Source organism: Delphinus delphis, chromosome 5 (assembly GCF_949987515.2).
Source record: "Delphinus delphis chromosome 5, mDelDel1.2, whole genome shotgun sequence".
In the NCBI taxonomy this organism is placed as follows: Eukaryota; Metazoa; Chordata; class Mammalia; order Artiodactyla; family Delphinidae; genus Delphinus; species Delphinus delphis.
The window spans coordinates 119019486-119159790 of record NC_082687.1 but is presented as its reverse complement, the minus strand read 5'-3'; the positions used below and the strand labels follow the sequence as shown (position 1 = coordinate 119159790).

The 140305-nt window shown below is 38.4% G+C and overlaps 1 protein-coding gene and 1 pseudogene across 1 annotated transcript; both read left to right on the top strand.

Annotated features, from left to right (window-relative positions):
- Positions 1–26881: 26881 nt before the first annotated feature.
- Positions 26882–125959, top strand: TNIP3 (TNFAIP3 interacting protein 3). Its single transcript, XM_060013197.1, has 14 exons — positions 26882–26911; positions 36285–36370; positions 68817–68937; positions 91212–91298; positions 94727–94807; positions 96751–96816; positions 98234–98341; positions 100386–100514; positions 105050–105169; positions 108058–108183; positions 112247–112297; positions 113432–113530; positions 116424–116484; positions 125590–125959. Exons 1-14 carry the CDS (start codon positions 26882–26884, stop codon positions 125619–125621), a joined length of 1197 nt encoding a protein of 398 aa, XP_059869180.1. The 3' UTR covers positions 125622–125959.
- An 11756-nt stretch (positions 125960–137715) lies between these two features.
- On the top strand, positions 137716–137833 carry LOC132426366 (small nucleolar RNA SNORA11; annotated as a pseudogene).
- Positions 137834–140305: the final 2472 nt, after the last annotated feature.

Sequence of the window (140305 nt, the reverse complement as noted above, 5' to 3'; positions counted from 1 at the left end):
CCAACTGGATGCATAAGTCCATCAGGAAGCAAACCACGAAGAACCTCAAATAATGCCACTCTGCATTTTAATCTTGACTTTTTAAAAACCCCACCTATCTAGTTAAAGCAAGACTTTATTATATAACTAAAAGACGTCTCTTAACAGCCCAGATGATCTCTTAATAATAGTCACTTTTGTGACAACCAGATAAAGAATTTATATTAATTTATTGAAGAATTCAAACAGTCTACTTCATTTGACTACAGATGTAAGGAATGGAGGAGACAGACCAAAAAGCCCACAACACCCAAAATCTCTTTTCTTCAAAGGAAGAAAAAAGCTAATTTTAGAAAATCAACATGTTTCCTGATTACAGGAACATTTATCAGGAAGCAAGTTAATTTCCTAAAATTTAATTGCAAATCCAAGCATCCTTGCCAAGTTTTCCATGTAGTCAGTAAGGAACAGGGACATCTGTGGCTCAGGCATCATGTCTTCTGGGTGCTCTGAGCCACGACCACAGTGCTATTTCCCCTCTGACACATATGGACACTAGCAAGCCTCCTTATCCTAGTCAGTATTGGAGCCTGCTAATATCTGGAGTGCTAACTTCGGTCAGTAGATTGGTCGATACCTATTATATGGCATCACCTTCTACTCCTTCAATGTCAATCTCATTAAAGTGATAAAGTTCAACATATGATGTAAATACAGACAAAAAATGTTGAAAGTTTTTTTCACACACTACCTAACTTCCCCTACAAGTTCTTTCCCCTAAAAAATTATGGGTTTCGGGGGGTGGGGGGTAGGAAAATTGGATGAAGATGGTCAAAGGTATAAGATAAGTAAGTTTTGGGATGTAACGTACAGTGGGGTGACTATAGTTAACAATACTGTATTGTGTATTTGAAAGTTGCTAAGAGAGCTGATCTTAAAGTTCTCATCACAAGAAAAAAGTTTGTAACTATATGAAGTGACAGATGTTAACTAACCTTATGGTGGTAATCATTTCACAGTATGCACATATATCAAATCATATGTTGTATATCATAGACTTATACAATGTTATATGTCAATTATATCTCAATAAAATTGAAAAAAATCAAGAGCCCACCATATTCCACTGAATGGCCCTCTGAGTGAAGCTATGTATTCTCAGGCTGTTGTATATTGCTTGGATTTTCATTTTTTCCTTCTTATGGCAATTCTGAACATATAGTGGATTTAAGAAAGCATAGAATGCAGTGGATAGGCATGAATAAGGCTAAGTAAGTGTCACTAAAAATAGCATTGCCAGCAACCAGTAACTATAAATTTAAATTCTATGCAAATCCAGTTCCTTTTGCTCATTTCCCCTTAACTCCTGTTAATCAGATTGGACTGAGGTAAATATTGATATTAAAAATATATGTAAATTTATATAAAAAATTTTCTCAGTTTTGTCTTTTGCAGTAAAAAGTCTCGAATTACAGAGAAAGCGATTCTTCCTCTTTTCAATCACTCTTCTGGCTGGGAGAGACATTACATTTTTCATGCCAAACCACGTATATTCCACTCTTGACTCAATTAATTATTTTCATAATCATCATAAAATATAACCATGAAACCCCTGTCCACCACTTCAAGTTTTTTTGTTCTGGAAATAAAAGTAGAAAGAGATTGTTTATGTGAGTTCCCTGTTTGCTCATGATTTAGATTTGCTCTTTGGAAAACCTTCCCAAAGATTCTGTGGTAGCCCAATAAACTGCAGATACCAGCCTCTTAACTGCAAGTTCTTTTAGACATGGAGAGTAATTAAAATATTTATATGAAAGTTTTATCTAAAGAAATAAAAAAAATACTATCTGGAGACTGATTTGAGGACATCAATATAAATATAACTAACAGAAAAAAATAGTTTTTTAGCCACATTCCAAAAGTTTCCCCTTGGGGGAGAATCGGTTTTGGAGTTAATGCTCTGACAGCCTCTTTGGAGTTTCCAAGGCAGTAAGAAGGAGGGCACAGGAGAGGCATTGAGAGGGATGACAGAGAGCTCTAGAATCTGAAAAAAAAAGATACAAATGAACTTGTTTACAAAATAGAAATAGACCCACAGACATAGAAGACAAACTTGTGCTTACTAAAGGGGAAGGAGGGAGAGGGGTAAATTAGGAGGATGGGCTTAACAGAGACACACTACTATATATAAAATAGATAACCAACAAGGACCTACTGTATAGCACAGGGAACTCTACTCAGTATTTTGTAATAACCTATAAGGGAAAAGAGTATGAAAAAGAATATATAAATATTATGTATACGTATAATATATACACATACATATATAACTGAATCACTGTGCTGTACACCTGAAACTAAGATATTGTAAATCAGCTATACTTCACTATAAATAAATAAAAATAAAATTCTACAAACAATAAAAAATTAATCCGATATAATCGCCCCCAAAATAAAAAGTTTGAAAAAAATAGGAAAGACTTTCGGGAGATATTATTTGAGACTTCACGGGGGAAAGATGGCCAGAGGGAGACCCAAAGGCTGATAATCAAGACAGATGGAGAAAAATTCAATGTGATCTGTAGTGAAATATGATACTTTACCTGATGCAAGTTCTCCTGTCTTCTCCTCTACAAAATCATTAGTAAATTTACACTGCTCACTCACGCTTTCTAGAGAATTCCTGTAGCAGGAAACTAGACAGTTACTGAATTCAAGGCTGGTGTGAGATGAAAGCAGCTGTCCACAGAAGAGATCACATATGAGGTGAGAAAAGATTTCAATGTTACGATTTTCAAGTTGGAGAATCATTTCCTTATCTAAGACCCTGCAACTCTCATAGTTTGTATGGATAGAGCAGAATCTTGGATTTTCTAAAAACATAAATCTTTATAGTATTTGAAAAAGAATGTTTAGTATGTGCCGTCCTGGGTTTGTCAGGGATCAAGGACTTGAAGACAGGAATATATAAGCGTGGTGCCTGAAGTGTCTTAAACCCACAGTATTGTAATATACGTAAACCAGTAGATTTAAGTGGGTCCGGTTTGGATTTCTGTCCCTTGCAATGAAAAGTCTCCTGTTTTTGATGCAAAGGGCAACTGTGGTTATCATCAGAAGGACAGTCAGGACAAATAGGGCCATAGGGACGAGAGGGAGAACGGATATATTTAAAAGGAAAAAATTTGGTAACTGAGGCAACTTGCCGTCCTATCTACTTGGGTCTGATCAGCACCTGAGCTCTAGTTTCAGCACTAGAGAATGGGAGAAACATTCTATCAAATTTCACTCGTGCCTTGGGTATCGAGGAGCTAGCCAGCTGCCAACTTGCAGCTGGAGGATTAGCTGGGGAGAAATTTCTTTATGGCTGGGCTTAAGCTGGATGAGGAGGAAAGAAGTGAGTATTCCACATAAAGGTGCACAATGAATTGTTACTGTCACTCGTGGTTTAAACATCTGGGCCTTACTTCTGAGCTAACATTGGCCTTTCTCCCTTGGCCGTGCTTCAGCCCGTTTTTCCCACTTAACTGTACATACGTCCTATTCACGACGCTGGCTGAAACCACCACTTCATCCTTGACCCTGCTGGCCCAATTATTCCTCCCCCGTACCTCCCTGGTGATGGCCCGAAACTGTCGTCTACCAGGCTGACCATGCCTCCCTCTTTAGCTGTGTTTGTGATTGAAGGTGTAGACTCCTGCCATCTGCTTTCTTCTCCCGCAGGCCAACACAAAGAAGTTTAATCACGGCGCTAACTATGGGTTTTCGGAGATTTGTATCCAATTTACTGCTGTGAAAGTCATCAGTGGAGGCTTGTGCGTGGCAATAACAAATGCTTCAGATCAGGGGAAAGTATAAGGACAGAGAGAAGACACAGCTTGGCTGAGAATGGGAAAGCAGAATTACAGATGATTAATAATATTTATTTTCACACTCTCTCCATGAAAAAAAAATCTCTGTTGTCCTTTATTCTATCTCCTCAAATTAGTGGAAGAGTGCTACTCATGATTCATCAGTGATTCAGGATGAGCTGCCCTGCTGATTTCTACTCTTTATCCTCTGGCCCATCAGGGCCCAAGTCAGAGGAGTTTGTTGACCTTAAAAATAAAACAGCCAGTTATTTTACCAGCAAAATGCATTTATTCAGGAAGAGTAGAGGAATTGCAAGTTGGAATATGCAGGCTATGGCAAAACCATAGGCAAATAAAGGAGAGGAACATTACTTAATATAGAAAAAGGAGGAAGCTGGGAGGAGCTGCTTCCAACAAAAATCCATTGGAGGAAAGTGAGAGTTCGGGGTGACCGTTTCTCATTGGCTGGGCCTGTTGCTGATCTAGGAGACAATCTTCCTTCCTCCTGTTGGAGATGTAGGGTAGGTCTCTTCCTGTTTGCCCTCTTCCTATGGCAACGAGGGGTAGTGCCTGAGAGCTCCCTCTTCGGGACTCCACCTTCAACGAGGTTTCCTTTTATGAATTTTCACAGGGTCAGTTAAATAGCAGAATGCTGTTAGTTATTAAAACTTGTTTTGACCCGCAAACTCTTCTCTTTTTTTTTTCTATAACTCCTTCCAATCTGGCCTTCACCTCAACCCTCCAACAAAACAGCTCTTGTCAAGGTCACCAAATGAACTCCACTTTTGAAAATCCAGTGGGAAGTTTTCAGGCAGCTAACTTGACTTGTCAGATCCTTTTTCGTCCTGGATATGTTTTCTTCACTTGCCTTCCAGGACACCACACACTCTAAGCCCCAGACACCTCCCCCCTCCCCCCACTAAGTAGATGCTTCCTTCCAGCCTTTTTTCCCTGATTCCTCCTCTTTCCCATTCTTTCAACGCTGGTGTACCCTGGGGCTCAGTCTCTGGACCTTTTCTCTTCTATACTCACTGTGTTGGTGATATTTCATCTAGTCTCAGAGCTTTCAGTTCTTTCTGTATACAAATGCTTCTTTAATTAATATGTCTGACCTGGACTTCCCTCCTTAACCCTCAGCTAATATATACAATCATTTACTTTTACTGGCTCTACTTGGATGTATATTAACTGTAACATATCACTATTCAACCTCCTCCTCACATAGACCTCCTCATCTCAGCAAGTAACACAGTCTATCCAGTTGCACACACCAAAAACCTTGAGATCATCCTTGAATCCTCTTTGTCTAATACCTCATATCCAGTTTACCGGCAAATCCTACTGGGTTGACTTCAGATTATTCTCTGCCAATACTACCCTGGTCTCAGACATCAGAATCTTTTGTCCTAAACAGCCTCCTACCTGGTTCCTTGTTTGTACCTTTGCTCTTCTAGAGTTTATTCCAAACACAGCAACTAGAAATATTCTATTGAACACAAAATCAGATTATGTTATGTCCTTCCTCAAAACTCTCCAATATTGGGCTTCCCTGGTGGCGCAGTGGTTGAGAGTCCGCCTGCCGATGCAGGGGACACGGGTTCGTGCCCCGGTCCGGGAGGATCCCACATGTAGAGACTGGCTGAGTGAATGAATCACTGACAAAAATAAATTGCTATTTCTATTACATAACCTTACCGCTTCCTCCAAAGAGAAAAATTTAGTTAATAATGTTACCCTCTGTAGGCAGTTTTGAATTTAGACACATTTTTCCCCCACTCATTTGTATGCGTCATGGTTTTATCGTATATGTTTCAAGACATTTAAGTATTTAAAATAAGCAAAGTTGATGAGGACAAAAAGCTGATGAGAGCTAAGGTCTCCAGGATACTAAATGTAAACAAAAATTTAAATATATAATGATTATAAAAGATTTAGGGGGAAAATCACATTGGGGGGATATAAAATCAAAGCAAACATTTAAAAAATTAAACAGGTAGATATAGATATATTTTTTAAAATCAAAGCCAGATGACAAATTTTCATTCTTGTTATTGATTTGCTATGAAATCTTTAGATTATAGATAATATAGTAACTTGGAGCCAAAAAAGGTTTTGTTTAAGTCAAGAAATGCTTTACCTCATCCACATAATGCCAATTGGGAGAGTTCTGAGACTATTACATTCAACAGCCTCTGAACAACTTTAACAAAGTGTGATGATATGTCTGAGACATCATTTTTCTGCTAAAACATTAATGACATCTAAGCCAAGGCACTGAGCAAAGGAAAAGTTCAGTGTTAAATGGGGAAATTCCACTTAAGTGTCACTTTAATCAATGGAGACAAGAAACTTTCTTGGTTATATTAAAATCAGTTTAGGGAATGTATTTTATCAATAATTTACCTGTAAGCAAATTAAATCAATTGGAGATTTTCAAACAGAATTTTGTAAAATATATCCTAGGGATTTTTTTCTTTCATAAAAGGAGTATTTAAGATTATCCTCAAAGGACAAGCTTTCAATAATTTGAGCTTCATCCTGGGAATCCCAGAGGCTGAGATGGTGGAATGTAGGTTTATGCTTGCTAATAATGAGGAGGAACACTGAGAAGATACCAGATAAACCCGAGGGTAAACCTGCAAATGTCTGGCTTCTTATTTACTGCCAAATCCATCGCTTGCTATTTGTGTCTGCCAACCCCGGAGACTTCCAAGAACTAAAAGTATCCTGGGAACATGTGAGGCAGTACCCTTCTTCCCCCTATTTACTTCCTTTCTCTCAACCTTGGTCTACCCTCCTGTTAGCTTCTCCTATCTAGCTGGACTCAATCCTTCCAGAAGTACTCTTAGTTAAACAGACACAAGCATTTTATGCAGACACAGCACTTCCCCCACACTCACGTGCATACACGCACACACACACACACCTTATCCTATGCTTATAGTAATACATTTCGTACTACAATATATGGTGCTTCTATAGACAAGAGTACCAATAAACTAGTTTATAGACCCTAAGACCAACATTGGCGGAAGCTGAAAAATGAAATATTACATCCACATCTATTACAATCTTTTTAAATAAATGTATTTATTTTATTTATTTATTTTTGGCTGTGTTGGGTCTTCATTGCTGCACGTGGGCTTTCTCCAGTTGCGACAAGCAGGGGCTACTCTTCGCTGTGGTGCGCGGGCTTCTCATTGTGGTGGCTTCTCTTGTTGTGGAGCATGGGATCTAGGCGCGTGGGCTTCAGTAGTTGTGGCATGTGGTCTCAGTAGTTGTGGCTCACGGGTTCTAGAGCACAGGCTCAGTAGTTGTGGCGCACGGGCTTAGTTGCTCCGCGGCATGTGGGATCTTCCCGGACCAGGGCTCGAACCCGTGTCCCCTGCATTGGCAGGTGGATTCTTAACCGCTGCACCACCAGGGAAGCCCCAATTACAATTTTATTTGTCAATTATACCTCAAAAAAGCTAGGAAAAATAAAATAAAATACATAATTTTCAGATTGAGAAATAAATAAGTTAACAGGATTTATTTTATTTTATTTTTAATTGGTGTACAGTTTCTTTACAATATTGTGTTAATTTCTACTGTACAGCAAAGTGAATCAGCTGTACGTATACATATAACCCCTCTTTTTTGGATTTCCTCCTCATTTAGGTCACCACAGGGCACTGAGTAGAGTTCCCTGTGCTATACAGTAGGTTCTCATTAGTTATCTATTTTATACATAGTATCAGTAGTGTATATATGTCAATCCCAATCTCCCAATTCATCCCATCTCCCCCTTCCTCCTTGGTATCCGTATGTTTATTCTCTACATCTGTGTCTCTATTTCTGCTTTGTAAATAAGAACAGGATTTTTAATTATATGTAATTCACTGATGTTAAATATTGAAGAAATGTTATTATATGTTAGGCTATAAAGATAAGTGTTAGGCTATAATTTGCTTGAGAATATTATTTGTTGAAATTATTTTTTTCTGCAGGGCTTAAATTTCCTTTATCTTATTATCTTGGTTAACAGGATTTTTTTTCCTGCTTTCTCCTTTCCTTCTACAGTCTCCTGGAGACTGTAGAAATGGATGTTTTATTCAATCTATTTATACGTATATTAGGAGCTTTTTAGCAAATAGTTTGTGAAAGAAAGGAGAGAATCACAGAGGGGAAGTTTACATGAGAGTTTTTGTTTCTCTAAGGCAAAGGGTAGGTTCTAAGCTCAGCACAGGTTGAGGTTCCCCAGGTCACAGGCGTTGCTGGGCTATGAGAACTGTACCCCAAATGAACAACGTCACCCTTCAAAGGAAGTGTAGACAGATATTTTCACATCTAACCACCAGGCTCATTTCTCATCTCAGGTGTCTGTAAAATTCCCTGCATTTTAATTGCCCAAATTAAAGGGTTAGAAAATCAGTCATAATAATAATTTTTAAAACGTTTCCCACAAAATCATCATCGATTCCTAATTTTTCATTCATCAGTATGTCTTGTCCAAGTCTCCTAAATTCTAGCACTGTCCTTGATACATGAATTAGTTAATGTACAGCCAAAGTGGATTGTGTATGTCAATTTCTGTCATCTAAATGGCTCCTGTTCCTTTGAAACTCTTTACAAAAACTCTTTGGAGTGTTTTGCACACAGTGGCCAGTTTTGAAAGACCTTTTCTAAAAAAGAAAACTACTCTTTAGAGGAAGCATAAATGAAATAGCCATCAAAATTCGCTATGCCCCTGCGAAAGGTTGAATTCAGAGAGTTAAGTGAAGTACTTCATCCAGAGCGCCGCTATGATGTGGATGAAATGAAATGAAAGCAATCTTTATGCGAGAAAAAAATCTAGCCCCCAAGAAATCTTATAAATGCTTACTAGTTCAGTCTTTAAACTATGAGTCATGAGCCACGATTAGTGAAGTATTCCTCTTCAGCTTTCAGTAACCATGAAGGTAGTTTTTATAAAAGTAGTTTTTACCCTGCCCATAGTGATAACTAGAAAAGATAAACTCCTACACAAGGTAATGGCGAGGGCAGCGTGAGAGGAGGTTCCGATCTGTGTGGGAAGCTGTAGGTGGTCAGGGACGACTCAAGAGTCCAAGATCAGCCTCCTAGTCATCTAGCTTTAGCAGTTCCCAGCTACTTTTTAGTTGCCTGGTTGGTCTGTTTTCTCTCTCTCTCTCTCTCTCTCTCTCCCTCACATTCAACACATATGTTCGAAAAACAGCTTAGAGTTCTCATTAAAACACTTGAGTTTGCATGAACTTGCATCAGCGAATGGAATAAATTATTAAGAGCTTATTCACACACACTTTATCATTCAAGCCATGTGTTCCTGTAAATATCTTATTGAGTTGTTCCATTTAAAAATAAAGATGCTGTGTCATTCAATGTATTAAATTCAGCTTTTCATCTGAAATTCTCCAAGGCCTTGAGTTATAGTGTCATAGTTTTTTGCCAAGGAAATAATTTCTATCTTTGCATCATTCAATTTAAGATATTGTGGCTCAAAATTACCTTAGCAGAGAATGCACTCTCCCACAGAAACACTTACTGGACAGGAACTGATATTCTGAACGTTTTTTTTTTCTTCTTCTTCTTAAAAGAATTAGCACATAGCACAGGGAGATCAGCTCGGTGCTTTGTGACCAGATAGAAGGGTGGGATAGGGAGGGTGGGAGGGAGGGAGACGCAAGAGGGAAGAGATATGGCGATATATGTATATGTATAGCTGATTCACTTTGTGATAAAGCAGAAACTAACACACTATTGTAAAGCAATTATACTCCAATAAAAACGTTAAAAAAAAGAATTAGCTTTGAAATCTTTATTTAAAATGTTAATTAACTTTTATTCTATCAAAAACCGAACAATCTCAAACTTGCATATTTTGTGTGTTTTGTGTAAATGTATTATATGTGTAAGTATCTATGGCTTTATATATATTTTGTGTATGTGTACACACACATAGAAAGGTAAATGAAATAAAAAATAAAACAGAAGTCATAGTAGAACATTACATTTTCACAACTCTTCTGTTATTTTTACAATCCTACCACCACCAGAAAAGGTCTCTGGTGGGCACTGAAAATCTAGCAGATGGAGATGACTACATGCACCCGTAGAGCTTTGAAATGATCGTGAGGCCAGGCCTGTCTGTCATTCAAGGAGCCCTTCTGCTCTGCATTAATACGGGGCAGTTAAACTGAGTGCAACGCTTACTTCCCGGGTCTCAACGCCTATCACCACAACCTGAGGAGGTAAGAAGGTACTTCCTCTTTATCCACAATTTTGGCACAAGTTTCTTTGACCAAATTTCCAGAAATTTGCTCAAATCATCCACCCAGTTATATCTGAGAGCCCAAGGGAACCATATCACATACCCTCCAGGATAAAGATCTGAGGCTTTCAGATTCCGGAAGACTTGACCTACAGTCACTCAGCTGCCATGGCTGAGAGACCCTCACAGGCTTACGGTCCTTTGAGACAGCCCTCCAGCATGACTCTGCTGGTGTTCCCTAGGTGGCCTCGGAAGGGTGCTGCCGTCCCTAATTATCATCGCGCAACTAAGACCAGGATGTGATTTTTACCAGAATTTCCTGAAGAGTTAAAGGTAACAGACACAAACTCCAAAAGCAGTTTACAACTGTCACTAGAGACTCAAACATGACCCTTTATAACACTGGGTAGCCTGCGGTTGAGGATAGCATAACCCCGGACTGATAGGAAGCTTCGGACAGCCACACTTCAGGATCCAGGCTCTGTTGAAGGGAAATGTTCTCTTCTGCCCAAGCTGATTGACAGAGTGCTTGCTATGTTCTCGTTACTTTATAGGCACCACCTTCAATCCTCACAACACCACGGTGATGTAACCGCCACCATAACAATCCTCTTCACGGCCGCCGAAAATAAGGCCCAAAGAGGTTAAAAGTCGTGTTGCTGAAGATCACAAAGCCACGATTTGAAAAACCAGAAGTGTCTGACTCCCTCACTTCAGAGATCAAGAGGCAACTAAAACTCGGGTAGTGTTCAGACAGCTGGCCTCAAATATGATTTAGTAAAATTCTGACAGGTTACCGGGTGAAGGGGATGGCGGGCACTTGGCTATGAGGAGGGATCCAGGAGAGGGAGAGAAACACCCCATACTCTGCATGGGCTTGGAGGAAGCACTGACTCTGAAAGAGAACCTACTACTTCGGCCCTCCGATCTTTGCAGGGTTAAGGTTTATGACTCTGAATCCAGAGAAAAAGGCCTTCCTTCAAACAGCTGAGTCGCACCTGCCTCGCCTTGTGGCAGGACTCCCAACACATCCTAACACTGCACCCGCAATGTCGTGAGCAGCAGTAGGGAGCAAAGAGAGAGAGAGAGAATATTATTTCTATTGTCCTTAAGAACACTTCCTATTCTAAAGAATAGGAATATGCTTACGGGTAAGCATCAGGTAAGCCATAGTCCATCTGCTGGCTTGGACTATAAAGGTGAATATGTCAGAAGTTAGAAGTTACACTGCTATCTTGCAGAGACGTAGAAAGTGATGTGTACGCTGTAGAGCCTAAAGCTAGACCCTGGGGACCCAAAGACCAAGTCTGAGGATATGGTGCGTGAACTCCACGAGAGGATGGTCACCACTGGAGAGAACAGAGGCCAGAGGTGAACGAGAAATAGTGGGTCTCCACCAGGTGGGCCTTCAGGAGTCAAGCAGTAAGACCCAGGCAAGTTACTCATCAGTGAGACAGGCGAGAATGCACGTTCTCACCTCCTCAAAAATATGAGTGACAATTTGTAGTTATGCTCATTTGATATAATTAAACTCACTGCAGATGGAATAATTCTCTGCATTGTCATGTGGATTATATGACTACTCTGAATATACAGCCATCTTAGTGGCCCATTACTTCATTTCCTCTGCTCTCTCAAATTTTTCATGCAACAGTTTCATCTTCAAGTCATAGCACTGTTACCTTCAAGATTCTGCAAGCACTAAGCAGCAATTATAGTGACAACAGTTCCTGTAGAATTTATGAAGTGTGTGCTCAACTTAAAGCCTGAGCTGAGAAAATGGAATGCCTTTATGAGATTTTATTGCAGAAATCTCTATCCTAACAACATGATACTATCTTCAAGGTGGTTAATGTAGGGCCAAGATAGCACACTTCTTCCCCAGTCAGGGTATAAAGATGATTACTGACGATGTCCAAATATTCCTAAACAACATATTTTGGCTCTACTCTCTAAGTATAACTGAACTTGACTTCATAATCCCAAACTCTCAGACTAACAGTAGAAGAGCATCTTTCAAACAGAGCTTCCAGAGTTGTACAGGCATCACCAGCCAGCCAGCAATCCTGTCTAAAGAACAGTGTCCATACGCTAACACTATAATCTGCCTTACTTAAAATGACCTTCCCCTGGAAGTTATGTTTTACTAAACTTTCCAGACTCTGACCCAATACAATTTAGTGCTTTTGTTCAACCACACACATGCATGATCTCAAGTCATCGTTTCATTTGTCAAGATTACTAACAAATGGCAAAGGGATGAAATCATACTGAGAGAATTTCTCCAGGTCAGAGACAGACTGTGATTCTCGTTTCATTCACATATAATTTCTTATAAGTAAACAGTTATGTCATTGATCCCTTCCAAATATTTTCAACTCTATTGTAACTGCTACATCCATGTTTACCTTGATTCCTCTTCTTTTTGGCCAGCTTAATTTTGCTGTCTAGCTGTAACCATCAAAGTGAAGAGTCAAAAAGAATTTTCAGTCCAGGATAAAACCTTTAATCTCCAACACGTCTATTCCATGACTGTGATGACGTGGACCCAGAGAAAAGCACTGGGAATTGGATGATTTCAGTTGGGGCCTTTGACCTGTTCCACCTTCTACTGCTCATACCAAGCAAGCTTAAAGCCTCACCTTACTCTCCCCCTGGGGTTTTCCTAACAGTGGGCAGTAGCATACTGTTTAGCTCTGTACAACTTTCCACTCATAGATACAGACCCTTTTTAGGAAGCAAAGAACCAAGTACGAAATTTTAGTATCTCATCTCAAGGGGTTCTGGGTACAATCATTTTGCTTACTCCTGACCCTCATGGCTGATTCCAAGATGCGACAACTGACTCTGACCCAGCTCCTTATCTGAATGCTTTGGCTTGTTTATTTCTTGGTTCTCATTCCTGAATTTCTCCAGTAACTTAATATCCTGATTCATTGGTTTGACTGAGTTTTTGTACTAATTGGCAAGTCAGGCCTCCCAGCCTCCCACAGGAAGCCCCTGAGGCCCACAACTTACCCATACAGCACTCCAGCAGTACCAGTGCTGCCTGGTAGTACTAATACTGTCTAGCAGTGCTGTCAGCTGACACTGAATCTATGCTGAGGCATTTCCATTAAAGTTCTAGCAACTACTAAAACAGTTGCTTTCTGATTGCCACTTGTTTCGGAGCTACTTGCCCATTTGAGGACATTATGTACATTTATTTTTTTTAAAAAAAGTTGTCTTCTACTTGTAAATTTGCTCAAGCTTCACCTCACTTTTTTTTTTTTTTTTTGCCCCGTTCAAGCTCTTAGCCTGGGTACATTCTTGAGGGCTGACTTTGGCAATACGTCCAGTAGAGAGTAGAGACAGCCCCCATCTGAAGGTGTGAACGAGTCTCACACTCCCAGGCTACTTCTACCGTATCACGCCCAGTAGAATTTGCTTAGGCAACAAGTGGAGACGTGGGTTTTTTGTTTTTTGTTTTTTTTGGAAGATTTTTAGGAGGTTCTTTGTAAGAAAAGCCATCAGGGTGAGAAAAGAGCCCAGCTTTTCCAAGAAGCACGGCCACAGATGTCTCTGTGAGCGAGCAAGGACAATACGGCAGGCAGCTGCTGGATCCTTCGGCTGCCTCTGAGCAGGCAGGGGCAGGTCCCCGGAATCACCCCTCACAGGGGCAGCCAAGCGTGCGTTTTCGAGAGGCAGGAAGTGAGAAGCGTGGGTGGGCAGGGCGTTCGACAGAATTTTGAGGAGTGGTTTCAGAATGAGGCAAGAAGGGCTCCAGATCTGCTCGATGGATTATAGAGCGAAGGACAGGAGATTGTGCCGTTTTGTTTATTTTTCTCACAAGTGGTGCTGTGGGCTGTGAGATACCCTTTAATGTTTTTCAAAAGACAAAAATAGGGCTTCCCTGGTGGCCCAGTGGTTGGGAGTCCGCCTGCTGATGCACGCGAGCTCGTGCCTCGGTCCGGGAGGATCCCACATGGCGGGAAGCGGCTGGGCCCGTGAGCCATGGCCGCTGAGCCTGCGTGTCCGGATCCTGTGCTCCGCAGCCGGAGAGGTCACAACAGTGAGAGGCCCGCGTGAAAAAAAAAGAAGACAGAAATAAAACCAGAATTAAATTTTAATGTTTGATGGTTATTGTACATTTTTTAGTGTCTCACAGGGCAGTCTATCACTTAGTATTTGCTGTGTAGCAAATCACTCTAAAACTGAGTGATGTAATAAAACAACTAATTATTTAGCTCGCAATTCTGTGGACTGCCAGTTTGGCCTGGGCTCAGACAGGCAGTTCTTGTCTCAATGGGACTCATATGTTTGCAGGCAGCAGCTGGTCAAGAAAGGCAATTACGCTTTGGGGGGTTGCTGGCAATTAACTAGGCAGGAGGTGGGGGGCATCTGGGATACATGTCTCTCCTCTTGTTGGGAGAAACTGAAAAGTCGCATTGCTTCTACCAGCACTAGGGTAGAGTCTCTTTCTCTGCTGCCTGAATCTGGGCTGGCCTTGTAGCTTGCTTTGCTGATTTAATGTGTAGGAAGCCAAGTTGTATCATTTCTGAGCGTGTTTGCTTCTGCTCTCTTTTTTTAGAACCCTACCAGGTTACCAGTGAAACAATGATGAAATGTCATTCAACTCTGAATTGCAATATGGGGGTGAACACACGGTTCGAACCTGGCTACTTCAGGTAGAGAATCAAACTTACATGATATTGTGTTGCTTCAATAACTTAAGGAAAACTCAATATCTCTCACATGAAGTTGTGAAGCTGTCATCAGTTTTCACCCAACATCCACGAAGCACTAAGTTTCCTGAGAAATGACAAATAGCTAAGCGGGTAACCTTCTTGCTTGGATTATTGCAGATGTAATTGCTCTGCTTCACTAATTGATCCCAGATTCTTTATGGAGGTGCCTACTACTGTGTGACTTGTAATCAAGCAAGCTTTGAATTATGAGCATAAGGTCTTTCACCATAAACTGGACAAATTCACAGAAAGCGTGCATCTCTGAGACCCTAAGGAGAAGACGGAGTCTTGTAAACTATACCAGTGACACAAGACAGGATGGAAGTCTCAGAGGCTGAAAAAAACCAGCAGGCAGAACAGAGGTTTCTGGAGGTGGTTCATGATCTCAGAGACACACAGTCCACGTAGAATGACCTCACTTCCCAAGAACTAGTGATTCAGAGTACAGTGAAAGGATTCTCATGGCTCCGGCTTCCCATTCCAATTGGAAGGCAACCTGTGGTCAAAGAATGTCGCCTGCCATGTCAGTAAACAAAGGATGTTGGGGCCGTCTAGCCCTCAGCCACTGCAGCTGCCCTGACTGTGCACCCTGAGGGGATTCAGGATGGAAAAAACCAGGACGCTGGCCCTGGACAGCTAAGGTGCATATCAAAGGAATGATCTCAATGAGCCCAGACTCGTGCATCTTCCTGTACATAGAAAGTGCTAAATTCATTAACTTGAGATAGCCGGATTTTTTTTCAATTAACAGTAATCTTTTGATATTCTGCCTGGTTTTTGTTGTAAAAACTCCTGTATACCCTGGCTTCTCCCTCACCTCTTTGGAGCAGTCCCTCAGAGGTCTGTGAGAGGCTATCTCCCGCGCCTTGAAAGGCTATCTCCCGGGCCTATGTCCCCAGTAAGTTTGCCAAATAAAACATGATTCTCAACTTTTAGGCTGTGCATTTTTTTTTTTCAGTCGGCAAACCATAACAGATCAACTGGGAGAAGTGAGAGGAAGATGTTTGACAAAGGAGAAGAAAGGTCCAAGTGGAATATACTTATGGCTAACGATGGCTGAAGAATCTTGATATTCCCACACTAAGATGAAGTATAAAGAGATGAGTCTTCTGTGGCTCTCCAGGAGCAACGTAGAGGATGGAGAGTCAATCCCAGAAAATGCAGTGGACTTTGAGAGCTGCAAATAATGCCACAGCTTCTAAAGTCAGGCCCAACAAACAAGAACCTGGTGGTGGAAATAATCAGGTTCCCCTATACTAATCAGCAAACATCCCAACCGCAACTTACTGTCCAAGTCCACACCTTCCTGTCAGCCTGGACCTCAGACTGTGGCTACATTTACAAAGTTGACTTCATCAGCCTGAGATGGGTCACAAACAGGAGGGCTGCTTATCCCCGGCAATTCACAAACCCTGCCATGAATGGGCAGCTAAAAGGCTGCCTCCTTGGTAATGTTCTGTTTCTTGAACTGGGTGTTGGTTACACAGGTATATTCAGGTTTTAAAAATTCATCAAGCTGTATACTCATGATACATGCACCATTTCTATATATTAATACATCAATAAAAAATTTAAAAGAAAAAATGACTACTCCCTAGATGCTTCCAACACTGGGGTTTGGACATATCTCTGGCTTTGCTTGTAACTGTGAGATGATATTTTCCAGAGAAACAAATATTCCTTTTTCCCATTATCTGTGGTCACAACCCTAGGAATAAAAAAAGAAATCATGCAGACACTTCCCCAGCAAAGCCTGGCGAAGGCAGGGGAAGTGCAGTGACACTGACCAGGGAAGAAGGAGATAAGGTTTCCTGCTGGACTGTGAATAGAAGCCCTGCGAGGAACAAAAGGAGTCTGGACTTCCTTGAAACAGAGGGTGACATAGATTTCATTTGGGTGTCACCAGGAAAACTCCATGATCACTTATTGAGAGAAGAGCAGTCACAGAGACAAAACTTTTACATTTTGGAGGATGGGTTATAAAACACCCCAGTTCTCCACCTGTGAGTCTTTCAGCTGTTGTGTCTCTTTTTGCTTTTAAACTATTACCACACTCACATAGGACACTTCACACTTGACCCTGTGCTCACAGTACATGTGGAAGGTTTCCCCCGCAGCAAGTAATTCTCTGCCACATCAGCTGGGTGTCCACGAATTCAGCTCAATTCTGGTAGGGCGGAGGGATTGAAATGGAGAAGTAAACGGGTAGAGAAAAACCAGAAATAGCGAAGGCTTTTAAGTTTAGCTTTGAATCTACTTCTCACCCCAACTGACCTCAGAAATTCTTGATTTATTTGTGTAACAGTCATAAAATCGCTCTGTGGGATAGTGTGAAAAATATGTTTCTGCCACTCATTAACCAGGGTCTGAATCTTAGCTGTGCTAATTACCGGCTGAGAGAAGGTGGCTCAGATGGGTCCTTCAGTTCTCGGCAGGGTTGAATTGGACACCTGCACCTACTCTTGTTCCGTTCTCCTCTCTTGTTGGCTGACGCCTGTGTTGAATCAGGTGTCAAATATTTTGAATATTACCTCTGCCTCTCTGAGCTTCCTTTTCCTCATAGGGGGCGAGTGACACCTTATGTGCTAGTTACTGAAAAGAAAAAATGAGACAATGCAGTGCTTCTCAGACTTTAGTGTTCATTGATGAGATCCCCTCTTATAGCTACCTGGAGATCTTGTTAAAATGCAGAATTTGATTCAGTAAGTTTGGGTTGGGGCCTGAGATTCTGCCTTTATTACACCTTCTTACAAGTTTTTTGCTGGTCCAAAGACCTCACTTTAAGTAGCAAGGAGATAATGTTTGTAAAGCAACTGGTACATAATAGACGATCAGAAATTATTGCTAGTCATTATTTTCAATTATTATCATCAAACTCATAAATGTAAATTGCTTCCATTTATATTTAATTACCATGCAACAAAATAATCATAAGTTATTAAGTTATGCGCTAACTTTTCTTATAAACTTGGCTTAATTTCAGCAATGGTCTCTGTCCATATGTGTTTATTCTTTATATTACATGGCTCATTTATACACAATTTTAAAAACCACAGAGAGAATGACACGAAAATCACTTCAACTTATAATGTTTCTCTCTCTCTCCATTTTAGTATATGAAGAAGAAACTATAATTTATTAAACTGCAAGAGATATTCCTAGTTTCACCCAATCAAAAAATATTATTGTCACTAGTAATACTTGTGAGCTTCATCCAGTAACAAAATATTATGCTCAATAATGATACCAATTATTATGTGTATGGAGAAGAAGTAAACCAAATAATAATAATAATTTGGTGCACCAAATTATCTGAAAATGGTGTTGTCTTTTGAAATCACAGCCTTATATCAGAAGTTCTTTCTCCATTTTTTCTCTTTCCTTAATATAGTTGTATACTCTTAAACTTTGCCTAAGTCCTATGTTTGACTTTTGTAATTAAAAAATTAAAGGAAAAGTATTTATTATTTTGGGTCCTTGTTTACTCTTGACTTTCCAAAACACTAACATCTTTGTAAAATAGAGAGAATTTCCTTCAGAGTGAAGTACTTTCCCTTACTGTCAAACATTTTTACAGAACAATGAAGGACATGATGAGAACAGTTTTTCCTAAGGCCTAGTTACTCCTTGGCGGTAAATTCGGTATTCAAGTGTACAACTATTAATTGTGCCGGGAGTCCAACTCTTCTAAGTCTTTAATACTTTGGTTTAAGAGCTGAACGAGTTAATATAATTCCATGAGTAGTATCCACTCAGAGTAGACACGTGGTGGAACAATGTGAGCGTTAAATTTTTGTGAATTTTGTGAATTTTTTTTTCTCAACTGTACAAGGGAACTTAAGAAGCATAAAGCCAGTCAAACTGGAAATGTGTTGTTTGCTATTTAGGGTGTTACCAAATTATAGAATCTTTGACCTGGATGGGATTTTCAGGCATCATCTGTCCCAGTCTCATCTTTAGGAAAAGGAACTGAAATCTCTGAGGGTTAAATGAGTCTGATTTGTAGTGAGGTTGTTAGAATGAATGCCATGGGAGAATAATGCATTGGTTTAAATTAAACTTCTATAAACAGATCTCAGCATTTTGCTCCTTGGTGTACAAAATTATTTCCAATACAAGCTTCAAAATTATCTTGTGAGTTTCAAAGTGCTGGAGGGAAAGTTTTACCTTTGTTATGTAACCTTCTGAGTCCTTTGCGATAAAACACTGAGGGCCCCTCCCAAACTTTAGCACAGTAAATGGCTTTTCCTTAAAATATCCATAAAGCTAATCATTTTAGTAACTGTTGCTACAGTTTTAAAGTTCCTGTCTATTCCCAAGTGTGCAGACCCCGCAATGCTGAAGATTTGGAGTTAAGATCTGAAGATCACATGAAGACCATTGGCTGTAAATGAGGGTCATAGAAGGTAGAAATCACAGCTTAAGATCAGAAGTTATTTTTCTGTTTTAGATTTTCAAATGAAAACAAGAAAATGCTGTAAGAAATATGTCTCTTCAAGTAGAATGTGTAGGCCTTCTAATATCCAAATTCAGTTTTGGCACAGATGGAGAAAGTATAAATGATTCAGTGTTGGTCTTATAATATTTGGTCCAAAATGCCTGACTTCTAAGTTAATGCTCTTTGGGTGGTAATTCCTGTAAAGATAGGAATGATCAAAAGCAAATTTAATGTTGAAAACAGGTATGGTTCCTGAATTTGGATGAGAAAGTATATTCATGCATATTGAAAACAGGAAGGAATACAGTTGTGGTGAGGGTAAAAGTCTAAGAGGTTGAGTGTCAAAGAGTTCTCCTGGGATGTCTCTACACTGTCAACACCTGGGGTTGCCTTTTAAAGATCACCATGTCTCTGGGCGTGGCATATAGTGATAACTAGACTTTGGTCCCAAACAGCTGCATTTCTGATTTATCTACAGCCATGATTCATATCCATTCTCTCATTTTCTTTAGAAATAATATTTTTGCCCCTTCTCCCTCCCTACTGTTTGCCTGATATATCCCTTTTTTTTTTTTTTTTTTTTTTGCCGTATGCGGGCCTCTCACCGCTGTGGCCTCTCCCGCTCCGGACGCGCAGGCCCAGCAGCCATGGCCCACGGGCCCAGCCGCTCCGCGGCATGCGGAATCCTCCCGGACCGGGGCGCAAACCCGCGTCCCCTGCATCGGCAGGCAGACTCCCCACCACTGTGCCACCAGGGAAGCCCTGATATATCCTCTTTTATGGTAGAATTTTTCAGAAAAAAAAAAAATCATATCTAGTCAGGAAAAAATGATATTTCAATGGTTTACATTATATGCTATTTAGCCCTTTGTTATATACACTGGAGTTTTTTTTTAAAAAAAGCACGCACGCGTGCGCGCGCGCACACACACACACACACACACACACACATACAGTAACGAGGAAGAACTCAGTGAAAATGTGTAGAACTACTCAATTCCTTAAAATTTTTTTCCATCGGGAAAAAAAAGAATGGACAAAAAAATCAAATTTAACCATTATAACTTGAGTACAACTGTTCCCAGATTCTTATGAAGGGGTATTCAGTTTTGCAAAATGATGACAAAAATGATCTGTTCTCTATGTCAATTTTCATCCAGGTGAAATTTTATCACATAGTGAAATCAGTTCTACTCCTGGTTGTTATGGGAGTTTGAGAGAAAAAAAATGCCATTTTTTTAATGACGTAGAAAGCCCAAATTAATACTAAGGTTTATTCTTCATAAACTAGGCTAGGAGACAGTAGAGCAGAAGTCACAATATTACTCTTCTGGTTGGACAGCCATCCAGCTGAGGCTCCTGGCACAACTATCTCCGTCCTTTAAGTAATACGACAGGTGATGTCCTGAAGTTTTAATGGAAATACACTCTCTAGTTTGAATCTCTCATGGAAACAATGAGGACCAAAGTTTGGCGAGAGGTCATGGCTTCCCTCTTGAAGGACCCTGGAGGATTATCAAACGTGTCTTATCTGCAGGAAGCTGTCACCCAACACATGGAATCTAGTTTGAACAACTCCTGAGGACCCTGTATTTTAATGGAACAAACATTGCTACGTTCGTTTTACCACATTTCTTTTAAAACCTTATGATGATGAAGACTTTGAAAGTGAATTTCTCAACTGTAGTACCTACATGATTGTCTCCATTCAACCTCCACTCTTACTCATGATTCGGAATCTGGGATGTTGAGAGGCTGGGAGGAAAAGGAGCCTGAGTTAGGGGTAGAGAGGGAGAGGAGAGGGCCTGGAATCATGCCAGAAAGGAAGCATGTGGAAGCACTTTGCCTGTCTTCCTCGGGATGCCTGCGGACTGCCCGCTCACGAGGCACAGCTGAGGCCCATGGGAGCCTGATTACCGAGCGACACATTCAGCTCATCTTTAGAGACAGGTTGGATTTGCCCTTTCCCAAGCCTAAAGCTGGGAAACTTCCTTACCTTAGCCTCTTTAATACTCTTAATATTACTTCCAGGCAAAGGAAGAAATACTGAATATGACTCTCTTTTTCCCAAACTCAACTCTCAGTGGACTTGTCTTACACTTTACCAGTCTCGGTTTCTCCGTTTTCCCCCTTTTCCCTCAGACACTTGCACCCTCAAGCCCTGTGAAATTAGTTTTGGATCAGTCACTTTAGGTACTAGTCTTCACGTTTCATTAAATTTTTTTCAACTCATTTCCTTATTTTTCCCTGAAGGTAAATCACTAAACAAAATGCTCTTTTGTGAACAGTAAAAATCACCTGGTCGGCAGATAGCCAGCTTTTGCTTGCCATTGATGTCACGTGGCTTAGATGTGTACTAGAAGCAATGCAGTGCTTTACGGACCAGTAATGCCTTTATTTCATGACGGTGTTCTAGAGAGAGTCCAGCTTCCCTTTTACAGTCAGAATGATGGGCAGTAGAGATAAGGAGATCTGTCCTTGAGTTTTAGAGACTCTCCCTTCTCCAATATGTCATGAGGTAAATGAAAATGATGTCTTATTCCATTTTCCACTGACCATCCCCCCGTCCTTCCCATAGTTTTTAATGGAAATAATCTTCTTGCTTAATTGTCAATAAACTCTGAAAGAGATGTCTATGCTCTGTCCAACACTTTTATCTGTGGGATCATTACTAGATTGGTCCTGAGACACTCTGGGAACACTTCAAAGGTTTAATGGCAGCAATTACTTGGTGCATTTGTATAGCACTCTGTAATTTTTATAGAAATTTCAGAAAAGGAAAATATCAGTTAGATCTAAAGCTTCCAATCTATAAGAATGACTTGACTTTCCACCTTATTGCTGTTGGGTGATAAATGTCTCCTTGCTCTTTTGACATCACACTAAAATGGCATATCCGTGTGAAACATTAAGTAATTATTCTTCTCACATGGAAAGAAACAGACATGGTAAATGTCATTTTGTGTTAACTCAAAAGACCTTTTAGAAGACATGTTCAAAAGATTTTAGGACACCTTAAAGCAACAGTATTGGTATTTCCAGGTCAAATATGTTTACTTTAATAACTCAGATTAAAGACATTGTTTACTTCTAAGTTTCTGTTGAGATTTTTTTTAGGTTGATTGTATGTGCAGACTACATTGCATTATAGGCTTTTCTTCTTGTGGAAAATTTTTGAAAACACAGAAATAAAGTGAAAAAATATAACAGTCATGATTTCACCACTCAGTATTGATATTTATAACATTTTTGTCATAAAAAGATAATGTTGAAGTTCTCTTTGGAATCCACTGACTTTCCAAAATGTGTTTGTGGAAGTGGAATTGTAGAAGTGGGATCTTCTCATGGTGTCAGTCTATTTTTCTGAAGTACAATGCCTGTTGTGATAAGAGCTGAAATGTACCAAACAGTCAAACTCCAGTACAGTCTGTCTTCTCCAGCATATTGCCCACATGCTGTTGGCAGTTTACTCTCACCATGTCTACCAGAAAAATTAATACTCCAATATAATCAAATGGTGTAAATAACCCCTAATGATTACTACTGGGTTCTTCATCCACAAGGATTTCATTTCTGAACTTGTAAAAAAAATTTTTCTTACTTTGGAGAGGTTTGCCACTGCTAAAAATTCTATGGACTATGTTCTCGTATAATGAGAAAAACATACATGATTCCTATCCTATAATGCCAGTGAAGCAATCTAGAGGCCATAAATACAATTTCCCCGCTAAGAAAACACTCAGCAACTCCTTTTTAAAAAGGGAGTGGGCTTATTTCTAAATTACTTTAAAGAATGAGTGTTTAAATGTTAATCTGGCTGCTAGCTCTCTCAGGGAAAGAAATAGGAAGATGAAACAGAGGAACATTCCTAGAAATGAGTGTGTGACCTGTGTGGTCTTTACAGTAAATTATACTAATTCTACATTTATGTTTATGTGTTGTGGCCCTATTGAGCTGATATAACTTTTCCATTAAGTGGGCAGGTGGTTTTCCTGTAGTACCCCCAAGTGCCTGAAGAGGTATATTGTTTTCTTGTTTCCATTACAGCATAGAGACTAAGAGGGAATCCTCTGTGGTACTTTCACATAGGTTGTGAATCTTTCATCTGTAGGTTGTATTTGTATCCAAGAGGTGAATATTAGTAGCCTCTTGGTGGCAGAGTGACTTTCTTAAAAAAAAAGGGGTTTCCCTGTGCATGGGGGGATTAACCTTTCAAAATATATGTTTCTACTTCAACCACTTACTTACTGTTTGATTCAAAGGCTGTCATAAAGACAACCTCTCCACGTCTTTATTAGACCTCGTAGTACACTTACCTAGATCTGAGAGGAACTTTCAGTATAGAGCATGGTGAGTAACGTATTCTCCTGCCTTTACTTTCATTTCGCTTACTTACCAGTTTGCCGTAACTTAATTTCTTTTTAAAATGCCTAGAGTTTTCATATTAAAATGGCATGTGTGATTGGTTTTTGGATTTGGTAATATTAGCAATTAAGATCTGGTTTTTTGTATTCCAGGCGGGAAATGAGATAGAATGTATAAAATGTAATAATGTGTGATGTTCTCCTTTAAAATCTTCATAGCTTTCACCAGTTAGCCCCTTTGTCCATGTCAGGTAAGAGATTTTGAAATGACACAGTTAACTATGTGATGTTATCCTATTTACTGTTTCTAACAATTCTGTAAATAATAACCAAATCGAAGCACTCATATGAATAATTTTACTATGATTGTCCTCTTAGGCAATATTGCAGGGTTCAACAATCTTGATAAAGCAATGAGCGTGCAAGGATCCAGGCAATGTGTGTCGCTGTAGTGGATAGCTTTCATTGTATTCTTCATGGTATTATAGAATCATGTTGATGGGAAGCATAAAAAGTTCTAAAAGAATGTATTTCTAAATATAAAGTCACTGGGTTGATTTATTTAAATTGTCAAATCTTCCAAAGGAGATTGGAAAATAAACTTCCCTAGGTGCAATTTAACTATAAGCAATCAGATTGACATCCAAGGAAGGTTCATTTTAAAAGCCAGCAGTGGACAAAGGGAGACGAGATGGCTGTGAACACAGTGATGATTTTTTTCATTAATCTAGCAACATTAAGTTTCTGGCTTAGCCACAAAATTTTCTGTTGTGAAATACTACGGGGCTTCGTTATTCTTGGGAATCTCAGGCAATGCCCTGTTGCAGAAACTCTGAAAGCCCTTTTTTAAATGGCAAAGCATCCAAGGACCTGTTCCCACAGCACAAGGCCTTACCATGATGGGTGACAAGCAAATATCTGTAGAATGGGTCGATGTTAACATAGACAACTTTCAGAAATGCTCTCCTCAAATTTTTGAGGCTAATTTTTTTTAAATCGGAATTGTAACATATTTTTAAAATCCAGAAAATAACGGGAAACAAATCCTCTCATTTTCTCCTTTCCTTTTCACTCTGTATCTTTGTCTCTCTCTGTCTCTTTCCTGTCTTTCTGTCTCTCTCTCCCTCTCTCTGTCTCCCTCTCCGCTGGCTTCCCTCGCTCTCCACTAAGTCTACATTTTAATTAGTACATCATTGGCTTCCAGTATAATTATTCCATTGAAATTTGCAGTCACTGTACAATTTCCCAGTTTTAATGAGATAAATGAGGCATGAATGAGGAAGAAATAATCATTCTTAAACATGGGAAATGTAATATTAAACTCAATTCCTCCAGTTAAAGGAACCTGAAACACAGGTGTGAGAGGGGCCTGTGGAACAACAGAAGAGACAGACACCATCCTGTATGCTTCATCAATCAAGGTCCTTTACTCCTTGACCATCTTCTTCCACTGAGGTTAAGCATCTTTACCTAGATAGTGAGGGGGGAGGGGGAGGAGGGAATGAAGATGCTTACTAAGTTCTTTGTCAACCGAATACTTCCTGCAGAGAATAAAACCTTAGGCTTTGTTTTAACTGTTAACTTTAAAAAATTGCTCTCTAATGTTTTATGCTTAAGTGCTTTACCTATCAATTTGTAAACTGTGTTTCCTCATTAATATTAGATAATGAAGAGGTCTCAGAGGAAAACCTGTTAGTCACGGTTGTTCTCCCATCTGTTTGGAGCTGTGACAGTTTAGATATTTCAAACATTGTTTTCATGAAGGAAGAAGGATTTAAAATAAAAGAAACATTTTACACACATATGTCCTCAAGTCTTTAAGAAAGATGAGAGAATTTAAAAAATGTCTTTCTACTGAAATTGCACAGAGCATGAGTCAACAATCAATTTTATTTGAAAACACTGCCAAGATGAAATATCCCCAAGGTTTTAAAATAAAAACAACATATGGGTGAAAATTATTCTAGTGGCTGCAAAGCACAGTCCCAACAAATGGATCCCTTGATTGATCTAAGAATGTAAAAAACTGTGGATGACAGAGAAAGAGTCGCAGTGGGGCAGTTAGTACACAGTTAATAGATTATTATGGTAAGTAATCAAAGTTAATTATTCTATACTTCTGCTAATCTGACACACAAATTCTGAGAGAAGAAATATATTAAGTGGTGTAATTCATAAAATACATTCAAAAGTAAATTACTCCTTTCACAGTTTTAAAATACATCTTAAATTACAAAGATGGTGAAATATTTCCTTTTGATGTGAATAAATATTGATAGGTTATGTCCAGATGACAGATTGCATGCTTACGAGGTATATCAGTACATTCTTCAGTAGGTTGCCATATTCACCTTTTTTCCTTCAGTTTTGAAGAATATGTTATCACTTTTCACAAACTCTTTACTAGGAGAAGCTGTTCAAAAGTGTTCTGGGAAGAAAGCTTACATTTTTTTCAACTACAAAAGGCAAAACAACTGTAGATATTAAAATAAGCAAAAAACTGTTCAGCCTGAACAATAGGAAAATGTGCTTCCTCTTTGAATTTTTCTTGTAGAGAGGAACATAAAACATTGGAACAGTATCAAAACAATCAAATTTGATTTATAGTTGAAAAAAGTGAGTAGGAAGATTCTCAACCTTGAAGTGTTTCATGTAGACAAATTTAATCCTCCCTAAATGTGTGTCAAAAAATAAGATAAATTTCTAATTAGAGATTATTCTGTTGCTTTTTTAAAAATAAGAAAAAATATCAAAAAATAAAACCATTAACATTAGATAAGACTAAAGCAGAGACTATGTAATTAGTCTGAAAGGATCTTGAATTTCACATGTAGAAACAAAAGGATGGATTCTGTATCTGAAATCCAGTGTCCAGAGGTCAGGTCTTATCTCAACTTTTCCTTACCAACAGAAAGCATTTATTAAAATCTCAGGACTGAGCTCATTAACTATTCATTTTTATTATACTAAAACAGTCATTTATTTTCATTTGAGTTGTATTGAGATAGCATAGTTCTTTATATATATATATATATATATATATATATATATATATTTGTTTGTTAATCTGGTGATAATCACCTGGACGTTAAAATTCCAAGGTAATTTCTATGTAGTCACAGATATTTAGATTTATCACAATTCCTTGATGTTAATAATAATCTTATATTATTATAATAATAACATGGTAATTAATGTTAAGTACTTATAATAGTAATAACATATTATTATCATTTTGAAAGTACACAGACTCGGACATGGCTTCTATTGCTAAAAATTTGGTGCAGGTCAGAATACACTCATCTGAAGTATATTCCCATAAAACAACACCTCCTTAATCTCCCAGTTTCATGACTATCAACAAAACAATCAATACCCATAAATAATAACATACATAAAATACTCATGTCCCATAAAAATCATTTTCTCTACAGGTTTTCCAATGAGTTTTGAATGTTAAACAGTATTTAAATTCGACAATATTTATTTAGAACTTACTATTCACCAGACAACTCCGGGCAAATCTCCTTGTAGTGGAGGCAAACTGGCAGTGCTTTCAAATGCAATCTCTCGTTTAATCTTTATGTTTTTCCCTTTGAAGATAGGAAGTATTATTGTTACTTCACAGATGAGGATATTGGGGCTCTGAGAGTTTAACTAATTTGCCAAAAGTCACAAAGCTTGTTGAGTATAAGAGATAGATTGGGACTCACATCTTTTGACACTTACTTAATCCAATCATTCTTTGTAATATGCATGTTAAAAAAGGTGAATTTCTAAATTGGGGTACCTCAGGGGAGTCCTTCAATAGAACTCCACAGAAAGAGATTAATTCCCCAGATAGAGCTGGATGAAGGCCCAGAGCAAGCACATGCTTGTCTTGCTGCAGAATGAAAGGCCATGCTATGGACAACAGGACCCTCTCTATGAGGTAAGAACTGGCCATTGGTCATATTTCAGTAAGCCTCTAAGACGTTGTGTCACAAGAGATAGTGCAATATATATAACACTAGGATGACCAATTTCACAGCACCTAAGTGTTGGAAAAGTTCTTAGCCATTATAATGTCCAATCTCTTCAAATCTGTGAGATGATGATAAACAACTTATCCAGGGATGAGCAAGTTTAGTGACAGCCCTGGTAACAGAATCTTGGTCTCTTGACTCCTGATTCAGGAACTTTTCCAATTTCAGTCCCCAAATGTTAGTTTTTCATAAAGTAGTGCAGGTGCCCTGAAGTGCTTGAACAATAGAGTACCTGTGGTGGTAAAGAATTTTACTCTATTGCTATAAAACAAAAAGACTTCTTAGAAGGAAACAGATGATGAAAGTCCCCTGATTGGGCAACTTTCTCAGAAATATGAAATGGAAAAAAAAAAAAACACAGCTCTTCTTTTAGGTATCTCTTTCTTTTGGTTTAGCCAAACAATGTGTAGCCAAAAGTCTCTTTCCTATTCTCGATCTCCCTTGAGCCATTACTGTAAATGAGGGTGATGTGTAATTTTCCTCTCTTCCAATTTCTTCCACAACTGTAATCAAAGGGCCTTAAGTACCTGTTTAGATATAGGGATCTTTTTTTTGCCAGAGAAAATAAATGAATGAAAACCTAGAACAAATGCTTATTTTTTTTGAATGGCATTATCGTATTCTTAAAAAACCCTGTGCATTTGCCTTATTTATCATAGAAATTATCTGAAATATTCCAGTGGAATTTAACCCTGTTTCTAGGCTAAGTGAATTCCCTTTTCTTTTTTAATTTTTTTGACTATAAAATTATTTTGATAGGGAGCTCTGGGGATAAAACTTCTTGAACATACAAACAGGTTTAAAGAGTGATTTAGGGCTTCCCTGGTGGCGCGGTGGTTGAGAGTCCGCCTGCCGATGCAGGGGACGCGGGTTCGTGTCCCGGTCCAGGAGGATCCCACGTGCGGCGGAGCGGCTGGGCCCGTGAGCCATGGCCGCTGAGCCTGCGCGTCCGGAGCCTGTGCTCCGCAAAGGGAGAGGCCACAGCAGTGAGAGGCCCGCATACCGCAAAAAAAAAAAAAAAAAAAAAAAAAAAAGAGTGATTTAGACTAAACTAAGGTATTATTAGGAAAGCTTATTCAAGATTTTGTATTAAAAATGTTAAAATTCCATGTACAACTTACTGCTGGCATAATTAATATCCTTCAATTCATTCATTCAACATGTGTGGCGCATTTAGCATATTACAGACACTGCACCAGGTACCGGGGATTCAGTTGCGAGCAAAAAAGATGTAAAAATCACAGGATTTACAGTCTGGTGGAGAAGAATGGCCTTAAGCAAATACTCACACACCAAAATAGAAATTACAATTATGATAAATGCTACAAAGGGGAGATGCATACAGTTGTAAGAATGGATATTAAAAGAATTTGTACAAGATAAGTCAGGAAAGATTTTACTTTGAGGGGAAGAGCAATCTAAGGGAGAGCAGCTTCAAAGGTTACAGCAGAAGGGAGCGTGGTACCTTCAGGGAACTGACAAAAAGGCAAATGGGTGATAAGAAAAGTGGTTGGAAGGTGCTTGTGGGTCAATGGCAGAGAGAGGGGAGCATTTTCAGTTATCGTAATGACTGGAGGCCGGTGATGTCAATACCAGAAGAGTTGCCACACGTCAAAGAACCATCACTTCCTTACGTGACTTCCTTAACCATCACTTCCAATAGTGACTGGTTTGAGACAAGCAGAGCCCTTTAGTTACGATAAGGACTTTGGTCACTGTAATGGAAAACCATGATGGTGGTTTCTTTGGGGGGTGGAGAGAGGGGAGATGACAAGATCAAATATGTGTTTTGAAAAGAACACTATGTCTACCATGTGAAGAGCCAACCGAAGGGAGCCAATACCAGGAAGAGGCAGGCCAGTTAGGATGCTACTTTAGTGGTCCAGGTAAAAAGCAATGGTATTGTCAGTGGTTTGCAAGCATTGCAAAGAAGCTATACAATACTTGAAGTTATTTCTTACCAGCCAATGTAATAGAACATTAAGCATAAAGAAAAGTTTGTCTGGCCCTTTATCTCCCCAATTCGTTCTTGAGTTTTATACAAGTCATTTAATTCTACTTTAAGGAGAACCAAACACAGAGAACAATAGCACCTGTGTCTCCTTCCCACCATAAGGGTTAACCCAGTAGTGATCCTGGTCATCATTCCCAGTGCTGACAGTAAATATCTGGCAATAATCATCATGGAATTTTAGAATTCAAGGGACATTAGAGATAATGCAATCAGGCCTTGATTCTGCCAAAGAGGGCTGAAATCTAGAGAAAATAATTAAAATGCTTAAAATTTTACATCTAGTTAATTTAGGAATTGGGACCAGAAAAAAACTAATAAAAACGAAAGACCTTCTAGTTTCTAATCTAGTGCTTTTTTTCATATTTCTTTCTTACTAATAATCGCAAGGATCTCAAAACTTATGCATGAGTATCTACATATTGGCAACAAATAAGCTCACGCTTTGGAAGTTACAAACGGCTATGAAAAATAGACTTGATAGTTGCTGAAAGTCAACAGAAATATATTTTAAGAGCATTGTTTTTTGTTTGTTCACTTTGCTTTTTTAAAAAAAAAATTGAATTTGAAAGCCTTGAGGCAGGACATTCATTTACTTGTTCTCCACAGGCCCTCCCACCACCTAATGTGGCCAATTTATCTTAGCTTCCTGATACGCTGCAGGCACTTTCCCACTCCTGACTGAAAGCTCTGCTCTTTTTCCAAACTCCACTTAACCAACTCAGCATGCATTAACCATTCTGTCTATTGTCTCTGTAAACTGGCACTCAAGGCACGCCTAATACTCGCAGCTAAGGACATTCTCTTATTTCTGCCTCCAAAAGTTAAGTGGTACGTTTACCAAAGGTCAGTCTTCTTTTTTCCCCCAAGCTATATGTGACAATTTTAATTTTTTTGCAATTACATAATTTAAATAAAATTTGTATAAGCTGATGTTTCATGAGTACAAAAAATGTAAGAGAATTGTTCTGTACAAGCTAATGGGAGTACCTTGGAAACATCCAACACAGGTGAGTTGCCCAATTTAAATTGGATGTGGGTGAGGCAAATTTAAAAGACTGGAAAAATATAAGCATCGAAAAGCATTCTATTTTCAGACAGCTTTGTAAATGTCTTACAAGTCTAATTCCCTTGTAAACAAAATGAAAACTAGAATTCATGGAGGATTTGCTGTGGGCCAGAAAGGCTCTCTGGAACAAAATCAGTTGATCCCTGCTGGGAAGAGAGGGCTTGGTGACTGAGGTGCACTTGTGTATCTTAAGTTATAATAACTTATTATGATAGTAGTGTGTTATTCTTCATGAGTCCCAGTTTTAACCAATTTTTTGATCAACTGACTACTTGTAGGTCTCTTATGTGATGATAAGAAAACATTTGTGTATTAGACACTAATAGATCATTCCTTTAAAAATCAATATAAGTGATTTCATATATGTAAGTTTGAGGGTATAAGTATGTATGTTTTCAGCATATGATAAAATCTTTATTATTTATCATATATATTTAGATATAAGGATAATAATTTTCATAATGGTTTAGTACTTACCTAGGACATTTCATCCTAAATGCATTGGACCTGGTTAACGTTTGATTTTGAATTTAGTTAAGGTAGACTCTGGAATGAAATAGATTTTCCGGGTAAATATTATGAGTTCTAAATCATATGCCCCAGAGGGCAGAGCATTCTATATAGATAAAAATCACTTGTCAGCCTCAGCGGACAGCCTTCTTTATGTTTTAAGTAAAACTTTCATGCCTTTGATTGCTCATTTATTTTGACACATTCCAACGCTATAGCATAGACTTGACCAACATAACAATGTTATACAATTGTAGAAGAATTCTTTGGCCATTTTTAATGTGATATTTTCAAGGTCTGTAAAAACCATTTCTGCACAGTTGACCATGACTGGTAATGCTCACACCCTAGTCCTTGAACCTGACTTTAAAAGTCCAACTGTATTAAAAACTTGTCGCCACAAATGGCAAATAGCTCATAAAACTTGGTTTACTTCCAAAAGTAAGTTTATCCTCTAAAGTTGGGTTATTTTGGAACTGTGGATTGTGTAAACTTCTGCTTAAACAATCAAAGAGTTTATGATCTTCACTGATGTACTGAAATCCATCCAAGAATCCAGGATATCTTTTGGTTAAGTTAAACAGAAAGCAACAGCTGCTTCTTGAGCAGTAAGAAACTCCTTAAAAAGAGGAGGAACTGGTGGGGGAGAAGAAGAGGAAGAAGAAATTAACCAAACAGTGGAAACAAAAAATGTGTTTGCTTTTAGCTGAGAGGATGCTGTCAGCCAGTTAGGTACTCTAACTTCCATGGTCTTTAATTGGAAATCTTTTGGTTCCCAGAAATTGTATGTGGTTTATACTAGTCTTCCCCCAGGAAAACAAAAGTATAAAACAACTTAAGTAAACTTTTAAGCCCTCCTGTTGTCAAATTTCCTTGATATAAAAGGTAAAAATAAAACAATGTAAATGATCCATTAAAAACATCAGAGCAACTGATGCTGGCCATAGTTAGGTCCTATAATCCTCAAACTCTTAATGTCAGTATCAGTTATTTTTCATTTTCACATCTATCCTTTTATTCAGTTAGGTATCCTTCTTAATTCTACTGTGAAAATATTTGGTCCTCACTGTGAGATAAGTACCAGGTAGGATCCTGGAGATATGAAAATAAGAAACACCTGGATTTGAGCCTCTAAGGCTTAGCATCCTACTTTCTCAATAGGATGTGAATTCTTTGAAAGCAAGCACCTCTTTCTTTCCTCGGAATCTTAGAAGCAGAGAATTTTAGAGTCAAAAGGAACCTTAAAAGATGTCATCGGGCTTCCCTGGTGGCGCAGTGGTTGAGAGTCCGCCTGCCGATGAAGGGGACACGGGTTTGTGCCCCAGTCCGGGAAGATCCCACATGCCGCGGAGCGGCTGGGCCCGTGGGCCATGGCCGCTGAGCCTGTGCGTCCGGAGCCTGTGCTCCGCAACGGGAGAGGCCACAACAGTGAGAGGCCCGCGTACCACAAAAATAGATATCATCTACACCAACCCCCATACACCAAGCTCTCCCGGTACGAGCCCCTCCTACCCACCATGAGTCAAGGTGATGAAACGATCAGTTATTTACCTCCTTCCTCCTCAGACTCTGTCAAAATGACACCCATAAACAAGTATAGCACACTAACTACAGGCCAAACACTACTGTATATATTTTACATATATCAACATATTTAAGCCTCATTACGGCCCTAATGAGGCAGGTACTATTATTATTCCCATCTTACCAGAGAGGAAACAGAGACACAGGAAGACTGTAATCTCTCAGTGGGTCACTAGAGGAGCCGGGACTGCACTTGGGCAGTCTTGCTTCCCAGCCTGTTCTTAATCACTATGCTACTCTGCTTCTATCCATACAAAGAAAACATATTTTAAAAGTTTACAAACGAGGGAAGGAAGACAGCTCTATTTTTCACCCTATATTTTAAACCACTGTTATTACTTAGCCTTACTGTCTTCACCTTATTTCCTGAACTTTAACCTGACAACTTAGGCCTTTTCCAAAAAGTTTGAAAAGAACATATGTCATATTACGGTCACACTTCTTATCAAGGATGATAGGGTACAAAGGTTCAGTGGCTCGTGGACCACATAGTGAACATATCTGGGAGAAATAATGGCTTCTCGGATGACCCTGCAGGGTAGAGACCAATATCACAGATATGAGAGAAAGATCTGTTGACTTCTACCTAGAAGTTAATAGAAATAAGAGTAGAGCAGGCAGACACCATGATCAGCAGTACAAACTAGACTAGTTTATATTGCAAGTACTTCGGGATAAACTGAGAAATTCACCTTGAATGGGCAAAGGCTAAGAGGCGTCAGGTACCCTATCTTTCCTTTATCTTTCTACTATTTGATATTCAGATACTATTCATTTTAATGAAAGTTCACCCTGTTCTATGTCTGACTTGGTTTTCCCATTTGGGATCTGCCTCAAACATTTTAAATGTTTAGCAAAGCAAAAATACTTGAATTACACATTTTGCAAGAAATGAATGAACCTCAATCAAGCTGCAGTAGGCTGTGATGTGCTGCTATAGATGTGGGGGTTCTGACCACAGTGTCTCCTGGTTTGGTGTAGCAGGTGCTTTGCTCCTGCCTGTTTCACGTCTCCACACTAGCCAATTAAATTTCAGGAAGTCCATTACCTCCCTTCTAGGCTGATTCTGTGAAAAATTAAAGGAGCAAGAACTTCAGTAGAATTCTTTATCTTATGGTTTAACATCACCCTGACTTACAGTTTGTAGAGATAAAGTGCAGAGAGGCACACACATGTTTACTAAGTCTTATGAGACTCCTAAAGTGGTTCATTTTCTCTACGACTAAAAAAAAAAAGTGAGGCACCGACATTGAGAAAGGCCCTATGTCTTCAATGTTGGCTGGATTTATTTGCTTCTACTTGAAAGAGAAGCTCTTTAATTGCTCAGTGTCTTTTTCTGATTGTCTTCTTTGTTTCTCTTCTCATGGAAAAACACCCCCCATCAGGGGAAATGTATAAACTATTGGAAATTATGATTATTCCTGTGATATTGACTTTTCTGATTATCATTAGTTGATATTTCGACTTCCTGGGTAGAAGAATAACAAGTGTAAAATTCCAGCCTATGAAAAGGCTATTTAGAAGGAAATACAATGTTCAGTAAAGTACACTTTTGAGACAGTACCTAGTCCATCTGTTTCTAGTGCCTCGGAGGTATTACCTGTGAATTTTAAACTATAACATTTGGTTTGTTGGTTTGTTTGTTGTTTTTATTTTTTCATTGTGGTATAAACTATAACATTTTAAGTTTGGAAATTTCCCTCTCCATATGCTGTTTTCGGGGATTTTTTACCACCAGAGTTCAAATAATACAATGTCCTTGCCTAAGAAATATGTTTTTATGAGGTTTCATTTATAATGTAAACATTTCCTATATAACTTTTTAAATATTTTAACATTAGATCTCATCTTATTTCAAACTTGAAATTTCACCTGTATAACGTTCAATTGTGGAACAACAATAGAAAGTCATGGACTAGGGGTCAAATGGCTTGACATCTAATCCTAGATGAGGCATTAGTTAGTCAAATCATTTGTCCTCTATGGGCTTCTGTTTCCTCTCTTGTAAAATGATGATGTCATAATTCTCAGTATTCTCCGAGGTCTCAAATTCTATGATTCTGTAATACTCCAGGACTCCATGTGTCATTTCAGCTCTGCTAGGAAATTGACATTTTTTAAAAAGTAATTTTAGGAATAATGAAACCATTGAAGATATTTTTTAAAACTTACTGCAATTTTATTTTATAAATGAAATGTTTTAAAAACCTCATCTTCCAGAAATTATAGAGTGCACACTTAACTGCAAGTCATGCTTTGTCAGGTAGCACCTCACTTGCATGCCTTTTCAAAGCATCTGCAGAATTGTATGGTATTTCCAGAGCGCCCCATGAAGAAACTGGGCAATTTTGCAATTTTATATAGCTAAAAGATAGTTGTACTAGTTGGTGGTCTAATTCCTACAACAGTCCTGAAAGGCATTTGCTTTCATCTAGCAACTGGCTACCATGGTGGTAATGGATGACTTTTAAACAGCTGTCACAAGCTGAAAAAAAACAAAATAAAAAAGCCACCCTCCTACACTATGTAAAGACAGCCTGCCAATAGCTAAAACAAATCCTTCTTGGAGCAATTTAACAAACAAACTTTTTTTTGTTGTTGTTACTATTAAACAGAAACTCATAAAACTCAAACAAACTGGCTTCATGTTTCCCACACACTTGAACAGCCTAACTTTTCTTATGGGATCACAGCAATTAGTGGTTTCCAGATGCATTTCAAATGTGTTAAGTGCCTGCAGGAATTGGCTTTTAAAACATACCCATGTCTTCAAATGCTTCAATCTCAAGAATCTACTATAATCCCCATGAGGGCCTATGATGTCTGTGTAATGTTTGACCATAGTTTGGTGCTTAAGTTGCAATTAATATTAAACAGGAAAAAAAATTGGGAAATGAAAAAAATTCTGTCTTACACGCCTTTTAAAATTTCCTCCTTTTTTAATGATCACATTACCAGTTCCCTTGTTATCCTGAAAATCATGGAAATAATCATTAACTTCTATTGGAGAAAAAGCTGGAATAAATGAGATTCTGAGAAGAAAGCTCTTGGTGTCACTGCGTTGTTAGGCACTCCTGGAAAACTCATTCCTGGACTGTGGCTAATTGAACTACAAACATGTCAGTCTGACAGCATTAACAGTTTATGACTCGTGCGTTGGAATCTCCAGCTTTCTTCACTTGCTCCTGGACAATTTCTCCCTGTCATGAGACTCTTCCTTAACTGGAAGACTGGGTCCTTATGTTTACACCCAGTATTTTACCTTTGATTGAAACTAGACAGAAGGCAAGTTCACGGTCTGTCTTCTCGTAACTGTCAGTGCTGAAAACAAGACATGAGAATAAAAACATGGCTTTTGGGAAAAATGCATTTAACAAGTGGTTTCTCCTCCATTGACTGACGTAGTTATCTTCCCTTGAGATACGGCCAAGTCTCATGTTCTTTATATTTTTTCCTTTTAGTTTCCACGTGGACAACTCTTAAATAAAAATGAGAAACACGAAGAGAAATTAGTCATGCTCACCAATCAGTCAGAAGATTCTGAAAGGTAATTACAGACACATCATTTAGAGGATACATGCCTCTAATAGTAATATTCTAGTAGGAGCACTTCAGTTTCCAGACAAAGGTTTTCAGTCTATTAAGAGTAGACGAGAACTTATCTGGATACAACCATAAAGAGTTGATAAGAAATATATGGTGGATAACAGTGTGGACTATTTGAACACATTTTTTTTCGCTGCTCTTCAAGGGGCAAGAATCATAGCAAGTTACGGAAGTTATTTTATTTGTTTTTTAAGTATTTGATAAATTCCCCTTGACAAGTTTGGATCTTCAGATGATTTCTCCTCAATAGCACACATTTTCACCTAGGAAACAACTCTATATCTTTTTTTTTTATTTTTTTTTAATTTATTTTTTAATTTAACTTATTTAATTTATTTTTTTAATTTATTTTCGTTGCTGTGCGTGGACTTTCTCTAGTTGTGGTGAGAAGGGTCTACTCTTCTTTGCGGTGCACAGGTTTCTCATTGCGGTGACTTCTCTTGTTGTGGAGCATGGGCTCTAGGTGTGCAGTCTCAGTAGTTGTGGCACACTGGCTTAGTTGCTCCGCGGCATGTGGTATCTTCCCAGACCAGGGCTTGAACCCGTGTCCCCTACATTGGCAGGCGGATTCTTAACCACTGTGCCACCAGGGAAGTCCCAACTCTATTTCATTAATAGGGTGAAGAGTAGCTATATCTTCTCTCCTGTGTTCTTAAATCCTCAGCTCAGGTATAGGATGAGAAATTTACTAAGTCCCTTAACAAAAAAATCCCTTCTTCAGTCACTTTCTACATTCTATCGACCATTTATGGCTTTTCTCAAGCTTCACTCTAGTCATTGACCCATGTAGTTACTTCTTTGACTTCTTATTTGGCACCTTTTTTGTGTGCAAGATATTGGGCCAGCTGCTTCTAGACAATGAATCAGATCCTGTCCTTTTCCTCTAGCTGCTTGCAGTTTAGAAGTGAAAAGCCACACACACACCTAAGTATAATAAATGTTGAATGTTTCGTGTCATAAAAGAGGCACAGATAATCTGCCCTGAGACATCAGAGGAAGGTGAGAATCCTAGTTGTGAGCATAAAGAGATGCGTGAAGAAGGATTTGTTTGACCTAGTTTCTGGCAAAAAGAAAATAGGGGGACAGATGGAAAAAAAGAAAAAGGAAAGCGTATTCCAGGCTGAAGGCAGAATGTATACAAAAAAGTTGTGTAGGTAAGTTGAGGACTTGTGTTGGTTCCAGTGAGCTTTTTGGTTTGACTTCCACATCTGGCATGTAATACAAAACTCATCTTGAGTGAGATACTAAATAGTTGAGGACTTATTGTACACGCCAATGATTCTCTGTGTATAAAGACAAAATTTCTTTCAAGTGAAAGATAATTTAAAGAAATAATTACCCTCAGGTTCTCAAGTCGGTGTTGCTCAAACATGGGTTCTCATAACCTGTGGATCTGGAGACATATTCTCAGGGTTCTTGGTCTGTGAAAAACTTTTCATTAAAAGAAGCCTATAGGTACTTCCACTGTGAGAATCACAACTGTGCACAAGGGAAGCCAATAAGAATTGAACAAGGATTGACAATAGGCTAACCTGGCCACAGTGTCTGAAATTGGCAAAGGTGGGGAAGTGACTAGAAGCTTGAATGAATATAGAATTGCTGATTTATCCCATTCCTCTCAACTGGTTACATTCAGTATCAATAACAAGCATTTTAGCCTTTAATTGTATAAATTTAGCCTTTAATTGTATAAATTTATACAATTTATAAATTGTATAAATTTAGCATTTTATTATGCATCACAGTTTATTATTCTATAATTGTGCTGTATGTATAAGTCTTGTCTCGTTGATGAGATTTTCTCTACCTCAAGGGAAAGAACTCAGCATACAACGGTATAACCCACTTTAGCAGCAGGCCTATAATAAGCATTGATCAATTTCATATAAATTATTATAAAATGTGTAAGCAAAATAGAAATTCAGTTCACAGGAGTAGTTTGAGGATTAACCAATTATACTGACAACCTCTAAGATACTATAGATATTATAGAAGCGTAGAAGACAACATATGATGTTGAACGATTTCTAGGAAAGATGATACCCCACATTTGCCAAATATGGACCTTTGGTAGCAAAGGTCCATATTTGGCAAATTTTACCAGTTTAAAAAAAAAAAAGAATGAAAGAGAGGAAAGGAAAGAGAAGAAGGGAGGAAAGAAGGAAGGAAGAAAAGCAGGCAAACAAACTATTGTTTCTGTGTTTTGAAGTTATGTATAGTCTAGCTTTTCCTTCAGTAGAACCACAATGCAAAGAAGTAGGGATTACCTCCCCATCCCATCCCACCCCACACACCATTTTCTTCCAGGTGGAGAATTACAAGGACTCTGTAAGCTCCTGAGTCCCATTCTATTGCCCCCTCTCCTCAGCAACCCAAATTAATGTTTAGAGTCTCTCCATTTACCCATGATGAAAATTACTCAGAAGTTAGTAGTTAACATATTTTTTTCTACAGTAGTAAAACTTTTGTATTTCTAAGAGAATGAGACAGGTAGGTCCTTTGACAGTAATTTAAACTGCTCAGGAGATGGTTTTCAGGTTAACCTCTTTGGTGTATATGACTTGGAGTCCAGAAGAAGGATGGTGGATGAGGCAGATGCTGCAGTCCATACCCCCCTCTCAAGGGAGGTGAGAAAGAGAGAAGAAAGCAGGGAGATGAGAGGCCACAGAGTAGGAACTGAATAGTGAGTGCTGGTCATCTTTCCCTCTTCCTCTCCTGAACTGACCCCTTCCTACTTGAACCGTTTTAGGTTCTGCAGGGTAAAATCTGCCACTTCTTGAAGGTGATACACTGATATCACGGTTGTCATACCAAACTTCTTTCTAAAGTAAAGGGGCAGAGGAAACAACTTTGATCCCAGTGAGAAACTATCAAAGTAAAAACAGTATTTTATGGTTTTTATATTTCCTGTTAACAAAATCTCGAAGCATATTGTTTAAAAAGCAGCCCCACTCAATATATCATGATCCTGGGGTCATCCTTGCTTTGATGTACTCTTATAAGACCAGCTCCTCATTTAAATTTTCCTAAAGCAGAATTTTTTCCCTGTCCTAACATCTATTTTAAGAAATTTATTTTTAATAAATTATGTGTTCAGAAAATTATAATTATTACCTAGCAAGGAAAACTATTATGATTCATTATAGCCTCAAGTAGAGGTAATCACAGTAGAATAAAATGAATGTTAAATTCCCATGACGTGCCTCCTTTACCTGGCATTAAACTCACTCACATTAGCACTTGTTCAACCTACGTATTGAATGTGGTCAAATACAATCTCTGTTATTCATTGCTTTCTGGGAACAATACACTGGTTTCAGATGCCCTTAAGGAGCTCCTGTGTCTTTCCCCACATTCAAAGCGTTTAAATATCTTGATGCAAAACACTGGTGGACTTTAAGAAAATTAAACAACAGGTTTTTGTTTTTTGGTTTTTCTTCCCATACATGAAGAGTACACTACCCTCCAGATGCAGTATTTGGCAGCCAAAAAGCTGCTGGCTATTAAACATCCCTTAAAGCTTCATTTTTTGCTCATAAAGGGAGGAACAGTGTAGGGACATTTATAGGGTGATAGGCAAATATTTTGGTTGAAGCAAGACTGTGTGGTAAGCGAAAGCTAAAATGATCATTTTTATGATATCATAAGCATTTTTACAATTCTTTTGGCCTCTTCATTTTTAACCTACTTCTTACCTGACCCTAAATTAAACTATTCTGGGAGGGCCATTTATACAGTTGCTGTCCACATGGTGAAGAGAGAAGTGAATGGTGTCATCTACTTTCTCAGACTGGCATACGTATTTTCTATCCATTCACATTGTTTTGTCAGATAAAAGAGAAATTAATTTTGAAGTGCTAAGTGTTTTTAATTACTCACAGAACATCACAGATCCTCACCTATATTTTCTCATAAATTTTGTTAATTCTTAGTCATGCTTTAAACAGTTTCAATATTTAAACTTATGAGACAAATTTGTCAGTTTTTCAGAAATTATAGTTCTTCAAACTAATACACATCAAAGTTACATTGGGTTTCTGGACAACAGTCTAATTAAGTCTCTTCTCTTTCCAAAATAAGAAAGTAGCATCTCAAGCATGTGTTTATGTGTAATATATTACATAACATTAACTTTTATTGGATGGATACATTCACAGAGATATAAGACAGGGGGCTTTTAGAAAACTTGTGTTTTCAGCCAGACTCCATAAAGCACATTTCAGAAAAGCTTTTTCCATACAAACAACACCCATGGGATGAACATAGACTTTCCATTTTCTAAGGCCCAGCTTAAACAAAATGCCAAAGAAGGTATCTATGGTATATCTTCTGTCTGTCTGTTTTTAATACTTTATGCCCACATAAACTCTTTGTTTGATTCAATGCGACAATAACTTGTAAAGTTACTACCATGTGCTAGGAAGTGTTTGGGGAAATACTGTTGGAAAGAATACCAAATTAGAATTCTCCAAAGGAGCTACTTATCAGTTAATCTCGGAAGAACTGGCACTACCTCTCAGCATGAAATTTGTGTATCTGGAGACTGGATCTGCCAGCTTTTACCTCAATGGAAACATCTTTGGCATTAACTGGGAAGGCACAGAGCTCACTTGGAGGTCTAACTAGGCCCCAGGCAGGCTGCAGACAGCATGCAGCCAGCTGAAGGAGTCATAAGTCTGTTCTTTCTGTGTGTGGCAGTTCTTGAGTTGCCCTTTTTTTTGCAGAAGGCTTCAGAGTTTAAGCTAATGACATGTCCTCCAGCATGGTAATTAAATACACAGAGACCCTTCTAAGGCAGTACATTTAGTTTCCTGGCTTGAATTTGATGTGGCTCAAGGCCAATTAACATGATGGAAGATATTGCATTAGCAAAATTCCAGTTTTCAGGGCAATTTGGAAATAACAAGTTCACAACTCTCTTTATGCTGCTCTGACAGGAAGTTATATCAAAACACTAAGCGAGGAAATAATGCGGAAAAATGAAGGGACTTGAGTTTGGAAAATTCAATTTGGTTCTGGTTTGGATCTTTCTCTTTTATTCCTTCATATAAATTGAAATTTTAAGTTTAATGCCCTCAGTGAATTGGGTTTTTTCATTGCTGGTAGGCTTCTACTTTGAATACTATATATGTCTCTGATCAAACATAGGTTTACTTTAGAAAGTAGGGAGGTTATGTTCAGAATTTGTTTGAAATCAATTTTTATTCCCTGTTTTTAGTCATTTATGTCATTTGCTAATTTTTATATTGACACAGTGCTCACTTTATATTCTGAATATATTGCTCTGTTAGGAAGGATTGTAATTACTTAAATCACACATCACCTCACTTTCCAAGGAAACTGCACTAGGGAATCATTTTTTCGTTTCACATCTAGGAAATATTTCTAAGCTGGAGACATTTACTTTCCAAATACAATGACTTTCATTGTTCTAACCATGTGAGTTCCATTATTCTCCTTATATTACCAGCTCAGTATTTTCAATTATCACAGAAAATATCAGCACATTAAAAAGTGAAATAAAATTTATTTTAAGACTCCAACCATTTGGATGATTTGCCTTTTTAAAAGTTTTTATTTTACTCTGTACTATATCACACTTTATTTATTTTAGAATATAAACAGGAGGGGAAATGTAAATATTAGAAATGAAACTTAGATGAGTTTCACACCCTATACTGTTGTTATTATCAGTACTTGAATACAACACTCTTGAGGTGTTACTGTTCAAAATCAGATTTACATTTATTTAATATCTTATACAGCTTGGACAGTCTTTTCACATTTATATCTAAATTTAGAGTAGATTACAAGCTACACAGAAAAGTAAACTTCAATATGTGATTCCTGGTTATTTCCAGTTGCTTCTGTGTCTTACCTGCCAAAAGGTTAGTTGCTCTTTATAGGAAGAGAGCTGATCACAGCGAGTAGCACATGGTAGAGTCTCTGAAATGTTTGTTGAATGAGTAAGTGGAGACTAATTTAGCTGATAAGTTTGCTCTGCCCCTCTGCTAAACAGAACATTTTTCTGACCATTACAAATGAACCAGCCACCATGCCATCTTATTCTCCTTGTCTCTTTCTTTTTTGAAAATAGTTTCTATTTTCTAATTATAATAGTAAAACGTGAGTTATAAGTCAGTTCTTTCTGTGTGTGGCAACTCTAAGAGTTGCTATATTTATGTAGAAGCCTTTAGTGTTTGCAAATACAGATGAAAAGGAAGAAAAGAAAACTCAGGTTTAGTACTAACACCCAAAATAACCACTGATAGAATTTTTCAGATCTCTCTACCTCTTTTTATCTTTTTCTTTAAAAACAGGACTATAGAGAAAAGGTTGCTTTTGAAAATTTTTAAGTAGGTATATTATAAATATTTTCCCAAGTAAATATTCATCTCATCATATCCAGTTATATAGCCATATCAATATTGATTTAACTGATGCCCTGTTTGAGACATATAGGTTGTATTCAATCTTTTACTATTAGGAACAACGCTGCAACAGATATACTTGTATTTAAATCTTTGTGCACATTCACCTTTGTTTTCTTAGGGTAAATTCCCAAAAGTGGAGTGTTGAGTGAAAGTACAGAAAAAGTTAAAACTTTTGACATGTACTTAACAATGCTCTCAAGCAGAATAACCCCAGTTTACCTTCCCTCCAGAAACAGAGTAATTTTTCTACATTGTCATTATTGCTCCAAATATTATTCACTGTTGAACCAAGTACTTCACTCTGGTCAAAATTCCTTTCCTAAGAATACTATCCCTTACTGGAGTTAAAGTTGCTCTGCCACCTCAGTTGGTCAGCTTTCTAGAAGTCCTTCTCACCAAGTGAGACAACCTACCCATACTATTTTCTCTACAGTCAACCCCATGAGTTACTTTTTTTCTAACATCCTCACTTCTTGAGCTCTCTGTCGTTCTCTCCAGTCTGGATTGTTACTCTTTGGCCAACAGTGCAGTCTTTCCTAGAACCTTCTTTACCACCTCAGAATTTCTAATCGTTGGTCTTTTCTGGCTGTTCAGTTTTTCTAGTGAGGGTCTTTCCAATCTGTAGTCTTGAGGTATATGAACGGCTGTACTATTTAGAGCAAAAGTGAGGGACGAGATCTCAGACTACTACAGTTTACTATGTAGATTTCCATGCAACCTCTCAACCCCAACCCAGACCTCTTCTGTGCCTCTGTCTCTCAATCCAGAGGCTTTGGGTTTCATCTTTCCAAAAGAATCAGCCTCTGGCCACGCCTGGGGTATTAAGACAGCTGCCTGGGAATAAAGACGCAGACAGAGAGAACGGACTTGAGGACATGGGGGGGCGGGTAGGGTAAGCTGGGACAAAGTAAGAGAGTGGCATGGACATATATACACTACCAAATGTAAAACAGATAGCTAGTGGGAAGCAGCCGCATAGCACAGGGAGATCAGCTCGGTGCTTTGTGACCACCTAGAGGGGTGGGATAGGGAGGGTGGGAGGGAGATGCAAGAGGGAGGGTATGGGTTTTGCTTTGTAAGCCACATTCAAAATCGTGTTCATTAAATAACCTAGTTAAGCCCATTTACATTTGTTGATATGATCGGCATGTTTGTTCTCAATTCTGTCGTATTATTTGATGTTAATATTAATGTTAAATTTACTATGTTTCTCTCTACTTGATCCGTCTTCTTTGCTTATTTTTAGTACTTGTTTTTGCATTTAGAAAAGCTTATATTTTTATTCTAGTAGTTGCCTAACTCTATGCTAATAACTCAAACTTCCCTTGATCTTTTTTTCCCCCCCTTAATTAGGCTTCTCCTATCTGGTTTGTCAGATTTAAGTGATACTCTTTGACTCCTATCTATAATCTATGCAGCTATGAACTTATGCTAATTTTTACTTTTTCCCTTCTCCTACAACTTTTTAAATTACTTTTATTTTGTCAGAACCCATATTTAGATAATGCTTTTTCATGCTTGTTCTCCCTTTTTTTTTAGTCTTGGGTATATTCTTAGATCTACTATTTTAATACTCATCAGCAGTCCTTTTGCCAAAGTTTTCTTTAGTTTTAATACATGTAAAACAGCTTAACTGGATACAAGATTCTTTACTCATACTTTCCTAAAATTATTTTTTTTATTTTTTATTTTTTTTTTTTTGCGGTACGTTGGACGCGCAGGCTCAGCGGCCATGGCTCACGGGCCCAGCCGCTCCGCGGCATGCGGGATCCTCCCGGACCGGGACATGAACCCGTGTCCCCTGCATCGGCAGGCGGACTCTCAACCACTGTGCCACCAGGGAAGCCCCTAAAATTATTTTTAAAATGCTGTGTCATTTTTGTCTTGCTTCTCATGTTTCAGTCAAGAAACTTTGTAAGTTTCTTGGTAATTTTTACCCCAGATGACGGATTCTTAAAAACTGAATAGTTTTACTAGACTCTGTCTTGTAATTTCGAAGGCATATGGGGGTGGGGGGGGCACTTTCAACAATAAAATTAAGATTTCGTTTTTTACTTTGATTATAGTTTTAATGGTTGTTCTATTTCATTGTTTTATTTTTCTTATTCAGGAAAATCAAATGTGTACTGGATATTTTTTTCTGTTCTATATCAAGCACTTCCTTTCTGATCCTATTTATTTCTTCATTTTATTTTTGTTCCTCTACTCAAAATCTCTTACGAGACTCTTAACTAAATCTCTTCTTCCTTGGATACTTTGTAATTTCACCTTCACCCATGAGATGATTTTTATCTTTTTTTCAATTTTTCTTTCCTGAATTTGGTCATATCTCATCTTAAATTGTGCTTTTGCTCACTTCTGTCCTCGGTTTTCTTGAATTTATGATTTAAGGTCCTCTTTTATATCTAAAAATGTTTATTTAGAGATGTTTAAAGCTTGTTGGAGTTTTATTACAGTTTTCCTGTGCATCATGTTTGGTTTTTTAGAGAATATTTTGATCAGCTAAAATCTGTTGATTCTCAATTTCTGTTTTTCTTCTTGTAGTTTTTAGTGGTTGTCGACTGCCCATTTTATAATCAGTTTCCTAGACTGGAAATAATAGATGTCTCGATGTAAACTTGGTGAGAATGTCTTACTAGGTTTCCTAGTTCAAGAGGACCCTCCTCTGATGGTAAAGATAAACGCTTTTTCTTTGGTGGTTGGTGTGTTCAAGGTTAATGTATCTTCTGATTTTGTTTTTATAGGTAGGGTTCAATTCCACAGCCTGGTTTATTACATCCCTTCATCACCAGACTCCACAGGATGCTCCCTCCTTCCAAGTCTCATACTCTCCTTCACAGTGGTGCCCACCCAAGGCCGCCACTGTCAGGGGACAATTCTGCATGGGTCTTTCATGTTCATGCATGTCTTACAAGCAGAGACACTGAGTGCCTTTGTTCTGGGTTACCTTCCCAAGACATTTATTTTAAAAAAATTCTTAGAAGACAAAAGTAATGTCTTCTCTGGACTGAAGGGCACAATTGCTTACAGTTTTGGAATATAGTGTCCCCCTTCATAGCAGGGGCAGTCATATTTACTGTCCAGTATAAAATATTCATTTTACTAAGATCAGGGCTCCTCCTCTGTAATGCAATAAACTTGGTCACAAGTGCTACCTGGCTACCTTTGCACCTCGCTACAAGAACTAGGCTTGAGGAACTAGCCCAGCTTATCAAAAACACCAATACCTGGCTACTGCTATTTCTGTGAGCAATAAAGTCCTTTGTCTCTGATATATAAGTCTCATCTCTTCTGTCAGTATCCATGAAACACTGATGGGCTAAATTGTTAGCCTGCAAGGAGAAAGTCTCAGCCTCTTCACAGTTCTTGATGGCGGCCTTTTGATCTTTGAGTCCCCAGAAGCCAGTTCTCAGACATGTTCTGAGTGTTTTCTCATTCAGAAGGGGACTTTCACCTCCTTTTTTTTTTTTTTCAAAATTCTGATATATTCCTTTTGAAAATATATTATGAATATTTTCAAACATATACAAAAGCAGAGAGAATATTATGGTGAAGCCCTTAATCATCACAGCAGTTTTTATAATATTCAATACATGGGCAGTCTTATTTCATCTATATCCACACCTATCCCCCAACTTTGAATTATTTTGAAAAAAATCGAAGATGTCATTTCATCTGTGGATATTTCAGTATTTCTGAAAGATAAGTATATCTTTTAAAAAACATACCCACAATATCGTTATTACAACTAACATATTTAACAATTCCTTAAAATCACAAAATATCCAGTGTTAAGATTTTTCCCAATTGACTTGTTTCTATTTACAGTTTATTGAACTAGGATCAAACATTTGATAATTCTAGCTAATTATCTTTTGTTCTACAGCTTCCTCTTCTTTTTTTTCTTGCAGTTTTGTTGTTGCTGTTTTGTTTTGTTTTGCTGTTGTTGTCTCTTGAAGCTGGGTAACTTATAGAGTTTGCCAACAGCAATCACATTGATCATATAATAGATGTTCCTCTGTCCACTGTATTTACTATAAATTGCTCCTTAGATCTAAAGGCTTGGTCAGAATCAGATTTTATTTATTCATTTGGCAAGACTACTTTATAGGTGACGTTGTATACTTCTACCTGAAAATGCTTAATGTTTGCTCATCTCTTTTTTGGATTACTATCAGCCTCTGATAATTGCTTAGATCCATTCATTTATTATGATTATAAAATAGCAATAGAGCATTCTACCATTTCTTCTTTATTATGTAGAATAATTCTATAAAAAATTTCCCCAAAACTATATGACTATTCTGAGATATAGATTATATAGGAGAGGCAATATAAATAACTTGATTCTGTCATGTACCTGTTTTTGAAATAATGGGGACATTTTTTTCTCATCACCACTAGACCACAATGGGTTTGCTCCTCTTTTCAACTCATTCTTCACCAGACCCTGTTCTGGCATGGTTCCCAAATCTAGCTTTGTTGGTTTGAGATTGAAATTTGTAGTACTCTCTGTCTCTTATTGCTATGGACTGAATTGTGTTCTCCCCAAATTCATATGTTGAATCCCTAAACCAATATGACAGTATTTGGAGATAGGGCCTTTAGGGGATAATTTAGGTTAAATGAGGTCATAAGGGTGGGGTCCTGGTGCAATAGGATTAGTGCCCTTATGGGAAGAGACATCAGAGAGCTGCCTTGAGCTCTCTCTCTCCACACACACATACACACACGCAAAAAAAGAAGAGATCATGAGAGCACACAGTAAGATGGTACAATCTGCAAGCCAAGAGAAGAGGCCTCAGAATAAAACCTACTTTGCTGGCATCTTGATCTTGAACTTCCCAGCCTTCAGAACTGTGAGAAATAAATTTCTGTTGTTGAAGCCACCCAGTCTGCAATATTTTTTTATGGAAGTTTGAGCAGGCTAAGACACTTATTTATGCTACAGATCCCTATTGTGGATTTTATTTGCCCTTCTTGTTGATCTGTGAGCATTTTGGAGGATGTGTGGAGGAATTTGGATTAGGCAACTGCTAAAATGTAACAGGAATCTAGAAGTCCAGGCAATATATTGAGAAATAATCCCCTAAAGAAACACATGCACTTTTATTATCAAAGGTATGATTACCAAACCTGGTTCAATTTAAGACTATTAGAAATGTTCCAGAGTACAAGGATTTATTTCATCTCTATATAGTGGTAATCTTTCTTTTCTTTATCGTATGGTATAATTTATTAGAGGATGATGAGACCCCTTCTCATCAATGGCTCAGAGAAACTCCTACCTATCCTTTTGAGCAAAGCTGATAGAAGTTCTTATTTACTGACAAGTAAAGAGCATCCACTATATCAGTGACACCATTTAAAAACAGTCTTGTGGTGGAAAGTGTGGTTTCTTGAGTCAGACTGCCTGAGTTCAAATCGCACTTTTTAGGTAAATTACTTAATCTCTCTAAAAATCGTCGTTTTCTCATCTTCCTGATGGGAATAATAATAGTCATAAGGATTAAATAAGATAATACATATAGAGCTTCTGACACATAGTAAGCATTCAGTCATCCTACAGATGCATTTAAAACAACCAACTTACTTTATGGTTAGAAAATGTTTCACCTTAAAAATATTTCAGTTGTCAATAATTCTCTCTATACTTAGAAGCAGTCATGTAAAATTAGGTAGAAGTCTATATAATGTCCCCAAATGTGTCACTGACTTGTTTCTTACAATAAGAAATATAAGAAGCATTGAGGACAGTTCTTGGCCCATAGTAAACTTCAATAAATATTTGTTGGTGAGTGAATTAAAATCACATAGTGAAATTATATATATAATATTTATCTCACCCCATCTGGGATCAAAGGATAGAGGACGTTGATTCTTCTGCAATTATTTTATAGAGCTTCAGAGACACACATGAATACATGTGAGACTTTCCATAACTTTACTGATCTGAATTTACAAGGCAATATTCTTTCTGTGTATAATGCTGCTTGGATTTATATAAGCATCACTTATGCCCATTGTAATATCTTTTTTTCTGACACCAAATGAGTGACTTTTTCCACAACCAATTCTCCAACACCAACTGTGTGTCCAACAATTCAATTCAATTCTGACACTAGCTACTTGGAGTTAGACCCCACAGGTTAAGGGCTCAGTCCCACAAGACTGGCCTCACTTTGAATTCCAGTCACAGGGGCCACCTATACTTCTGACTGACAGGTTATAAATTTGGGGGATCCTATAACCCTCTCCTCAGGTTCTATAATTCACTAGAATATTAATACCTTAACTCAGTGTTACAGCAGTTAAATAGAACATTTAAAAACCACCAGACTTATGAAATAGTCTAGAGAGATTTAAAGAAGTAGAGCATCTATACAGAATTAGTTGCTTAATTCATCAACATTTAATAAATCATGTACAGAGGTCCCCAACTTATGATGGTTTGGCTTATGATTTATTTAATTTATGGTGGTGTGAAAGCGATATGCACTCAGTAGAAACTATATATCAAATTTTGAGTTTTGATCTTTTCCCTGGCTGGCAATATGCATACCATACTCTCTCATGATGCTGCGCGGTGGCGGTAGACAGAGTTCCCAGTCAACCAGGCGATTGCGAAGATAAACAACCAATACACCTACTACCATTCTGTCCCCATACAACCATTCTGTCTTTCACTTTCAGTAAAGTATTCAATAAAATAGACTTTGTGTTAGACGTTAGATGATTTCGCCCAACTGTAGGGTAGTATGAGGCTAAGCCTTGATATTGGGTAGGCTGGGTGTATTAAATGCATTTTCAACTTATGACGGGTTTATTGAGATGTAGCCCCATCTCATAAATCAAGGAAGATCTGCACTAGTGTATCCTGGTTTCTACAAAACTAGAATAGATTTAATATTAATGAAATCTTTGATTTTCCTGAGACTTGTTAATTAATTTCTCTCTATGATTTAGAAGTTCCTGCACTTAAAGCTGTCAAAGCTTAATGTCTTCTTTATGTTCTCAGTTATACTTCATTGATCACTGTTGTTTTACTGATCTTGAGGTTAATTTTCTCTACGCCTCTGAACAATTCTCTGAACTTTCACGGTCCCTTTATCTTTTCTCTTCAATTGTGGGTATTTAACAACACCAACAAACAAACGGCAAAAAACATAAAACAAAACAAAAAAAACCCAGACCACATGTAAAGTAGTCTCACTAATGTGACTCTCCATGACTGTTCTTTTCCAATGAGAAGATTTTCCTCTACCTGACCACCTGTTTCTGCTCTTAGCTCCTTGCCCTTTGGAGTCGATACTTAAATTTGTTTCTATTTTGAAGCAAAATGTCAAGAGGCAACCCCCATAAATATAAAATTAGATAGCTCTGTACCCTCAGGGGCTTAGTACAAGATCCAGGTTATATATAAGTCTAACATTTCAACACCTTTAAGTAAACTTTTATTTTAAAAGTCAGAACACTAAGTAATGTGTCTATGATAAAATGCGTCTGACAATAATGAATACTTTGTAGACCTCTCATTTCTCAAACTACCCAAATTTGCTCCTCCCTCAGTCTTCTGTCTCATTAAAGGGCAACTAGCATCTCTGCCCAGATTATTGAGTAGCCTTCTAAGTAGTCTCCATGCGTTTTCCCTTGCCTCCCTGCAGGCTACTCTAAACCCAGCAACCAGAGTGATCTTTCCAAAATATGTCACATCATATTACTCTTTTGCTCAAAACCCTCATCTCCTCAGAGTAAAATTCAAGATTTTGTTAATACCTACAAGCCCTCCATGAGCTGGCTCCCTTTTATCTCTAGTATTATTGACTACAACCTCCCCTCCATCTCTGTCTACTCCAGGCATACCTTCCTCCTTGGGTTCATTGGACACATCAGGCAAGCTCTAGCCTTCGAGTTTTGACACAGCAGGGAGTGGAATGCTGTTTCCCCAGTAAGCCATAGGCTCACTCCTACACCTACTGCAAGGCTTGCTCAAATGTCACCTTCTCAGTGGGCCTTGCCTTTGATTACCTTACATAAAGTTGGAATCCCTACTTCCCCTACTTCTGATGCTCCATAGTTCTGATCCCACTTCCCTTGCTTTGTATTGTTTTCTGTAACACCTCTACCTGTTAAAATGATGACTAGACAAAGAAGTACTGCAAATGGGAAAGGGAAAAGGCATCCGCAAAGAAAAGTCAGTCAAGAGCCAAGACTAATAGTTACAGAAGAGAACAAGCAAATAAAAACAAATATATTGAAATAGGATCAACATCATTGGTAATTAGGAAAATACAAATTAAAACAACAGTGGAATACTCATTGTTGGCAAAGATATTAATACACATAGGGCTGACGTCAGTTGTAGGAAAGTAGAAATTCTTATATATAGCTGATAGAAATGAAAATTGCTATAACCAATTTAGAAAGTAATCTAGAAGCATTGTTAAATTTTAAACGTTTATACCCTTTGGCTAACAATCTAAATCTATTCTATGTAAATAAAGCACCAGTATGTAAGAATATATCTAGACAAATATTTCTTTTATGACGTTAACTAAAATGACATCAAAAAGAAAAAACTGTTAGAAACAACTTGATATTCCATCATAGGGAAATAGTTAAATAAATTTGGCCCATTTATAATTTTCAATATTATTCGGCCATTAAAAATAATTGGTTAGATCTATATGTATGAACCTGGAGGAATGTTCAGAAAAATGCAAAATAAACAAATAATTAGCAGGGTAATGTATAATATGACTATATTTTACTTTTTTAGAAAAGGAAGAAAAATTATCATATATATCATATAAATATACACATATTTGTGTGAGTATAAAGAAGAATATGGGATTGGTGCAAATACTAATTATCACAGTAAGGTGGAACTGAGGGAAGAATAAGTTTATTATTTTTTAATCTTCTCTAGTGTTGGCTTGTTAAAGTGGGTGTACTTTTATAGTGTACAATACAGAAAAAAATAAAACAGGCTTTTATTTGAAAATACATAGCCTAATGCTTTGATAAATGCAGAATAAGTGTATGTATCATATCAGAGGACCTAGGTTTTTATCTCAGTTCTCACAAAAAGGTGACATTTAAAATTAATGATATGATTCCAACATTGAATTGATCTAGGGTAATTCCTTTAATTCACACATGAAGAAAATGAGATTACCATGCACAAGGCAGGTTCTCAGTATAAGGCCACTGAATAAATGAATGGATGCATTAATTACTAGACAAAGAACGAGCTAAGTACTTGCTCAAATCACAGCTAGTTAGTGGCAGAGGTACATCTGGAATACAGATCTTCCGATTCCAGGTGCAGGGCTCTTTCCCTTGACATAGGCTTGGGAAAGCAACATGGAGAAAGATATGTGTATGGCCCAAAGCAGTGATAAACTCTGGCTCTAAATTTGCCTAAGGCAAAAATCATGATGCACAGAGTAAAGGACCATAATTACCTTTTCCTCTTGGAAAGCTTATTACTTTTTGTTTGGGGTTTTTTGTTTTTGTTTTTGTGTTTTGCTTTTTGAAACATACAAAATAATGCTTAGAAATGAATTTTAAACACATGAGACACAAAACAATGTCTAACAACCAGATGTTCTATGCTGGGGCCTGCTGCTCTGTCAGAAGCAGGCCAGTGACTACACACCATCTTGCATGGAACAGCCTCGTGCTTTCGGTGCTGAGTCCTACTCTGGCCCTTCCAAGCACTAACTAAAGTATCAATATGGCTACCCAGTTGTCCCCTTTTGTGGAACATTTGATTAGCATGTTTTCTGGACTTTCCTCACACCCCAAACTTCCTCTCTTGCCCCCTACTCACTCAGGCACGTCAGAAGCATTCACTGACGAAGCCTAGAGTCCATTCATAAATTAACTCTAGTTATTGCAGCCACCAAATTTCCCCCTTGACCTTCAACTCCTACTCTTTTCCCCAACAGACAGTTCTGCTTTTACTAACATTCAGAGCCTCTTACCAAAAAGTGACCTTTACTTTCACTCTCACCTAGCAGATCCAAAGAGCCAGTTTCGCTTTTTAATACTTCCCTCCGGATTTAGTTCCACCTAAGGTACATTATTTTCCAGTACAGTTCTGTTTTTCCTCTTCATAGAGCCTGAGCAGAGGACTTGAAATGGCCAGTTGGGCTGAGGGTTCCAGAAGTATGCTGGATGAAAAGGAACAAAAAGCTCTCTGCGGGAATAAAAACAAAAACAAACAAACGAACAAAAATCTGTTGAGGAAAATATAATCAACATGCCTGTTAGCTGGCAGTAATTCCCTGATCGTTAAATCAGCCACACAGTGTCAGCCACAGTTCTGTTTGAACTAGATTGTTCTGTCATAGGAAAAGGATGTTTTCTAATCAGCAGTGGTTACCTAAAGCACCAGAGGAGCGGGGAGCCTGCTAGTTAGGACGTGTGTTCAGGGGTCCCTTTCTGCATCCACAGACTGCTGGCGACCCGACAGCTGCCAACTGCCAAAATTTTGTGTAAAGATGAAAAACGTTGTTCAGAGGTGTGGAAAACCCCCCTGAGCCTAGCAAATTCTAACTAGGTACAGTTTTGAGAAATTGGGTCTAAATAAAGACAGTTGAGGCCCCTACTATGAGGTTTTTGAGAAATCTTGGACTCAAAAGTGTCCTCTTCTTAATTTAAGATTATGCAGAGGGAATTTGTCATTTTTATAGTGTCCTATTCATCACAATCTTTCTGCAGTTATCCCAGTAAACCCACTGTTTAGCACTCTCAGGTGTGGCTGGTGTCACCTATTTGGGTGAGAACAAAAGCAAGAGGAATTTCCTGTAGCGTGTCTGTGTCCATTTGGGGGCATTAAAGAACCAGTCGCAGGTGGTTGCCATGTCTCAACATACAAACAGAAGAAATGTCAAATGCCACCCCAATGTTGCCAGGTATGGGCTTTGCCTCTGACGATGGTTTTTGACAGCGGACACAGTTTCCAGGGCGCTGCTAGCCCAGAGAGTGCCTTTGTGTAATTGAGAAACAGGTGCTCTTCTTTCTGGGTGTATGCAGCCCCACGCAAGAGCTCCTGGCTTGGCCAGAGAAGCATGGGTGAGATCCCAGCCTTCCGCGGCACCAGCCAGGTGCTCTGACACAACCACCCACAGAACTGTCCTCAGTGAGCTACCCTGACAAGTTACCTGCCCTGTCACCTCAGAAGGATTAAGTAAGCTTCCTCAGCTTCCTTTCTTATCTGAGGGTATCAGGGATGCTTCAACTCCAGACATTGTGTCTTGGGGTTGACATGACCTGTTTCCTCTTCTCTGGGACGTTATTCCCCAGCCATTGTAGCTAGGTGCACACAAGTAGTTCCAGTTCTGTGGGGGGGAAATTTGGAAGATAAAAATCAGTTCAGTTATTAGTTTAGTTTCACATCTCTCAGCTAGTCATGGGTTGAAATCTTCAATCAATGATTCCCAGTTGCCACTTCCTTTTCTAATCCATTGACCCTGACTCATGGCCAAGACACCTAGAGTCCTTGTTTTCCCTGCCCAGGCAGGGGTATTTCCAAGCTACATGAATAGCAAGACTCCTTTCTTATAGGCCCCATGCCCGACTTCTTTTACTTTTAAGTGAAAACTGCTGTCAAAGTAACAATGAGCTTCATCGATATATCTTTAAGCTCAGTAGCCTACCGATATTACAGATACTTTACTGAACTTTTCCTGGCTCTCACATTCCTCACTTACAGCGTCCCTAAGGTGGTACCAGCCCCCATCTCCTCGAACACTTCTCGGCTTTCCTTTTCTCCTGATTTTCCTCTAGATTTTCTTGTTCTGTTTTGGGGTTGTTTTTTTTTTTTTTTTTTTTTTTGGTTTGAACTCTCTCTTCTCTTGTCCTTGCACAGTGCTTTCAACTGAGCCAGCCATGTTGCATCTGGGTTCTCCCAAGTTTTTTATTTGTTTTGTTGCTAGTTTCACTAAACCTCCTCCTAAGTTTTTTCCAACTTTCTATCTCTAGCCATCATAGAAGATCTATACCCTTTCCAAAACACCTCTTTAAAAACATTGCATGTTAAAGATAATCTTTTTCTTAGTAAGCTCCATAATTATTATTATTTTTTTTTAAATTTAAATACCTCAGAGCTGTATGAGTATTTTATGAGGAAAAACTCTAGGGTCACAGCATCAACGGCAGTCACTTTTGAGAGGAAGGGCTCTTTTCATAACATATCCCATGATTTTGTTAACACTCTCTTTGAACCTACTCATGTCTTCCAAGCAGATATACTGAACTCTTGATAAGCTTCAGGCAGTGAATCTTCTTGGTCAGCATAGCTGGCCCTCACTGGATCTTCTGAGCCATGTTCATTAATGAACTTGACAGCAAATTCACTACAGTTTGTTTGGAGGCAGGAAAATGTTATAGCGGCCGTTTGTAAGAAATCCTGTAAGCTCCACAAGCGGAGGCATTTTTTTTTTTCTTTTCTGCTCATTGAGATAATGTGCCAACCACTAGGAAGAGTGTCTGCCGTATAATAGATGTTCAATAGTTATTTGCTGAAGGGATAGATGATAAAATCCAGTCATTTTTTATTTTACTTTTTTACCTCTGTAGCACTGTGAGGATGATTCATAAGAAAAAAATCTTCAATGCCTTCAGTGCCATGTAAACCTCTTTGTAACTAAAAATTTAGGCCGCAGATATCAAACTCATATGTTTCGGGTTATATTTTCTCTGAATGTGATTCTCTACAATGAAGGTCATGTACTACTTTTCAGCCCATTCCTTTAAGTTTTTGTATCTTTCCTGTAGTCCATTCCTTTTGCTTTAACATTTTGGTTTGCAAAGTCTATTAAAATGTCATTCATTGCTACTGTTTACCTTTCCTTTCCTGTAGTTTACAAAAAAAAAAAAAAAAATGAAATCTTTCCTAGCCCAGATCCCTAAGAGAAACCAGATCGCTATGCTCACCCAGAAATTTGTCTATTATCTTACTCCCTTCAGTTCTTTTCTAGAATCTATTTTTAAAACATGACAAAACGTTTTTATATGCATTCAATTTTTAAAATTGCCTTTGCCTATAATCTTAGTGGAGAGATTTTATGTGTGTATTTAATCAAGCAAGCAAGATTTGTCCTTACAGAAACTTTTCTTTCCACTGCTTAAATTACTTTCATGTTAGTAAATCTGTACCATAAATTCTACTTCTCACTGATAAGGTCTTTGAATTTCTTACATGGCTATTCATAATTAAAATAGTATTAGCAAGCCTTATTTCTGTGTTGGCTAATAAATATTGAGGAAAAATCCTAAATTTGTCCTCAAATTCCTTCAGAATTCTTGGGTGGATCCCACTATTTTGGTTTTTTGTTTGTTTGTTTTAATATTTATTTATTTACTTACTTATTTGGCTGCGGGGTCTTAGTTGTGGCATGCGGGAGCTTAAATTGCCATGTGTGGAATCTTCCTTGCGGCGGGTGGGCTCTTTTAGTTGCCGTATGTGGGATCTAGTTCCCCGAACAGAGATCGAACCCGGGCCCCCTGCATTGGGAGCACGGAGTCTAAACCACTGGACCACCAGGGAAGTCCCGCACAATTTTGGTTATGTTTAGCTTTATAGCTAGGCTTAGAATAGATCTTATGTGTACTTAAGCTTGGCCCTAGATGTTAAGGGACACTCAAAATCTTTAACAGTTAAGTCAAAAATCAAGTTTCTTAACTCTGAACAGCCATCTACTTGATGAGCACAACTTTTACATTGTACTGATAACTTTCTAACTGGTTTAAGTTCATTAAGCCTAATACTTTGAGCCAAGTCTGTTCATATTTGTTCTTGAATGTTTTAAATTGAATTTCTATGCTACTCATGGATCTCTTTACTGAAGGAAAGGCCTTTAATACTCTGATGATGTATTAATCAGAAAAAAATACAATACTTTATATACCCCAGTCCCAATTTACAAAAATATATATGTGCATAGAAAGGAAAAAGGTAAATTTACCATGATTTTATTCTATATTAAAGTTGTATTACTATTATATTAATTATAAAAGTCTTTACTGAAAATGCTACTAGATATACATACTTATATTTGATATGAATGTATATTTTTAAGTAATTATTAATTCTTTTCATCTTCACAACTAAATACTTTTCCCTGGCTATTTATAATTCCATTTTTAATGACTAAGTCTGACCAATTCTTTAGTTTTCCAAACTTCACTGGAATTCTGAGTTTAATTGTGTTATGATCTCCATTGCACAGTCAAGCACACGCAATTACTTCCTGAACAAGTTCCTAATTTTTAGCTCTTAAAAACCGAACATCGTATGTGGCCCTTTCTTTCCTTACTGTCTTTTTTTTTTTAAAAAAGTACTTATATAGAAAAATGAACTGTTTATTAAAAAGATCTGTTTCTACCAGTATTAGAACTGGTGATCTCTTCTAATTCTTTACCTTTGGCAATCTACACAAAAGCTGTGCTCGACGAAATGCAATGAGAAGAGCTCACCTTGGGCAAGTTAATCATCTCTGTGAACCTCAGTTTCCTCACCTGTAAGACAGGGGAAGCAGTTCCTACCTCAAGGAGGCCTTCTATGGAGTGAATGCGATAAAGCATACACAGTGCTTAGTGCACTTAGTGCCTGGCTCAGTAGACGCTGCCATCGCTGTGACTAGCCTGGCCAGGGGACTGTGTGTTTGTACGTATTTCAACAAGTGTCAGGTGAGTAAAGGTGAATGTCGTTTTTTTAGTAGAATGCTACTGTTTCCCATCTATTCTGTCATCGCTCATCAGAACAATGTTGCCTCACCCACCTGCTGGTCTTGTTTTCACTACAGAATGCTACCTGGCCTTTGGAGATGATTTTTTTTTTCACTTGATCTCAAAAGTGCCAGTTAAATGTGAGATTTGCTTTTTCTGCCAAGTATTCTAACTTACCGTGTTTTAGGAACGCCTCCTCTAGTCTTGGTGTAGTTGCATTTATACAAATACCTGAATTGCTTTTATGTCAATCTTGTAAAGATGTCTGAAGAACAAAAAACAATTTATACCAAATAACTGTTTCACTTTGCTGGTTTCCCACATAATCATGACCCTTGATAATTTCCTTCCGAATTCAATGATTTGATGTTTTATAACAAAGAGAAACCAGTGTTGTTTTTTTCCATTTCACTCAAGAATAAATGATCCATTCTCTCTACTCAGAAATACACAAGGTCAACAATAGTTTTATTTTATAGTTTTTGAATCTAAAAATAATGCTGTGATAAAAATCCATTTTATTTATTTATTTATTATTTTATTTTTGTCTGCCTCAGGTCTTAGTTGAGGCATGTGGTATCTTTCTAGTTGTGGTGTGTGGTGCAAGGGCTTCTGTAGTTGTGGCGCACAGGCTCCAGAGCATGTGGGCTCTGTAGTTGCAGCACACGGGCTCACTAGTTGTGGTGCGCAATCTCAGTAGTTGCGGCATGCAGGCTTAGTTGTGCCGCAGCATGTGGGATCTTAGTTCCCCGACCAGGGATCAAACCCGCATCCCCTGAATTGGAAGGCGGATTCTTAACCACTGGACCACCAGGGAAGTCCCTAAAAATCCATTTTAAACCCCTGTGCTATTCCTTGATGCCAAAAGTCGTATCATTGTGTTTAAAAAAAAAAGTAATTAATGAAAGAAAAACACTTCCTTTACGCACATTTCTTTCTTTTGGAATCTCACCCAAAATCATGAGGACATAAGCTCTTGAAGGTTAATGGACTTTATTACACAAAGAAGTTTTAAAGAAATATTTGTTGAATTAAATGAGAAAAAAAGTCTTCCTGAGTTTGGGTTTTTTCTTTTTCTATTGTGCATGGATTTTAGCACTAACCCACATTTCCAAAGGCAGGCTTCTATAATCTGAGGATTTCAACAATTTTTAATATGTTTATTATGAGAAGTCCACAGGGAGGTGAAATGCCAGACATTACAGAGCAAAGATGAAGACATTCAAGGTTTGGGAGTCTTGTTTATTTATTTTGTGTTTTTTCCTACCTGGGCTTTAAATATTATGGTGGAAATAGCTCATTTCATTTTTGGAATCCTTGGGCTAGAACAGACTATCAAAGTAATTTGATTCACACACATGCTCTTCTTCCACATTCTTTTAGAAAAGCAAAACACTAAATCATCTTTGCTTTGTTTCGGTTTGCACTAATTCCACAAATCTCAAAGAAGATTTATAGGCCTGCATCTTAGTTTCTGCAATATAATGAAATGCTAACTTCATTTTCATAAGATGATTTCTACATTGAGTATAAGATAAAGTGTCAAACCGATTTTATTTTTTTAGGTTTACTATTTATGTACTTTTTTATTTTAAAATAATTTCAAACTCCCAAGAATTTCTAAGTGTATCAAGATCTTTCTTTTTTTTTTTTTAACTGAGCAAATTCAGAAATAAATTAACACTGGATTATTTCATGTGCATTTCCTACAACCAAGGACATTCTCCCATGTAACCACAAGAAAGAAAAAAACTTTTCCTCTACCCTGTTAGGTTCAGTGTCGGGGGGCCTGCTACTTTAACCGACACAGGTTGATTAACAGGAGAAAAGGAATACACATTTATTAATATTTGTATTTTCATGGGATTTCGCAGAAAAGAAATGAAATTCAAAGAAGAAGTTAGACTCAGGAGCTTCTATACCCTTCTTAGCAAAGGAAATAGTGTTTGGGCTTCAGGGGACAATAAATTGTATGGAAGTAACTAGGAAATATATGGGCTATTGTAGTAAGGTTTGTTTATGCAGACTCATTTTGGTTGCCGGCTTTTGATCTCCGGTGATGAGTTGTTCTTCTCATCCTGGTATAGGAAAAGGGCAAAATTTATGCCACCTTCACAAAAGGAAATTTACGCCCTGCTTTTAGGGAGATCAAGGAGGGCGGATAACTCACCATACTTGTTGATTCTTCAACTCAAAATGATCTTCATATCAAAGTGGCATATTTTGAGTGTGGCAAATTCTGATCCCCTTTGAATCAAAATCAGAAAACGAACATTGTTACAATACTATCGTATAATCCTCAAAGCCATTCAAGTTTTTGCCAATTATTCTGTTCGTGTCTTTCCTAGACAAAGAAGGATCCAATCCAGGAACATAGATTGCATGTAGTTTTCATGATTTTTAGCCTCTTTCAATCTGGGACAGTTTCCCAGTCTTGCTTGACTTTCATGACCTAACACTTTATACATTTTTAGCAGGAATACCACAGATGTGAAGCTATGTTTTGATGCATCCTATCAGATGGTCAGTTTGGATTTTTCTCATTACAGGTGATTTTATTCTTGATCATTCCGTTAAGGTGGAGTCTGCCAATATTCTCCAATGTAAGGTTACTCTTCCGTATTTCCTTTAGTATTAACTAAGTATTGGGGGGGGGGAGATCCTATGAAATGATGTAAAGATGCCATTCCTCATCAAAATTTCAGGCATGAGTTTTAGCATCCATTAATATTTCCTATTTAAATTATTACTATGATGGCTGCCAAACAGTGAATTTCTGATACCATAATTTCTTCTACATTTATTAGTAGGTATTCTAACGTAAAGAAAAAAGATTTCTCCTGTCCCCATTTATGTCTATTTCTAAATTTTTTACCAGTATAAATTAACTAATCCTATTTTATTTAATGAGTTATAATGCATTTATATCACTACTTATTTTGATGTGAAATTGTCCCATGTTTAACCAGTTCTTTAAGTATTTCCTAATTTCTAGCACAAAAAGAAATTCTAGGCTCATCAATTTCACATCCATAGGAACACTGAAAAAAACAGAGAAAGAAAGAAAGAAAGTGAATATAGACCATTTCAATCTTTAACAAAGTTAACTTACCACTATAGTAGGAAAGCTATTCAGTGTAAGTCTATTACATAAATGTTAAACAACTGCAAATTAAAAAAAAAAAAAATCTATTAAAAAAGAAAGAAAATTTTTATTAAAAGTTTAAAATTCGGTAAAAAAGCTACAATTATTACAAATGTACACACCACACACTTCTCTCTCTCTGCTGACCTCAAAATTCAAAATAAATATAACAGAAAATGTGAGCAACATCAGAAACTAGTTTCTACCTGAACTGAATGCAGAGTGCCCTCTAGAGGCATCATTTAATCAATGCAATATTTCCAACTGCAAATGAACCTGTTTATAATATAGCTCTGTAGAAAGTTTTCAGAAGCAGTTCTCATTCAATACGTAGGTTTACTCTACGCATACTAATAACTCATAATGATTTGATTCAGTGTATTATGTACCACCTCTAACAAAACTAATGCAAGGGATCCAACAAAATGTGGCTCTCACTTTATCAGCTAGACAAGAGAATTGAGACACGTGATCACAAGATAAGACATCAAATTGTCATAGGTCAGTTTGTGACTTCTGGAAAAGCTATTACCAAATCTGAGACCTCCCAAAAATTTTATGCAGAAGAAATGTCTCCATAATTTATTCCATTATTTCCTCACCATCCATAGACGAATCAGCTGTAGATTCAGCTTGCAAACTGCCTCACTTGGCTCTGTACTTTTATGTACTGCTGCAAACTTCAAAACTGCTGGTGAATTAAAATCGAGAACTGTAGTCACATCTTGAAATGAAACTCCAACACAGATGTGAAAAATTCACATTTAAACTGATATCGTTTAAATAAGTATTACTTAAAGATCAAGTAAATAGAAAGGTAAACTACTTCTCCTATTATAAAATTTTTATACAGCTCTCAAGTATATGGGGGTCCAAATTACTTAATACTTCAGCTATAGTTATTAAAAGTATCACTTTCTCACCTTCTTTGCAATAATTTAAAATAATTTGAATAAAGTTATTTTACCAATGGCTGTTCCTTAAAAAAGTCCTTTCAAATATTTGTCCCAATGAAATTCAGCTATAACAATATAGATTTGAGTTAAGAGAATAGTTTTAAGATAATATTGTTTTATTTGATCATATGTTTTACCTAAATACATACTCAATATTAAACAGCAATGAGATACTAGGGAAAATATTATAATTAGACTTCCAAAGTTTAGTCTTCCGACCTTCCTAGAGAATGTCACAACTTGGTATTGTGTAAAGAAGAGATACATTTTGATAAATTAAAGGAAAACTATCGTTGACACCGAAATGTGGTTATATCAGATGAGTGTACCCAGATCTAATTTATCTACTTTGCTTTTCTCATATAGATACAATTGTAAAATATATAACTTAATGTTCCTGTTGAAATGCTTATTTCCAAGTACAGTGCAGGGGAGGAAAATTCTTGAATGGGCTCTGCAAGAAAAGACAGCTTAATAGGAGAAAACCACACAAACAAGTTTTTGGGGACATGGGAGCCTAAGAGGTTAGGAAATGAAGACCCAAAGAAATGGCAAAACCTAGTATACAATGCTTTTATACTAAATTGATCAAAGAAAGACAATTAGGGAAAAGTAACTGAAACATGATGAGGCTAACGGAAGATACGAATTATTTTAACAAGGTCTGTTTGTACAGATTTCTCTTCATCTTAATTTCCCATCCTTGATGATAAGAATGCTTCTTTCTTCCTAGTATAGGGGGACATCTTTCACAAGGGAGTTTTATCTCCTGTTTTCAGGAAGAAAAGGGGGAGATCAGAATGCTTTTTTTTGTATCTGCTGTTTTTCAAGTATCTTTTGTTCAAAATAATCCTTATGCTTAAGTGGCATATTTTGGGCTGGCATTCTCTGCCATCATTCAACATTCACAATAAAATACATAATTTTGCTCTGCATGTATAGCTAGCTTAATTTTGTTTTCAGTAAATCAGCATGAGCATATTTACTCTGCAGAGCAATGTGCAAAAGCTTTATCCACGTGATACAAACGCTAAAATGCCAAGGTTTTCTTGACCTTCAGGTCAAGCTTAACGTAACAGGCTTAACTTATTCACAATGCTGGTTGGGAATTATGTTTCCTAACACCTGAATCTTTAAGAGTATTCACTTTTTATAGTCTCTGCTTCTTCAAAAGAATGGAATTTTAAGTAAATAAAGAACAACCTTCATGATAGTCTGCCATATTCAAAAGAAATAGTAACAAAAACACCAAGGAATCTATCCCCTATTGACCCATAAACTCTCAAGCTATGTCCCTCCTGTATCCCTGTTAGAGGGTGTATTTTGTGTGTTTTCAACCCCATAATAAATAGTAGGGAGAGTAGCAATATTTGCGTGACTTCTTCGTCTTTCTGCTGTTCCTCCAACAGGGTCCCTGCTCCCTGGAGTAGAGAAACTCACATCCTAACAAACCTTGGTGTTCCAGGCTCAGTCTATCCAGAAGATCTAAGATCTAAAAACGGTGTCATTTTTCTCTCAATAAAAACTCAGAAAACTTGTTAGGAGAGGAGAGAATCATGCTTACTACTTGCCCTCGGACAAGATTTTATCCTGACTTATATTTCTTCTCAAGCATCAACCTGACTACAGGTTTGATTCCAGGGAATTTGGAAGGACTCCACAACTCCAAAATCCCTCCAGAATGCTGCTTGCTGATGCCTAAAGCTCTATGGCTTGTAGCAGAAAGTTGTGTGCCCTGTTACAATCTCCATAGCTGTTAGACTTTGTCAGCTCCTTCTCCCAGAGGCTGACTACTGAGATGAGGAGGGAAGAAATCATATAGATCCCATGGAGAGAACACGTCTAGAGAGAACAGATGAGCAGCCTACACGTGACTTTTTAATACAAGCGTCCCGTCCTTCAGGACTACCTGGCATCCTTGTTGACCTCAGACCTAGTTGTTCTTGACTATCTGTTCTCTTGTCAAACATTTCATAATCACTCTGAGACTCTGGAGTTACAATGGTAAGCAAGCCAAACCTGTGCCTGCCTCCAGGGGTTTCTAATCTAATGGAGGATACATGTGAGTAGACATGCAATCAAGTGTAATAAGCTGCCTACTGTAGGAAATACACGTTGCTATGGAAATACATAGTTGGAACATCTCATGCAATCTAGGGTCTTGTCATGCTCCCATACTTAAGGTGAGAACTGCACAATGGCTAACATTCAGCCAGACAAAAAGGCCAAGGTTTGCATGTATCACAATATCTCCTGTTGAAACAGTGTGTATTTATAGACGCTGTATCCTGCCTCATCTGTTGCTCTGCCCTTGTGAACAAGAATGTTTTACTGATGCAGAATAGTTCCAGTAAGATGGCCAAACCTTAACTCCGTAGGATAGTTATAGGAAGATGTGGTTTCTACAGAACTATGCTCACCTGTAACCTTTCGCGGGCTGAACAGCACCTGCAGCTGCACCTTATCTCCACTCCAATCTGGCTCTTCTGTCCACGCGTTCCTCCAGGGAGTAGCCACAAGAGGTTTGGCTGGGGTGTGTGGCATCAGTTCAGCGACCTGGCACATCACAAAAAGCAGAGAGGAGATAAATAGGGATCCAACCAAGAATGCAGATAGAGGGCAGTAACAGAGTCCATGTTTATAAGAAACATCCCGACCCTCCAGGCTTTTGTTTCAGACATGCAAAGACCATTTTTAGATATTTATTTAAATTATTAAGCCACATAGCCTTGGGTTGAACTCTAGAAATAGTCACTCTTGCCCAAGGCCGATGCTACTCTGAAAATTTTGTGAGCAAATCTTTTCTCTTCCATCACCTCTTTAAGCCACAACTGTTAAAGCTCTCAATTACGAAATAATTAAGACACCATGACTTGTGGATCTAAAGCACATTTACACAGAGTAACTTCTTCATTGAGTAGTTTGTTTCTCCCCCTTATAGCCAGTAGCACACTCAGACTACTAATCACAATAACAAAAAGTAAAACCCAAAAGTCACAGAAAAAAGTCACGGGAAAAGAAAAAGTTCCCGTTTTCTTAATTGTTTTGGATTCGTTATTGTAGGTCTTTTCCTTCTCTTGTGTTTCTTGCCTAGAGAAGTTCCTTTAGCAGTTGTTGTAAAGCTGGTTTGGTGGTGCTGAACTCTCTCAGCTTTTGCTTGTCTGTAAAGGTTTTAATTTCTCCATCAAATCTGAATGAGATCCTTGCTGGGTAGGGTAATCTTGGTTGCAGGTTTTTCTCCTTCATCACTTTAAATATGTCCTACCAGTCCCTTCTGGCTTGCAGAGTTTCTGCTGAAAGATCAGCCATTAACCTTATGGGGATTCCCTTGTGTGTTATTTGTTGTTTTTCCCTTGCTGCTTTTAATATGCTTTCTTTGTATTTAATTTTTGACAGTTTGATTAATATGTGTCTTGGCGTATTTCTCCTTGGATTTTTCCTGTATGGGACTCTCTGTGCTTCCTGGACTTGATTAACTATTTCCTTTCCCATATTAGGGAAGTTTTCAAATATAATCTCTTCAAATATTTTCTCAGTCCCTTTCTTTTTGTCTTCTTTTTCTGGAACTCCTATAATTCGAATGTTGGTGCGTTTAATGTTGTCCCAGAGGTCTCTGAGACTGTCCTCAGCTCTTTTCATTCTTTTTTCTTTATTCTGCTCTGCAGTAGTTATTTCCACTATTTTATCTGCCAGGTCACGTATCCGTTCTTCTGCCTCAGTTATTCTGCTATTGATCCCATCTAGAGTCTTTTTCATTTCATTTATTGTGTTGTTCATCATTGTTTCATCTTTAGTTCTTCTAGGTCCTTGTTAAACGTTTCTTGCATTTTCTCTATTCTATTTCCAAGATTTTGGATCATCTTTACTATCAGTATTCTGAATTCTTTTCAGGTAGACTGCCTATTTCGTCTTCATTTGTTAGGTCTGGTGCATTTTTATCTTGCTCCTTCATCTGCTGTGTGTTTTTCTGTCTTCTCATTTTGCTTATCTTACTGTGTTTGGGGTCTCCTTTTTGCAGGCTGCAGGTTCGCAGTTCCTGTTGTTTTTGGTGTCTGTCCCCAGTGGTTAAGGTTGGTTCAGTGGGTTGTGTAGGTTTCCTGGTGGAGGGGACTAGTGCCTGTGTTCTGGTGGATGAGGCTGGATCTTGTCTTTCTGGTGGGCAGGTCCACGTCTGGTGGTGTATTTTGGGGTGTCTGTGGACTTATTATGATTTTAGGAAGCCTCTCTGCTAATGGGTGGGGTTGTGTTCCTGTCTTGATAGTTGTTTGGCATAGGATGTCCAGCACTGTAGCTTGCTGGTCGTTGAGTGAAGCTGGGTGTTGAGATGGAGATCTCTGGGAGATTTTCGCCATTAGATATTATGTGGAGCTGGGAGGTCTCTTGTGGACCAGTGTCCTGAAGTTGGTTCTCCCACCTCAGAGGCACAGCACTGACTCCTGGCTGCAATACCAAGAGCCTTTCATTCACACAGCTCAGAATAAAAGTGAGAAAAAGTAGAAAGAAAGAATTAGTAGAAGTAGAAAGAAAGAAAGAAAGGAGGGAGGGAGGGAGGAAGGGAGGAAGGAAGGAGAGAAGGAAGGAAAAAAGAAAGAAGATAAAGTAAAATAAAATATAATAAAATTATTAAAATAAAAATATAATTATTAAGAAAAAATATTAAAAAACAAAAAAACGGACGGATAGAACCCTAGGACAAATGGTGGAAGCAAAGCTATACAGACAAAATCTCACACAGAAGCATACACACTCACAAAAAGAGGAAAAAAGGAAAAAATCATAAATCTTGCCCTCGAAGTCCACCTCCTCAATTTGGGATGACTCGTTGTCTATTCATGTATTCCACAGATGCAGGGTATATCAAGTTGATTGTGGAGCTTTAATCCGCTGCTTCTGAGGCTGCTGGGAGGGATTTCCCTTTCTCTTCTTTGTTCTCACAGCTCCTGGGGCTCAGCTTTGGATTTGGCCCCGCCTCTGCATGTAGGTCGCCTGAGGGCGTCTGTTCCCGCTCAGACAGGACGGGGTTAAAGGAGCCGCTGCTTCGGGGTCTCTGGCTCACTCAGGCCGGGGGTGGGGGGGGGGGCACGGAGTGTGGGGCGGGCCTGCAGCGGCAGAGGCCTGCGTGACGTTGCACCAGCCTGAGGCGCGCCGTATGTTCTCCCAGGGGAGTTGTCCCTGGATCCCGGGACCCTGGCGGTGGCGGGCTGCACATGCTCCCCGGAAGGTAGGCGTGGAGAGTGACCTGTGCTCGCACACAGGCTTCTTGGTGGCGGCAGCAGCAGCCTTAGCGTCTCGCGCCCGTCTCTGGGGTCCGCGCTGTTAGCCGCGGCTCGTGCCCGTCTCTGGAGCTCCTTTAAGCAGCTCTCTTAATCCCCTCTCCTCACGCACCAGGAAACAAAGAGGGAAGAAAAAGTCTCTTGCCTCTTCGGCAGCTCCAGACTTTTCCCCGGACTCCCTCCCGGCTAGCCGTGGCGCACTAACCCCCTGCAGGCTGTGTTCACGCAGCCAACCCCAGTCCTCTCCCTGTGCTCCGACCGAAGCCCGAGCCTCAGCTCCCAGCCCCGCCCGCCCCGGCGGGTGAGCAGACAAGCCTCTCGGTCTGGTGAGTGCCGGTCGGCCCTGATCCTCTGTGCGGGAATCTCTCCGCTTTGCCCTCCACACCCCTGTTGCTGTGCTCTCCTCCGCGGCCTCGAAGCTTTCCCCCTCCGCCACCCGCTGTCTCCACCCGCAAACAGGCTTCCTAGTGTGTGGAAACATTTCCTCCTTCACAGCTTCCTCCCACTGGTGCAGGTCCCGTCCCTATCCTTTTGTCTCTGTTTATTCTTTTTTCTTTTGCCCTACCCAGGTATGTGGGGGGTTTCTTGCCTTTTGGGCGGTCTGAGGTCTTGTTCCAGCATTCAGTAGGTGTTCTGTAGGAGTTGTTCCACGTGTAGATGTATTTCTGGTGTATCTGTGGGGAGGAAGGTGATCTCCGCGTCTTACTCTTCCGCCATCTTCCCAGAAGCCTCCAAGGGGTTGTTTTTAAGGGACGAAAAATGATGAGGAAGGGAAAAGAAAAAAAAAACTATGTAAAGAAAAATAACAAAATGAACGTATTTTTCTCTTGAATTGTGGGGTTTTTTTTCCTTTTTTTTTTTTTTTTTTTTTTTTGCGGTACGCGGGCCCCTCACTGTTGTGGCCTCTCCCGTTGCGGAGCACAGGCTCCGGACGCGGAGGCTCAGCGGCCATGGCTCACGGGTCCAGCCGCTCCGCGGCATGTGGGACCTTCCCGGACCGGGGCACGAACCCGTGGCCCCCGCATCGGCAGGCGGACTCTCAACCACTTCCCCACCAGGGAAGCCCTTGAATTGTGTTTTTAATGAGAAGATTTCTCCATCATGCCAACATGATATAATGGAAAGAAAAATGGACTGGAGTCAGAAAATCTGATTTAAATTTTGATGTTACCTGTTAATAGTCATGGGAATGTAAGCAATTCATTCTTGTTCTCATATAAATGATGCAAGTTGGACTAAGTTCTTTTTAAGGTAATTTCCAGGTACTCTTTGACTCTAATATTTCCATTTGGTGGCAAATAATTCCTTAGGGATTTGTTCTCAGTTTAACTGAAGACATACAGCAAACATAGCCCAGAGACAGGCCATAGAACCCTACAGATCTGCATCTGATCTTGGTCCTGCCAATGTTCTGCAGTGTGATATCATGTAAATTAGTAAGTTAATTAACTTCCTAAGTCTGAGTTTGCTCATCTGTATAACGCAGGTAATGCTGACTATGGTAATGCGTTGTTATACCCACTGAATAAGAATATGGATGTAAAGCATCAGGCTTACTGGGAGTGCTCAGCTCTGGTCATCGTTATCAGACTGTGAAAATCCCTAAACTTGCCTGTATCTTACTTGATTACTTGGAATAAATGTGCAAGTAAGTGAAAATTAAACTCCAATACTCTTTAAAGTTCTCTAATGGCAGCAACTAATGAATACAAAATGAAATTAGAGAACTGGAGATTTTAGAGGGGTATTGTACACGAATAACACCTCCACATCATTCACAAAATTATAATCATTTTTAATTATCTTTGTAAAATGTGACTTTCCCATGTCCCCTGGGCAGATGTGAAAGCATGGAGCTGGATAATAAAATCTGCGATCTGATTGAGAGGAATGTTTCTCCTGATCCCAGAGGGGTCACCCCGGGACCAATGCCAAGTCACAGAAGTCCATGTTCTGTGAAGGTAAGAAAACATCTTCTTTCGCGGTTTCTCAATACACCCTTCAGCAGCGTGTTCACCGAGAAGAATGCATGGGGACAGTCCCCAAATCATTTACAGTAATGCACTTCCTTGATGGCTGAGAGGACAAAGTGAACCAGTACCAACTTCTCATACACAGTCACTTCCTGTTACCAAGGAAACCCTCAGCAGAAGCTCCTTCCAGTTTAAAGCGTGATACCAGGGGAAGCAGAGCTCAAGCCGCAAGAAAGAACGCTTATTGCAGCGACAGCTCTTTTACTGGGAGGCGCTAACCTCGTTTTTGTAAACCCACTTACACTGGGTTGCGAAAGTCTGCACAACTCACGTCCATTTTTTTGATGAAAGAACAAGGTTTTCCTGATTAGAGTTGTTTGACTTTGACTTTCCTCTTGTTTTAGGATATTTGTCTATAGTGCTTTATGTAAGCAAATAAAATTCAAGGGTAAGCTCAAGCTAGGAATTTTGTGCATGACTTTCTAGAAATACATCATAAATGACAACATAAGCTCTTAAACTCTGCAGCCCTTCTGATTAGAAACCGTCTCTAATGATCATTTCAAAAGAGATCTAATGTAAGTAAATTAGAGAGCATGGCTGACATTAAAAACATTTACATAGGGCTTCCCTGGTGGCGCAGTGGTTGGGAGTCCGCCTGCCGATGCAGGGGACACGGGTTCGTGCTCCGATCCAGGAGGATCCCACATGCCGTGGAGCGGCTGGGCCCGTGAGCCATGGCCGCTGAGCCTGCGCGTCCGGAGCCTGTGCTCGGCAACGGGAGAGGCCACAACAGTGAGAGGCCCGTGTACCACAAAAAGAAAAAAAAAAAAAAAAAATTTACATAACTTCTGCTTTGGTTCTTAGTTCTAAAATAATTCATGCTCATTGTGGGAAAGCTATACTAAGCATAGAGAATACTATAAAAATCATGTAGAGACAGATTTGTTGTGGAGCTAATTAAGCTTGGATTCCCCTAAACAAATATTTACTTTTGTAACTAATTAGCATTCACAGATTTGTGTCTTTTTCTCTTAAAGGAGGTCCTGGAATTGTATAAGCCTCAGGCCTCGCCAAACATGTATCAGCCTCTGAAATCCCCTCCATGCCCACAGCTCCTAGAGAGCCTCTCTCAGCATTTGGGGTCTGTCTGTGTGTCTCCTTCTGTCACACACACACACACGCGTGCACACCCTGTTTTGTTAAACTCACCTTTTTTCACTTAATAAAATGTTGTGGATATTCCTATAACTCTTTCATTCGTTTAATGACCAAATAGTATGGTGTGTGTTCTTCCCACTTCTCCCTGAAAAAGAAGTATTTCTTTTCAGAGTTAGAAATGACTCTCTGCTAATGATGAGGGGCAAGGAGGCTTTCCTCCCCTTTTCTTTCTTCTCTTCTCACTCCCACACCCATACACATATCTCTAACTCCCAGTTAAGACTTCCTTCCTTCACGAAATGTGTGCTTCTTTGTAGTGGCCATCTTGTCTAATCCCAGAAAGAAATTTAATGATGAAAATTTGAATTCCCTCCAGTACCTCTGATCTGCATATTCTCTGATTATCAGCCCCCAAGACTCATTTGACTGACTTCCCTCCCCATTCCGTTCATTTTGTTTTCTGGATTCCTCCTTATGTGCTAAAGACCTCTTCTCCATCCTTATTGCTACTCTCCTGGAAGTTAGCTCGCTCTGTGCTGGGGACTTAACTGGAACTTCTACCTCTCTTCAAGATACTGTTTCCCCTATCACTTTGTTGATGAAATTGGCTCGTTTTCCGATACATATCCAGGCAAAGGAGAACAGGTACCTGGCTGATGTTTTTTATTGTCCTTGTGAAGTGTGAGGTAAAGACATCTACAGAGAATGAAAGCGAGGGTAAACGTGAAGTCCAGTGGTTAACATAAGGGAAGATATGAAATGGCCATTGAGAGACTGAGAGACAGGAGAGAGGTGCAAAACTAAAATGAGTTGCTGAGTAGCAGTGAGGACTACTTAATAAGACCAGTCACTAAAGAGTGTTTGGGCTCCTAAATCTTCACTCTCTCCATCACCTCTTGCCAGCTTAATTCTCCTCAACTTTAAACATTTATGAGACCTCATGTTATTTTATGGGTAATGTTCTTTCTTTCTCACCATTAAGTATGATTTTATTTTATTTTTTAATTTTTTTATTCAAGTACAGTTGATTTACAATGTGTTAGTTTCAGGTGTACAGCAAAGTGATATGTATATATTCTTTTCCAGATTTTTTTCCATTATAGGTTATTACAAGATATTGAATGTAGTTCCCTGTGCTATACAGTAGGTCCTTGTTATTTATCTATTTTATATATAGTACTATGTCTCTGTTAATCCCAAACTCCTAATTTATCCCTCCCTCACCCCCATTTTAGGGGTAATGTTCTAACTCACTCTAATATATCATAGCCAAGCTTATTGATCATGACGTCCAAGACTTTGCAGCCCCTTATCACACCACTAATAAGCTCTACCCTGATAAATCCACAGTCATTTTGCATCTGATTTTTCACTTGTCCTTCCATTTGCAATTGATACTATTCACTAATTCAACTTTCTTAAAATGTCTTACTCCATTTACATCTATAAAAGTATCCCTCAACACCCTCCTTTTTCCTTCTGATCTTTTCTTCTCACTCACCTTCACTGACTTCTCTTTCATCACCTGCCCGTGTTATACTAGTGTCACCCAGGGATCTGTCCATAATCATTGGCTCACTAAACTACAAAATACAGGCTGATGACTTCCGACACATACACCTACTAAAGGTCAAGTACTTTTCTATACTCATATCAACTTCACTCAGCATTTTCAAAGGTGAATTCAGTATCTTTCCTGTTAAAACTGCTCGTTTTCTTTTTTCCACTCTCCATTTCCCACTTCCCAAAATGCACCCATGTCCCACCATTCCACAGTCCTCTAACAGACCATGCAGTTTCATGTACTATGCCTTTTCACATGCTGGTTATTCTTCATGGAAACCCTTGTCTCCTTGCCCATTGGATGAACTATCTTTTATGCCAAGGTTTGGACATTTCATGACTCTTTAGTCCCACAGAGTTCTCCAGCCCCCTTTTGCTCTGTCCTAAATAAATACCTTCTTTATACCTCATTCATAGGCTTTATCACCTTGGTTTTGTAATCATTTATGTATAGACATGTCTTCCCCACCGGTCATGGACTTCCTGTGGATGGGGTATAAAGTGTCACATGAATGTGTAAAGTATCACAACATAGGTTTTTCTAGAAGGTACCAGGGTTATGCAACATGTTTGTTTTCATGCACTGTGAGAAAACTAGATATACAAAATCAACTTATCTCTAGAATCCCTTCACAAATAATTCTCAAAGTCTACAGGGGAATATTGAATATACACTTATAAGCCCAGTTTCTCATCCTCAAGCTTTTGACTGCCAGTGATTGTCAGATGCCCACCTATCACTGCTGCTTCTAGACGTCAGCTTTACCACTCTCGGTGGCATTGTTGTGGTACCACTCACTGTGACAAGTCAGCCTAATATTTGGATATATTCTCCAGAGCCCAAATGCAGCTAAATGCTATTGCTCTCTCCATTTCAATGGAAAGACATTTCCTTTTGCAACTTTAGTTACACAGGCCCCTAATGCTACTTTACACATCCAGTGTTTGCCAGAAATATGTGTAACAGTTTGACTTTCATTCTTCTGCAGATGGGGAAACTGAGGCTCGGTGAAGCTAGATCATTTTCTCATGGTCCTATAGCTAGTAGAAATTGGTTTCTGGACCTAAACCCAGATTTGTCTGGGTTGCCCTATATATCCTGCTCTCAACTTTCCCTCCCTCACATAAGAATCATTCGGTGACTGGGCCCAAGTTCAAGCTGGTATCAGGAATGATGCTATTGTCAGAGCAAACCCTCCTTTCTGGCTTAAAGCATCACCATTGGATCAAGCTACTGTGCCTTTACTCTCTCTTTGAGGGTAAGATCTCCCAGGAAAAATCCCTGGAAGTTTCTCTTTATCTCACGGACTTCTGGCATCTCCTCCTCAATTGTCATCTGAAGTATCTTAAAATATTTGCTTCCTTAAGTAAACACAGCTTAGTTTCCAGCTGGAAGCTCTGCTGAATTACTGTTTACAATAGCACTCTGCAGAAGTAAATCCTACATTCAAAACAAACAAAAACTGTTGCATTCTCACTGAGATACTGATGGAACTAAAAAAAGTATAGGAAAAATCTTTTGGGGTAAGACAAGGGTGAGGCAATGACAGAAGAACTGTGGAGGGCATCTCTCATTTTTCCACTGGAGGAAGTAAGCATAAGAACGGTAAGGTAGACTCCCTTTCCAGGAAGAGGAAATGAATTTCTTTATGACATTATGAGATGGGAAGAGTGTGGCTGCATAAAAGAAATATGATTTAATGAAAACTTCTGAGACATATGTCATGTTCCTTTTTTGCTCTATCTTTGCCAAGAATAAGGAAAGAGGGAGAATTACTATAAGAGAAAATGAGCAGACTGACTCATTGCTTTGAGGAAACAGAAAAGCATTATTGATGAACATGAGGAACTCCATCAGTATGAAAGCAGGTTTTAATATTCTGGGAGAGCTGAAGTAGACAGCTGGTGAACAGAAGGCATTGAAAGTCTTATAGGCGAAGGACAAATAATTTTCTAAGTGAGATTAACATTCAATTCCAAAATGGGTGTTAAATGGAAGTTACACTAAACCAAGACACGGTCTTAATACTATGAGAAAATTAATATATGAACATTAATTTATGACCCTGTAATTGTATGTCTTCAAAGACAAAAGAAAGTGATAGGAGGCTTGAGATGTATTTCTTGGACAAACACATACATTCCAGTAATGCTTGGAAACAAGGGTGCCACTTGGGAAAGGGAAGGAAAAGTGTCCAAATTTTAAGAAGATATACCACAACTGAATTTGCTTAAGAGCGTTGTCTTGTGTTTAAATTCTATTTTGCTTTTCTGATTTTAACTGAGACAGCACTAGAAATTGGCTTTTAATAACTTTGGTACCAGCTGAGGGAAGATTTCCCAGTAACTGCAGAAAAATTCTAGCTCTGGACATTCTTCTCAAGGCAAAAAGCTTTGGGAAAATGTTTTGAAATGTTCAGAGAGTAATATGAAACTTCTTGGAAAGTACAGTAAGTCGACACACGTTTTTTGTAACCACATTTGTTGAAAAAAACAAAAGATCTAGTTTCCGTTTCCTTATTTCCCTTTTTAGAAAGTTAAGCTATTTCTTTATCAAAATAAAATTTTGATTATTGAAATCTTGTTTTCCCATCTCTAAAATGGGTTGTCACAAGAATATACTAAAGTGAGTGAAGGAGAGTGAAGCTGTGTGCTTGCTCAGCGGCTGCAGGCACCGCTGCTCCTCTGCTGCACCAACGCCGCAGCCTCAACTCAGATTTTCCCCTGATTTCATGCCTCTTGACCCGGGTCTCTTACCGTTCTGTGGAAGCTAGCTCCACCCACGCCTTCTCCTCGAGGTAAATACTTAGGAGTGGAATTGCTGAGTCGTATGGTAAATCTGGGAGGTCCTTATCCTGGGATCATTTAATCTGCAGTTATCTTGAAGGCTCCACTGTGGCTGGAGGGTCCAAGTTGTCTTCACTCAGATATGTGGCAGTGGGTACTGGATATTGGCTGAGTCTCCTCATTTCTCCTCCACATGATCTCTCATCTTCTGCCACGTGGCTGACAGGGTCTTGGTGCTCCAGCCTGGTGTCAGGCCTGAGCTTCTGAGGTGGGAGAGCTGACTTCAGGACATTGGATGACCAGAGACCTCCCGACCCCACATAGTATCAATCGGCGAGAGCTCGCCCAGAGATCTCCATCTCAACAGTAAGACCCAACTCCCCCCAATGGCCAGCAAGCTCCGGTGCTGGACACCCCATGCCAAACAACCAGCAAGACAGGAGCACAACCTCATCCATTAGCAGAGAGGCTGCCTAAAATCACACTAAGTTCACAGACACCCCAAAACACACCACCAGATGCAGCCCTGCCCACCAGAAAGGCAAGATCCAGCCTCATCCATCAGAACACAGGGAGCAGCCCCCTCCACCAGGAAACCTACAGAAACCACTGAGCCAAACTTACCCACTGCGGGCAGACACCAAAAACAACAGAAACTATGAACCAGCAGCCTGCAAAAAAGAGACCCCAGGGGCTTCCCTGGTGGCGCAGTGGTTGAGAGTCCGCCTGCTGATGCAGGGGACACGGGTTCGTGCCCCGGTCCGGGAGGATCCCACATGCCGCGGAGCGGCTGGGCCTGTGAGCCATGGCCGCTGAGCCTGCGCATCCAGAGCCTGTGCTCCGCAGCGGGAGAGGCCACAACAGTGAGAGGCCCCCGTAACGCAAAAAAAAAAAAAAAAAAGAGACCCCAAACACAGTAAATTAAGCAAAATGAGAAGACAGAGCAATACACAGCAGATGAAGGAGCAAAGTAAAAACTCACCAGACCAAACAAATGAAGAGGAAATAGGCAGCCTACCTGAAAAACAATTCAGAGTAATGATAGTAAAGATGGCCCCAAATCTTGGAAATAGAATGGAGAAAATACAAGAAACATTTAACATGGACCTAGAAGAAGTAAAGAGCAAACAAACAATGATGAACAACACAATAAATGAAATTAAAAATTCTCTAGAAGGAATCAATAGCAGAATAACTGAGGCAGAAGAACGGATAAGCGACCTGGAAAATAAAATAATGTAAATAGCTACCACAGAGCAGAATAAAGAAAAAAGAAATGAAAAGACTTGAGGACAGTCTCAGAGACCTCTGGGACAACACTAAACGTACCAACATTCGAATTATAGGGGTCCCAGAAAAAGAAGAGATAAAGGCAGGGTCTGAGAAAATATTTGAAGAGATTATAGTTGAAAACTTCCTTAATATGGGAAAGGAAATAGTCAGTCAAGTCCAGGAAGTGCAGAGAGTCCCATACGGGATAAATCCAAGGAGAAACACACCAAGACACATATTAATCAAACTATCAAAAATTAAATACAAAGAAAAAATATTAAAAGTAGCAAGGGAAAAGCAACAATTAACATGCAAGGGAAATCCCATAAGGTTAACAGCTGATAGTTCAGCAGAAACTCTGCAAGCCAGAAGGGAGTGACAGGACATATTTAAACTGATGAAATGGAAAAACCTACAACCAAGATTACTCTACACAGCAGGGATCTCATTCAGATTAGACAGAGAAATTAAAACCTTTAGAGACAAGCAAAAGTTAAGAGAATTCAGAACCACCAAACCAGCTTTACAACAACTGCTAAAGGAACTTCTCTAGGCAGGAAACACAAGAGAAGGAAAAGACCTACAAAAACAAACACAAAACAATTAAGAAAATGGTAATAGGAGCATACCTATTGATAATTACCTTAAATGTAAATGGACTAAATGCTCCAACCAAAAGATATAGACTGGGTGAAAGGACACAAAAACAAGAGTCATATATACTGTCTACAAGAGACCCACTTCAGACCTAGGGACACATACAGACTGAAAGTGAGGGGATGGAAAAATATATTCCATGCAAATGGAAATCAAAAGAAAGCTGGAGTAGCAATTCTCATATCAGACAAAATAGACTTTAAAACAAAGACTATTATAGGAGACAAAGAAGGACACTACATAATGATCAAGTGATCCATCCAAGCAGAAGATATAACAATTGTAATTATTTATGCACCCAATATAGAAGCACCTCAATACATAAGACAAATGCTAACAGCCACAAAAGGGGAAATTGACAGTAACACAATCATAGTAGGGGACTTTAGCACCCCAGTTTCACCAATGGACAGATCATCCAAAATGAAAGTAAATAAGGAAACACAAGGTTTAAATGACACACTAAACAAGATGTACCTAATTGGTATTTATAAGACATTCCATCCAAAAGCAACAGAATACACTTTCTTCTCAAGTGGTCATGGAATATTCTCCAGGGTAGATCATATCTTGGGTCACAAATCAAGCCTTAATAAATTTAAGAAAATTGACATCGTATCAAGTATCTTTTCCGACCACAATGCTATGAGACTAGATATCAACTACAGGAAAATATCTGTAAAAAATACAAATACATGGAGGCTAAACAATACACTACTTAATGACCAAGAGATCACTGAAGAAATAAAAGAGGAAATCAAAAAATACCTAGAAACAAATGACAATGAAAACATGGCGACCCAAACCTATGTGATGCATCAAAAGCAGTCCTAAGAGGGAAGTTTACAGCAATACAATCCTATTTCAAGAAACAAGAAACATTTCAAATAAACAACCTAACCTTACACCTAAAGCAATTAGAGAAAGAGGAACCAAAAACCCCCAAAGTTAACAGAAGGAAAGAAATCATAAAGATCAGATCAGAAATAAATGAAAAAGAAATAAAGGAAACAATAGCAAAGATCAATAAAACTAAAAGCTGGTTCGTTGAGAAGTTAAAAAAAATTGATAAACCATTAGCCAGACTCATCAAGATAAAAAAGGAGAAGACTCAAATGAATAGAATTAGAAATGAAAAAGAAGTAACAACTGACACTGCAGCAATACAGAGGATCATGAGAGATTACTACAAGCAACTCTATGCCAATAAAATGGACAACCTGGAAGAAATGGACAAATTCTTAGAAAAGCACAACCTTCCAAGATTGAACCAGGAAGAAATAGAAAATATAAACAGACCAATCACAATCACTGAAATTGAAACGGTGATTAAAAATCTTCCAACAAACAAAAGCCCAGGACCAGATGGCTTCACAGACTAATTCTATCAAACATTTAGAGAAGAGCTAACACCTATCCTTCTCAAACTCTTCCAAAATATAGCAGAGGGAGGAACAACTCCCAACTCATTCTGTGAGGCCACCATCACCCTGATACCAAACCAGACAAAGATGTCACAAAAAATGAAAACTACAGGCCAATATCACTGATAAATATAGATGCAAAACTCCTCAACAAAGTACTAGCAAACAGAATCCAACTGCACAGTAAAAGGACCTAGGAATGCAAGGATTCTTTAATATATGTAAATCTATCAATGTGATACACCATATTGACAAATTGAAGGAGAAAAACCATCTCAATAGTTGCAGTAAAAGCTTTCGACAAAATTCAACACCCATTTATGATAAACACTTGCAGAAAGTAGGCATAGAGGGAACTTAACATAATAAAGTCCATATATGACAACCCCACAGCCTACATCGTTCTCAATGGTGAAAAATTGAAACCATTTCCTATAAGATCAGGAACAAAACAAGGTTACCCACTCTCGCCACCATTATTCAACATAGTTTTGGAAGTTTTAGCCACAGAGAAGAAAAAGAAATAAAAGGAATCCAAATCGGAAAAGAAGAAGTAAAGCTGTCACTGTTTGCAGATGACATGATACTATATATAGAGAATTCTAAATATGCTACCAGAAAACTACTAGAGCTAATCAATGAATTTCGTAAAGTAGCAGCATACAAAATGAATGAACAGAAATCTCTTGCATTCCTATACACTAATGATGAAAAATCTGAAAGAGAAATTAAGGAAACACTCCCATTTACCATTGCAACAAAAAGAATAAAATACCTAGGAATAAACCTAACTAAGGAGATAAAAGACCTGTATGCAGAAAACTATAAGACACTGATGAATGAAATTAAAGACAATACAAATGGATGGAGACACATACCATGTTCTTGGATTGGAAGAAGCAACATTGTGAAAATGACTATACTACCCAAAGCAATCTACAGATTCAATGCAATCCCTATCAAAAACCAATGGCAGGGCTTCCCTGGTGGTGCAGTGGTTGAGAGTCTGCCTGCCGATGCAGGGGACACGAGTTCGTGCCCCGGTCCGGGAAGATCCCACATGCCGCGGAGCGGCTGGGCCCGTGAGCCATGGCCACTGAGCCTGCATGTCTGGAGCCTGTGCTCCATAACAGGAGAGGCCAAAACAGTGAGAGGCCCGCGTACCACAAAAAAAAAAAATGCAATGACATTTTTCACAGAACTAGAACAAAAAATTTCACAATTTGTATGGAAACACAAAAGACCCCGAATAGCCAAAGCAATCTTGAGAAAGAAATACGGAGCTGGAGGAATCAGGCTCCCTGACTTCAGACTATACTACAAAGCTACAGTAATCAAGGCAGCATGGTACTGGCACCAAAACAGAAATGTAGATCAATGGAACAGGATAAAAAGCCTAGAGATAAACACACGCACATATGGTCACCTTATCTTTGATAAAGGAGGCAGGAATATACAATGGAGAAGAGACAGCCTCTTCAATAAGTGGTGCCAGGAAAACTGGACAGCAGCATGGAAAATAATGAAATTAGAACACTTCCTAATACCATACACAAAAATAAACTCAAAATGGATTAAAGACCTAAATGTAAGGCCAGACACTGTAAAACTCCTAGGGGAAAACACAGGAAGGACATTCTTTGACATAAATCACAGCAAGATCCTTTTTGACCCACCTCCTAGAGAAATGGAAATAAAAACAAAAATAAACAAGTGAGACCTAATGAAACTTAAAAGCTTTTGCACAGCAAAGGAAACCATAAACAAGATGAAAAGACAACACTCAGAATGGGAGAAAATATTTGCAAAGGAAGCAACTGACAAAGGATTAATCTCCAAAATTTACAAGCAGCTCATGCAGCTCTATGTCAAAAAAACAAAGAACCCAATCTAAAAATGGGCAGAAGACTGAAATAGACATTTCTCCAAAGATATACAGATTGCCAACAAACACATGAAAGGATGCTCAACATCACTAATCATTAGAGAAATGCAAATGAAAACTACAATGAGGTATCACCTTACTCCGGTCAGAATGGCCATCATCAAAAAATCTACAAACGATAAATGCTGGAGAGGATGCGGAGAAAAGGGAACACCCTTGCACCGCTGTTGGGAATGTAAATTGATACAGCCACTATGGAGAGCCATATGGAGCTTCCTTAAAAATCTAAAAATAGGACAACCATACGACCCAGCAATCCCACTACTGGGCATATACCCTCAGAAAACCATAATTCAAAAAGATACATGTACCACAGTGTTCATTGCAGCATGATTTACAATAGCCAGGACATGGAAGCAACCTAAGTGTCCACTGACAAATGAATGGATAAAGAAGATGTGGCACATATATACAATGGAATATTACTCGGCCATAAAAAGAAATGAAAGTGAGTTATTTGTAGTGAGGTGGATGGACCTAGAGTCTGTCATACTGAGTGAAGTAAGTCAGAAAGAGAAAGCCAAATACCATATGCTAACACATATATAGGGAATCAAAAAAAAAACAAAAAACGGTTCTGATGAATCCAGGGGCAGGACAGGAATAAGGACGCAGACATAGAGAATGGACTTGGGGACACAGGGAGGGGGAAGGGTAAGCTGGGATGTCTCAAGCTGTGACGAAGTGAGAGAATAGCATTGACATATATACACTACCAAATGTAAAATAGCTAGCGGGAAGCAGCTGCATAGCACAGGGAGATCAGCTCGGTGGTGCTTTGTGACCACCTAGAGGAGTGGGATAGGGAGGGTGGGAGGGAGACGCAAGCGCGAGGGGATATACGTATACATATAGCTGATTCAGTTGTGGTAATCGTGGAGTATTTCAATCCTTTCTTTGTTAGGAAAAAACGTTGCATTTTTGTGTGAGGACCTGTTTACTGTTCCCTGGGAAATGTTTGAATAGCTGGCTGGAAAAACAGCAAGTTCTTAGGCAACAAGAAGGCCTGTCTCAACTCAGCTGCTGCACTTTGTGGTGTTTGAAGCTCACAGTTGGCAACCTGGGTGAAATTTAAATGATCTATGTATCTTTCTCTTATCTCTAAGTTCAGCTAGTAGTTTTTAGTCTTATAGTTCTAAAAGTATAATCAAATCTCAAAACTAAACAGATGAGTGGATAAAGAGACCATGTTGTGTTTCCCTAAATATCACCATGCCTTATCTATGACATATTATTCCTCCATTCATTACAAAGATTTTAAAGGCTTCCACTATGCATGAATATCAGGTATATGTCCAGATAAGGAGATCTTGCTGTGTCTGTCCACCTTGAACTCTATTTTATAATAAGGTATAACACCAGGCACCACAGGAAAACAGACACACAAGTCTGTAAGCTAAAATCGAACTCTAAGACACAATTAAAACTCTTATAAAAGAAGGGAGACAGAAACTCTCCCTAACACTTGAGAGGCGTCCATTGTTGGACAGATGGCTGTCTATTGGATAGAAGTGAGGTGATAAGCTCAAGCTCCTCTTGGTTAATAAGTAAGAGACACTTTTGAGTAGGACACTTTCTTACTCAAAGGTTTTCTCTTCCATCGCTGGGAGGATTTGCCCCAAGTTCCACAAGAGAGGGATTTAGAGAACACTGGAAGATGCAGGTTGTCCTTTGGAGATGTGAGCAGTAGGTGCAAGATGATTCCATCTGCCTCTGAACATAGTGATCCTGGAAGCTCCAATGCAGGCTGCTTCGATGGCCAGGAGAGCAGCATGCCAACACGAGGGGGTGTTAGTGGAGGAAGCCACCAAGTCTTGAAGTGAAGGGTGACATCTGGGTGGAAATTATAATACATTTTATAATTTTAACGGAATAAACGAACATAAGGCATCCAAGAGGCTGCAAAGAGAAGAAAATGAATTCGGAGTGTCAGGGCTTCTAGCAAACAGACTTTCAGAGCTAAAAGTATTATCCTTACTTTTGGAATCGTTGCCCTCTCATAGACTTATATGACTTCAGCAATTACACTTGAAAAAAACTTTAGATATGTCTTTCTTATTATGCAGAAGGAAGAGTAACGTCAGTCTCTGGGTTCAGAGATTTGTAAATTTGTGACACTATTAAGGAAGCTAAATTCTTGGCTTGGGAGATACCACGAATAAACATGTTCATAAGAGTTGTTTAGCAAATATGTATTCTTTATATTCTTGATCTGTTTAGCTTTGTGACAGAATGTGGATCTCTCGTAAGGACTTCCAAACCTAAGATGGGTTTTGGAATCTAATGCCTCAAGAAACCTTTTTTCTCAAGCAAGCCTTCCCATTTCTAGTTTGGTTAGAAACAATTTCTTTAATGGGCGTGGGGAAAATACTAGCGAAATGGACACTTTCAGCTCTCACTGAAGAAGGTTCATAGTATTCTAATGTCTACCATCTAGATGAAATGCATCTTAAGACTCTTTTTACCTTCTTTTGTACTTGTGAGGGGAGTGAGGCTGGACCCACAAAGTATATAAATATCTTTTCCTATGGGATTCTGGGTTAGGTAGCAAGAAGTGGGATAATTTATTCCTTTTATTTTTTTCTCCAGTAAGGAAGATTTAGTTTTTTAAAGTAAATGTTCCTTAAATCAGTAAGATCAGCTAGTAAATATTTACAATATTTTCAAGCTCTCATATTGAGAGATTTTCTTTGAGTCAGGCTCATTTTCAGACAAAACAGTCCCAATGTACACTATTTGATCACTTGTGTTTCCACAAGTCATCACCGTAGGCTCCCATTATTCCCACGTCATCTATATATGTACATGCCCTTTCTTAATTACTATATGTAACTATAATTTTTGCTATTTAAAAATAGTATCTAGGGGGCTTCCCTGGTGGCGCAGTGTGCAGGGGACACGGGTTCGTGCCCCAGTCCGGGAGGACCCCCCATGCCGCGGAGCGGCTGGACCCGTGAGCCATGGCCGCTGAGCCTGCGCGTCCGGAGCCTGTGCTCCGCAATGGGAGAGGCCACAGCAGTGACAGGCCCGCGTACCACAAAAAAAAAAAAAAGTATCTAAATCTATGATATGTTGAGATGTATTGTCTCAGGAAGAAAGTAGTCTCTTTCACCTGAGGTCTCCAGGCTAATCGCTTGGTGATTATGAAATGATGCAGAAAGGATTTCATTATCAATGGAATGATCCCTCTAATCTTCAGATTTTATTTTCAAAAACCAGAAAATACATGAAAGACATGTCTGTTTCGCTCATCTAGTACTTACCTCATGTCCAATACACAGTCCATAATCAATAAATATTTATTATAAGAATGAGTACATGAATGAAGGTGAAGTCAACACATGTAAGCTAGGTACAAGGGAAAAATAAAGGGATTTGCAAAGATACCGAGTGATCAGGGATTAAAGTCTGGCAGAGAAGAGAACATTGAAAACTTCAAATGCAGGATTACAATTTTCGAAGGCTAAATTTCTCTTTTCTGACCACCAGTTATTGGCAGTAGAAATTAATCTCTAGGCAAGTAGTGATGGCAACTGGTAAGAGTTTGTTTGGATATGATCTTGAAGGTCAAGCCAGTTCATATGTAGCCCTCAAGAAAGCTCAACTCCCTTGAAACTTTTCTGAATTATATTTCTTAATGGCTCAGGCTCCTGTATCAAACAAAGTAAATTATGTTTTGTCCAATAATCTTTAGCTATGTTATTCATGTCTCCTCGCATAGGTAAAAGGTTCTTTGTGGGGAATAAGCCAGGGGGACTGAGGTCTGGTATGGGTTCAGCCAGCCACTCATCATGTAATGACCATGGGCAAGTCACTTCTCAACTCTGAACCTCAGTTTAATCCTTCCTTACATCAAAGATGCCTCTCCTGACAGCTGCACGGGACTGTTATGAAGTTCAAATTGAAGCAGGTAAACGTTTGCAAACCACAGAACTCACATGTGCTAAATTGTAATTTTCTCCCTTTTTTAAGCTGAATTTAGTTTCAATCTAGGACCCCTATCCTGTCTTTTAGAAGATAATTTAATCCAGTTGACTTCAGGAAATCTCAGCCACTTCAGCGTTTTCTCAGGCAATTTATATTTTCAGTGCAGTCTTACGCAGGGATTCTCTCCTCTGTCTTCTTCTCCCTACAGCAGCACCTACAGTCTGTGATGGAGATTTTGTGGGAAAATGCATGTGGAGTAGAGTTGCCAGATGTGGCAAATAAAAATACAGGATGGGGTTTCCCTGGTGGCACAGTGGTTGAGAGTCCGCCTGCCGATGCAGAGGACACGGGTTCATGCCCCGGTCCGGGAGGATCCCACATGCCGCGAAGCGGCTGGGCCCGTGAGCCATGGCTGCTGAGCCTGCGCATCCGGAGCCTGTGCTCTGCAATGGGAGAGGCCACAACAGTGAGAGGCCTGCGTACAGGAAAAAAAAAAAAAAAAAAAACAGGATGCCCACTTAAGTTTGAATTTCAAATAAACATCAAAATATTGTATCAGACATACTTTTACAAAAAAGGTTATTGTGCATCTAACACTCAAATTTATCTGGAGGTCCTATATTTTTCTGGCAACTTCAGGGTGAAGGCACCAGGTTGCAATAATCCATCATCTTACACTGCAATTAGCACTGGTGTAATCTGTTCCTTATGCTCTTTTCATTGGCTCATTGCTTCACTGGCAATCACTGAAGCTTCCAGGTCCCTCTTCTCATCTCCTATCCTCAGATCCATGTGATAAATACTGCATTTTCCTCAATTTTACAGCAAAGCATTCTTAAATCCACAAAATCCTAGTTAACCACTGTTACATCCTTCTCAGGAGATGATGGATGAGTCCCTAGAAGAGTTGGACTCATTTTCCCCAAGAGGACTCACAACATTCAGGGCTCTTTTCCCCTGATTCTTTTCTCATTTTCCCTCAGGGCCATATACTTCTTTTACTCTTCTCTGGGTGGGATGGGGTAGGGAGTGTGGAAGAGGTAAGGAATAGGTTATACCATCTCTTCATCTACCCTCTTTTCTGTCAGTTGTTTATGGTGTAAGATTTTACGGCTTGATTCTGATTTTTCTCAAACATTTTGTTATGAAAATTTCAAATATATAGCCAAGTTGAAAGGATTTTATGGTGTACACCCATAGATTTTACTGTTAAAACTTCACTCTACTTATTTATCATATATCTATCCATCTACCCACTGCATGTTTCATCCATCAATCCACGTTACTTTTTGAAGCATTTAAAAATAATTTCACAAAAGGAATTAATCTTTAAAAACATTTTTTTAAATATATTACTTTCAGAAATACTAGCTCTTAAAATTCAAAGCTTTGGTTTTCAGGATGGTCTCTAGAGTTTGAAGAGTCTATTTTGAAGTTCAAAGGCTGAACAGGGACTGTTTTTCCCTTTGCATTCAATGACAAACTTACTCAGCCCTGAGACGAAAGATATCTCTTACTGAACAAAGAAAGGATTACTTACATGAAACAAAGAACCATATGTGTTTGGGGGAATCACCAGTTAATACTTCAAGAGGTTAACTTATAAGATATAATAAAGCACGGTACAAATGTAGGAGATATTATTAAAGACCACATTTATACCTTTTAAAAATTCCCTCATAACATGTATAATCATTTATATTATTTATTTATTAAATATTAACTAGGATTAGGAGAAAAAAATTTAAGGAGGTTTTGTATGGAGACAAAACAATATTGATCATGTAACCAAAATAAAAAAGGGTGAAATATTTACCTATAAAATGAATAAAAAGAAAATACATTTAAACAGAACAGCTTTTTAAAAATGGATACCCCTACTTGATCCTTTCTGATTTGGAGACAAAACATATAACTTTGTTTATCCCTGTGGTCATTCTCCTCTGGGCTGTGTTCTGAGATGTAGAAGTGTACTATGATTTCCTACTGAAAATTTATACATAATCAGGTTTATTTTTTTTCAGTGTGTATGTCACTACTCTGTCCTCTGAAGGTACTGTGTCAGTTCCCAAGGCTGAAACGATAAATATCGACCCTACCTTCAAGAAACTTACAGCCTTGGGAGAGAAAGGTACATAAAATTAATGACAGTTTTACAGTAAGTGCAGGAATTGATGCTTCACAAAGTGCCCTGGATCACAAAGGAGGAGGTAACTAACTGCTCTGGAAAACCAGGGGAGACTTCAAAGGGGCTGGTGGTCAGGCTGTGTCAGCTAGTTTACTACTTTGGGCAGCGCTGAGAAATCTTTAGACATGGAAGTTTCATAAATTCTGCAGTTTCCTAAAGACTAGAGAAGAGTCAACAAAGCCCAATTTGCCCTGTGATGTATCTGCAATGCACTAAAAACTAAAAGTGTGCAGTGGAAACAGACATGTATGTACTGCATGGAAGAAGTGCTTCAAAGCACCAACCTGGAGGGACACAGCCTGTATCCCCCTTGAGGCTCTGGAATTTGGGACACGCCTCTCATGGGGCTCTTCTAGTCCAAACCCAGGTTTGGGGTATGAAAGAGAGGTTATTTACTAGTTTGGAGGCCAAGAAGTTGACTTTTCTGATCTTGAGATCTTCTACAACCTCTTGAGAAGATACATGACTCAGCAACATTACAGATTTAGTTTTGGGTAAGGAGGAGGCTTTACGTGTGTCTGAGCACTGTGTGTACTTGCATAGGCACTAATATAATTGGCACTATTTTAGGTTCGAGAAATACAGAATGAACACAGCAGACAACAACTGCTGTCATGGAGTTTAAGCTCTAATGGTGGGAGGCCAAGAACAAAGAAGAAAAATATATAGGGTATGATATACAGTGCTGTGGAAAAAGTATAGCAGGAAAGCACTGGGATGGAGAGTAATTTTAAATGGAGGGGGGGTGGGTAAGATCTTAATAAAGAGATGACATTGAAGCAATTACCCGTTTGGGGTGGAGGGTGGGATGAGCCATGAGGTTATCTAGGAGAAAGATAGTTCTGGGCGGACAGAACAGGGAGTGCACACGACAGGTTCATGGACCAGCAGTGTGGCCAGGACATAGAGCAGAGTGAACAAACAGGAGGATACTGAGAAAGAGGTCAGAGGGGCACAGGCTAGAGTATCTAGTACCCTGTGGGCCACTATAAAGAGTTTTGCTTTCACTCTGAGATGGGAAGCCATTGAAAGGTTTTGAGCAGAGGAGTGACATGAAATGACATATTTTAAAGACCCACAGTGGCTACTGGGCTGAGAATAGATGGGAAAGGAGCCAGAGGGGAAGCAAGGAACATTGCAATAGTATTGCAGTAATCCAGGTAGGAGATGATGGTGGCTTGATAAATGCAAAGTCTTGCCCAAGCTCACATATCTAGTAAAGGATGGAACTAGGATTTGACACAGAGACAGATGTCAGTAACTACTGGATGCTCTCTTAAGAATTTTCATGTGAATAAAATCAGGAAGTAATCATTAAAGTTTCCATTTTGAAAATTTATAAAATTGCACGTTTATTTCACTCTCTCCTTAAACTGGGAAGTCTCTAGTGGCAACATGCTGCTCTCCTTTCTGTGTATGTTTTTTTTTGTTTATTTGGTTTTTGTTTTGTTTTGTTTTTTGCGGTACGCGGGCCTCTCACTGTTGTGGCCTCTCCCGTTGTGGAGCACAGGCTCCGGACGCGCAGGCTCAGCGGCCATGGCTCACGGGCCCAGCCGCTCCGCGGCACGTGGGATCTTCCCGGACCGGGGCACGAACCCGTGTCCGCTGCATCGGCAGGCGGACTCTCAACCACTGTGCCACCAGGGAAGCCCTCTGTGTATGTTTATAGAGAGCCTAAAAAATGTTCAGTTAGATTGGGTATAAGCTGTGAGGAAAAAGAGGAGTCAAGGATGACTCCAAAGTTCTTAGTCCAGAGCATGAAATTTGTCATTGTGATGGGGAAGACGAGTCTTGTGAGGGAAGATCAAGAAATAGCTTTTATATAAGTGGATAAGAAGGTACCTATTAAGCAACCAAACAGGTATGGTGAGTAGGCAATTAATATAGGTGTCTGGAGTTCAGAGGTGTGGTTCATTCTGAGTGCCCCAGGTGAGCTGATTATTAAATATTTTGATTACCACGAGATGTTAAGTATTTTGAATATTACTTTTGATAATATCTATTAAGTGGTATTGCAGTTGTCAGTCTAACCCATTTAGTACATAATGTGCATATCCAGGTTTATTTTTACTAAAAAGCCACTTTGATCATATAATTCCTTTCCTCAAGGGTCTTTAGAAGTGCCCCATGGCCTATGCAATAGACTTAAAATTTCTTAGTCTGAAATTAAAAGCCTTTCACAATTTGATCTAAATCGACTTTAGATAGACCACATGAGCCCCCCTCTAGTTACACTGAGCTTGCTATAATCCTTCATATTTAGGCTTGTCCATCTCTGTTTCATTTAAGTTGCTCCCCTTACAATAATATATCTCAGTTCTCACCATCTATGAAAATCCTATCCAGCCTTCAAGGCCCAGCAGATATTCCAACTCCTGCAATAATGATTAAAGCTCTGAATGAGCTCTCTCTGAATTCTTACAGTCATCTCTCTCTCTCTCTCTCTCTCTCTCTATATATATATATATATATATATATTTATTTATTTATTTATTTATTTATTTATTTATTTATAGATATGTAAATTTCATTAGAAGTAGGAACTTTTGTTACTTTTGTTTATTTTCCTTTGGAATCCACTTAGTGCCATGTGCATAGTAAGTGATGTGTAAATGTTGATGGTCCCTATCTTTAAGGTCATATTATTATTAACATCTAAGCTCTTCTATATATTATCACAGACAGCAACCCCAGGAAGAAGACACGTCTACTATCCCTAGTTTACAAATGTGGAAGTTGAGACTTAGGGGCCTTAAGCATCATCCCCAGATTTACAAGCAGTGAAGGTAGAGCTGAGATATGAATCCAGATGACTGGACTCTAGAGTCAGATGTTTAGTCACCACCACGTACTCTCTCTCCTACCTAGATAGCACATTCACTTAAAAATCTATGCAAATAGATTCAGGAAGCAAAGGAGGTTTTTTAACCCCCATTCTAAATGGATATTAAAGAAAAAGCCGTGTTTATTTTACCTGCCAAAGAATCCCTCCAAGCATGTGTAGAAATGTGATGATCTCTCTTGAACTAATTTTGAGAGAATTATCATCAACCGGAATGATAGTTACAGACCACTGACCGGTAGTTCCTTGGTCCTTTACTTCACCATATTTCCCTCTGTTAGTTATTTTCCTCTAGAGATTATTTTAGTCACTTGAGAAATGAAGACTCTTCAAAATCACTTTGGAAACATGGAGTGACATGTCCATTTCTCTGAAGGTTATTGCAGCTAGTGAGACTTCTCATGAAACAAAGCTTGACTAAAAGCCAGACTCTTAAAGTATACAGCATATGTGAAAGGGATGGAGGTGAGGTGAAGAGGGCATATGTAACAGAAAATATCCAGTTTATTCCTAGGACAGTACTAATGCAAATTCCCTTTTTCTCAAACCGAACTTGGGACACTCCAGAAGTTATTGTTTATTCATAAATCACCACATGGCTCTCTGGAGCTAATAGAAAATCTGTTTGTTGTTAAACTGCCATAGCAGAAAAAGAGGGAAAAAATTATAATAAAAAATGCAAAGATACAGGATTTCCATTCAGTAGAATCACTCACATCATGATGGGCTACAACGATGAATGTGCAACAGGAGGCCCATACAGAGGGGACCCAACGACGACAGTGCCTGGCCAGAAAATGTGCTTTCTAACCACTTCTTTAGGTCAGTGTTAACACGTCCACTGGGTTATTATTACCAAATACACAAATAAGGCTGAAGGGAACCTTGAACCTTGTATAATTATGTTTTGTGTGTGTGTGTGTGTGTGTGTGTGTGTGTGTGTTTGCAGCAGGGATTGGGAGGGAAAAAATATATTTTTATGTTATTGTCTTTTTTATTCTTTTCTGATGTGTAGATTTTACTGTTAATGAAGTGTCAGTCTCCAGGAAATCCCTGCTTATATTCCCTAAAGTCAAATCATATGTGAGTCATAAGTTTTACCTTTAGAACTGTGAACAATTTCATTCCCACTTGTACTTTTGGATATTTCCTTAAGGAAATATCATTCTGTTTCACTCAAGTGTACCCCCCAAACAGACCAAGAAACCAGAAGAAAGTAAACACACACACACACACACACACACACACACACACACACACACTCCAGGTGGAGAGAGCCACAGATGTCAAGGGGCGTGACCAGTTCAGGAAGCAGAGGGAATTCAGTTCGGCTGGAGCCCAAGAAGAGACGGGTAGAAGATCTAAAGGAGAAAAAGGAGGGCCAAATCTTAGCCACCCGTTCATTCCCTTTTAAAGAATCTGAATTTCAGGAGTTTTAGGATTTATCCTACATATATGTGGATATCAAATAGGGAGGTCTAAAGAAAAACGTAAATTAAGTGATTGACTAAATTCTTCCTTTTCTCCTTTCAGCAACACATTTTTTCCTTTCTATATTGTTGCCTTTTCTTCTGTTCCCTCTCCTCCAAGTCAAGAATGAGGTCTTCTGCTCTATCACGGCCCATCTGTGTAGCTCCAAACATCTGCTTTCCGTGCTTTTTGTTTTTTTAACATCTTTATTGGAGTATAATTGCCCTACTTATCACGTGCTCCATTATCTCAGTGCCCTGTAAAACGACAAGCCAACTCATTAAAGGTAAATGTTAGTGCAAAGATTTTACTTCCATGGGATCATGGAGAAAATGTGGACAACCTACGGAAAAGACAGTCTTGAGACTTTAAACTTGAGAACCAAGTTTAAACTTCCTGCCAATACAGAAGATTAGTTTTACGAACAATACCCGATAACCTTGTAATGAATTATTTTCTTTTTACTTCCATGAGAATTATGTATGACTCATTAAATTCTGCACAGCTAAGCTGACATGTATAAGGCATTGCCAGAAAATCCTTCCCTTAGGGAAGCAAGGAACTGGGCTGTCAAAAAGTCAACAGTTACCTAATTGATCTGGAAATACAGTGAAGTTACGGCAGCTTGTCTACTGAGGAAAGACTTGGCTTGCCTAGGCTTTCTGTGGTAACTTCTTCCTCCAGTGGGAGAAACTTCCAGTAAGGGAAGAATGACAATTTACATACCATAGCAAGGCTTATCTGCCTTGCGTGTTAGTCACAGCCTGCAGCTTGAGACATCCTGGGAAATCCCTATCTGGAAGAGAAGAAAAGTTATAATCACACTTGCTGTGCTTTTAACCTTATTCTGTATAATTCACATACAGAGTCACTTCTGTACATTTTCAGTGAAAAACTGTTGCTATTATTTTCTATCATCAGTTAACTATTTGTGTGGTATTTTAAAAATTATATATATATTTGCTCTGACTTTAAAAGACACCATTCAGAGATATTTTCTTTGCTTTTTTCTTTCTGCTCTCCAAGACTCCAGAAAAACCAGCTTCCGTGGCACATTTCCTACAGTGCACAACTAGAATGAGTGGTACAGAAACTTCTACTGAGCATGCAGAGGTAAGAACGCATTTCTAGGGGATGAATTGACCATATATATCATCGACAGCATTGCTAATGGCGAGTTATGCAATGATTAATAAAAGTAGAAATGGCTAGTTTGCTTTCTTTAACTAAGATCTGCTCTATATATTTCAAGGATGTTATTCAACAAAGGAAAAATATCTAGGTGACTGTTTACATTTCCTTTGACACCTTTGAGCTACATTTCTTCTTTTACAAAGTGAGAAATAAAATCTTGTCCTGTCAGCTTTTCGATTCTATGTGTTTCATATTTTGCTCTTGATTTCAAGGAATTTGGTTTAATGTAAAATGTAAAAAGAATATTATATTTGTGTGGTTAGAAGTAAAAGCTATTATAGCAATAGAGTATCTATGGTGAAATACTTCTATATACGTAATTAATACCACAGTCATTGTTCTGTTACTGGTTACTGCAACAGATACTTACTAATTGAATGAATGAATGAAAGTGCTTTCTTAAAGATTTTTTTAGAGATAACTAAGATATAATAGGACTCTGAGACTTTTTGGTACATTTAGGTATTTAATTTAGCAGTCTCAGAACTTGGATCTTTTAGAAGTTGGTCTGGGTATTAGGGTAAATGAGAAATCAAGGTCCAAATACTTTGAACACAGATTACATTTTATAGGGAATAAATGTTCTTTAAATGAGCCCTTAGAAGGACCAGTGACTAAAATTCTTTCTATGCCTTTATTAGCAACAGGGAAGCACAGCAAAAACAAGTGAAAAGTTTCCCCAAAACTTTGTATTTAATTGAGTTTCTTTCATTTTAATGCACACCTAAGACATATGAATGGTGGTAAAATGTTGATTAATCCTCAGAGAAATCCGTAGTGATACATTTATGACTTATAAGCCATACCTATTGCTGTGCTTTCTCTGTCTTGCAGATTTAATATCTCTACTAGATCATTTTATAAATGATTTTTATAAAGTTATTTAAAAATAACTCAGGGCTTCCCTGGTGATGCAGTGGTTGAGAGTCCACCTGCTGATGCAGGGGACACGGGTTCATGCCCCGGTCTGGGAGGATCCCACATGCCGCGGAGCGGCTGGGCCCATGAGCCATGGCCGCTGAGCCTGCGCGTCCGGAGCCTGTGCTCCGCAACGGGAGAGGCTACAGCAGTGAGAGGCCCGCGTACCGCAAAAAATAAATAAATAAAAATTAAAAATAACTCATTTATAAGAAAATCAAGGGTCAAAATATTTCATAATTTTTTTCCAGAGAAAATTATATATGGAAAAAAATGCATGCTATCTCATTACTCTTAATCTAGATTCCCAGAAAGTAGGGTCATACAAATATTTGTTGGTCACAGATTTTTATTTTTTTATTTTTTTGGTCTATATCACAAATAGAAAAAAGACTTTTTGAGGACCTAAAATTCATATTCCGAAGCGTGGTATGGAATGGAAGAACCTTGAACTTTAGTGTAACTCATGATAATCAGTGATATTTATTAAAAATAGAGGTGGGTAAATAGGTGGCGCACAGAGGATGTTTAAGACAGTGAAACTATTCTCCATGGTACTACAAATGATAGATACAGGTCATTACACATTCGTCTAAATCCATAGAATGTACAACAGCAAGAGGGAACCCTAATGTAAACTGTGGATTTGGGTGATAATGATGTGTCAGTGTAGGCTCATCTATTAACAAATATACCACTCTGATGGGGGATGCCAATCATGGGGAAGGCTACCCATTTGTTGGGGTAATAGGTATGCGGGAAATCTCTATACTCTCCACTCAATTTTGCTGTGAACCTAGAACTGCTTTAAAAAGTAATCTATGAAAAAGAAGGTAGAGGTGCTATGGCTCCCTTTCAGAAATTCTGATCAGTGTTCAGGGTGCCTTATGTTTAGCAAGCTCCCAGGGTGATTCTGATGCGCTCCAGTGGTGAGAACCACTGGTCTAGAATCCAGTCTCACCAAACCTCTGCTTCACAGAGCCCAGAACACACTAAGTAGGGTTGGCTCACAGCATTCTCCAAATCAAAGATGCCTAATATTTAGTCTGTGCTGATTCAGAATAAGTCCAGTCCCTTGGAAGTCTTCCTAAAAGAGGGAAATCTCAATTGCAGGACCCAACATACTTGTCACCTGGAAATTGATGTCACTTCTGGCACTGGGCTAAACCACCTTGAGGTCAGAAGCGGGTATAATCATTCTGATTGTGTTGACCTACGGAAGAATGTCTCTTTTTAAATGCAGTCTTAGTTACACATGGATCTGAATAGGAAGTAGCTAAGTAAACTAAGAACAGCATCTATTGAGGTATAAAATACCCTCGAATCCTAAAACATTGTGAGACAAAGATAAGTAGAGAAAAGATAGAAAATAGTTTTATAAATCATTTCTAATGAAAAAAGTCCTTAAAATCCTGTGATGATTGCAAAACGGCATTTCCTGTAACGTTTGTGGCAAAGGCCAACATGTTTTGAAAATATTTCTTAATTGTTCATGAATACCCTTAAGCAATTTCGTGGTCCACAATAGCTATTGAGCCTGAAACTGAATAGCAGATTTAGGGACGATCCTCATTACTCCATTCATTGTATTACTTGTATGACTCAGCCATGCGATGGTTTTAAGACTATTGAGTTAAAACAGAGAAAACAGTACTTAAGAGAACTTTGTTGATGGTCGATTTAGACAGATGGCAGGCAGTTTCCAGAGCTTTTGTGCTTTCTTTAAATGAATAATATTTTTTTAAAAAAAACTGAAAAGAAAGGTGGTTAATTTTTCACCATACCAATGATTTATTATTAATCTAAATTTGTCACCTAGTAGCTTTATACAAAGGGCTGGTTAAAATTACAAAATACCAGATAATCTATGCCCACCTCTATAACATAATCATAATGATGGTCACTGAGGTAGTTAATTTATTGTAGTATTGTTTCAGGATCAATTTGTTGCCACTTAACTGTAGTGTGTTGGTCTTTTTTTCTTGGTGGTTCTATCACTTCTCTGACTTTTGCCAGGGCCGCTCTTCAGATCATGGGTATGTCTACAAAAATGGTTTTTTAGAAATGTTTACCAGGTACATACCTAACATATATCCATGCAACTTACCTGATTTCTATATACATTATACTCTGAATTTTCATTTTTTTGGAAAAGGGTTGAAATCCAAATTCATAAAATCCTAATTTCTTACTTGCCCATTATATAGATACATTCGTAATTTATCAGAGAATTATTTTGGTACTTAATTCATATAAAAGTCTAAAATATAAAGCTTTTTCATCAACAGGTCTCTATGAAGGACTATGGTGTGAGCATTATTATTGCTAAAATATTTTTATGAATTACAACATGAGAGTTTGTGAAGAGAAGCATTTCTCCTGTTTATAGACTATTCTGTTTCACTCTTTTTCTTCTTTTTTTTTTTAAGTGGACTCAATCATCGAGAAGAAAGAACTTAACAAATTTCCTTGAACAAAAGATAAGGTGCCTGGAAAAACAGAGAAAAGAGGTAATTTTGAAATATTAGTTGAAGCAACATGTGCCATGGATTAATGCTGAGAATAAAATAGGCATCTAGTGCCTTTTATTTTTGTTATTGGGTCACAGTATTTATCTTAAGGATACTGGACTGCATTATTTTGAGAGCAAATACTTCTTTCTTATTCACCTACATATCTCTTACTCGGTCTCTCAGTGCTTGTGCAAATGAATAAAAATGACAAAGCCATAAATCCAATAATTATAATCTTAATTTTTTTCAAAACTTAGACATTTCCTCCACATGGGCTAGGTGAGCTTATCATCTGTGCCATTTATGCTCAGCACTTGACACACCTTGAAACTCGAACTGTCAGAGGCTTTATTGTATCACTGATTAGGTGCTATGACTTCATGAGTTGGGCATCTGACCAACAGGGGTTAAGGAGCTTTATCATAAAAGAAATTTGTTTTAAAATGTCATTGGGAATGTGATGGATATTATTTTGAGTTCCGTTTTTCTGAGTTTAATGAATATTAGAACCTCTTTATTCTCCTTGACAGAGAACCTCTTTATTCTCCTTAACAGTTCTGGCACTCTGTTGTCAATTTTGTAATTCCTTTTCGAAATCATTTTCTGTGCTACAGCCTTCATGTTTTCTTCTATGGTTTCCTCTACCCTTCTTTGATACTGCATAAAATAGTGTGCCCTTCTGGAAAATTACTGAACTATAGCAGAGTAATGTTACCATAGCATAGAAATGGTAGTCCCTAAAATAACAACAGATCAGGGATCTTTACATAATAATATTATATAGTCTTATACTAAATAGTCATATCTATTTCCAGCATAAGAGTTACCTAGCAACTGCCACTCTGGATTAGATATTTTGTTTTGTAATTAAGAGAAAGTCTTGCTACATTTTAGTCATTGCGACAGTCTTCTCCACGTCTGTCCCATATTTATAGGTGTTGGAATTTCTCTTAATGTGGAAAGTTGTAGACTTCCCTTACAAGAAAACTGAAAACAGGTCTTAGTGTTTTTTCTTTCATCTATTTGGCACACAGTTTTAAAACTTTCAAATTGTTTGCAGCCTAAATTGTTTCTAAATATTGTCTTATGACAAAAACTATTTTTCCCTGAAAAACCTATGCTTCCAAAAAGGTGATATTATCCATTAGCTGAGTATATAATACAAATCATGTACTGATTTTTTTAAAAAAAAAAAACACAGTATTGCAAGCAAATGATTATCAGTTAATTGAACTTGGAATTTTTTTTTTTTTTTTTTTTTTTTTTTTTTTTTTGTGGTACGCGGGCCTCTCACTGTTGTGGCCTCTCCCGTTGCGGAGCACAGGCTCCGGACGCGCAGGCTCAGCGGCCATGGCTCACGGGCCCAGCCGCTCCGCGGCACGTGGGATCTTCCCAGACCGGGGCATGAACCCGTGTCCCCTGCATCAGCAGGTGGACTCTCAACCACTGTGCCACCAGGGAAGCCCGAACTTGGAATTTTTTAATATAAATTCTGCCTTTAAAAAGCTAGAAGAAATATTTCATTTTAATAATCAATATAAGCACATAAAAAATATGGAAAGGTTTGAAAAAAGGCCCTTCAAATATTAATAAATCTTACATAAAACCATTAATACTTACAATTTTTTATCAGATTCTGGTTAGATTAAACAAGAAGATGAAAATTCAAATAACTAAACAAAGTTAGAAGTTGCTAATAAACTGTTCAGCTGATTAGTCAAGATATACCTAAGGCTTAATAGTTTTTCATATGTGAACCAATTATGAAAGGCGAATGTGTTCAATTAACTTATCCCAGGTCTACCAGAACTTGGTGGAAGGAATATTGTCTTCACCCATGGCTTCCAAAACCTTAGTAGCCTCGAGAAGTGATTTCACTATGGCTAAATTTCCAAATGGGCAAAATCCTTTGTTGCTTTACCAAACTTTAATAATTTCAGCTCCTGGAAGTTAACCAGCAATGGGATCAGCAATTTAGAAGCATGAAAGAGTTATATGAAAGAAAGGTAAACACCTCTCTGTTTGGTATTTGCTTTAAATCGGTAATCTCGGGGAGACAAGTATGTGAAGATTCTCACTGATTTCAACTACAGGAGATTTGTGGGTAGCCAGCTGTCTGTTGTAAAATGATGAAGGGGAGGGTGCTGAGTGCATTATTGGCCTCTTGGTACTGAAGATTAATGAACGAAGGAACGTGTCAGTGAATTGTCTTAAGCATGGCAGAAGAAAGGTACTAAATATAGCCCCCAGTGCCGTCTCTAGAGCTCTTGCCCACATTTATCATAACTCACACAGTATCCTGGCCTCGGCTTTGTTACTAGCAGCCATAAAAACACAAGGTTATATGTGAGGTGAGAAATGGCTTAAAGTTCATACGTTTTTGTGCAAGGCTACTTCTCTAATTCTTTATAGCATAAGCTGTTTTCCACAGAAAAAGAGACAAGCAGTGTTAACAGCGTGTGAGGGGAAGTGGGGAATCCCTTCTTCTCTCCAAAGCATGTTCTCTGTCAAGAAACTTTTGCTTTGGTGAGAAAGAATTTTTTTTGGAGGAAATATATTTTAAAGGGTAAAAGTCAGTTTATAATTTAAAACCATTCCATGTTCTAAAAGAGAGGAAAGAGAAGGTAAACTCCCCAAAATAATTCAGAGTCAAGAAACTTGACCACACATGAGAAGTACGTTAGTATTGCTCTTTTCTTCCTCATTTTGATACTCAGAGTATTAAATTTGGAAAGAGCAGGGTAACGTTTCACTACACCAGGCCATGGTCAAGGCACCTTATAATATTCGGTCTGGACAGCTTTGGGATCTCCAAATTTTAAAGCACATGATCCCAGAGAAAATTGTTTAAGCTGCCTTCCTGAACGGCTTGCAGCTGCATGAAGACCCAGGGTTAACAATGGTCACAGTTCCCATCTTTGATGAAGCGCCTGTCCCTAAGGCTTTTCTGGACCCTTGTCACTCAGACGACTAATTTGGCATTTAGTAGCAGGTCAAATGCTGCAGGTTACTGATGAGTTAAAGGTCACGTCTGTTTTTCGGCAAGGTAGGTATATTCACTTATCCCCTATCCTTCGCTGTCCTTTTCAGATCAGATGAGGCACACCTTGCGACCTGAGAATAGAATGACAAGCCTAGAAGGCTCCCTTAAGGTCTACGGGTTTATTTCCTCGAAAGTGGTGTGGTCTAGAGAAAGGAGGCTGGAGGCCGTTTTGGTGTTTGCTTTTTTCTCTTGTAGAGGAAACTTCTTTTTAAAAGCAAAAGACCCGATCTTGGTTTGGGGCGGTGGGAAGAAGAGCCACTCCCTAGGGGATGCCCAAGACTGAGCCAGTTTTGTCCCCGGGTGCTTAGGCTGGGAATAAATCCAGGGGGTTGTGGGCTTCAGGCGAGGTGTCTGCAGCTGTCTGTGAACCACTTCTTCAGGTCGCAGAGCTGAAAACGAAACTGGACACCGCAGAAAGCTTCCTAGGCACGCTGGAGAAGGAGCTGCAGCAGAGCCAGAGGGAGAGCGACCTGCAGCAGCGCGAGGAGGTGGGCGGGGCTCGGGGAGCGACCTCCCTGCCCCCAGGAGCGCGCGGTAGGGGGAAGGGGGGGCCCCTGCCGCCAGATGGTTGAGAACCAACCGTTTATTCAAATCAACCCTCTGCAGAGCGGTGACCGATGGGCAAGGGTGTACGGGTTACGCAAGTCCCCAGAGCCAAAAATAGGGGCCACTTCTCTAGAATCAGAGGGCGGGAGGTGCCGGCTCACTTCCTTCTGTGTCGCGCAAACAGGCAGACCTTAATTTGCCCGGCTTCACCCGCGGGCAGAACTGAGCCAGGGCTTTGGGGTATCTTTCTCGGACGTTGCAGCCTAGGAGAAAATTCATTTTGCGTTTTTGCTTTTACTCATACTAATCATTTTTATTACCAGTGTTGATAATATGACAATTCCTTGTATTTGTACAGCTGCTTTTCAGCTTACAGAGAGCTTTACAAATAAGTATTACCTTTGTCATCTTAAAAATATAACATTTTTGAAAAGTATCTCACCCTCATCGTCTCATTTAACATCCTCAGCCCATCTGTGAGGAAACTTTTATTTTTGCCGTTTTAAAGATGAGAAGGCTGAGACGTAGGGCTTAGATGACTTAATGTCAATAATGTGGCACATGGAAAAATAGGACTTGAGCCCAGTCTCCAGATTGGAAGGCCCCTTTAATCCTCCTGAGAACTAGAAGGTGGCCATTGAGGTGATGGCCTCTCTTAAAATAGATTCCCGGTTTTACTTTTAGTTATGGGACTACATGGATTTGTAGAAAATGGGAGGAGGCCCTTGAGCTCTAATGGCCTCTCATTTTTTCAGGCATGTTAGGAAAGAACGAGAAGGGTAGATTTTCTCAGGTGAAGTCTTGTGACTAATATTGTGATGCAGCAGCTGTATTTTAAAACATGCATAAATCTTAAGGCAATGTCACCAATCAGTGCATCCATCATCAGTTCAGGTTCCCTTCCTTGCTTAGCAACTCCCTTTCTGCCATGTAAGAGTCCCTTTCGGTTCCATTTACATGCAGCACAGGAATCATGGTAATTTCTTCCCTATGCAGTTGGGACCATTTTCTTGTGGAAATAATTTTCTCTTAAACTATGCTGAGTTAGAAAAAGATTGCTAAATTTTCTGTGTACACATGGACCTATTCTGTTTAAACAAAGGCAAAGAGAAGTGTTTTCACTTGTAAAGAAAACGACTCACCTAAAGTAGATTTCTTTAATCATTGTGATGGGAAATATTAGCTATTAAAATAATATACTTTAACGTATATCTTAGCTATTTCCTCATCTTGATTTACCTAAATTCCAGAATGTTTATTTTACTGGGTTAAAACTGCAGTCTCGTTAAAAATTCAATTCACTCCACAAAAAGTTTACTGTCCAGAATATAAAATTAAGAGATAGGAGGCAGATGTTGTCTGAATCCTGTTATTGTCTAAGCCACCAACCTTGCTTCAGTTACTTAAAACACTGGATTCCTTGAAGGTGATCTGAAAAGTGGAGGAGTGATGGCAGTTGGACTAGCTCATCTCTACCTTTTAAAAGTAATCATCAGAACAATACAGTGCTCTGAATAATTATCTGTGGTGAAATGTCTTATTGCCTGAGGTTTTATCTTTTATCCTCTTCTTTGTCTCTCACCAGTCCTGAATGATGCAGGATTGGGCTTTGAGATATTTGGTATTTTTTGTTGCAATGACACTTTGCATATTAGAACTTTCAGTTATTTTTAGTGAGTCACTCTTTCATCACCTTGTAAGAGCAAGTAGCTTTTTCTGCAGACCCATTTGACCCTTGAAAGTGAGGAGTGGGGATTTTGATAGCTTGTTCTGGGGTCGCAAAACGTAGTAGCAGTAAGGATAACATAAAGATTTCTTCTATCCTAATCCTGACCTCCACCCAGAGATTATTGCTTGAATGGAATGTTAAGTGAAAATCTAGCAGGTCCTGTTTTTTGTTTGTTTTTTATTTCAGAAGTATTCCTACAATATCATCTCATCTGAATTTTATTGATTTTGAATTTGTTTTCTTGCTTTCTACTTCAGAAGGAAAAGGAGAGCCTAAATGAAGAATTACATGAATTGAAGAGAGAGAATACGCTTTTGAAGGAAAAAATTGCTCTCGCAAGCCAGAAGAAGCAACACTTTGAATGTGAAATAAAACGCCTCAATAAGGTATCAGGCCAGGTGAAGCTGGAGAGATGAGAGGTTTCTGTATAAAGAGCACTTTCTGGGCTGAGGCTCACAGCAAAATCCACACTGCAATGCGGCTCGTCTCGGGGGCTTGCACGGAGGTCTCTGTAATTGCATAAATCACTCCTATCTGCTTCGTTCAGCCATACTTGGCTAAGAATTTTGGGGGGAATTCATGTCTCTGCAAAGAATTGTCATTAAAGAAAGAGATAAGGAGAAAGTATAGAAGAGAGTAAGAACTTTTTTTTTTTTTTGGTAGATCAAAGAACCACATAAAGCAAGTGGGTGTTTGCGAATAGTAGCGTTATCTCTTGGTCAACCGCGAAAGTTTCCTGAGGAAAACAGGCTGCTCTTTAAAATCATCACTGTGGAGCTCCTGAGTGTAATACAGACTATATGGAAGCAAACTAAATGCCAAATCCAAAAATGAGATGGCGGCCTTCCTGAGAATAAGCCTAAAATTCACCTTTAATGGGGGGGTGGGGAGTAGTGTGTAGGTCTATTAAGAAAATGCTGGTGATTTAATGCCTTTGCTCCAACAACTATTCAAAGGAGCTACCTGTGAATTGCTGCAAAAGGACGACATGTAAGTGAGTGTGTGTGTGTGTGTGTGTGTGTGTGTGTGTGTGTGTTGTTTTAATGGACTAAACCTTAATTTTCTTGGGGGGAGGGATTGCTGACTTGTTCAGGGAAAAAAATTAAATCCTTTGCTGTTGACTTTTCCAAGAGCCACATCGTATGTGGACCGTAGTAATACGTAGTAATACATGGTTGAGTTGAGATAGTCATCTCTCAAGCTAGATATTTCTTGACCAAAGTAACAGAAATTATCTTCTAAAAAAAGAGCAGGTGGTTGACTGGCCTTAAACACGTGCTCAGTGCTTGCCTTTGGGACCGTGTGCCATCTTGTAGTTAAGTAGTGTTCAGAGGTGTAACTTAAATATCCCCAAAGCGTTAACTATGTGCCTGTATGGTTGATAGGGTGCTTTACAAATGTGATGCTATGTTTGATCTGTTTATGGGGCAAGTTATTATTCAGGAGAAAATGAGAAATTGGAGATTGACTTCGTAAACCATGTACTTCTCTGTCGTTTAAGAGAGAAAAACAATGTTCAGAGATACAAGTTCAGGGCAAATGAATTTTCTGTCTTAATCACTGCTGGAAATCCTTCGCAAATGAATTAGAGGAACTGACATTAATTGAGATTATATTTGAAATCTCTCCCATTTTTGATATGTTATTACTTATCAGTCTTCTTCTGTTCTCTATTTCTATAAATGTAGGCACAAGGATATAAAGCCTGTAGAAATTAAAACAGCCGAGAACTCTGTGTTTTACTCAAACCCATGTAATAACCTTCATTTTTGTGTAGGTGTGTTTATAGAAAATATTTTTTAATTAGTAAAAACTTTAAAAATCATGATTATAATCATAAAATCTCAATGAGAAAAATTAATTTGAGTAAAATTCAGAGCTTGTCATCTTCTCAAAGAGGATTTTTCTGGTTATCTTAATTAAAATTACATACTCCACTTCTAATATTTCCTGTTTTAATATTTCCTTGGAATTCATTGCATTCTAGTGTATGCATAATGTCTCATATTTATTATCTTAATTGTTTCCTGTCTCCCAGTCTTGATTGTAAGCTCCATGTGGGCAGGATATTTGCAGGGCAGATTTCTCTCCTAGGCAAGGTGGACACAGTATTGAGGGCCCACAATACTTATAGTGGCCCATTAATATGCTTAATTTCTCTTAAAGTCAGAGGAAAAATACTAAAGTATGAGGTTGAAAATATATTTTCATATTAACATATTCATCTTTGTAAGAATGCAATTATAATATATAATTTTACTACATATTTATTTGGAGGAAGGGACTCACAAAGACAACAGTCATAATGGGGCCCTGAGTTTCTCTATTTTGTTCACTGCTACATTCCAAGTGCCTAGAACAGGGCCTTGCTCATAGTATGTTCTTAAATATTTGTTGACTGGATGAATGGATGAAGTAACTAATTAATGTAATTTGCTGGTACATAATATGTTCAGTAGCCAATTTTGGCCCTGAGATTCATGTTTTAATAGGCATAACACATTACTTATGAGTAGTAAGAAAAAATAAAAGGTACTTCAAGCCAGAAAAGATTTCATCTCACACATCTATACCTTCAACTGTCACTTTAAAAACATAGATAGAAAGTGATGAGCTATAAAGAGATTTTTTTTTCTCATTTAGTGCAAAGAGATTTTTTTCTCATTTAGGTTTTTTCTCATTTAGTATTAGTGTCTAATGAAATGTAAGAAATTATTATTTTACAGTATAGATTTTTCTTCTGTTCTCTTTTACCACTGTAATAAATAGAAGTTACTCAAAATGATGATTTGGGTAGCTAATTGTGTGCACCATTCATTACAGCGTGGAACTTTGGGGTCCACCCCGCTTGCACAAACCCACTGCCTGCTGACCCGGTCTCAGCAGAAATTGGTAGCATGTCACCTTAGCAATTAACATATGGTTTTCAGAAGTTCACACAACTATGTGTACTGAATTTTACTTATTTGCTTTGAGGGAGATACCTAAGGGCATTGTTTTCATCAGGTTCTTGACAGAGAAGCCAGATGTTTGATCAAAGTGAGAGAAATTACCTGAGGCTAGTCAACCAGGGCCACCCATGGGCAAAACTGATGTGTCTGACATCTTGCCATTGTGAGATGGGTAGATCTGTTTAGTATATCTGTGCTTATGGTAAACTGCTGCTCTAGAGTAGGTTACAGGTGTTTGTTCAAGGAAGTTGGAAAACCCCAAGATGGAATAAATGTCTACTAGACTCGCCTTTCGTTTATGACTCATTTGCAAAATTTCTAGAAGTCTGAATAGCATGAAAGGTAGATCAGAAAATTCAGATATTACAAAACCTACAAAAGTAGTCTATTCATAGCTGTAGGATATAGAACCAGCATATTTGATTATCTTGACTCACTTGGTTTACCCCACCCTAGATTCTATTACTAGTGACACATGTTTTAAAAATATAACTATTATGATAATTCCTAGAACTATGTAGCTTAGCAATAAATTCTAACAAAACATAAATTATTAAACAACTTCTGTTGTCTAATAATTCTTGGAGGAAGAAAAAAGTTCTTGTTTTTCTTACAACTTCCTGAAAAATGATATTTACATCAGGCTAGACTATAAGACATTCTATTAGGAAACTTCTAATCTTAACTATGCATATTTAAGACCTTAAATTTGCTTTTCTTTTCTATCCTTATGACCATATTGTGTAGTAATGCAGGGAAGTGAGTTACTAATAGAATCATCAAATGAACACCATCGAAGCTACTAAAGAAATACAGAGGCAGTAAAGTCTTGGAGCTTTGGAAGTGAACCTTTCTATTTGTGTAGAGGACTCATTTGATAATGAGCAAGTAGTCTCATTGTGTGTGGGCTCTGAAACCACAACAGGATGAGGTATGTTCTGTCACAGTTTTTGGCGGCCGTTTTATTTAACTCATCATGAGCCCAAAGTCTTCAGAATAGAGACAGTGTCTTTCATATAATCTGAAAAAGTATAGTATATGTAAGAGTGCCGTGGAATTATGAGTAAGGATGATGATCTGGTTGGCAAATCTAAGTGTCTCTTATTTGCTTCACTTCCTCACCCCACGGTGAAAACACCAAGTTGTACTGCATGTCAAGAAAGCAGAGCACTCTCTCCACCCTCTAGTGGGTTAGTGGGTGTTTTATTGGAGAATAATTATGACTGTGTCTAGGCCAAGGCATGTCATGCTAAAGGAGTACAGAGCAGAGCCGTACAACAATGGATAATGAATCTGCCTGGGTTCCCATTTATGTGAGTTTCCCTCTCTCCTGTAAGGGACATGGTTATATAGCAGAAATATATCATTCAAAATGTCATCTGATGGGGATATATGTATATGTGTAGCTGATTCACTTTGTTATAAGCAGAAACTAACACACCATTGTAAAGCAATTATGCTTCAATGAAGATATATTTTTTAAATGTCATCTGAGAGCAGGAACGTCAGCTTTTGAGGAATGCAGATTCTCAGGCCCTGCTTCGAGATATACTGATTCAGGATCCTTGGAGGCAATGCCCAGGCGTGGGCATGTTTGCTACCTCTCCGGGTGATTCTGATGCTCCCTGAAGTTCGAGCCTTATTGATGGAGCATATATTTGACTGAAGCAGACTCTAGAGAAAGGCTATGTATCTGTTTTCCACTCATGGTTGGCTAGGTGGAAGGATCTCTAACACCAAAGCCTTCTCAAGTAACAATGAGAGTTGAATAACATAAGCACCGTCATGGAGAAAAGATGGAGATTCTGAAAAAAAAAATGCATATATGAAGAAAGTTACTCAGTGATGAAGGTAGCATTAAAAATGAAATTCTACCTTATGAGTGCACTTGAGATGACTGTAGGAATTGTAGAGAAATTCATATGATGTGGCAACTCTCAGGTCAACAGTGTGCTTATCTTATAACACAGGCTCTTCAGGATGCCTTGAAAATGGAGTGTTCTTCATCTCCTGAGGATTGTTTGCGGAAGTCTGAAATGGAGTGCAGCCGTGAGGAGATGAGGACAGAAATGGAAGTTCTCAAACAGCAGGTGAGAAGTTGAAAGTGGAGCGGTCATGTGGAGAACTTAGGGCCCATTGTTCATGCTGCTTTAGCCATTTCTGGAAGTCCTCCTATTCAAAACATGTCAAAGGTTTTTGCATGTATTTTAATTAGAATTACCTAATTTTAAAGCTTTATGGGAAAATATAGATCAGCTAGTCCAACTCTAGAGAAAAAAAAGAGAAAAAAAAAGAGAAAATTGAGTTTCAGATGGATTAAGTGGCTTGCCCAAGATTATACACTTAAAAAGGGGGCATGCTAATTAACCTTTTAGTGAAATTCTATTAGCACTGGGTCTAGAGGGTTTCATGTAGACATGATTTATTTTGAAGACACTATTAACCCAAACTCTGGACCTTTTCAGAAAATGGTAGCAGCCGGGCTATTATTCTGTAGCTGCAGGCCTCTGGGCTTTTGAACAATGAGGGCAGTTTTAAAGGGAATACTCTGCACTGGTCATAGTCACTGAAGAGCCAGGTCTGTTCATCTATCCCTGCATACAGATGGCACTACCTAGGAATTTCCTGATGTACAATGGTTTCCTCCTCCTAACTCACCCAGCTTCACTCACTGTTTCCAAGTGCACAGCAAGAGTAAAGGATGCTCTCTCTAAGCTCCTGCATGCACCAGCAACACAGGGCTGTGGGGATATAGCACTGCCTAAACTACTTGAGGCTAATTTTAGTTCACCCAGCTGGAGCTGGCTTAGCTGAGGAGCCACCCATGCATATCACATCTCTTTTCCTGTAAGAGGTTAAATAAACTAATATAAGCAAAGGGCTGGAACAGTTCATAGCGATATTGATAAGTACAGGAAATATAGGAATTCCAATCCCAGAAGCACACATTGTCAGAAATATGTTAGCAATGGCAGGGGCAGGGGATAGGGTGACATAGAACAAAGAGCCGGGAAGTATTATTTTCTGATGCCCCTGGGTATGACTTGTTGGCTGTTTTGCTCTGAGCAAGTGCCAATTACAAGGATTCCTGATGCAATACAAGGAAGAATAGAACAATTGTGTTATTGTTGTTGTTGTTTACTTTATTGTTATTACTTCATAGGAAGTAACCTATCTATAAATCTAAAAAATTCAGAGCATTTGACATAAAGTTGGATTTTCTCTTCTATCAACTCAGTTTGAAATAATCTGCTTCATTACATTCAGGATCAAATATAGAGCTTGAAAATAGACCCATGGAAAGAATAAGTGCATAATCAGAGTGTTAAAACTGCCAAATTCTCATCCCCTAAAGTACCACTGGCTCTAGCCAGGATTCCTCTGAAAAAGGTACTGCTTACGTTCAGACACCTGAGTCATCTTCAGTGCTCCCGTATAATGTACACCTCATGCGAGAGAGTTGCTCTTACACGTGTTTACAGTAAAGGTTTAATTCGTATTTGATACAGACAATGGCAGGTATTCTTCTTCTCATAAACCCCAAGAGTAGACCAGAATCCGTCTCCTTCGTTTCTGTATGGCCCTTTTGCTAGCTTTCGGCATTCACATTTTAACTGTGCACATTTCTAATTGGGTACCCACAATCATTACATCACCAAGTGCTGCGTGAAACCCTAAAGGATTTAAATTCACAAAGAAACTGAGCTCGAATCTTGGCCATCTAAGTGCTGAAATCGCTATCAGTGTTGTGTTTGATAAAGAGCGTCCATCTGTTCTAATCAGATGGACTTCTCCCACTTCAGATGCCTCTGGTAATTATTTACAGAGCATTGGTTTCACTGTGTCTGGATTTGAACCTCAGCTCTCAACCAAAAAAAAAAAAAACCACCCCAAAACAAAATATCAGATTGGCTGGGTATAGTTCCCTTGCAACCTTCTGGTGAATAAAGCCTTGAAATTAAATATGTCTATCTGTATCTAGATCCATGTAAAATATTTAATCCCCCCCCTTGCCTATTACATTTTGTTCTATTATTATTGACTTAAAATTGATAATCCTGTAGTTAAAATTTGTTGCACTGTTGCTGATGGTGGTGCAATGTGCATTAACTTTAATAGACGAGATCTAGCTACTAGGTTCCCATGTAAGTCGTAGTTTAAATCTGGTTTTAGAGGAAATCCTTTGCTTCATTTCTTAAGCTTCATTTGTTTTCATAACTCCACATTCTAGTCTCCAAGCCATCAGCCAACACTACGCCAATTAAAACAACAATAATTAAATCTGGTTTGGGGGGCTTTGTTTTGATTACTTTTCTGGAATATTTGGAGTACCCCTTGAGAGGCATTCCACTAGAATGTTACTCTTTTTTATGATATACTCCCACAATTACTTATAAAGGCCAACTCTGGTGAATATCTTTCAATAAACATGCTTTGCTCTCCCACATACGTGAGCCTTTCATTTCTATCTTGTGCTAAACTTATAATTTATATTTAGAAACTTTGGCATGTCAGTATTTAGTGGCTTCACTTAGCAGCTATTGTCAGTAAACTGTCTTTCAGAACTTCAAGCAGTATTTATACATCAAAGCCTTGTTTTAGAGATGGATGATTTGCTCCAAAACAGTGAAACTTAACACTGATGGGGTGGGAGGAGCAAGACTTCATCACAACAATGGAATATGCAATAAAAAATCGGGGAGGGGAATTATTTTCAAAATATCCATGTTATTACTTTATTTATGAATTTCTGATATATGCTCAAGGAGAAAAAAGTTGAGAACTGCCATTATAAACAAAGTGAAAGGTAAAATTATAGTCATATGTATCAAGATAGAGCCCCACCATAAAGAAATATTCATGAAAAGAGGACGGAATGTCTCAGATTGGACAAACCCAGATAGCACCTCTCCAGAACTCATTTAAATGGCTTAAGAGAAAAGGAAGCTAGCAGTAACAGTAAGTTAATATTTCCTAGGTGCAAATATACGAAGAAGACTTCAAAAAGGAGCGATCAGACCGAGAAAGACTTAGTCAAGAAAAAGAGGAGCTACAGCAAATTAATCAAACTTCTCAAACCCAGTTGAACAGGCTGAATTCTCAGGTATAAGTCCAATAATCTTTGCCAGAACGTATGTATTTTATTTTTATTTTCTCTTTTAAAAATCTAGACATTTTGGCTTCTGTTAATTGCTGTTGGATTTTTTTTTCTTTTTTGAGAGATTAGCACCTGGGATGAAATCATTCTTAAACAATCTTGTAAAGAGATGAAAATGACTAGAGATTTCTTTCATCTTAAGTATATTAAGGAGTTTTCCAAGAAATTGGATTCCAAAGTCTTTTATAAAATCCAATTCTTTTGATCTTTTTCTCATAATATTTATCTTGGTAGAATGGGAGTTGGAACTACCTAGCACTCAAATTCAAAGCCAAAACACTCTAGTACAGTGAAGTTGTTTCTAAATTCTTATCATTTTCTTTGAAGGGCTATGTTGGAATGTTCCTGTCTTCTAAAAACATACATACTAAATGTCATTTATATACCTAGTGAAACCAAGAATTTTGTTCAGTGGTTTCCCAGATTTAAAGTAACTGGAGTGCTCTCAAGGAAGCCAGATAATGTTAGCCACTTCATTAGAATAGAATATTAAATGTAAGCATACTAAAATTAGGTGCAATAGAATTTATTAAACATAGACTCGGGAAGTTGCCATGATGGGTAAATATTGATGTTAATGAGGGAAATGTAGCTAACACAAATTTGGCTTAAGAAAAAACAATGAATCACGAAATTTTTAATTTGCAAAATTATGCAGTGTTTTTCAATAAATAAGGAATTGTTGTGGGACAGGCTGTGACAGCTCTGTAGCTTTAAGATTCTTAGTCTTAGAAGAGATTTTAAACTCTTTGTCATCGCCTTCTTCCTAATACAAAGTAGATTGTGAATTAAATTTAGTTTCTTCTTTGACATCTTTTTTAAGGATTAACTTTAAATCCCTAGTTTTACATGGAGAATTATTTGGCAGAACCATTTCCTTTCTAAGAAACTGGAAGGAATAAAATAACGGTAAAAATATAATACAATGTTTTCCTGAAAATAATTCATGCAACATACTTTTACAACAGTGGGTGAGAAAAAGTTCTGATCGTTCTTGGTGAGAAAATCACTGTCTCAATTTGTATGCCTTACATGCAAAGCTGCCTTAATTTTTTTGAAGTTGTCACTGCACAAATCATTTTAGTTCCTGCCGTATTTTAATTTTATTCATTCTACTACATTAAATTCAGATTGATGATAAATATTTGTCTAGACTGGCAATGTTCTTGCCTTTATAAAGGCTGTAGTACAGCCAGAAACACACAACCAGATACTTACATTATAGACTATAATTCACAGTAATTTTCATTCCCGTGTTATCTGTAATTTTTGATTGATATCAAAAAATAAATGTATTGTCTAATTACAGTACAGTATAACTGCTTATGAACTAGGGGAGGATCCTAGTGATATGCTAAAACTATCAAAATTTTCTTTATAATGATAATCCAAGCATTCATTCTTCAAAAGTCTCATTTACTCAGGTGAAAGGAAGACAGAATTCACCGGATGTAATAGATGGTTTAACAATCTATGTTAAATGTATTAACAGCAGATTAAATGCCATGTTAGAATAGGCATTACCTTATTTGAGTAGCGTATTACCAGTGGTCCAAACGGACCACTTGACCAAAGGAATTTTTAGGTCAAATCGATCTGCCACTAGTTGCTTACATACCAGAGTTTATTCTTCCTATCACGAAGGACATTTTAAGGCAGTGACTGGTAAAACAGTCAGTGTGGTGAAGTGAAAGATACTTAGGAGATATTTAAGGATAAAAGCCCGATGTTCATGCCTGCTTTGACCATCAGTGAGGACCTTGGGCAAATATTCAACCTTTCTTCTCTTCATCTGTAAAATGACAAAGTTGGAGTAGGTGATCTCTAAAATGTTTCTTATAACTCTAAAACCTCTGTCTCTAAAAATAGGTTGCTTAACCTCTCTTAGCATTCTCACCTGTAAAACATAGATAATGATACCTACCTCATGACTTCACAAAGTTGTTCTCAGGGTTAAGTGAAAAACAATCTATGCAGAAACATCTAGTTCAAGTAATGGCTCACAGGTATTTCATAAATAATCTGTTGGAAGGGAGAATTTTTAATAGTTTCATTTAGTTGTATAATTAGCCTGCCACATTCAGTGCCTCATAATCTAATTTTGATGCTTTCTTTCCGTAAGGCATTCTGCTATATGCTGTGAGGGAACTAAAAAATGATCCATTCTATTAAAAAACTCACAAGATAATGAGGGGGACATATATAGTCTGTCCTCATCATTTTTGCAGATTCCATTTTTGTGAATTTGCCTACTCACTAAAATATATTTGTCACCCCAAAATCAATTCTTGTGCCACCTTTAAGGTCACTTGTGAACTTGTACAGAGCAGCAAAATACTTGAGCTTCCTGACACACTTGTTCCCAGTGGAGGTCCAACAGTTGATGCTGTCTTCTTCTTTCAGATCTCATACTGTAAAAAGTGTCCTTTTCATGGTCTATATAGTGCCACATTTTTCACATATTTGTGCTTTTTGGTGGTGATTTCACTTTTTTTAAATAAATTTATTCTATTTTAATTTTGGCTGCGTTGGGTCTTCGTTGCTGCATGCGGGCTTTCTCTAGTTGTGGCGAGCGGGGTCTACTCTTCGGTGTGGTGCACGGGCTTCTCATTGTGGTGGCTTCTCTTGTTGCAGAGCATGTGCTCTAGAGCACAGGCTCAGTAGCTGTGGCCCATGGGCTTAGTTGCTCTGCGGCATGTGGGATCTTCCCGGACCAGGGCTCGAACCCGTGTCTCCTGCATTGGCAGGTGGATTCTTAACCACTGCACCACCAGGGAAGCCCCCGGTGATTTCATTTTTTTAAAATGGCCCCCAAGCATAGTGCTGAAGTGCTGTCCAGTGTTCCTAAGCACAGGAAGGCTGTGATGTGCCTAATGGAGAAAAGGCATGTGTCAGATAAGCTTCATTCAGGGATGAATATAGCGCTATTGGCCATGAGTTCCATGTTAATGGATCTATAATATTTATTAAATGAGGTGTCTTTAAAAGAACACACATAAAACAAAATTATGTATTGATTGATTTACAAAAATGGCATGACCAGAAGCTGGTAGGAACCTAAGCCTGCATTTCCCTGGGAGAATGGTGCAGTGTTTGCTACTTCAGTATTCACAGTGACTTTATAGAGCATAACTACCATGAGTCATGAGAACTGACTGTACATAGTACACATTAGACTATAAAAAGTCATATAGTAAATGTAAAATGCTATCTATATGGGAGGACCAAAGGAGAGAATAATTCTGATAGGTAGGACTTGGAAAGGTATCATACAGTAGGGGACATTTGACCTTGCTTTATAGGGATATAGGGATGACAATAGCATTACTAAAGAGTCCAAAGAAAACCAGCTTTCCCTAGATGTGTCAGATGTTGGGGGAACCCAGCATAGGTGACTCTGCTGGATGAGGTTGGGCCTCAAATAGTGAGAAGCATGAAGTGTAGCAGTGTGCCTTTGAACAAGTTACTCAGCATCTCATGCCTTAGTGACCTCGTCTGTAAAACAGGAATAATAATGTTAAGTATCACATAGGGGTATTGGGAAGATTGAATGTGAGTTATTAAGTGTAAAGCACTTAGATCACTGACTGGCATGTATTAAGTGCATATGCAACTTTTAAAATTCATTGTGGAAGCCTTTGACTGTACAGTTGACCAATTCCAATTACATTCAATAAGCAGTAGAAGCTGTTTCTATATCCATATCTATGTCTATATCTATATTTATAGCTAGAACTAAATACATCAACCTAAAACTGAGAATTATAATGGCCCCAACAAATTGGAATAACAATTTTAAACTATCCAACTTTCCAAACTTCATTTGGGAATTTCAAGATAGAACCAGTGCCTGTCTGAAAAATCCAAAACTCAGCTATTTTCGTTGGCATGACTGTTATCAGTGCTTCACCCCCTTGATTTCTGAGTAGATCACTGCCCTCTGGGCCAAGAGTAGCTTTAGAACATTTGAGCTCTTTCTGATATACAAATGCCTTTGTTTTGTCCACAGATAAAAGCTGGTCAGATGGAGAAAGAAAAACTAGAAAGGCAATTAAAACAGGTATGTTGATCCTTACTGAAATTCACCAGCCCTCTTGTCGTGGTTTTTTTTTTTTTTTTTTTTTTTTTTTTTTGCGGTACGCGAGCCTCTCACTGTTGTGGCCTCTCCCGTTGAGGGGCACAGGCTCCGGACGCGCAGGCTCAGCGGCCATGGCTCACGGGCCCAGCCGCTCCGCAGCATGTGGGATCCTCCCGGACCGGGGCACGAACCCGTGTCCCCTGCATCGGCAGGCGGACTCTCAACCACTGTGCCACCAGGGAAGCCCAACCTCTTGTCGTGTTTGAAATTCCAACTTTAAGTTTTACACATTTATTCCCAAATACAGCAGGTCCTCATGGTCCCAATTGAAGGCATTTTCAAACTCTGGTACAGATGGCCTAGGACAACTCATGCTTTTCATTGTCAACTAAAATGTCAGTGGAGAGTTAATGCTTAGGTACCCCCAAGGCCTCTCAACCCTAACACTCATGAAAAGCACATGTTACAGAACACGTTTTTACAGTAGCACAAGCTTCAGTGTGTGTTCATGCAAACAGAGATTTCTTCATAGACTCACAAACACCTGGGAAATATATTTCCTTGGTATTTCTTGCAGTTGCTTCCACAACAGTGGAAAACTACGTCAAAGACTTGTGCCTTCTTTTGAGAAAGTAGAGTATCTTCTTGGGTATTGGAGCATTCTAGTCCATTGGTTCGCTAGTAGCCTTAAGGAATGAATATTGTTTCTCTTAATTCCTAATTTCCTCTCTGGACTTTAGTTATGTCATCAGTGTCTCTGGCTGCAGTTTAAGAAAATTTATTTTATGGCTTAAAGGCTGGTTCTTCTTAAGCAAGGACTCTGTGAAGATAACTCAGAGACACAAAGTTAACTCCACATACATTTTCAAGTGTTTCTAATTTCTTCAACATGGAAAAGTAGCTACAGCTTCACCTTCAGTAAAATTTGGCCCGTGAGCTTCATCTGTATCGGTCCAGAGTCTGCATTGACGGGCCTCCTATCTTGAATTTGTATTATGCCAGACTTAGGCTAAACCTTAAGATTTTAACCAAACCTTGTGGTTGTATAAAACAAGTGTCAGTGTGATTCCCCAATTTCACCCACTTCCCATGAACCAACAGCATTGTTCTCCTCAGATGTATTTCCTAACCAGTAACTACGGCTGGAATTTCCACCTACGGGATCCATGCCTACCGACAGGCCCTGGGGCTGTGCAGGATCTACAGAAGTACCCAGTAAGTAAGAGCTCTCATTGAAACAAATAAGTGCTTATATCTCTAATAAGTGCTAATATTCTCTTTTGGTAGAAATGATGTCTGTCTCAGGAATTTTGGCACATAATACTGTCTACATAAAGAGCCTCTATTTATCTCAGCCTCTAATTTGCAGAGTTACAGTGGTCTATGTACATTATAATTATCTTTGGGTCACTGTATCCATAGGACATATAGATAGGAATACATTAACTGAAAGGTATCGAATTGAGCTAAAATTCCAGGAACAAACATATAACACTTTATATGGGTCATTTTTAATGACATACCTGACTCTACCGAAAAGACATTTCCGTGTATAAAGAAAAGCAAAGTGAATATAGCAAAACAGTCTGGGTGATACCTTTTTCAGTTGTAGACTTATATTCAACTACTATGAATATTGCTACATCTGTGCAAAATAGTTTTGGACATTTTCCAGTTGAAAGCATCTTCTTAAAGGATCCAAGAAAAAGTGACCCACTTAAGTTGCTCTCTATGGCTGTGTCTACCCAAGCAAAATGAAGTGAACGGTGGAGCCGTTAGTTGTGAGTGAAATTGCTTTGGACAGTCAACCTGAATAAGTCAGACCCAGAGCACCCTCCCTTTCCTTCTCAATAACAGTGTTCCACCCACCATCCCCCATGGTCTGGAAGTTTGTCTCTACTCTCTATTTTTGCCTACATAGACAGAATCTTCATACAGGAAATAAATCATGCATTTTTCTGCATTTTGGATTGGCTCAGACAACCTTCTCCCCCTTAGTTATTATTAACTGTGTTTCTAATTAGGCAAAGAATCTGAGATTTTAAATCCTAGCAGGATTTTCCTAGCAGGACACTTAAGGAGTACATAGTTCTCTTAGTTGCCTGAAACTTCTCACACTTTTGTATTTGAGTGTGACTCAGAAGCCCTTTTCCCAAGGGAAGAGATAATGACTCTCTGGGTGGTGGAAGGAAGGATGTCAGAATTTAATGAGCATCTCTTAGTTGACCCTGGTGTGACACCGCATACAGCTGAGAATGTGGTTCTTTTTGTGCTGTTGTTGGTTGCTTCTTCTGTCTGCTCTCTCTCCTCCATTTTCTTTTTTCTTTACCCGTTTGCTTACTTTTTACTTTTCACTAGAAACGTTTCTGGGAATCTCCAAACACAGCTATCATTCTGTATTTTTTTCAGAATGTAGAAGGAAATTAATATTGTGGGAAACAAAGAGATAGAAATTTACTAAGGAGTTTAGTTGTCTGCAGGTTAGGGAATTGGGGGAAATACTCTCGTGGAAGGTTAACTATAAATCCAAGGACTCAATCAAGTTTGCCTACAAGTAAAAATGACTGTTTTCTTCAAATCTTTGTTTGTGGAAAAAAGGCAGAAGTTCACCTACTATAAAAGCTCATCAGACCTTTTCTATCAATTACAAGAGATAAGGCAGTCCCGATCACTTAAAATTATCACCAAATAAACATCTGTATTTGAAACAAGATTCCACGCCATGTAACGACTACATTTTCAATCAGTATTCACTTAAACAAAATCTCAGTATAAGGAGAGAAATTACAGAAACTCCCAGAGTTCATTTTAAAAGAATATTTCATGTCTCATGCTTATTTCTAAGCCTGAATTAAAGCACATGCGATAGTGTTTGTAAAATTACGGTATATTCACCTTCTTTTGGCAACTGTCCTGGAATATAAAACTGAGGCTCACGTCACTTATCCTATGTGTTATTTGAGACATCTAAAAATAAACGAGGAGATGAAAAACGGAGGTGATCTCATTTCCTCTTCTAGCTTTTTGTGGACCAAAAAGAGCCAGGAGCCTAGGTGTCTGAGTGAGGGTAAAGTGGGGTCAGGCAGTACCAAATGCAGCATTTCTTAGCATCTTAGATAATTGAACTCTTAGGCTACTTTCAGTGGTCTGGCAGCCCTGTAAAATGCCCCCTATTGGCTCGTTGTTAGAGAAAATTCTCCTGAGTTATTTTCAGGTGGTAATTGGATAATAGAACAAAGGGCCTGTCTTCTCTGGGTCTTGGGGAGAAGGTAGAGGAAGCAGGAACAAGCATCTGGAGCAGGAAGACAGACCAACCTCCTTGGCAGGGAAAGCTGAGATTCCTCTGTTCTAAGTGGTTAAATACAAAGATTCTGGCCCTGGAACTGTATTTTGAAATTCAGGTCTATAGTTTATGATTTATTTCAATGCAATTTGTTTAACAGGTTTCCTGATGTTCAATGTCTAGCTGTTCTTAATTGGTGTAAATCTAGGAAAAAAAGCCCAAGAGAAAAATCCAAGTCTACCCTCTCTTCTCACTGACTTTCTAGTCTAAACTAAGCAATTTAGAATAGTTTCTGCAGAGGAACAGTACAAAGGGAAAGATTTTCACTCCTTTACCATCCTGAGCCTCTATAAGCCATGTCCTCATGTAATGGCTTAGATTTCTTCCTTGAGCCACCAGAAAACATTAAACTTGTACATTGTTGTCTTGGTCTTCCTGTTGCCTCCTGTGCGAGGGTTTTATAAAGAGTATTGTTGATGATAAATTCTTTTGTTTTATTTACAGGCTATAGTAAGTTTTACAAAAGTCTTTATACTTCTGCACATATCCAAAACACATCTGGTTTAAAAAAAAAAAAAAAGCCACAATCGCAAAGTAGTAGACATTCTGGCTGAACACAGAGTGGATTTAGGAGGGGGGTAGGGAGATGGTAATAGTGATGAGGGAGATAAGAGGGGTGAGCAAGATTGGCCACAGGTCTGGATAGAAACCCCTTTTGTGTTGCCTGCATAACAAAAGCCACATAGGGTAGTTATATTTGTAACACACCACTATGTTTGGTTTGAAGCCCGTGTTGCTATAATAATGTTTTATTGTTCCACACAGCCAGACTGTCAGTGGTATGCTCCCGACCTGTTTCCGCCAGATGTGCAGGACAAGGCGAATGGTAAGACCGCAGCTGTATTGAGCATTCCTTCATGTTTACATTTTAATGGGCTCTTTTGGGGATGTTTACTCAACATACATTCACTCATACTCGGGGAGGACCCACTATAAAGTTGAGTTGCATACACAACTCTAATGTGATGCACCTGGGGTTAAATTGAACTCCTTCAGAAAAAGAAAATGTTCGAATGCAGAAATGCATGGATCTCAGTTCTGGCATCTGTTCCTATTCCATCTCAGAGTCAGTATTCCATCCGGGGTTAGAAATGAGAACTTCCAGCAGAGCTGCATTATAACAACAACAACAAAGTTCTGTGATTCTGCTGCAAAAGACAGATGCACATCCACTATTCCAGGTTGAGTTTGCTAGACAGATGTTTTAAATGTCACTGGCAGACAGACAGAGGAAACCAAAGGCTCAGAGCTGTGTTCCCTAATGACTAAGTGTCAGGCTCCAAGTTTAGGCCAGAGTTGCCCACAACGCCCACTTCTAAGTGTGCTGAGAAAAATGGAAAAGTCACCTACCAAGTACTCACAACTAAGAGTACTCTTTTACCTTATTTTTCTTTGGTTTACCATTCTCTTCTTTCTTTCCAGCATATGCTATACTTTCTACTGCTTGTTTCTCTGGTCTCATGAGGCCACCCAGGAGTGGGCTGAATAAACTGGGCTATAATTATAACCCCTCTTCTGTTTTCATCACATATAATCAGAAGTCAGCAATGTCTGCTGCATGTTTAACATTCCATATGACACATACCTGTGACTCTAAGTTGTTAATTTCCAGAGATTGGAATCTATCTACAAAAGCTGAAGAGGAGCCATGCTCCAATTTCAGGCCATACTTGGAATGTTATCTCATTTAGTTCAGATCTGAGGTCACAGAATTCTAGTGTTTAGTACAAGGAATCCATTATGGAGTGGAAGTAGAGAGCCGGGGATACCATATGTAATTTTCCAGTTGGGAACTTCACAAGTCCAAGGACTTTTCATGGTAGTCTGCGTAAATGGAGCCTCCTACAGTTGTGCAGCACACAACCTGGACAGCTGTACACAGCAGCACTGAGAGTGGCAAAGGCCATAGCTCACAGTAGCATTATGGAGAAGAAAGATAAAAAGTGAGAACTCTATAATAAAATGTCTAGGTATTTATCAGAAAACTGTAGGACTTTCTTTTTTCTTTTCTTTCTACTACTAATATAACCATTGGTTTTAATGAAGTTCTTGGGTTCCAGTCATAAAGGAGAGCTTTTAATAGAAAGGCATACTATTAACCACAATGATTGTTGCATAATGTCTGTGTTTCTGAAATACATTAGCTGAGTTGCCATCCAATTATAGTTTCCCATTTTATATTATATTGGTCTGGAATGAATATTAAAGATATTTTCTCCTGAGTTGGAGTTTAATCACTAGAAAATACAATTATGCAGTAGAGAAGTCGATAATATCATAAAGCCATTTATATATCACTATAGTATCCGTCCTGGACCAAAGTAATAGAAACTGACGATTATATAAAATAGGACTGAATTGTGATGATCTTCAAAAACTAAATAACATGCAAAAATATAATTTTATAGTCAGTGTGTGAGACCTACTGATTTTTGTCTACTTGGGAAGAAATATAAGAGCTCTGTGATGTATAAACATGTTGTGTGACAGGGTCTACAGATATAAAGCAAGTTTTATTATTATACCATTTTACAGATGAGGAAACTGAGGCTTGGAGAATTTAAGTAGCATGCCTAAATCACAGAGTTAGGAAGATTTAACCCTGGGATTAGATTCCAGGTATATAACACCTCAAAACCTGTGCTTGAATCATATCCTGTAGGGCCCTTGAAAAGCTACCTCTCTTACTATATTAAAACTGTCTAAAATGGTAGATATAAAAATGACAATGGGGGTCTTAACTTGGATAATTATAGGTCTAGTATCTAACCCTCAATAATCTCTTCTTCCTAAGAACTCATAGCATATATTATCTGTGCTTCTCATTTGACACTTAGAATATCACAGGTAAAAGACACAGTACTATGTAAGAATCAGTGCATAATAAATGTGTTATGGGGTAAATCTTGCTTGGGCAGTCCTGGTGGAAACTGAAGGGTTATATTACCATTTGAAACCTGTCCTCCGTACCAGCGCTGCTCTGCAGCTGACTGTGGCTTGTCTACAGGGAAGAGGGCTGATCATGACTAGGGGACTATTATAGAAAGAAACCTCCTTACTTTAAAATCTACCTGCTTGGAATTCCTGTTGCCCCTTTTCTAGCTTCCAAAGCTGATGCTGTTTCAAAGCTCAAGCCAGGTCATGACACTTGGCAGAAGCTCTGAAATCACCCTTGTCACAAACATCCCACGTGCCATTATTTAATTTCGGTAGTGAATCTTGTTATTTTTTGTTTTATTTAATTGGAAAGCTCCTTTTGCTTTGTCGATCCAACACAATTGCTCAGAGTTCTTAAAAGTAATTGCGTAGTATTGATTGTTAAAAAAATATGGGTTTAAAGAGCTTTTATTATAAAGATATTTTTATTGTCTCATCATATGACCAATACATTTATTCTCCACTATTCAAGAATATACTGCTAGTCAATATAGCCTGTGTTTTGGACTAGAAATACCAAAATGCAAGCAATGGGAAGAAAAATGAGTGGAAAAATTAGACTCTGTTTCTGATAATCTATAAACAAGCTATTTCTGAAAACTGCTATACGTTTTATTCATATAATACTTAAAATATTTTATTTATATTTAAATAAAAAGGATCCTTTTTAAAATGTGGATATTTAAATTAATATTAATTAGTACATATGCTTCCTAGATTGTCCTAGTTCTCGGTTTTTATTAATTTCCTATTACTCCTGACAAATTTATTTTTCTGACCCCAATATATGTAGGATATTTTTATCTTAGTATCTTCCTTTATAATTATTCCTCTTATTATAATTTAACCTGAAATAGTGGCTCCAATGTCTACACATAGAGCGGCAGCCTTGTGATTTTTAAAAGGGACAGTGGGTACAAAGTGGGTGACTAAACGTCTATGCTACCGCTAGAGCCTCCTCTGACATTCCCAGGGTCTGCGACAAGAACACAAGGAAAGCTGCATACTTTATTTGTAAATATTTAAACGTTATGGATCAGGCTTAGAACCTATTAAAGTATAGTCTATCCTCCTATTGATAAATATAACTGGAAGGCCAGCGTCAAATTTAGAACACTCAGATTCCAACCAGTTCTGTGCCAGAAAGCAGTGGCACAGGAAGACCTGAGCCATGGCCCACCCCCTTCCCTCCCACCTACCCACTGAGAGGGGTCTTGACTGTGAATTTGAGGACAGCCAGCAGGCATATCCCAACTTCATATACCCCTCACTACCCTACAAACGGCACCCCTTGGCTTCAGGCCTGGGGAAGAAGACCCCATGGGGCCTGGAAGCAGACCCGGGGTCACCTGGCAAAGAATCTGGGGGTCTGCTTGTGGGTGCCAGGAGCTTGTTCTAAAGGAAGGTAGGCCCACATGATGAGAGGGAGTCTGGCTGGAGGAGGGCCAGAGCAGGGTCCTCTGAAGAGTGGGGACCCAGTGAAGGGCTCCCTGGCCGAGGATTAAGGTCAGTTGGTACTGAGTACAACATGGAACAGTCTTCAGGTCAACTGATTTCCAGCCTTGCTCTCAGCCACTGTCTGTGGTTATTTTAGAGTGCTTTGGGGACACACTGAAAATCAAATCTTCTTTCAGAACCTCAAGATTTGAATAAAGGTTTTCAAGGCTTTGAGACTTTCCTAGCTTTCTCTCTGCATAGCATTAAATAATGGCATTTTTCTACACGATGTCCCCAGATGTCAATGGGTTACAGTTTCTGTTTAAACATGTGATTTTACAAAGAACTTTTAATCTCATTTTATCTGTTATCAGAATGAGATGCAAAATGACTTCCATGTTTCCAGAACAATTACGGCACAGCAGAGTTAGTATAACCTTGAAAGCATGTTGTTTGTTTCCTCCTTTTTGAAATGTCAGAAGGCTATGTTTTCTGACTCTATTGTATGCCAATCACTTCTGCACCTTCCAAAATTTTCATATGGTATAGAGCTGAACTTTGTCTAATGAGCTGGACCTCAATACTTACATATTTGGAATGGCATGAAATATAGGCACGCAAGATTGTGTTGTGAGCAAACATCATTATTTCTTTACAATATAGAAGATCAAAGCCCAGCCATTATAATTGGCCTTTACCGATGTCTAATAATAAAGAATTAATTGAATACTGCCTGAATTCATTTCCTAGAGCTACCATAACAAAGTACCACAAACTAGGTGGCTGAAAACAGCAAAAATTGACGCTCTCACAGCTCTGGAGGCTGGAAGTCTGAAATCAAGGTGTTGGGACGGTCGTGCTGCCTTCAGAGCCTGTAGGGGAGGGTCCTTCCTTGCCTCTTTCAGCCTCTAGTAGTCCCAGATGTTCCTTGGCCGCGGCAGCATAAGGCCAATCTCTGCCTCTCTCTTCACGTGGCTATCTTCCCTCCGTGTCTGTGTCTAAATTTTCCTCTTCTTATAAGGACACCAGTCATATTGGATTAGGCTAATCCAGTGTAACCTCATATTAACCTGATTATGTCTGCAAAGCCCCTATTCCCAAATAAGGACACGTTCACAGGTACCAGGGGCAAGGACTTAAACATATCTTTTGGGGGGGACACGGTTCACGCAATAACACTAACTGTATGCCAGAAACTATTTTAGGGGCCTTCTATTTATTATCTCGTCAAAACCTTACAGCAGCCATGTGAAACGAGGACTGCCGTTGTCCCTGTTTTGTAAATTTGAAAACTGAGAAGCAGAGAGATCATGTAACTTGTCCAACCCCACGTGGTTGGACGTGGCTGGTTATTGGCTGGGACACAGACAAGCTCACACAGTCTAGCTCCAAAGCCCACATTGTAACCACTAAGCAATGTGGACCACCCCATGCTCTGCATTAAGTAAAATGTAATAGTGTCATACTTTGCATTTATTCTATTTAAATACATTCTAATGGTCCTGTCCTGAAAACCAGAATCTTTATGTCTCAGGGTGTGTCTTTTTTTTTTTTTTTTTTTTTTGCGGTACACGGGCCTCTCACCGCTGTGGTGTCTCCCGTTGCGGAGCACAGGCTCCGGACGCACAGGCTCAACGGCCACGGCTCACGGGCCCAGCCGCTCAGCGGCAGGCGGGATCCTCCCGGACCGGGACACGTGTCCCCTGCATCGGCAGGCGGATTCCCAACCGCTGTGCCACCAGGGAAGCCCCCAGGGTGTGTCTTTTTATAACTGTCTTTATTTAAACATTACAGGTAATTTTACCTTGGTAAATGGCTTGGATTCGTTGGATTTTTTCCAGTTCCTAATAGTATGAAGAGATAAAGGGACCAGTGTAAATAGTAAAAAGTACTTAAGAAATGTAAGAAACAGAAGAAACTTAAAGACAGTACTTTGTATAATTTTCAATACAGATGGATAAAATATTACAATATTTTTCTTTTATCAAATACATTACTGTCTTAATAAAGGAAATTAATTGAAACTTAGAGGCAGATAATTTTATGCCTGTTTCTAGATTGTTTGAAAAGAATTACAGGAGAAATGCCACCTCACCTTTAATGCTCTTAAGGTCAGCTTATCAGTAAACTAAATGATTTTGCTAAAAGAATAACAAAGTGCAAACGTATATTTACATGTACAGGAACATATGAAAATACAGATGGTAAATATCTTCCTAGTCAAACACTGATTTTATAAGCAAAGACTAAACATTCTATTTAGCATTTTGTATGAATAGATACAGAAGATAGATCGATCCTAGATGAGAAAAATGCACACAGGAAGTCTAGACTAGTCACAATTCCACCAGGTAAATGAAATTGTAGTAATTCTATTAAATGGAAGATAAAAATCCATAGGGAAGGAAAGCAAGGTATATATTTTATTTTTCTGCATCCCAGCTGGGAAGAAAGTCTACTTACCTAGGTTTCCTTACTGTTCATGCCTAAGCGTTCACATTCTAAGAGGTTAGTGGGCATGTAGAGAGCAGAGTCCCCTCAATCCTTTCAAAACCCCTCTGCGGCGCTGATACCCCCTCCACTCTTAACCACCAACTGTACTTTAGATTCAGCTAATACTTTATGTAGAGTTGAGACATGGCTTCTGTCACCAAGATCTCTGGGGTCTATTCAGATCACTTTGGCATCAGGCTACTTAACCTGTGCTCCTGTGAACATGGAAACCTACAGTGTAACCAACACCATTAATAGATAATTACTTACCCAATTAGTGGGTAGAGTCCTTCACCAAGCAATAAGGCAAAGCCAATTCTTCCTAGCAGGTGAGGACCCACATTCCCTTGTGGTGTTTCTCTTGTCCTGCCCCCATAACTGCAGAGCCAAGTCTCACGACAGAAGTCTCTAACCAACTTCACTATATAAGGACACTCTGCCTTCCATTCTAGGAACTCAAGACCTGTATTTGCCTTTGTTCAGATTTCCATTCTGCCATGGATTATCTCATGGGCCATAGCTGCTCTCCATCTAAAACTTGTGGGTAGTAGCCCTTGCCTCTATACCTATTTCACAAGAGTGCTGTAAAAACTACACAGGAACTAATTTTTCTTAATGTTTTAAGATACCTAGAGGTAGGCATCATTAATTAATGGATTAATTCTAAACTTCAGGATTGGTTAGACCAGTAGATCATGCTTCTGGATCCAAATTTATGTTCTCACCATATTAGATATCTTTTCTTTTTGGAAATGCAAAAACTTTTTAATCAAATTAAGGAATGCTTCCAGACTTTAAAAAATTATTATAAAGTTACATTCCCATCTAAACACATTTTTACCTATATTTTTATATTTTCTCAGTTTAGTGCATAATCATGTCTAGTCTGTCTTTAAAATACACCAAAAGTTCAGGTATATATTGTAAATGAATTCTTTGCCATAAATTGTAATTCTGTGCCATAAATTGCCTGTGATTTCAAAAACGTACACCACAAATATCTTAAGAACGTTATGCAGCTAAGTTCCTGTAGAAACTGTAGCTAACATTTCTGAGAAAGTAAGATACTTATTACGTTTAATATAACTTTCCAAAAAGGCATTAAATATTTTTTTCTTTTTTTATTGAGGTATAGTTGATTTACAATATTATGTAAGTTTCAGGTGTACAACATAGTGATTCACAATTTTTGAAGGTTGTACTCTCCTCATAGTTCATTATAACATATTCATCCATTCATTATAAAATATTGGCTATATTTCCTGTGCTGTACAATAAAGACTTGTAGCTTATTTATTTTGTGCATGGTACTTTGTACCTCTTAATCCCCTGCCCCTTTCTTGTCCCTCTCCATTCCCTCTCCCCACTGGTAACCACAGGTTTGTTCTCTATATCTGTGAGTCTGTTTCTGTTTTATTATATTCCCTAGTTTGTTGTATTTTTTAGATTCTACATATAAGTGATATCATACAGTATTTATCTTTCTCTGTCTGACTTATCTCACATAATACCCTCCAAGTCCATCTATGTTGTTGCAAGTGGCAAAATTTCATTCTCTTTTATGGCTGAGTAATATTCTGTTATATATGTATTATGTATTATATATATTATATATATCCATTATACATGTAATGGATATATATAATGCATATAGTATATATTTTTATACATATATATATATGTATATATATCCCACGTCTTCCTTATCCATTCATCTGTTGATGAACACTGAGGTTGCTTCCATATCTTGGCTATTGTAAACAATGCTGCTATGAACATTGGAGTACATATATCTTTTTGAATTAGTGCTTTTGTTTTCTTCAGATACATACCCAGGAGTGGAATTGCTGGATCATACGGTAGTTCTATTTTTAGTTTTTTTGACGAAACTCCATACTGTTTTCCACAGTGGCAACACCAATTTACACTCCCACCAACAGTGTCCACGGGTTACCATTTCTCCACATCCTTGCCAATATTTGTTATTTGTGGTCCTTTTGTTGATAGCCATTCTGGCAGGTGTGAGCTAATATCTCATTGTGGTTTTGATTTTCATTTCTTTGATGATCAATGATGTTGAGCATCTTTTCATGTGCCTATTGGTCAAATGACTGTCTTCTTTGGAAAAATGTCTGTTCAGGTCTTATGCCCATTTTTAACTGGGTTGTTTGTTTGTTTGTTTTGATATTGAGTTGTATGAGCTATTTATATATGTTAGATATTAACCCCTTATCGGTCACATCATTCGCAAGTATTTACTCCCATTCAGTAGCTTGTCTTTTCATTTTGTTTCCAGTAGATACCTTTTTATATAATGGCCGCAGTTCTCAGAAGAATATTTTTTCAACCTGAAAAAGTAACCTTTTATCTTCCTGTTACTAAAATGTTAGTTTAGCGTATCTTTGAAATACCAAATGCAGGGCAGCAAGTATAAAACATTTAACATATACTAAAACGTTATCATGAATCAGAGAAACACCTTATTTCTTGGCATTTATGCGATTTTTTTTCTGTTGCCATGAGTAGACTTCTTTGATTTTGTTTTCCCTATGGCACTTATTTGTGGCATTTTATCCTGGTCTTACTAAAATATTCCAAATTTTTCATATTGGTTTTCATGACACACTCTCACATTGTAAGCACTGTGATCTTTTCTATGGCTTCGGCAAGAATGCACCCAGTATCGTATTTTTAAAGTACTTTATTTGGCAGTTATCTCTCTGTGGGATGAGTACTGAACCAAAGAGTAACACATATGACTCACTTTCATAAGCAAACGCCAGAGCCACTGAAATGACAGCAAGGATGAGAAGTAGTGTATCCTTGTCAGGCACGATCAGGACGAGGCCACAAGTGATTTCACGAAACGGTAAGCATGTGTCAGTCCTGAAAATAATAACCTTCCATTTGCTGCCTCTTGGTTTCTCAGTGTAAACTTGTGGGTGCTCATGAATAAAATACTTCTTTTCTCGCCAACCTCGAAGCTTATGTTAGCCCTAAGCCAGAAGAAGAGAAATGAATTTTTAATTTTCAATCTGAAGCATTTTCCTGCTGTTTTTCATAGGTTTCTCCTCAGAAAAGAAAGCCAATGCGTAGAAGCACACGCTGTTGGAGGAGCACACGGGCCAAGGGAGAGCTCGGCTGAGGGCCCTCGTTCCTCTTTTTACTGTGGCTTGTGTCTGCCACACCTGCACATCATCGCCTCCACTACTCATACCTGGTAATGTTTCCCTTTGGCACGGATGGAGGACAAGGCTGTGACAGCTGAGATCCTGATCAAGTCCTAGGGGCCAAAATTATACAACCTATCACAACTTCCAGCTTCCTCGAAATGAGAAAATCCTAATGTGATGGTGATGGCTTTGCTGCGTACATATATACTTAGAGAAGTAGTTCAGAGACACATCGATTTGCAGTTAAATCTGTGTTTTTCTTCCTGTGCATTTGCGTAATTATTAACAAAAACGTAACTCTGTCTTCTCAAACCAATTAAAACGGAAAACGAACGTATCCAAATTTTATTGCAATTAAATTATACAGTGACATGACAGATGTCTAAAGATTAAGCAGGTTTAAAAGTATTCATCCATTTAATAAGGATTCTACTAGGACCAACTGGAGATCATCTTTGCGAGGAGGTATAAAGCAGGAGTGTGAGATTCACGGATATCTGTACTTCTAGAAGTAACTAAAGAAAACCAGGAGCATCAACTGAAGCTGCAGTCCAATAAACAATCCAGAGATAAGAGCTGAGACTATCTAGCTCCAACTTCCAAAGTTATTTTGCTTAATTCCAGTTCAATCGTTTTTGTTTTTTCAATTTCTGGAAATACTTGAAGCTTTGTGTAATAGGAAGACAAAAGAGCCTTACTAAGCAGTTAAATACTTTCAACCTCAATCTTTGACTATTTAATTCTTGATAATTCTTGAGAAAGAATTATCCTTCTCTTACGTTAATTCACTAAAGTTTGTTTTTTCTACAACTGATTAAAGAGACAAATCATTCTTGGCCAATACTTCAGTATAAGTGAATCAGAAAAACAATAGTTGCATCATAACATTTTGGTGTATTTTTTTAAATTTCGATTTCCTTGAATTAGTGAAAAAGTCATTGTAATCCAACTTCTAGTAGTGAATTAAATTTGCCAACTGAGGTGTGCTCACCAGAATAAAAATTGAACGTATATATAAGAAGTACCCCTTGGTAGCCTTGTTATAGGTCAATTCAACAGCAGTAAAACATGATTTAATCATACCATTACTATTACTGAAGTCATCCTACTACTAATTAGCAAACGGCCAAACATTGTCAAGATTGTACAAATGCTAATGTATTGGGAGAAAATCCAGTTTAGGCGAGATCTAATTTCATTTCAACTCCTGGTGGGTGACTGCAAATGTGCAAAGAGGACCCCTTGCTCAGAGTACTACTGTAGTTCCAAGAAGACAGGTTTCCACATCCCCGGCCTGCGAGTCAGCCAGTCCCTCTTGTGACCCTCTCCCAGGATCATTTGGGGACGTCTTTGTCTCAGCTCATTATAAAGGTCACACCCCTGTGCTGTGGCACTTGCTTCATTATCACACACAGTTTGTAGAAACTGTGTGAGGAATAGCTCTATCCCTTTGAAAAGATAGGAAGTCACACCACACGGTGGTCTCTGTTACTTTGGAAATGTAAGGCCAGGGGCATATTTTAAGTTTTCAAAGGTCATGGAGAATTCAATCTTTGACTTGAAGGTATCACATGAGGAGAAAGATGTATTCACTTTGTCATGGTTGTGATATGATGTCAGAAGAAAACCTTCCTTGGAGTCTAGTTAGGTCTGGGAGTGAGGCCAGCCTGTAACGCTCACTAGCATAGATTTTTTTTTTAACCCCATTTTCCTTATCAACAAAAATAATATTTCAGACTAAATTTCTAATATTATTAAGCATGGACTAACTTCAGATGATTTTCCTTAGTTTATTTATTGAGCTCTATCACCCAGCAAGAGGGATAAAATTATCCCGTTGTTACAGGTGATTAATCCAAGTCCCATGGCAAGAAAATGGCAGAGCCAGGATTCAAAACTGCCTCAGGGCTGGCTGCCCAGTTCTATGCATGCTATAATTCTGCTTCCTAAATTATTCCAACAAGTTCCACTTGTTTTATGGTTCTTTGGGTCTTCATCAATTTGAAGTTACAAGAGCATACTTCTAGGAGAAAGTATTTCGATAAAAAATACTATATATTTTATAGAATTTATGTTACCCCCGGGTTAAGGGAAGTATCTCATTTAAGCTCCTACATAGAAAAAGGAAAATGTACATTGAACGTTAAAATGCATTAAAGGTAGAAGCGTGGGCCTGATTGGTTGCTTTCATGTATTGATACTTTTTCATGTAGCTCAGACACTGCTAGAATTGAATCTAAAAGACATGTATCTCCCAATTCAATGATTCAATTTAACAATTATTCTTTAAACACTCACTTATTTTCAAAAATGTCCAGGCAGCTCAAAGCATCTCACACTGGTTCTTTGTCTATGCACTAATTTTGGTTGAGTCCATATTTGGAGGGGAGGACAGAGTCATTTAGCAGCCATTATTCTCCCCAACTTGAGGGTCCCTTTGCCCCATTTCATTTCTGTCACTTTCTTCTAATCATCCTGGGCACCTGCAGGATGTTAAATCCTAGGCAGATACAGAATCAGTTGCACTGCTGTTGCAGCCACACTATGATCCTTTTGCTGGCTTAAAATTGCTTAAGCTCCAGGTACAAGCTCAAAAGAAAAGAAAATGTTTGCTCTAATCCTTACTTTTCAATAATTTCAGAAATAGTTTCTCTTGCCTAGTTTCCATCTTATATAACTATCTCTTCACTTTCATCAGTCTTTGCTCCAAGGGAAAAAGGTGTTGGGGGAAACAGTTATACCTCCAGCCTTTGTGATTCCATAGAAAAGGAAAGTTTTACCAGCACACACATGCTATACACACACGCACACACACCAGGCACCTCCACACACATGCACACACACACACACCACACACACACGCCCCACCTCTGCCTCCCCAGCTTTTCCAGGCAGCACTGTAGGACTCTAGTTTCTCCATTTGTGGCTAGGTAGATATATTCAAATTGAAAATTTTGCATAATAAAGTTATATCTTTCCATTTTGCCTCAAATGCTGCTGTGTGTGTAATATATTGCCAAGAATATTGACAAACTCTATCTTAAGCCTCCTACAGGAAGTGATAATGTTGAGATCTAGAACCAATTAACTTGCCAATAATTGCTGAGTAATAGGAGGGGAATTTAACGTTTGTGGAAATGCGTGAGTTTCACCACTTTGTGTCCTGCGCTCAGAAGGTAAGATAATTTCTCTCTGCTCTTCTTCCACTTTATTCCACTCCAGCAGCAGAAGGGGGAGCACAATATATGAGGCTCACGAAGTACTGCTTTGGTAAACTAAACCCAACCCCGGTGCTTCCCAATGCTCTTAACCTATTCCTGAGAATTAGTTTGTTGGGAGAATCATCATATGAGCTGATTTCCCCGCGTCTCCCCTTGACTGGGGGGAGCATTTGCACATCTTCGGGGGAACCTCACAGCTCCCTTCTCCCTCTCCCGCTCTGCGGCTGTCAGCGGCCACATCAGCCAACACAGAGGCGTCTGGCAAGCATGAGGCCCTCTCCACTTGGAGACGCCTCTGCAGGCCGAGAGGCTGGCTTTGTGCTGGGGAAGCTGCTCAGTGTGTCGCTTCACGTGCATTTGCCACACTCGGGCCATTTCCATCCGCCCTGGGAAGGGGGGGTGCTAAGGGAACACATGTGCGATATCGCAGGGTCCGGCCTAAGCTGAGATGATACTCCACATTTCTCACGAGGGGTTACAGCATTGAGCAGGATTTAGCATGTAAAGAATGAGACTTAAGCCTTTCCTCCTTTGATTCTGTTTAACTTCCATAGGTTCTTTCTCTCTGTTCCTGGGTGGAGACCCTAATGTCTTCCTGCTTCCTGACCACTCCTGAATGCCAACCAAAAACATGTCTTTCCCTTCTGTTTCCTTTTTTCAGACTTTTCTCATGTTCCTTTTAAGTAATGGAAGTTTCAAAAAGGCAAGATGGATGCTAGCATGAATGTAAACAGTATGATCTCAAGTTCTCTCAGATGTGGTAACTTACACGGGGGTCTCCAGATTCCTATTACTTAATTCAGACCCCTCTCCTGATTCCTAATAAAGAGCTCAGTGTGTCCCAAACTGTGATGGATGCCATCGTCCCTTCTAAACCCACTATTTCCTATTTTCATCTACAGAATTGTCATTCATCTAGTCCCATAAACCAGAGACCTTTGAAACAGTAGCAAAGCAACATTTTCGGCATATTATGCTTTACTATTTCGAGAAAGGTAAAAATGCAACTGAAACACAAAAAAAGATTTGTGCAGTGTATGGAGAAGGTGCTGTGACTGATCAAACATGTCTAAAGTGGTCTGCGACGTTTCGTGCTGGAGATTTCTAGCCGATCGATGCTCCACAGTCGGGTAGAACAGTTGAAGTTGATAGCGATCAAATCAAGACATTAATTGAGAGCAATCATTGTTATACCACACAGGAGATAGCCGACATACTCAAAATATCTGAATCAAGCATGGAAAATCATTTGCACCAGCTTGGTTATGTTAATTGCTTTGATATTTGGGTTCCACATAAGTTAAGTGAAAAAAACCTTCTTGGCTGTATTTCTGCGATTCTCTACTTAAACATAACGAAAAGGTTCGGTTTTTAAAACCTCTGCCACGCAGCACAATAACTCTGGGAGTTTGACCAAAATACTCAACCTCTATGAGCATCAGGTTTTCCTTGAATAAGTATCCCACATAGTATTTGGGGGCGTCAAGGACTTCTGGCTTGCCATCTCACCATGACCTCCAAACCTCATGTCACCCTGGATGTAAACCTGGATATGAAATTCGGAACCTTCCAGAGGATCCGCAAGTAATCTAATCCCTGAACCTTCCAGCGGATCCGCAAGTAATCTAATCCCTGAAATGAGTTTCTCATGGTTTGTACAGTCCGTCCTAAATATTTGTGGGATCATGAGGATTGCATTCATAGCATCCCACTACAGGCTCCTATCGAGTATTTGTGTACCCTGCCTTGCCCTCTACCACAGCTTTATTGCCTTGTTATTTTTATTTTTACTCTCTCTTCTGCCTTTTTCCACTTAGTATTCAGTCTTTGACATTTTCTCTAACTTCCAACTCTTTCCCTTCTTTCAGTAGCAACAAACATTTACCCCTTTGTCATAAATATAATGACAGTCATTTATTTTTCAAATGTGTCCTTGAGGTATTACCCTCTACTCAAGAGTATTATCAATGTATTATGCCACCAAAACAAACAGACAGACAGACAAATAGCAAGGCTCTCTCTGAAAAGAATTCTAATGAATTCTCTAAGTGGTAAGGCACAAAATGAAGAAAATAGTTATCAATTTATGGGATTATTTAAGGATTAAATTATGTATATGAAGAGGTTAACACAGTGGCTGGTACATGGTAGGGACTCAATAAATTCCTTGGTTTCAATATCTATAAAGAAAAATGTCAATGTTGATAAAGGCTGCTATTGTCAAGAGCTGTAAAAGTCTGAAATACATAGGTCAGCTGCCATAGTTTCAGGAATGCTAGCAGAAGACACAAGATTCCTGGGTCAGAGACAGAAGACTTCATTACTCCCAGCAATAGCAGTAGCCACAGTATCAGCATTTCCTTGTGCCCGTTATCTGAGCCTGATTCCCACAGGGCAAAGTGAAGAGGGCCAGGTGACACCTACACATGCAGTGGCCACATTACAGGAAAGGAACCCTAAACTTAGAGAACCCAAGCCTTTTATGATGGGCAGTAATCCTGCCTGACTGTTGCTTTGGAAAGAGACATTATCTTTATTATATTGGGCAGCAAACCTGTCTGCCACCTACTCTAGAAGGAGATACTTCCTCTATCTTCTGAAAAAAAAAAATATATATATATATATATGTATATATATATATATATTTTTTTTTTTTTTTTTTAATTTTTGGCTGTGTTGGGTCTTCGTTGCTGCGTGCGGGCTTTCTCTAGTTGCTGTGAGCAGGGGCTACTCTTCATTGCGGTGCACGGGCTTCTCATTGCGGTGGCTTCTCTTGTTGCAGAGCACGGGCCCTAGGCACATAGGCTTCAGTAGTTGTGGCACACGGGCTCAGTAGTTGTGGCTCGCGGGCTCTAGAGTGCAGGCTCAGTAGTTGTGGCACACAGGCTTAGTTGCTCCGCAGCATGTGGGACCTTCCTGGACCAGGGCTCAAACCTGTGTTCCTTGCATTGGCAAGTGGATTCTTAATGACTGCGCCACCAGGGAAGCCCCTGAAAAATATCTTTGAAAAGATAATCCAGAACTAAGGCAATCAGTGTCTCTGCCTGCGAGATGTAAAGAAATGGGATATTCCCAAGGAGGATTCTCTCCCAACAGATATATGTGAATAAAATCACCAGTTTTCTAAATGCTGTAACAAATTTCTCTATCTATACGAGCTCGGAGTTAAAACCTGGGTTATATATATGGTAACTACCTCATTTATAAAATGGGATACTTCCAATTAACTCAATCTTAGACATAGCTCAATACCTCTTGTCAATTATATGCTTTAAGGTCAATTATTAGGCAATATTATTCCTTATATATCTTTGCATGTGCATACTCAAAAGAATGATAAAAAATACACATAAGATTTCCTGGTTCTCTGAGCAAAGTTACTCTAGCATAATACTTTATTAAAGGTATTTGAGAGACTGTTGCTTTCTTGATTTCCAAACACCCATTCCATCTTCTTTTCGGAATAGCACCTTAATATCCTTTAGGAAAATTATCTTTTTCCCCACTGGACCTAGTTTGATCTAAAGTGTCCTGTCCTCTCCTAGGCAAGGGACAACCATGTGATCCAAACCAGGCCGGTTGGACTTTCCCTTGCTGGAATTTGAACTTCAAGGCAACAGAGTGCCTTGAGGGGATCGTGGTTGCTACCTTGGCCCCTTAAGATTGACCATGTTCTACAACTTCCCTCTTACTCATGTGAGTAACCCAGTATCTCTCCAATCAGTTGTTTAAGTCAGTCAGAGTTAGTTTCTCTAGTTTGAAACAAATGAATCTTCATCACAAATGTGGGAGTTAAAGCTCAGAGTTTAGGTCAAGGGTCTTGTGAAGAATATATGTAAACATATAATATACACATTTTTTTCTTTATTATATCTCTGAAAATGGAAAGTAGGACTGATGGTAGCTTTATAATAATATAATCAGATCCAATATAATCAGATGAGTTAAACAATTCAAATGCTATGCTTGCAAGTCTGACAAAATATTACCTGGGATCATTGCACAGTACACTCAAATATATTTTAAAGTGGAAAACTTCATAATAAAAATAAAATACAATTATTCATTTGAATCTCCTCCAAAACCTGACAAAGCTCCTTAAGAAAATATTTTCATGAAGCAACTTTGGGAAAAGTTCCAGTGAAATAAAACCACCAAAGCCCATGTCTAATTTCCTTATTTCTTTCAATGAAGTGCCTACTTGCATATAACTGATGATCTACATTTTAATACGTTGTTAATAAATAAATCATAGGTAATAGAATTCCTTTTTGAAAGAACTACACCAAATGAGTTCTGCTTTAAAAATCAGTGAGATGGTGGTGTTACTTTCCAGCAAAGTTAAACTCTAGCATTATAAACTTCAGATTATTCTGCAGCAAAATGTGAATTCAAATACAGAGCAGCTCCTCAATAAGAAGTTAAGGTAAAATTTCTGATGGCTTAAAAATTTCTTGTAAACCAATACATTTTTGGACATTTGGCCAATTCTACACATATCGTAACTCTCATCTTGATCAATTATCTATTTGGGATTATTATTTGTCATTGTCATTTTATTGGAAATTTATTTGCATAAAACTGTACCTTGTGTGGCATGATGCGTGGGTGATACTAAAGAGAGGCAGTTCCTATTCTTTCTAATGTCTAAGGAAAAGTATTCTAGCAGCTGTGGGGAGAATGAATTGAAGCCAGGGGAGATTGAATCTCCTTTTAATTTCCAACCTATTCCTCGGTCTTTCAATGTCTCTAGAAGTATTATCTTCCTTCTATAAATCACAGAAGGCAATCAGTCAAAATTTGGCAATTTAAAGTGAGCAAACTATTATAATATTCAAATATTCTAGCAAAACTTTGTAAGTTTTTTATCAAAATGTATTATTTAATTAATTAGCAAAATGTAGATCCATTTTCCCCAAAAGAAAAACTAGCCTTTAATTTTCTCTTTAATTTATTATTACTCCTAGTTCAATAGGTTCCAACAGTATGGCAGAAATCTATCTTCCCCATAAAACATTAAAGTTAATCCCAGGACATAGATTAATCACTAAGAAACTTTAAGAACAAAGTTAAAATGAATTTTTTAAATATAAGGAAGTGGTAGGCCAATGTTTCTGACATAAATTTATATTTATATTCATAAATTTAATTTTTTTCCAGTTTGTCATATGTTTTTCAAAAGAAATTACCACTAACAATGTTTAGCAAACTTTTAATTTACCTTTAGACATTAATTCTTGCTTCATTACCAAATTATTTAGCATCTATTGCCTTTACCCTCCACTGATTGCTTTCCAGTAAAATGAAAAAATCATCAGGTAAAAATAGGAGTTTTTTTCCCAATAGGAATAGTTGAGATAATTTAAGAGCTTTTATCTGAGATCTTCAAGAGATTCACTTCTATCAAATAAGAATGTAATGAATGAGTAAGTTTTGTAGAAAAAGCCCGGGATTTGGAGTCAGGTACAGATTCTGGCCCTGACTGCACAGGTATGAATGTGAGCAAGTGTGTCTGATGTGAATAAACCTCAGTTCTCATAACTGAAAAATGACAAGAAAACAATCTCAGATTTTTGTAAAAAGTTAAACGATATCAAATATGTGATGTTTGGCGGTTGGGTGGTTTTCATCATATGTTAGCTCCCTTTGCTTACTGTGACGGTTAAAGAAATTTCTCTTGGGTAACATTTCCCAAAATGTGCTTGATAGGAGGAAAAATAGGAGCTGTGCAGGAAAGGATTTCCTCATAAACGTAAGAAATGCTTTGTCCAACCCAGCTTTTACTGTAGGAGTTCTCAGATCTTTTCATGTGAAATTGCAAGTTACGAAACTCACTCTGTGAACTGTTCCCAGCTTGTGGAGAATTTAAGTCATGTTGATAAAGATACCATAAATAGAATTAACACAAAAATCAGATGCCATCCAAAGATTATCTCTGCAAGACAAAAGCATAAAAAGTGATTATTCTCTGTTAAGTTTAGATATATTATGCTTATTAAAAGAGTGGTTCAAACACAGAAAGGGTTATCCTATCACATACCACTCAAAGACATAGGGTTAACTTCAGTGGCTGCGACAGGCTAGAAGTACAGGAAAAGAAGTACAGCACACCCATAGGGTGGGTGGTATAGACCCAGTTGAGGAAGACACAGCTGCAGATGATGGGAAGAATGGGTGGGATGTTCCAGGTCGATGGTGATAGACAGAGGGGCAGACCAATCAAGATGTAAGCCCCAGGAAAACCCAACAAGGAGTGATAACGATGTTCAATTTGAAAGCAACTGAAAATGGATCAAAGCATGCAAATTAAAAGAGCTCATCTTGATCCAGACAGAATGAACTAAAATAAAGACTATACAGACACACTCTGAAAAAACTATTTGTATTACAAAAATAATAATCATAAACTTCAAAAAATTCTCATACAAGTTTCTAAACTAAAAAAATCAGTTGGTCTACAAAGGAACTGTAGAGGGAATACCAACCAATGCTGGACAACTTGACATACAAGGCGATAATGGAGAAACACTTGTCATTTTTTTGGCATTATACTTTCATTTTTCATTTATCTTTTCAGTCATCTTTCAGGGGTATCCTTGTATAAATAATATGCAAAAATTAAATTACATTACATTTTATATAAATGGCTTTATAATGTCTTAATTTATGGTAAAGTGATTATAAATACCTTATTTCTTAGTAGTATATATTTTCATTTTAAAAAATACATTAAAGTGCTCCCATATCTAGGGTTAGTTAGAATGTAGCAATGGTACCATGCAAAGAGCCCGCCTCCCTGAGAGTTTATCTTTCTGTTTAAAAATCTGAAAGTTATTAGTTTCATTACATATAGGCCACAGTTCAAAGCCAAGGGCTACATGAGCCAGAAGTGTTTACTTTTAAAACCTAAGAGCATTTTACATTTTGGCTATTACACAAAATTCTTTTCATAATTTTTATTCTATCTTGCAGTTCTGAGGAATTTCAAGTTAAACTCAGATTCCAGTTTTCACATTTACCTTCTTTAGAAAAACAAATCATATCACTCAAGGAGAAGCTAAATCACAGGTGTGGATACGGGGTTAGCAATTTGCAGAATGAGGACTTTTTATGTTATAGCCTAGTTTGCAAGCTGAACTTACATATGTCACTTTATATAGAGCCATTCTGGAGATCCAAAATGGCAATATTCCAGCTTCAGTCACACTCCTGATGTTCATGTCTGCAAGACAACTCCAATTTCCAAAAGACAATCAGATTGTCGATTAGTTTCAATAGAATATGCCTCCTAGTTCCTAATTAGATTATTTCAAAAACTGGAAGTACAGATACTCCAAAGATACACCTGAAGCTATTTGTTTAAGTAAAAAAGGAAATTAATGGCAAGAAACATATATGCCAGATGTTTTCCCTTTATAGATAATATGTAAAAACAATTTATATATGATATATATGTTAAATCTTATATATATATATATATATTAAGTACAGAATTAAATAGTCTGATGGACAATAATCCGACAAAAAATTAACAATAAAAGAAAAACTAAACTTCTGATAAAAATTATTTTCTTCTGATGACTTTCTGAAAGTTTTTTTGCACCAATAAACATACCACCTGAGTACATTTCAAATTCTTTATAAGCGAAGTCCAAACTGATTGCAAAGGATGTTACATTGCAGCTTGTAAAAGTTAGCAACAGTCAAGCCAGTGTGGCATTTACATGTTCTTGGATTGAGGATTGCTAGAATAAGAAGCAGAACTCAGAGTGTGGTAAACTTTAAAAAATTATTCTCCCATTCTCATCTAAATTGACCTCATCACAATCTTCTGATATTACTAAGCTTTTGCAAGGGGAAGGAGGCAGTTGGCAGAAAGAGGAAAGTCTGAGGGTTTATTAGTGTAATGGAGAAAGGACGACATCAAAGAACATCCATCATCTGACACTCCAGGAGCAAAACCAATCAGCTTCTCTTCACTGGGAACCGCAGGAACATTACGGCCAGAAGTTCCTTTATACTTAAGTGTCAATGTCTGAAGCATTGAGGTCATCTTTGGTTAATTAGCAGCCACTACAAAACCACATTACGATTATCAACCAGGCCAGCAGAGAACACTTTTCTGAGAAAGGCCATCTGTTATGGCTCTTTATGGAATAAGAATCATCAAGTTCTTTTCTGGAGTTTCTGAATCTTCGCACACAGTTCACGGTCTAAGACATTTCTCTGTGTTCTTGACTAGCATCCTGTTAGCTCGCGCAGAAAGGGGCTGCCTCTCTTCTGCTATACTGGCATTCACTGAAATCACTGGGTTTTCTTTTTCCACTCTTCACGAACTTTCTTAAGAAAAAAGCTGCTTTTCTTTCTTCACTTTTTCATCCACTTGGATATCACTGTCTTTGATTTTTTGAAGATAATTCTTGACTAAGAACCTTCCTCATACTGACCCAGCGCCTGCAGTGTTGGACCACGTGGTCCTTACTGACAGGGTCAGGGCTCTAATCCTAAACCTTCCACGTGGTTAAGAGCAGCTCTCTGAGCCAGATGGCTCCCAAAAGTCAGAGAGGATCCTCAGAAAGTACCTGTCAAAATCTTATACCATGTGCAAATGCTCATGTTTATATATATCTCTATATATAAACTATATATCTATAATATCTATATAGCTATAATGTATCTTTAAAATGTTTTTTTTAGAAGTTACATTGTAGCTGAAGAGTTTATTCTAGATGGATTGAGGGGTAAAAAGGAAAATATAAAATCTTAAAAGAAAGACATAACTGAAAACATCTTATAGGGGTGTGCTCAGAGTAGGGACCGTGAAGAAATGGCTCGTCTGTTTACAACACACTTGACAGGAATCTGGGCTCATTGTGACAAGGGGCACAAAATACCCAACAAATACCCAACACACGTCCTCCACGTGGCTGCCGGGCAGGACCAGTGGGACAGGGCTCAATATTGGAAGAAAAGCTGCAGTATTTAGTGGGGGAGTTTGCCACCTGGAGCCTGTCCGGTCCACGCATGGGCGGGCCATGAGTGGTCTTATAGACATAAAGGCTTTGAAGCTCTCTTTTCAAGGAGAAAAAAAAAAGAAAAATAGATTCTATATGCCATTCTGGAAAAGGCAAAGCTGTGGAAACAATAAAAAGATCAGTGGTTGTCAGTAGTTTGGGGGGAGAGGGGAGAGGAATACAGATTCCAGAAGTTTTTATGAGCAGTGAAAATACTTTGACATTATGATTGATATATGTCCTCATACTTTTGTCCAGACCCATAGAATGTGCAACACTATTCACTTCATTAAAGTGAACCCTAAGGTGAAACAAACAAAAAAGAATCTACAGGTTTGGTCTACAGATGCAGCCATGAGTATGATGACACCACAGGTATCATATGTGGTATTTATTGATACATGTAATATCTGTAAATATTTTTAAAAACAACATTAATAGGCAAACATAAACTAGAAAAACATATACATCAAATATGGTGAACAATTGGCTAACATGCTTAAAATATATTTCATACATTTTTAATATGTAAGCTATTTTGTCACTATCAAAATTGTTTACAAAACCTTAACATGATAGAATGTTAACATAACTTTTAAAAAAGTTCTTTTTTTAAAAAAATTTTTAAATTTTTTCTAAAATATAACTTTAAGAAACGACACCATTTAAAAAAATGTGCTTAGGTTCACAATTCATTATCTGCAATTCTGAAATCTAATAAGCTCAGAAAAACAAGAGACTATTTGTGATGAACTGTGAGTCAATTAATAGCAAAATATGACTGTAACTCATATGAGGCTGTTTATGGTCTTTATTAATCTCATGTATTATGAACAAACATTTCACTATTAATGTATTTGATTGCAGGGTCCTGCCCCAGACCACACTAGGGATATTATGTAATGTACAGTTTATATAAAATTACCTTTTTATACCCAATCAATTCTCAAGCACATTTTGATTCCAGAGTTTTCAGATAAGAGATTGAAGACCTATGCATAGCCTCAATTAAAAAAAAAAAAAAACCCTATCCATTTATATAATTATTTTTAATTCTATCTAGGTGGATAAAAGGAAGATTGGAAGGAAGGAAGTGAAGGAGGAAGGGGAGAGGGAGGGAGGAAAGAGGAAAAAGGACAGGTATGAAGAAAGGGAGGAATCTTTCTAAAATATTAGTATTTATCTATGAGCAGTGGGATTATGGGTGATTTTTATTTTCTTTCTTTTTAATATTCTGAATTTCCTAAAATAAGCAAGCTGTTAGAATCAAGAAAAACAAAAAATATTATAAAAACATGCTTTGAAGTCATTTTATGCTATTAAAAGCTCTTCATGGAAAACACAAAGGTAAATTTTTAACCAATGTAGTGTTTGAATTAATCGCAAATTTTAAATTAGTGGGAAATATATTAATAGACTTTCAGTGTAGAAACATACATATAGTTAATATTTCATTTTAACGTAGCTTGTATTTATGTACTCATGTAAATATATATTATATTATATATACACATACTTTATAAGATATACATACATCTTTCACCATGAGGTCTACCCTATCCACCTCATTTAAAAAGGCAACGTCTGCTGTGCAGTAGAAGCTAACGCAACATTGTAAAGCAACTATACTCCAATAAAAATTAATTTAAAAAAAACATAAAAAAAGAGGCAATGTCTCTTATGCTCTAGATTTTCTCACCCTGCTCTGTATTCCCCCATTGCACTTATTACCTTCTATCATAGTATATCTATTAATCTGCTATGTTTATCATTCGTGGTCTCTCTTTTCCTCACTAGAATATTAGCTCACAAGGGCTTCAATCTTTTGTCTACTTTTGTTCACAAATGTATCCCAAGCACTCAGAACAGTCAGTGCCTGGCGTGTATGAGTTACTGAATAAATAGTTGTTAAATTTATGAAGCTGTGTAGTTTTCAAATACTCAGTAACAAAAAGAACAACAACATTAAGTAATACATAAAATCTTAGAATTCTTGGAATCATATTAGATCTGAAAAGAGCCTGAGCTTTCTTTAGTACAGCTAAATATGGTTTAGCTAAATATAATTTTAGGACATTAATCGCTATTAGATAGGATATCCAAGTACAATTTTCTTTTATGCTAAAAAATGTTTATAACCAGTTTTTTTAGTAGAAAGTCTTGAGGCTTGCCTTTCTTTAATGTTTTTCAAGTTTCCACAGAGAAGGTTAAGAATTCTTCTTCAAATGATACTGTTATGTGATTCTGGCTCAGAGATTTATTAAAATAACATCCCTTTGAACTTTTCAATCTTGTTTGAGGAAAAAACTCCTATAATCTACTTTGTAACCATAATGTAGAACATGATAAGAATATGCACTGTAAATGAAATT

Bases quoted from the DNA above. Each gene is read 5' to 3' on its own strand.
- TNIP3 (XM_060013197.1), top strand. From the start codon at position 26,882: ATGGCTTCTATTGCTAAAAATTTGGTGCAG. The intron at 94,808-96,750 runs GTAATTTTGAAA...TAATAATTTCAG, and splicing joins TGGAAAAACAGAGAAAAGAG to CTCCTGGAAGTTAACCAGCA. The intron at 116,485-125,589 runs GTAAGACCGCAG...TGTTTTTCATAG, and splicing joins TGTGCAGGACAAGGCGAATG to GTTTCTCCTCAGAAAAGAAA.